Raw genomic sequence first — 124,925 nt, forward strand, 5'->3', positions numbered from 1 at the left:
CCTTCCTTTACATACAATCCAGGACAAATGCCCCCCCCCCCTTCCTTTACATACAATCCAGGACAAATGCCCCCTCCCCTTCCTTTACATACAATCCAGGACAAATGCCCCCCCCCCTTCCTTTACATACAATCCAGGACAAATCACCCCCCCTTCCTTTACATACAATCCAGGACAAATGCCCCCCCCCCCTTCCTTTACATACAATCCAGGACAAATCGCCCTTCTGTGTATGAGAGGATGCCAAGGGATTGCCCGCAGCCTGGAGCGTCAAGGAGAAGAGGAGTAACATAGCCTCTCCATCTCTATGAACATTTAAATGTTGCAGTGCAAAGGAAAGGCCCCCCTTTCCTTTGCACTGCAACATTTAAGGGGGGGGGGGCAGCACAGTTTGGAGTTGGGCCTTAACCTTCCTGGCGGTAATCCCGAGTGTGGCTCGGGCAGGGGCGGATTGACCATTTGGAAACTCGGGCACTGCCCGAGGGCCCAGGGTCAGTAGGGGGCCCCATGAGATGCCCCTGGTACCTTTTTCATAGGCTTTTTTGAGTTTGGGCATGGACACAGGGGCCCCATGATCCCCTATTGCCCGGGGGCCCCATGAGTTGTCAGTCTGCCCCTGGGCTCAAGGTTAATTACAGTAACAAAAGCGGTAACCCCGAGCAACACTTGGGATTACACTGCAGCAATCCCTTGAGCCTTACCGTGTCCCACGATCCCGCGAGGTCCTCCCGCTGTGTCCCCCGGCCATGTCCACCGGCCGATGCCGGCATCCGTTTTCTGGGTTCCGTTCCCTGCAAGAGTACGGGGGCGAAAACGGCGGGAGATTAAAAAAAGTAAAAATTTGACATACACACAATACATTGTAATCTCTTAGTATTCCATTACTGTACCAAACCATTTCACATACATTTTGTCCCGAGTGCTTTGTCCGGCGCCCTGCCTGCATTGTTACCGTTCTTTCTGCCTGGAAACTGAGAAACATCCATGGCGTCCAAACAGCACTCCTTTAGGTCAAAAGGGCACCTGCTGCTGTAAATCACAGCCAGTGAGCCAATGAGAAGAGAGAGAGAGAGGGGGGCGGGGGGCTGAATGGACACACGGAGCAGCAGCTGAGGAGTGCACATGCTTGGGTGCCCCCCATAGCAAGTTGTTTGCTGGGGGGGGGGGAAACAACAGGAGGGAGTGGCCAGGAGCGCGAGAAGAGGAGGATCCGGGCTGTTCTGTGTAAAACCACTACACAGAGCAGGTAAGTATAGACATGGTTGTTATTTTAAAAAAGAAAAAATGTAAGCCTTGATAATCACTTTAATAGCCCCTGCCAGTGGTAAATGGTTTGCCTAATTCCTGTAAACTGATCCATTCTGCTGGAGGGCTCGTGCTTTGAAAAACAACAGACTGGCCCTCTGGTTTACCAGATGGAAATAGAAGAAGGAAAGCCTAAAGAAGAAAACTAATGCGCTGGTAAGCTACAACATAATACATGTTTGATTTTGGGTTTAATATCACTTTAAAGAGATTTCACTGAGAAACAGAAGGAGAGGCAACATCTTAAACCTGCAGCAAGCTGTAAAAAAATGACCCTGTTGCAAAAAGTATGTAGCAAAATGTTATAGTTTGTTTTTATGTTCTTTTTTGTACAATTGGTATGTTCTCTTCTATACCGTTGTCTCTGTGCTCTTCCTTTTGGTACATTTACAGTGTAAGAGGTTATGAGGACAAGTATGTGATCAGAGTCCGTTTTATGTGAAAGTGAAACAAGGTTCAGGCAAGGCTCGTTACTTTGTGCAGCTCAGACATCACAGTTCTCTTGGACTGGTTCCGGCATGGATGGAACAATGAGGAGCGGGCTGAACATTCCGCATTTGATCTCCTTTCTTCTCCTCCTGGGATCAGGTCAGTGTCACTCTTCTGTGTATAATGTCATTGTACCTGAGGATACATTACAGAGCCGGACAATGGAGGTTCTCTGGCAATGCAATGCTGCTATTATTGATGAACACAACACACCCGGGTTCCATTCTGGGTGCAAATTGTAGAAATCAGCAAATGGCCATTTTCTAGGTAAGTAAAACACAAAAATAGTTCAAACCCCCCCAAAGAACCCCACAGCCACCTCGCTAGGGTTGTGGAGGAGAAACCCTTGCTGCTGGGGACAAGTTGCTTTGCTGGGGGGTGTTAAGTATTGGACAAAGTACTGTTTTATAATATATATGTTGTATAAATATACTGTATATATCTCTTGCTGCTGCTGCACCCCACTCGTCTCCACCTCCACCTTTTGTGCAACCACAGCACCCCCTTATCTCTGCCCTTAGTAAATGTAATACACAGGGCTTGGCAATAATTGTCTGATGATTAACCACTTGCACTTTGTCCTTTGCTCCTGCAACTCATGATAATCATTTTATTTTTTTGGTAACTAACTTTTTATTGATTTTCAAACATTTACAGCAAACAGGGTTGCATAGAAATTTGGTATGACAAACACAGAGCAGCAAGAAAACAGAAAAACAGGCTCATCGATGAGAGATACATAGATACATCAATGTCAATACATAACAGTGAATTGGCAATCATTTTCACACAATTTGAGCAGACAAGTCAGAATTAGAAGTATCCCATGGTTCCCAAACTGCCTCAAAGGTGGGAACAGAATTAGCATGCAAAGCAGTGAGGTACTCCATTTTTCTAATCTCTGCTATAACCTTCATCAATTCTGGTAGCGTAGGAGGCGTAGTAGAAAGCCAATGCATGGGAATGGTTCTCCTGGCCGCTGTTAAAACATGAGAGGAAAATTTCCTTGCTAATTTTTGGAGAGACCGAAAAAAGGTAGGCCCAACAAAAATTGGATGGGCTCAAATGGAATATAGGCCGTAGTCATAGCAGGGTAAGGACCTCTCTCCAAAAGGCTGCAATGTACTGACAAGCCCAAAAAATGTGGAAAAGAGTGCCAGCTTTCTCGCCACAATGCCAGCAGAAAAAAGAAACATTCAGATTACGAGCATAGAGAACCTCAGGAGTCCTGTACCAAAAAATCGGGATTTTAAAAGTGTTTTCTTTATATACTACACATATAGAAGATCTGGAAGCAGCCTCCCAAATCCTGCTCCATTGATCTAAGGCAACACATTGGAGGATTCAATGCATATAAAGGTGGGTATCAATAGAAAGGGGGCAGGCGTCTAAAAGCAGTTTATACGTAGAGGAAATTATGCCCCGTTGGTATGGGCCTTGGATGCAGATACGCTCAAAGAGGGGTAGGCTTCTCAAGAGTCAGACAAGAGGCTTTGGAGGAAAAGAAATGGCGTATCTGTAGATAAACACGGGGAGGACAGGGCGAATTTAGCCCTACACCGCCTCCATATAGATAACAAACTGTATGGGTCCAAGCAGGAGGCGTTTGTGAAAGGAGGTGTCAGTGTTGGTCATAGACCAGAGAGAGCAAGGACGCATCGGACTTAGTTATAGCCATTCAATCTCGACCCATTTATTAGGGGGGCACTGGGAGGACCATGAGACAAGAGTACAGAGGTGGGTAGCTAAATAGTACAACACAATGTCTGGTGCCCCCAGACCCCCCCTAGATCAAGGGGAAAGAAGCACAGTACGGGCAATCCACTGAGATTTATTATGCCAGATGAAGTGGAGAAAGAACTTCTGAAGGGAGTGTAATTTGGACACGGGGATAGGAACAGGAAGTGTCTCAGACAGATACAAGAGCTTGGGCAATATGGTCATTTTTAGTACATTGATCCATCCAAGGAAAAAGATGGGAAGATTGTCCCAGAATTTTAAGGATTGAGAAATTGCATGAAACAGAGGGGAGAAGTTAGCCGCGTAAAGGGAGTGGTAGGCGAAGGTAAGGTTGACAACTAAATATTTCAGGGAATGAGGGCACCACCGGTATGGATAATTTAACTGAAGGGTAGAAACAATTTTAGGTGGTATATGGAGTGGTAGTGTTTCAGTTTTAGACGCATTAACTTTATATCCCGACAAGGCACTGAAGAGCTGTAAAGTACGATGCAAAACAGGTAAGGTAGTGTGAGGCTCTGTCAGCGTCAGCAAGATAACATCAGCAAACAGGGACAGTTTATAGTCACTGTAATGGGTGCGTATCCCTTGGATGTTCGGGTTGGATCTAATGGCTATGGCCAGGGGTTCTAGACAGAGGATAAACAACAAAGGGGAAAGCGGACATCCCTGGCGCGTACCATTTGACATCCGGAACCAAGGTGATAAAAACTACGCCAATTTGACCTGGGAGGTGGGGGTGGAGTAAAGAGCTTTCAGAGCTGCTATAAATGGACCGCTAAACCCAAATCTCTCCAAGACCAGAAACATATAAGGCCAGCTAAGTAGGTCAAACGCTTTCTAGGCATCCAAGCTTAACAAGAGAGTAGGAGTTGAAGACTTGTTAACAAGATCGATCAGGTCATTAGTCCTCCTAGTGTTATCTGTGGCATGTCTAGCCGGTACAAAACCCACCTGGTCTCAGTGTATAAGCTTGGAAATACACCTGGCCAGTCTGTTAGCTAGTATTTTCGTAAATATCGTGTAATCAGAGTTTAATAAGGCTATAGGACCATAATTATCCTGGAGGGCGTGGTCCTTGTCCGGTTTGGGGATCACCGAGATTTATGCGCGTGTAAAATCATCGTGTGGATGCGACCCTTTCAGTAGATCCCAAAACAAAGACAGAAGGTGGGGGGCCAGGATGCCAATAAAGGTCTTGTAATATGAGTAAGGAAAACCATACGGTCCCGGAGATTTGTGTGTAGAGAGATGCTTGACAACATCTAGTAATTCCTCAGTAGAGATGTCTGCATTTAGAGCCATTACATCGGGAGGTGACAAACTTGGTAGTCATAGGAAGTCAAAGAAAGGCAGCCATCTGAAGGGGAGGGTGGACATCAGGGGCTAGGCAATTATAGAGCTTCTCATAATATTCCCCAAATACAGTAGCCATTACATGTGGCTCATATGTGGGTTTGCCATCTGACTGGAGTAGGTGGCCTGGCAGCGAGGGGGATGTTTGAGATTTGAGTCTGTTTACAAGCATGCAGTGCGGTTTGTTAGAGAATTCATAGAATTTTTGCGTAGCCCATGCAAGGGATTGGGCAGTTTTGTGCAGGTCAAGGGCTCTGATTTGGTTGCGTAAACGGGATACTTTCTGAAGCCGAGGTATAGATGGATTGTCTAATAGTCGTCTTTTGGCTAAAGACAGTTGGCTTAAAAGAGATTGTCTGGTACAAACAGAGGCCTTCTTTAAACGAGTGCCCATAGAAATACAAAGGCCTCTGAAGACCGCTTTGTGAGCCTCCCAGAGGGTTTTAGATGAGGCTACTGAGCCAATATTTCATTGAAAATGAGCATCCAGGCCCTGAGAGAGTCCCTCTGGAAGATGGTCCGAATGCAAGAAACTCTCATTGAGTTGCCAGGAACAGGCCCTGGGGGGAAGTTAGGGAGAACGAGATTAGGCAACAGTGAGGCATGATCTGACCAAGCCATAGGGTTGATCTCAAAGGAGACCAAAAAGGGGAGCACGGGGGCAGTGACAAAATAGTGATCCAAGCGTGAGAATACGTGATGCGGAGTAGAGTAAAATGTAATTTGCCTATGGAGAGGATGTTTGACCTGTCAGTCGTCAAAGAAGCGATCCTCCCGGATCAATTTATTGAAGGCTGTCAAAGAGGAGCATTGCCTTTTCGACGGAGCTGATGCAAAGAGGACCTTCCTATCTTTGTGAGGAGACATAATCAAGTTAAAATCCCCCCAACAATCATGCGCAGAGTAGATAGGGACTATAGTTTATCTAAAGTTTGAGAGATAAATGTCAGCTGACCAGAGTTGGGTGCATACAAGTTCAAAAGTACAAATGGGGAACCCTCACACATACATTTCAGTAAAACATAGCGACCAAGTGGGTCAACCCTGGAGGAGGAGACCCTCAGGGAGAAGTTTTTTTTAATCAAAATAGCCACTCCAGCTTTCCCGGAGGGATCAAAACAGAATAGGATTGTGGAAAGTTCTTAGAGGCAAAGCAAAAAGAGCCATCCTGTTTGAAATTAGTTTCCTGAATAAATCTGAAGTCTGCTCCCAAGGATCTGAACCACTTCAGAGGCATCCACCATTTTTGAATTGAGTTAAGACCTTTGACATTATGGGGTTTATTTACTAAAGCTGGAGAGTCCAAAATCAGACTCCCTTCTGCATAGAAACCAATCAGCTTCCAGGTTTCATTGCCAAAGCTTCATTGAACAAGCTGAGGTTAGAAGCTGATTGGTTTCTAGGAAGAAGGGAGTCTGATTTTGGACTCTCCAGCTTTAGTAAATAAACCCCTATATGACAACAGCTTTAAAGTCATCTTGAAACAACAATGGGTATATCAGCTATGTAACCGGAGTATGCAGGAAACTTATCATCGATGAGGCAAAACAGAAAACAACAGGGATAGAGAACCAGGTGATTATCAAGGCAATGTGCCTAAGACATACAAATGTATCACTCAAAACAGAAGCCGTAAGGGTCACAGATAGAAACAAAGATATCATCAAAGATATACACCCGGGATATTGGGAATATCCTGAGTCGTCAGGGCTTAAGGCCTGACGCTCCAGGGGGCAACACGTCAGCTGACGCAATTTAACAGATGCCTACCTCAGAAATACACATAGCGGTTATAGTCAAGACATATCAATACGGAAAAAATGCTAAGGCACATATGGGAACAAAGGAGCCCAATTAACAGGGCGGTAAACCTGTCATGTGAAAGAGTCAGGTGGCAGGGCCCACTGATCCAGGAAGTCAAGGACGTTGAGGAGTACGAGGAAATCACTTCCTTCCAGGGTTAGCAGGTGTCCAGATCTTGCGTGGAGTGTCAGAGAACCTGGACGGGGTAGGAGGTAGTGGAGGTGCCTTGTCTGGCAGAGGAAGAAGACCCAGCTGTTTAAAGAAGGAGTCCGCTTCATGTAGGTCACAGAGTATGACTTGGGTGTTATCCTTGGAGACAACTAGCTTGAAGGGAAATCCCTACCAATATGGGATATGGTGCTATTGGAGATGAATGGTGGCTGGCTTCAAGACCCGTCTTATGGCCAGGGTGATGGGAGATAAATCACTGAAAATTTAGAGCCTGTCTCCTTTAAATTCCAAAGAGGGCTTATTGCGAGTATCAGTGAGCAAGATTTCTTTACTGTCAAAGTAGTGGAGGCGAATGATTACATCTCTAGGCCTGGTGACCTTGGAGGGTTTTGGGCCTAATGATCCATTCGCCAATCAGCTTCCTTGGGGGCCAAAGTAGTGAATGGAGACAGCAAGTGACATGGAAGTTGGGGGTTAGAGATCGTTTCGGATATGCCACGAATACGAATGTTCTGACAACCCTTCCTTGTTTTCCAAATCTTCCTGTTGGAGTTGTAATTGAGATACGGAGTGTTTCAGACTGGCATTATCTTCCTCTAGAACATGGACATATTGTACCAGTTCATCAAATTTAGACTCCGGCTAAAGTCTTTTATCGGTTGACTTCACTCAGCCAGTCCAGACTCTGGAGGGATCCAGCATTTATTGTCAGGACTTACCCAGACGCCTGACCCACAGCTGGCCCAGCCTCAGACTTATGCTGCATCCACCTAGGTGAGTATGTGAGTTTGTTTTTTTCTTAAACCTCGCACTTCTCTTTTAAGTTATTACTAGAACCAGTAATTATAAATTGCAGAGGGAATTATTTAATATGATAAACAGTAGATATTATTGTTATTATTATACAGGATTTATATAGCGCCAACAGTTTGCTCAGCACTTTACAATATAAAGGGAGACAATACAGCAATGATACAGTTCAATACAAGAGGGATAGGAGGACCCTGATCCTGGGAGCTTACAATCTAAGAGGGAGGGACTGGTGGTACAAAAGGTAATAACTGTGGGGGATGGACTGATGGGAGAAATAGAAGATTTGGTTATTAGCTGAAGGCAGGATAGGCTTCCCTGAAGAGAGAGGTTTTCAGAGACCGCCTAAAAATGGGCAGAGTAGGCAATAATCGAATAGATTAGGGTAGAGAGTTCCAGAAGATGGGGGAGGCTTTGGAGAAGTCTTGGAGACAAACATGGGAGGAGAAGACAAGGGAGCTAGAGAGCAGGAGGTCATGGAAGGAGCAGAGAGGGCGGTTTGGGTGATATTTGGAGACAAGATTGGTGATGTAATTTGTGGCAGAGTTATAAATGGCGTTATATGTTATTGTTAATGTTTTCAGTTTTATTCCTTGGGCAATGGGAAGCCAGTGGAGGGATTAGCAGAGAGGGATGGCAGATATGGAACGGTTGGTAAGGTGGATGAGTCTGGCAGCAGCATTCATGATAGACTGAAGAGCGGATAGCCTGCGATTAGGGCGGCCAGTGAGGAGGGAGTTACAATAGTCAAGGCGAGAGATAACCAGGGAGTGAATAAGTTGCTTACTAGTTTCAGAGGTTAAGAACGGGCGCATCTTGGAGATGTTGCGGAGGTGACGTCCTACAAGATTTGGACAGTGATTGGATTTGGGGCTGAAAGGACAGATGGGAGTCCAGGATTACACCTAGAGAGAGAGAGAGAGGGAAAGAGAGAGAGAGAGACACCCCAGCACTGAAAAAAATATGCTATTGAATGCTTGTGTTTTTGTTTAGAACATAATCTTTGGTGGACAGCATAATTCACAAAATGTCTGAGCAGCAATGGGAGCCACATTTTCACCAAGTCTTCCAAATTTTTATATTGATAAATGGGAGAGAGAAATCATCTACAGGAAAGAATAGGCACAAGTATACAGTCAGGTCCATAAATATTGGGACAACGACACAATTGTAACATTTTTTGCTCTATACACCACCACAATGGATTTGAAATGAAACAAACAAGATGTGCTTTAACTGCAGACTGCCTGCTTTAATTTGAGGGTATTTACATCCAAATCAGGTGAACGGTGTAGGAATTACAACAATTTGCATATGTGCCTCCCACTTGTTAAGGGACCAAAAGTAATGGGACAATTGGCTTCTCAGCTGTTCCATGGCCAGGTGTGTGTTATTCCCTCATTATCCCAATTACAATGAGCAGATTTTCAAGTGTGCTATTTGGAATCTGTTGCTGTCAACTCTCAAGATGAGATCCAAAGAGCTGTCACTATCAGTGAAGCAAGCCATCATTAGGCTGAAAAAACAAAACAAACCCATCAGAGAGATAGCAAAATCATTAGGCGTGGCCAAAGCAACTGTTTGGAACTATCTTAAAAAGAAAGAACGCACCGGTGAGCTCAGCAACACCAAAAGACCCGGAAGACCACGGAAAACAACTGTGGTCCTAGATTGTAAGCTCGTAAGAGTAGGGCCCTCTTACCCCTCGTACGCTGTCTGTCTTTGTTGTACTGTGCCATGTATTGTCCCCCCCTATTGTACAGCGCTGAGCAAACCCTTTGGCGCTATATAAACTCGTAATAATAATAATAATAATAGTGGTGGATGACCGAAGAATTCTTTCTCTGGTGAAGAAAACACCCTTCACAACAGTTGGCCAGATCAAGAACACTCTCCAAGAGGTAAGTGTATGTGTGTCAAAGTCAACAATCAAGAGAAGACTTCACCAGAGTGAATACAGAGGGTTCACCACAAGATGTAAACCATTGGTGAACCCCAAAGGCCAGATTAGAGTTTGCCAAACAACATCTAAAAAAGCCTTCACAGTTCTGGAACAACATCCTATGGACAGATGAGACCAAGATCAACTTGTACCAGAGTGATGGGAAGAGAAGAGTATGGAGAAGGAAAGGAACTGCTCATGATCCTAAGCATACCACCTCATCAGTGAAGCATGGTGGTGGTAGTGTCATGGCGTGGGCATGTATGGCTGCCAATGGAACTGCTTCTCTTGTATTTATTGATGATGTGACTGCTGACAAAAGCAGCAGGATGAATTCTGAAGTGTTTCGGGCAATATTATCTGCTCATATTCAGCCAAATGCTTCAGAACTCATTGGACGCTTCACAGTGCAGATGGACAATGACCCAAAGCAGACTGCAAAAGCAACCAAAGAGTTTTTTAAGGGAAAGAAGTGGAATGTTATGCAATGGATAAGTCAATCACCTGACCTGAATCCGATTGAGCATTTCACTTGCTGAAGACAAAAGGGAAGGGAAAATGCCCCAAGAACAAGCAGGAACTGAAGACAGTTGCAGTAGAGGCCTGGCAGGGCATCACCAGGGATGAAACCCAACGTCTTGTGATGTCTATGCGTTCCAGACTTCAGGCTGTCATTGACTGCAAAGGATTTGCAACCAAGTATTAAAAAGTGAAAGTTTGATTTATGATTATTATTCTGTCCCATTACTTTTGGTCGCTTAACAAGTGGGAGGCACATATGCAAACTGTTGTAATTCCTACACCGTTCACCTGATTTGGATGTAAATACCCTCAAATGAAAGCTGACAGTCTGCAGTTAAAGCACATCTTGTTCGTTTCATTTCAAATCCATTGTGGTGGTGTAAAGAGCCAAAAATGTTGGAATTGTGTCGACGTCCCAATATTTATGGACCTGACTGTAGTACAAGTGAAACGTTTCGTAGATGACATATTTATAATTTAGTGAAGAGATTAGAGATTCCTTTAAGAAATGAATAAGAATTAATTTGTTTTTTTAGCTTTTGCTTTACATTATCAAAAAAGATACTTAAGATAATATGTGTACAGGAAGATAAAATTTATGAAAATACTCATTTTAAAGGGAATGGTTATGTCAGGGTCCGCCGCGGCTCCGTCCCCGGCGCATGCGCAATAGCGGCGGCTCACGCCGGGACACAGGCACCAGATCCCGGCGGGCCGCGGCTGACAGGAGGCCGCGCATGCGCAGTAGGAGCCGCGGGCGCGCCTCGGGCGGCCAATGACAGCCCGGGGGCACGTCCTGGGCGGCCAATGACAGTGCAGGGCGCGTTATTTAAAGATGCCCTGCACTGTCACAAATCGCCGCAAGGTCTGACCTGTTACCTGTGTTCCCTGTGATTGTGACCCGGATTGTTTGACCTTCTGCCTGCTCCTGCCCTGACCCGGATTATCTGACTACGCTGCCTTCTCCTGTGATTGACCCGGATTGTCCCTGAGTACGCTGCCTTCTCCTGTCCCGACCCCCGGCTTGTTTGACCATTCCGCGGACTGACTCCGGTAACTGACCCTGCGTGTGACCTGACCACTCTCTGCCTGCCGTCTCGGTACCACGCCATTTCCCACGGTGACAACCGCCGGTTATCCTGCCTGGTCCTGCCGGCCTCCTCACATCTGGCTCTATTCTGTCCTACTCTCATCCCTGGAGGCTCCCTTTGCCACGGGTGGTATTGCTCGGAGGCCATGACCTGGTCCTGGTTCTGCTCCAAGTCCATCCCCACGAACAGGGGCCCTGGTGAAAACGCAGACCGGGACTTAGACTCCACGCTCTGGGTGATTCCGCCTAGTGGGCTGCCAGAGGTACCACCTGGCGGATCCGTAACAGTACCTTGCGGCCATGACAGAGTCAGGAAGAGGCCCGGCCTCCCTGGAGGATATCTGCCAGCATCTGGCGACCCTAACCCAAGTAGTCCAGACTTGAGGACCGCATGGAGACGTTAGTCACCCTTACATCCCCGGCACAGAGCCCGAGTCCCGCAGCTTCTCCTGGGGAATCACCTGCTACCCCAGCTCCCGGAGCAGGGGCCGCACCCCCTACTCCCGAACCCCGCGTTCCCTTACCAGAACGCTTCCGTGGAGACCGAAGCCGCTTCAGGGCCTTCCGGAATGCGTGAATCTTGTTCTTCGACTTGCAACCCCGCACGTTCACCACCGAGACCGTCAAGGTGGGGTTTATAGTCTCTCTCCTTCAGGATGAGCCCCAGGATTGGGCTCATCGTCTGATGGAGAATCGCGACCCCCATCTTGATTCCGTGACTGAATTTTTTAGAGCCATGGCTATACTATATGACGACCCTCAGCGAGCTGCTTCCACAGAGACTACCTTGTACTCTCTGCGGCAGGGTCGCCGGGCAGCCGAGGAGTACGCGTCTGAATTCAGGCGCTGGATGGGGGACACCCGATGGAACGATGCGGCATTATGTCACCAATTTCGCATCGGGCTATCTGAGTCACTCAAAGACGAATTAGCACGGGTAGGTCTACCTGACTCCCTAGAGAAGCTAATCGAGCTGGCCATACAAATTGACCGCAGACTGAGAGAACGCCGGCTTGAACGAAGCAACCAGGGTCAAAGGGCGGCTTGGGTACCATCGATGGGATTATTCCCGCCCACAGGAAGCACTACCCAGAGCTCAGAACCTGGGGACACCTCCGAACCCATGCAACTGGGACTGGCTCGGTCCACATTATCAGCCGAAGAACGCCAGAGAAGACTATCACAGAACCTCTGTCTGTACTGCGGAGAAGCTGGCCACCGGGTGCGCTCCTGTCCTGCAAAAAAGTGTAAGTACACTTCTAGTTTTTTTCCTTTATCTGCAGAAAGGGGTGATCAGTCAAGTTATCTGGCAATACCTGTGTCTTTACAGCTCCCCGGGAGAACCTTGATGGTGACAGCTATCATAGATTCGGGGGCATGTAGCTGCTTTATCGATCTCACGTTTGCTCACCAGCAAGGGATCCCTCTCCAGACCAAGGAAAGGGGGCTGAACATCTTCCTGGTGGATGGGTCTAGCTTAAAATCGGGAGTGGTGGATCAGGAGACACCCCCTATTTTCACCTCGATGGCTGATCATCACCAGGAATTCCTCTGTCTGGACGCCATCGCGTCCCCCCTTTTCACGGTCATTCTGGGGCTTCCTTGGCTGTGAGCCCATAATCCCCAGATTGACTGGGAGAAGGGAACCGTTCAGTTTCGGTCCACATATTGTCTGAAACGTTGCCACGTCTCAGGGCCCGTGGCCCCCCAATTACTCCTATGCATGGATGGGGATACAGATCTGTCCCAGGTTATTCCCCTGGCCTACCACGACGTTCTGGACGTGTTTAGTAAGCGAGGGGCAGACACACTTCCCCCACACCGATCTTATGACTGTCCCATAGACCTCCTACCCGGATCTGAAATTTAGTTCGGCCGTATTTTCCCTTTATCGGAGCTTGAGTCAGGAGTTCTGAGGGAATATATAGACGAAAATCTTCGGAAGGGGTTTATTCGCCCTTCCACGTCCCCAGCCGGTGCCGGGCTATTCTTTGTAGAGAAAAAGGACAAGACACTGCGGCCCTGTATAGACTACCGCGACCTGAATAGGATCACGGTGAAAAACCGCTACCCGTTACCCCTGGTTCCCGAGCTCCTCCAGAGGTTAAGGTCCGCTATGGTTTTTACTAAGCTAGACTTACGGGGGGCCTACAATCTAGTTCGTATCAGGGAAGGTGATGAATGGAAGACGGCCTTCCGTACGCGATACGGACACTTTGAGTACCTGGTCATGCCGTTCGGGCTCTGTAACGTTCCGGCCACCTTCCAACATTTTATAAACGACGTGTTTCGTGATTTCCTTGATATCTTCATGGTTGTCTATCTGGACGACATCTTAATCTTCTCGCCCTCACTGGAGGCTCATCGAAATCACTTGATGTGGGTGTTGAAACGTTTGCGCCAACACAGGCTATACGCCAAAGCAGACAAATGCTGTTTTGAACAGCATAAGATCACGTTCCTGGGATTGGTTCTCTCCCCCGCGGGGGTCGCGATGGACCCCCGGAAAGTCACGGCAATCCTGGATTGGCCGATACCCACCGATAAGAAGGGCGTGCAGCGTTTTATCGGTTTTGCGAACTTTTATCGAAAGTTTATCAAGAACTTCTCCGGTCTGGTCTCCCCAATCACGCAACTGACTAAACGGGATCCGCTTTAAGTGGTCTACCGAAGCACAAACTGCTTTTGAAGTTCTCAAAAAACTTTTTACCTCTGCTCCGATTCTCACTCACCCCGATTCTTCTCTCCCATACGTGTTGGAAGTAGACGCCTCAGAAAACGCGGTGGGAGCGGTCCTGTCCCAAAGGAACAGCACCAAGGAGCTACTACATCCTGTAGCGTTCTTCTCCAGGAAATTGACACCTGCCGAGCGAAACTACAACATCGGAGATCGGGAGCTCCTGGCCATAAAGACCGCCCTGGAAGAATGGTGGTACTTGCTGGAAGGAGCTACACACCCCATCCTGATATATACCGATCACAAAAACCTGGAATATTTGAGGACGGCCAGACGACTGAAGCCACGCCAGGCGAGATGGGCTCTTTTCTTTTCCCGGTTTACCTTCCACATAACTTATCGACCTGGCTCTAAGAACACAAAGCCGGACGCGCTGTCCCGCATGTTTGAGGACCCCGATGATACACCAAGACCTGACACGATCCTACCATCCAGAAACTTCCTCGTCCTACAGACGGAACTCCGCTCCAAACTTCTTGACGCTTCCGTGGGACTACCAGCGCCGCCTGGGACGCCTCTCCTGAACCGCGAAGGGTTATTGTGGAAGGAGGGTCGGATCGTAGTACCCGAAGGAGTCCAAACCATGGTCCTGGGCCACTGCCACGACCATCCGATGGCGGGCCAGTTTGGAGTTACGAAGAACCTGGAACTTCTGCAGAGCTCATTCTGGTGGCCAAACATGGTCAAGGACTGCGAGCGCTACATTCAGACTTGTCCTACCTGCCAGAGGAATAAACCCTCCAGAAGCAAGGCCTGGGGATTGTTGCGCCCGTTGCCAATTCCAAAGAGGGCCTGGCAAATGATAGCCATGGACTTCATTGTCGAACTCCCACCATCTCAAGGCCACACTGCCATATTTGTGATTGTCGATCGCTTCTCCAAGATGGCCCATTTCGTACCCCTGGAAAAGACACCATCAGCGTCGAAAACTGCACGAATATTTATCAAGGAAATAGTAAGACTACATGGAGTTCCCGAGGATATAGTATCAGATCGGGGAGCCCAGTTCACTTCAAGGTTTTGGAAGGCCTTGTGCGAAGCATTGGGAATCAAGTTGTCACTCTCGTCCGCTTACCATCCCCAGACCAATGGGCAAACAGAGAGGACCAACCAAGTATTAGAGCAATACCTCAGATGCTACACGTCCTACCTACAGGACGACTGGCTGACGCTGTTACCGTCAGCGGAGTTTGCACAACAACTCGAACCACTCCGCTACGGGGCAATCCCCATTCTTCACCAATTACGGTTACCATCCAACATTTCTTCCCGATCTCATGCCGGAAAGCTCAGTACCTGCATCTCAAGACATCCTAAATTTCCTTTCGACCAATAACAAAACGGTTCAAGAGGCCATCACGAAAGCCCAGGAGGACAGCAAGAAGGCATTTGACAGGAGGAGAAGGGGGGAACTGACGCTTCAACCTGGAGATCGGGTTTGGCTGGCTACTGCCAACTTGAAGATGCAGTGCCCATCTAGGAAATTGGGACCGAAATTTGTTGGCCCGTTCCAAGTCAAACGAGTCATCAACGAGGTGGCTTACGAACTCGAGCTGCCGGAGACTTTCAGGATTCACCGGGTGTTTCATGTGTCTCTTCTGAAACCGGCCGCACCAGACCCCTTCCCGGATCGGGAATCCAGACCCCCTGAGGCAGTCACCATAGGTGAACAAGAAGAGTACAAGGTAAAAACGATTCTCAGTTGCCGTAGGAGGGGAGGCCAGATGCAGTTTTTGATAAAATGGAAGGGTTATGGTCCTGAGGAGAACTCATGTGAACCCATGCAGAATGTTCACGCTCCCAAGCTCATCCGGGAGTTCTTTCGTAGCCACCCGCGGTGGAGAGATCAGTGGGGCTCCCAGGGGGTGCACGTAGGGGGGGGGGCAATGTCAGGGTCCGCCGCGGCTCCGTCCCCGGCGCATGTGCAATAGCGGCGGCTCACGCCGGGACACAGGCACCAGATCCCGGCGGGCCGCGGCTGACAGGAGGCCGCGCATGCGCAGTAGGAGCCGCGGGCGCACCTCGGGCGGCCAATGACAGCCCGGGGGCGCGTCCTGGACGGCCAATGACAGTGCAGGGCGCGTTATTTAAAGATGCCCTGCACTGTCACAAATCGCCGCAAGGTCTGACCTGTTACCTGTGTTCCCTGTGCCCTGTGATTGTGACCCGGATTGTTTGACCTTCTGCCTGCTCCTGCCCTGACCCGGATTATCTGACTACGCTGCCTTCTCCTGTGATTGACCCGGATTGTCCCTGAGTACGCTGCCTTCTCCTGTCCCGACCCCCGGCTTGTTTGACCATTCCGCGGACTGACTCCGGTAACTGACCCTGCATGTGACCTGACCACTCTCTGCCTGCCGTCTCGGTACCACGCCATTTCCCACGGTGACAACCGCCGGTTATCCTGCCTGGTCCTGCCGGCCTCCTCACATCTGGCTCTATTCTGTCCTACTCTCATCCCCGGAGGCTCCCTCTGCCACGGGTGGTATTGCTCGGAAGTCGTGACCTGGTCCTGGTTCTGCTCCAAGTCCATCCCCACCATCAGGGGCCCTGGTGAAAACGCAGACCGGGACTTAGACTCCACGCTCCGGGTGATTCCGCCTAGTGGGCTGCCAGAGGTACCACCTGGCGGATCCGTAACAGGTTACATGCTTCTCTATCTGCCAACAACTCAAGAGGTTCGAGAAGATTTGTATAGAACAATAAAATTATTTAAAAGAAACAAACTTACAAACAGGAAGGTGTAGGCAGAAATGGTATTAAAAGTAAAGAAGACTTACAAAGTAAAACTTAAGGAAAGAATGGAATTAATAAAAGATCAAACTAGAAATTAACTTTTAGCTAAACAAAAAGGTTTTAGTTTTATTTGTGACTTTAATGTTAATACAGATAGAAAGGTGCAATAATGTAATATTGGCTGATTTTATTGGGTGATAACATTTTGGGCCCCTTGCTTTCCAGTAAGTCAAACTGTATTTCTAGAAAAGCACCAGTACTTACAATAAAAATATCAAAATGTAATTAATGCTAACTGGACAAGACTTTTTATGTTGCAAATTTAACAAGTTTACAGGTAAAGAATCATCATTTTTTTCACCAAAAGAATGAAGCCCCAACCTTCCAATCCAACAATACCCCCCACATCGGGCGTACATAAAAGAAACATATGCTGGTAGAGCTTATCATAACCAACTGGAGCAATGTGCAATACAATGTGTGTCTTTTACATATCATTCAGAAACCAAGAAGATACACATGATAGAGAAATGCAACACCCAATAGACATCAGTTATTGATAAGATGACATTTATGTAGAATAAAGGAGATGGATCAAGAAGCTGTTCCCATGGTCTAATGTCAAAATGTCTCAGTACAGAGTTAAAATTAGGGAATGTGATAAATATCTCAAAATAGGGGTCTCATCCTCATGGAAAATAGGGGAAGAAGGGTGCACCAGCCTAGTGCATTACCTGAGACAAAAACTTTAATAGTACAAGGACCCAGATGTCTGATGCATTTCGAGGGGTGCTCCTCTCTTCCTTAGAGCCAGGGCTGGAGGATCTGGAGGGTCCTCTCATGATTTGGGAGTTGACTTGGTGACCAGGTCGCTTTGGACTATTGTTATCACAGTTGCTTGTGAGTATGTACTTATTCTTGTTTTTGTCTCAGGTAATGCACTAGGCTGGTGCGCCCTTCTTCCTTTATTTTACAGCGATTCTTCTGGGTTTCCCCGACCCTTAGAGGGCAGCAAAGTCTGTGCCACCATTGGAAGTGCCAAAGACCTGACATTTGTCCATCATCAGCACACCACTCTTGAGCGCAGAGGATTCTCTGATTTTTCTATCTCATCCTCATGTGTAGGAGGATCAGCTCTGTTCTATATTCAATATATATTTTTAGTATTAAGAGAGCAGTCTGTCTATTTTCAAAGCTATTGGGGCTATGACCAGAAGAGTATTAACCATTTCAATACCGTGCAATTTTACACCTTCCTGCCCAGGCCATTTTTCAGGTTTCAGCGCTCTCACACTTTGAATGACAATTGCGCAGTCATACAACACTGTACCCAAACTAAAATTTTATCATTTTCTTCACACAACTAGAGCTTTCTTTTGGTGGTATTTAATCACCACTGGGGTTTTTATTTTTTGCTAAATTAACAAAAAAAGGCCAAAAATGTTGAAAAAAATACACGTTTTTCTTTGTTTCCGTTATAAAAATTTACAAATAAATAATTGTTCTTCATAAATTTAGTCCGAGATGTATTCTGCTACATGTCTTTGGTGAAAATAACCCAAATTAGGATGTATTATTTAGTTTGTAGGAAAGTTATAGAGTTCACAAACTATGGTATAGATCTGATTATTGATCAATCCTGAAGTACTGACGGCCAATCTAATTTCTTGAGGTCTAAGAATGTCAGAATAGTACAGATATCCCACAAATGACCCCTTTTTGCAGAGTAGACAGTCCCACGTACTTCATAAGAGGCATGGCGAGTTTTTTGAAGTTGTATTTTTTTTGTCATAATTTTTCGGAAAATTAAAAAATTAAAAAAATTATTTTCACTATTTTTTTTTACATACTGTCACCAGTGCAGTACAGCGTCATCATATAACTGGCATGGCGGTGAACAGGGACACTGACTGGTGACAGTATGAAAAAAAAAAATATATATATATATATATTTTTTTTTTTTATTATTTTTAATTTTTTTATTACTTTTTTTTATTTTTTTTTAACATTTCTTTTTCATATTTTACTATGACCAAAGTAGTACAATGTTACCATAGTAACATTGTACTACTTTGGGGAAGTGATCAGTATTTTTTTTTTTTTTTACACAATTTGCTTATAGCAAAGAAATACTTTGCTATAAGCAAGCATTTACCTGAATGAAATGGATTCATTCAGCTTTTTTTTTTTTTTTTTGTGCTTAGCTGTGATTTGGTCACAGCTAATCACATGACATGTGCATGTGATTAGCTGTGACCATTCACAGCTAGGCACTAGTATACAATGGATGGCATCATGAATGAAGCCATCCATTGTATACAACTGTCATGTGACCTGCTGTGATTGGTCACAGCAGGTCACATGGTACCTGCAACGGAGCCGGTACTCGGATCTGTCATCGGCCGTGTCCGAGGTACACGCCCGGTGACAGATCGAGCCGCTGCGCCGCTCTGCATTAGCGCAAACGGCGCATGTGCGGGAGCACGCCAAATGGCGTGCACCCGGAGTGGAGAAGCAACTTTCAAGCCGCCAAATGGCCATTGGCCGGGCGGCAAATGGTTAAAGTGGTTCTAAATGCATCCTATGTATGAAGGTAAAAAACTTTCTGTGTGCAGCAGCCCCCCTAATACTTACCTGAGCTCCCTCTCAATCCAGCAATGTCTACATGAACCTCAGTTCTCTGGGGAATTTCCTTCCTCATTGGCTGAGAAGCCATTGGCTCCCTCTGCTGTCAATCACAGCCAGTGAGTCAATCAGGAGGGGGTGGGGCCAAGCTGTGATTTTGCAAGTGAATGGACACACAGTATAATAATATATAGTGCAGCGCTGGTGTATTAATTAAAAAAAGAACATGCTAAAATGAATACAAATAAAATAGTTCATAAAGTCCTTCCACAATTAAGTGACCATAGGTGTATGAAGGTCTTCCTCCTTATAAAGGTGACTGGTATCGGATAGAAAAAATGCGCACTCACCGACCGCACATTTTAAATGCGCCTTTGTGCACTCTTATGCAGATGACCAGCCAGACATGCAGATCCTAAGGACACATGGACCATCCCTCTCAAATACTGACATCGGCCTTGGGTGCAGTACCTCCAGGTATATAGAGCCCTTTCGTTCCAAAAGGCAGGCAGAGCCCTTTCGTTCCTCCCTGGAAGTCCCCGCCCCTCCCGTTGTGCTCTGTCACGTGGTTTACAGGCGCCGACGATCTGCATCTACCATTTCTGGGGTACCTGGAACCAGGAGGGGGACCCCTGCCTGCCTATCTTTTGGAACGAAAGGGCTCTATATACCTGGAGGTACTGCACCCAAGGCCGATGTCAGTATTTGAGAGGGATGGTCCATGTGTCCTTAGGATCTGCATGTCTGGCTGGTCATCTGCATAAGAGTGCACAAAGGCGCATTTAAAATGTGCGGTCGGTGAGTGCGCATTTTTTCTATCCGATACCAGTCACCTTTATAAGGAGGAAGACCTTCATACACCTATGGTCACTTAATTGTGGAAGGACTTTATGAACTATTTTATTTGTATTCATTTTAGCATGTTCTTTTTTTAATTAATACACCAGCGCTGCACTATATATTATTATTCTTGCTTAAAGGTCCAGTGATTCCTTAGAGTGTTCCAGCAGCTGAACTATGAGCGCTCGCTTTACCCTTATGCCATAATGGACACACAGTGCAGCGGCTTAGGAGTACACCTGCTCGGGTGCCCCCATAGCAAGCTGTTTGCTCTGGGGGTACCCGACAGGAAGGAGGGGCCAGGAGCATTGGTGGGGGACATGAGAAGAGGAGAATCGGGGCTTTTCTGTGCAAAACCATTACAGAGCAGGTAAGTATAGACATGTTTGTTATTTAAAAAAAACAAACAAACAAAAAACAAGAGACTTTAGTATCATTTTAATCCAATACCTCCATAATTTCCTTTATGTGGCTGGTATACTGTACATCAACTTTTCTCTTGTCAGGATATTATTGACCATTTTGAACCAAGTTGGAGAAGTTGGAAAATGTGATAGATGCTCAGGGAGCCACAAGAGGAGTAGTGCATGTGTTGCAATGGCCATGAGGTTACTCAGATATGAATGCATTTATAAAATAAAAAAGGGTAAAAAAATAAAAATATGTCTGTACATTAAAAAAAATGTTAACAACCCTAATGGGCTTCAGTTTTGAGGATAGGATTTGGAGCGGGGGGAGGGTGAAGTGTATGATATTACAAGTAGAGACAAAGTGAATTTATATGCTTGAAACTTTGACCCCCAGAAGACTTAAAGTTGATTTAAGTTTAAATCATTTTATTAATAATTATTAGGTAGATAGCTGGTTGATTTTTGTTTAACTAGGACCTTGATTAAATGTTTTGCATTTGTAAAGGTTTTACATTACTTTTTAATGCAAACATTTTTATTTTTCATATACTTATACACATTTTTATTCATATATGTTGCTAGTAAATACGCCCCTGCTTGTGTGTGTGATCTGGCACCATCCCTATACCCATAGGTAATAAAATGTTAGGCATACACTAGTTAGACCTATTATCCCTGGTTAAACCTGTTCTGCTGGTGGTCAATTTTTCACTGCTGTGTCCTCTGCAGTATATTAATTCTTGTAGTAAAGCCCCAGCCTGTGCTTTTTATTCCTAATAAATTGGGCCTGGCCCCACTATTTAAAAGAGTTCTGCTGTTAGACAATTTTACACTGCTATATTATCTGTTCTATTATTAATGCACCTGCTTGTACTTTTTGTCTCTAGTATGTTTTAGTCAATATTCCCTTTAGAGATGAGCGAATTATTCAAAAATTCGGTTCGGCTGATTCGCCGAATTCGCCGAATAAATTCGCTTCGAGCCGAATATATTCGCTGCGAATTTAACTTATAAAAAGGGTGTTTCTAGGCTTCAGAGAGCCTTTATATTAGTGCAGAACACTGTAACTTTAATTTAAATGCCCTTGGAGTCTGCTGGGGAAGAGAAATAATACTGTCAGTCAGTATGACATGCAGATGAGTGCCGTCGATCTTAGAATCACCGCACACTTCACTCATTTGGGCAGTCACGGGGCCAAAACCAGAGTGTGGAGCCACAGTGTGGCGGTGGAGGCAGCAGCAATGGGAGGCCATACAGCACCCTATGACAAAATGGAACCCACCAGCAGTGTGAGAAGACCTGAAAGTGGCACATGGCAGAGTGTGGCGATGGAGACAGCAGCAATGGGAGGCCGTACAGGGACCCATGACACACTCTGGACCTGGCAGCAGCATGAGGAGGCGGTACAGGGGCCCATGACAGATTACGGGCCTGGCAGCAGCATGAGGAGTCGGTACGGGGGCCCATGGCAGATTACGGGCCTGGCAGCAGCATGAGGAGGCGGTACAGGGGCCCATGGCAGAGTGGCGGAGCGTAAGCAGCTAAAATTGAAGGCCATACAGAGGCCTATGTTAAAAAGTCCCCCCAGCAGCAGTGTGGGGAGACGACTATCAAGAGTCCAATGGCAGAGTGGCGGAGCAGAAGCAGCTTCAATTGAAGGCCATACACAGGCCTAGGTTTAAAAGTCCCTCACAGTTAATTCCAATAACGAACTCTACTCCTCCTTGCAATCTACTTACGAGACCCTGGGCAGGTCTGGGTCCAATTTGTGGTAGAGACTGGTTTTGTTCAGCCATGCTTGAGCGAGTAATAACAGGTCTGTGCTGCCCTTTGGTGTCTGGCTTAATGCGCACAACACTGAATGTCCCAGCGTTTGTCAACGATTTGCCGTTAAGTGATGCAAACCCGCTGAACCACGTTCATGAGGAGCCGGTACAGGGGGCCATGAATCAGTATGGACCTGGCAGCAGCGTGAGCAGACGACAGAGGCACATGGCGCAGGGTGGCGGTGTAGGCAGCATTATTCTGAAGCCATACACAGGCCTAGGTTAAAAAGCGGAAGCCGTCAGCAGCGTGAGCAGACGACAGAGACACATGGCGCAGGGTGGCGGTGGATGCAGCAGTATTCGGAAGCCAAACACAGGCCTCGGTTAAAAAGCGGAAGCCGTCAGCAGCGTGAGCAGACGACAGAGGCACATGGCGCAGGGTGGCGGTGGAGGCAGCAGCAATGGAAGGCCATACAGCACCCTATCACAAAATGGAACCCACCAACAGTGTAAGGAGACCTGAAAGTGGCACATGGCAGAGTCTGGCGATGAAGTCAGCAGCAATGGGAGGCCGTACAGGGACCCATTACACACTCTGGACCTGGCAGCAGCAAGAGGAAGCGGTACAGGGGCCCATGGCAGAGTGGCGAAGCGTAAGCAGCTTAAATTGAAGGCCATACAGAGGCCTATGTTAAAAAGTCCCCCCAGCAGCAGTGTGGGGAGACGACTATCAAGAGTCCAATGGCAGAGTGGCGGAGCAGAAGCAGCTTCAATTGAAGGCCATACACAGGCCTAGGTTAAAAAGTCCCCCCAGCAGCAGCGTGGGGAGACGACTATCAAGAGTCCAATGGCAGAGTGGCGGAGCGGAAGCAGCTTCAATTGAAGGCCATACACAGGCCTAGGTTAAAAAGTCCCCCCAGCAGCAGTGTGGGGAGATGACTATCAAGAGTCCAATGGCTGAGTGGCGATCCGGGAAGTCAGCGTTGTGATTGCAGATGCAATGCAGAAATTCTACGAAGTAATGCCGTGGGTGCGAAGAAGATCATATACCGTCGTACTTCCATCCATAAGACGGAACAACCTGCGAACCGGGAGCTTTATTGCCCTGACCCGCTGAGCAGCTTCTGGGATACCCAAGAGTTTGGCTTCTGTGGGGAATATGGTTGAAAACTGAAACTTAAAGGCATGTTGACGGAAGGGCACCAGTGTCAGTGCTCCGGAGGGAATATAGCTTCAAAGCTGACACTTAAAGGTATATCGACGGTCAGAGACCACAGGAAGTGGAGCTTGCGTCTTAAATCGACTGAATGTGGCAGACGTGAAACGTCTACGGGCCGTATATGAAACGGGTTGTTCCTCTTTCTGGAATAAGTGTTGGAAATGGCCACTCTTTTTGGTGTGGCGTTTTGTCTATTTAATTCCGATAACGGACTCTACTCCTCCGTGCAATCTAGTTACGAGACCCTGGGCAGGTCTGGGTCCAATTTGTGGTAGAGACTGGTTTTGTTCAGCCATGCTTGAGCGAGTAATAACAGGTCTGTGCTGCCCTTTGGTGTCTGGCTTAATGCGCACAACACTGAACGTCCCAGCATTTGTCAACGATTTGCCGTTAAGTGATGCAAACCCGCTGAACCACGTTCATGAGGAGCCGGTACAGGGGGCCATGAATCAGTATGGACCTGGCAGCAGTGTGAGGAGACCCGAAAGTGGCACATGGCGCAGGGTGGCGGTGGAGGCAGCAGTATTCGGAAGACATACACAGGACTAGTTTAAAAAGCGGAAGCCGTCAGCAGCGTGAGCAGACGACAGAGGCACATGGCGCAGGGTGGCGGTGGAGGCAGCAGTATTCGGAAGCCATACACAGGCCTAGGTTAAAAAGCGGAAGCCGTCAGCAGCGTGAGCAGACGACAGAGGCACATGGCGCAGGGTGGCGGTGGAGGCAGCAGTATTCGGAAGCCATACACAGGCCTAGGTTTAAAACTGGAACCCAGCAGCGTGAGCAGACGACAAAGACGCACATGGCAGAGGATGGATCTGGCAGCAGTATGAGAAGGCGGTACAGGGGCCCGTGGCACAGTGTGGTGATGGGGGCTACAGCAACTGGATGCCAGAAAGTGGCCGATAGGGCTATATACTGCATGGAATTATAAAGTTGTAAAGACAGCGGCCTATAAGGCTATACACACTATAACAATCATGACTTGATTGACCATTGGCCTATAAGGCTATACACAGCATGAATATCATGACTTATTCTGAGAGTGGTTTGGAAGGCTATATACAAAAAGTAATTCATGAGCTGTCCGGACAGCGGACAATAAGTACATATATACAAATCAATTCATCAGCTGTCCAGCCAGCGGCCTCAAAGGCGACACATATAGAAAGCAATTCATGAGCTGTTCAGACAGCGGCCTCTAAGGCGACAGATATACAAAGCAATTCCCGAGGTGTTCAGGGAGCGGCCTGAACAGCTAGGTTATTACTAAATATATTTTTGTGGCCAAACATCGGCCTATAAATAGATGTCTACACAGTGACAAAAAATTATGTCGCCAGACAGCGGCCCCTAAGGCGACAGATATACAAAGCAATTCCCGAGGTGTTCAGTGAGTGGCTTGAACGGCTAGGTTATTACTAAATATATCTTTCTGGCCAAACATCGGCCTATAAATAGATGTCTACACAGTGACAAAAAAGTAGGTCGCCTTACAGCGGCGTATCCTACAAATTGACATTATAAGAAATGGTTTAGACCAAAAAAAAAAAAAAAACTTTGATGCGATGCTATACCTTAGTAGATTGTGGAAAGTCGACAAGTCAAGCGTAACTGTGTACATTACAGAAAATCTTAACAAGACAACCAAACATGTGGCCAAACCGTGACCGATACAACAAGTTAACAATGTAAGAAACAGGAGGGGGCCAAACCGTGGCCAATAAATAAACAGTCCACCTCATTGATGAGATGGACAACACGTGTCAAATAAATATTTAAAAAAATTGCTATTCCATCGGTCTGGAACTGGTCGACTATAAATAATTAAAAAGTTTAAATTCATGTGACAGTCGTCCAGCGACGTATAAATAATTTAAAAACACCAATTCATGAGGGGCCCGACCAGCAGAGTATAAGTCATTAAAAAGGTTCAATTCATGTGACGGTCGTCCAGCGAAGTATAAATAATTTACAAACCCCAATTCATGAGGGGCCCGACCTGCAGAGTATAAGTCATTAAAAATGTGCAAAACATGAGTCGGCCGACCAGCAGCCTCTCAATAAAATATATATACAAATGTACGGATCAGGTGGAGGTCTTCCATTTGTCCCTAATAACATGTTTGGGGCATGATTCATGGCGGATTTAGTCAGTTGTGTCAGGAACTGGTGGTTTGAAATCCAGACTAATCCACGCCTGATTCATTTTCACAAACGTGAGTCTCTCCACACTTTGGGTGGACAGTCGTGTCCTCCGCGGAGTTACAATACCTCCTGCCGCACTAAACACGCGCTCCGATGCCACGCTACTGGCCGGGCATGACAGCCTTTCAAGGGCAAATTCAGCTAGTTGGGGCCAAAGGTCAAGTTTCGTTGCCCAGTAGTCAAGGGGATTGTCTACCTCGGTTGGCAGGGTGCTGTCCAAGTAGGCCCAAGCCTGTTGTTTGAGGTCCTGCTCCAGGTCCACCTGATGCTGCTGCTGCTTCTGCGGCTGGTTAGTAGTTTCCTCACTGTGCTGGTGAAGAAAGCTACTCATCATCGACTGCAGACTGAGGCAGCTGCTGCTGGTGGAGCTGCCACTGCTCCTACCACCCCACCCCTCCCCTGCTGCCATGCCAGTGGAACGCGAGCGCACAGGGCCCACAGTGTCTGAGGATGGACGTTGGCGCAGAAAGGCAGAGACCAACTGACTACATAGGTGGTTTTTATAGTACTTTATTTTGGCCTCCCTCTCAGCAGGTGTGAAAAAGGCCACCATTTTGGAACGGTAGCGAGGGTCCAACAAGGTGGACAGCCAAAAGTCATCCCTCTGTCTGATGGTTATTATTCGGCTGTCGCTACGCAAGCAACCGAGCATGCTATGGGCCATTTGTGCCAAGGAATGCGAGGGACTCCCTGCCTCCATCTCCACAGCATACTGCCACGTTGCGTCTGGGTCCTCTGTCTCCTCCTCCTCCTCTACCAGATGCTCCTGCTCCTCCACTCCTGTTCGCTGAGTGGAAAAACCACCCATTTCACTCAATAATTCTTGAGCACCAATGTCCTCCTCTACCTCCTCCTCTTCTTCCTGTCCTGCCCCCACAGGGGTCATGTGGCGTTGAGATCTGTGCGCCACGTCTACCGCAACCTGACCAGCCATTGTTAACAGCATTTGTTCCAGGACGTGCAACAGAGGAATGACGTCATTCATCCCATAGTCCTGCCGACTCACAAATAGCGTGGCCTCCTCAAAGGGCCTGAGCAAGCGGCCGGTGTCACTCATGAGCTGCCAATGGCTGACATCTAAGTTACACAGGGGAGTACCTTTATCCGCTTGTAACATCAGGAAATCGGTGATGGCCTTTCGCTGTTCGTAAAGGCGGTCTAACATATGTAGGGTTGAATTCCACCTTGTTGCAACGTCGCAGATCAGGCGATGCTGTGGAATTCCGTTCTGCCGCTGCAGCTCAAGGAGGGTGTGCTTTGCGGTGTAGGAATGGCTGAAATGCATGCAAAGTTTACGTGACATTTTAAGGATGTCTTGCAGTGGGATGGTGGATTTTAGGAACCGCTTGACAACCAGATTGAACACGTGAGCCATGCATGGCGCATGGCACAACCTTCCTTAACGCAGAGCAGACACCATGTTCTTTCCGTTGTCGGTCAACATGGTTCCGATTTTCAGTTTGCGCGGAGACAGCCATCTGTCGATTTCTCTGTTCATTACTGTCAAGGATTCGTTAAAAACGATCACCCTGTCACGTGTCCCCCACACGCCACGCCCACAGCGACTAGCTAACCGCGACGCACTCGTGCGGCCGCGACAGGGTGGTAAAGAGGGGATAATAAAGGGGATTTACACTTAAATATCTCAAACCGTATATAAGATCAGCCGTGATACCTTTTCACAGCCCGCACTACCTCTGGCCACCACCGGATGGAGACTCCACTCCAATCCAGCTGGTCAACCACACACTGGCAGATACGATCTTACATACAACCTGGTGCCCTGATTAGAGTTGAAGACCAGCTTAGTAATCACACACCCTTCTAAAGGTCCCTTCAGCTATCCTAGCTTGAACCCCGGTGTTGATAACCCTTCCACTGTCCACACACCCCCACACCAGACGCACCACACAGGTAGCCTGCCACCACCCAACAGTTTATCCGCAGAATGGTCTGTTGAGACACCACACACACACAGATCTCCACCTGGCAGATCTGTTACCTTTGCAATCTGCGTGCAATCTGCCCACTCACAGTGCAGTTGCATACAGATTGGCAATGAGCTTAACCGAGCGTTTTAAAGACACTAAAATACAATATAATATAACCCAATCTAATCTCTCCGATCTAGTCTCTCTGATCTAATCTCTCCGAAGATATGAGCACGTGCTTAAGTACACAGAAGTTCACTAATTAATTTTAAGATTTAATTTCCCAAAGTGGGCAGTGCATAAAATATAACAAGTTACAGAAAATACAAAGATATAAGAAGACACACAAATGACTAATTACTATAAAATAAAAAGGGAATAAAAAGACAGAATAACACTTTATCCTGCGGCTGGAGCAAGCCAGAAACTTGGCAATCCGCTAGTCAATCGAACCAGCTCCGTACGAATCACCCTGTCCAAATGTCCGTGCGTTCAATTTATGGCGATTTGGACATGGGCGGGACATTAGTCTTCGGCCAATTGTCCTGACCTGCCCACAAGAGGTACTGTGTATGGACCTGCCCAAGTTCAATTGGGCCGAGACTGGCCTGAACACCAAGTCGGGGATTGGATTTCTGACACCAGCGCATCAGCCCGATCGCAACAGTACCAATCACCATCCGACTGTCGCACCCCCGCGTCATCTAATCATTCCATGCATTTCCCTGGCTTCCTCCCCAAGCCACAAATATGATTCTTATATGTAAATGTAGTGTACAGAATGGCCTGCACAAAGGAAGCATTTCCATCTCTCTCCAACTAATATTTTGGCTTTTATAAGAGATTAAACATACTTCTTTGATGTGAATATTACCTATAGAGCTTTCCACTTAAGGCAGACAGTCTGTCTGCTGTCACTGGTTTTCCTAGAAGGTGATAACCTGATTGAAACACAAAAGTTGTCACCTCCAGGAACCTGGCTTTAGACTAATTAATGCTAAATGATGATTGGGTCTGTAAGGCCTATTGAGGAATTGTGTATACATACACATCTGACCCCAGATCAATTGTTTGTACCTTCTATTCATTTCCATACTGCCCAGGGGCTCAATGTACATCCTTAATGACCAGACTGTTCCTGCAAACACCTTTGTAATGAAAGGGCCTGACATAATCTAATCTACTCACCTGTCATGGCTATGATACCATATTTCCACTCAAATCTTACATGTCCGTTACAATAAATTTTACATGTCCGTTACATTAAATTTCACATGTCCGTTACAATTACACTCAGAAGTTCCTCCCCTGTGTGACTACGTTCGCCAAGGCATACCAGGTGCAGCACAGTGTGACACCGTTGCGCCCTGCACATGTGATATGCCGGTCGGGTAATGGGACTTGGCACGGGGGTGGCGGCTGAGGACACGGCGGAAGAAGAGGTGGTAGAGGCGGACATCTTTGCTGGACCAAGGACGTGCAAACGTGGAGGCAAAAGCGGCGTGACCTGTCCAAGTTGCTGGCGCGGCTGTGCCGGCACCACGTTCACCCAGTGGGCCGTAAATGACATGTACTGTCCCTGACCGTAGTTACAGCTCCACACGTCGGCGCTGCCGTGCACTTTGGCAGAGACCGACATGCTCAAAGACTGGCCCACCATCTCTTCTACATGTGAATGCAGGGCTGGCACTGCCTTTTTGGCGAAGAAATGCCGGCTTGGCACTCTCCACCGCGGCTCGGCACAAGCCATCATTTCTCGGAAAGGTGCTGAGTCCGCCACTTGGAAAGGGAGGGACTGCAGCACCAGCAACTTGGACAGGAGGACGTTCAGCTTCTGCACCGTCGGGTGCGTGCTTGCAAACTGTTGTCTCTTGGAAACGGATTCCAAGAAAGACTGCTGACGGAATCCGTGAAGAGGAGTAGCAGAAGGAGCATCTGAACGAGCGGAAGATGCCAACGAGCGACAACTCCCCTCAGCAGAGGTGTTGGAGCCTTGACTGGCTGATAGAGGGCGATTGACGTCGGGTGACGGAGCAAGTAACGGAGCGGGTGATGGAGCGGGGGCTGGGGCAGGCAGAACCGCCGTATCTTTATCACGGTTTTCCCAGGCCACCGAATGGCAACGCTGCATATGCTGACGCAACGCTGTAGTCCCAACATTGGCCCCCTGGCCACGCTTGACTTTCTGGCCACATAGTCGACATACGGCTACGTTTACTTCCTCGGGCGGCTTGACGAAAAATTGCCACACCGCCGAGTAGGAAACTTTGCCCCCGCTACTCCTCACTGGCTGACTGCTACTTCCTCCGTGCACACCGGCACCACTACTGGCCGTGGTGGTAGGCTGCAGTGGAGCTGGTGCTCTACTCCGTGGCCGTTTGGCTCCACTGACACTGCTGCGACCCTGATGCGGAAGCAATAGCCTGATGACGACGAGGCTGCCAAGTGCGATCAGCCTCATCATCATCAATTAGGGTCTCCGCGTCACTACTAGCCCCCTCGGCTGCGTGTGGGTCAGGAGACAGACCTGTCTCTAGACCGGCTACCGAGCCACTCTCCTCGCCAGTACTTCTTCGCCTGGCTGCTGAAGAGGCGGATGTCTCCCCCCGTTCCTGACCGCCCTCTGTTAGCTCTTCCTCACTGTACAGTAGGGCTGAGCCCACAGCATGCGATACTTCGCTTGGTGAGGGAACACCAAAGGACAGGGGCAGGTCGAGGACACGTGATTTCAGTGGGCTTGCTCCCGGGCCATGCCAACTAACGGTTGTGTCTGACGTACCCACCGACCGTTGGCTGTAGGTGTCAGAGGTGACCTGGGAAGAGGAAGATGACCGAGTCAACCAATCGATGACGGCAGGGTTGTCGGTGGAGACACGACCGCTGGATGACACCGGGAGCACTGGCCTCTGGCTGCGACTAGTGCTGCCTCGACCCCTTCCTCTGCTGCCACGTCTGCTCGCTCCTGAAACATTGCCTCCTCTGCCACTCCTCTGCGTGTTGTCTGACATACTCTTTAATTCAATAAGCACCCCAAAAATAAAACCGGATTTAACTCTTTGAACGTACAATAGTGTTTGTGAAGCAGAAAGTCAGTTTATTTAGCACAGTCGGTCAATTGCAGCTTGCCGTTGGCTGTAAACTGTACGTTTATGTCACTGGAATGCACTAATCACCCAAAAAATATTACCGCCACCCGGCGTGTATATGGATTTAACTCTTTGAACGTACAATAGTGGTTGTGAAGCAGAAAGTCAGTTTATTGTACACAATCGGTCAATTGCAGCTTGCCGTTGGCTGGAAACTGTACGTTTGTGTCACTGGAATGCACTAATCACCCAAAAAATATTACCGCCAGTCGGCGTGTAAATGGATTTAACTCTTTGAACGTACAATAGTGGTTGTGAAGCAGAAAGTCAGTTTATTGCACACAGTCGGTCAATTGCAGCTTGCCGTTGGCTGGAAACTGTACGTTTCTGTCACTGGAATGCACTAATCACCCAAAAAATATTACCGCCACCCGGCGTGTAAATGGATTTAACTCTTTGAACGTACAATAGTGGTTGTGAAGCAGAAAGTCAGTTTATTTAGCACAATCGGTCAATTGCAGCTTGCCGTTGGCTGGAAACTGTACGTTTATGTCACTGGAATGCACTAATCACCCAAAAAATATTACCGCCACCCGGCGTGTAAATGGATCTAACTCTTTGAACGTACAATAGTGGTTGTGAAGCAGAAAGTCAGTTTATTGTACACAATCGGTCAATTGCAGCTTGCCGTTGGCTGGAAACTGTACGTTTGTGTCACTGGAATGCACTAATCACCCAAAAAATATTACCGCCAGCCGGCGTGTAAATGGATTTAACTCTTTGAACGTACAATAGTGGTTGTGAAGCAGAAAGTCAGTTTATTTTGCACAATCGGCAAACTGCAGCACCAACTGTGCCCGACAGCCACCAAAAAAAAAAAGGGTGTACGTCACTTTAAATTTTCGATTCTTTGATAGCTGTGGCCCTAAGTAACGATTCTGTGTCCCTGAGTAACGATTCTGTGTCCCTGAGTAACGATTCTGTGTCCCTGAGTAACGATTCTGTGGCCCTGAGTAACGATTCTGTGGCCCTAAAGTCTCTGTGGCCCTAACTCTGTCCCTTAATACACACAGGTCTGTCTCTCTTGAATGACCGGAGGCTAATGGAGAATTCTAAGATGGCCGCGATTTATAGCTCCACCATTACACAGTGCTGGCTGGCTGCTGATTGGCTAATGCGATCACATGTCATGAATGCATTATGGGTCAGCGCGCCTTGTCTGCGCGCCTTCCCAGAGATCCCCGCCCCATCTTCTCTGTCCATTTTCTCCGTCGCCACACATGTCGCCGCCATTTTTGGGAAAATTCGATTCGTGCATCCGAAGTTTGCTAATCTTCGGATTCGTCGAGAATAGAATTTTTCCAAATCTTCGGAACGAATTCCACTTCGTCATGTTCGATTCGCTCATCTCTAATTCCCTTATGAAATATTTCCTGTTGCTGGTCAGTTTTATATAGTTGTGTTTTTTGTGGTCTCCTTCTTTTTAACGAGAGTTTAAAGGAAATTGGCCAGTGGTAGGACAGTTTTGCATCAGCAAGAACAGGGTCAGGCTTAGCAAACTTCTAACCGATTTCTATCAGCTGGTCAAAGTGGGCCTATCACCAACTGATGAAAGAGCATTTGTCGCTGCTAAAATTGTCTGAAAAATATATTTTTTTCCCAAAACCGAAATAAATCAGGTGGGGTGCTGTGTCTGTATGTATGCAAAGATAAATTGTAAATAAATAAATAAATACATTCCACAGCCCTGTTACGTACCTTGGTTGAAGGCCAAGTTGACAAGAGGTTTTCCCTTGCGGCTCTGGTCCGAGCACCACTGAATATGGTGACAGAGGTACAGGGCTCAAATAAGCGCGGGTGTCTATAGCTTGATAGCAGGTGTCAGGAATGGACTTGCCAGTGGTGGTGGGACTCACCTGCCTTGTGGGCTGCAGTACCAGGGCTGGCCAGCAGGTGCTCTCAGCAACCAGAGGCTCACTTCTGAAATGAGCCATCACCTGATGCTGATTACAGCAGGTGTATTTAAGGAATGGCCAGGCCTGTGATCAGGGCCTTGGTGTATGTTTCCCATGAGCCCCTGTACCTGCATCCTGTCTACTTTCTGCCTGATCCAGATTCTGCTGCGATCCCTGACTCTGAATGAACTCCGCCTGTCCTGACCTCGGCTATTCCTGACTACTCTTCCGCCTGCTCCTTGTGCCCTGCCTGCCCGTTTTCTACCGACCCGGCCCGCCCGACTACGCTTAGTATTGTTTCTATTGTTATCTGTTGGAGGTTTGGGTTGGTTTGTTTGCACTGTGTTGTTGTTTAGTCTTGCACTGCGTTTATGTTTTGTTTAGTCTTAATAAATTGCCTTATTCACACTATACCTGAAGTCTGCGTTTCCCTTTGTCAGTCCACACATTTCTGGTCATACCCGGATCCCTAACAGAACACCAAGGCCATTCCTGACCAGAAGTGGTTGCACAGGGAAGCCATCTTGGCTTATTGTTGCTGGGAAGGATGCATCTTGATGAGGTGGTGTATTTGTCTCTGCTAGTCTTTGATGACAGAGATTTTGCTTATCAGACTCTGAAGGAGTATACCCGGGATCAACTACTAGAATGCATAAGGATCGCTCATTGCCTAGTAAATCAGAGCACAGAGTTCTCTGAGGTGCAACCATTGATTCAGGTTTGTGCAGAGTTGGCTTCATCTGGTACCCCCGAATGCAAGGATGAATTTTTGCCGCCATTTAGTGCCGACCAGGTAGAGTCCCTGGTGTGGTTATTGGAGGATGATGTGGATTACTTCTTGGAGCATTATTCTTCATGTTCACAACAGGTGCTAAGAGATTGTATAAACGCAGTGCAGTCTTTGACCAGACAGGCTTTGTGTAAGCTGAGCTTTGTTCAACCCATACTGCAGACATGGCCAGACTTGTTACACCCAGCCTCAGTCAGCTTGCAACGTCATTCCTCTGCTCAAGGCACTCTTCCTGCATCCCCAACAGCACCCCCAGTGACAGCCCAGTATACTCTGCTAACTACCACATATCAGTCCCCTGCTCCCACTCACTGCACATATCCTATCTTTAACCCTGTAAAGAAGTCCTCTGTAGCAACTGCTCCCTCCTTTGTTCCATCCCTCAGCTCTTCTCTGCCTACAGCTGCTCTATCCACTTACAAACCTGCGCTTACTTCCTGCGCTTCAGTAACTAAAACCAGGAAAAAGTGAAAATTCTTTTCAACCAATACCATCCTGCCAGTATCCAAACCGGTCAGCCTGCCGTCTGAGAACCCGCCTTCCGTGGTTCAGCCTGATACCTTGATGCCCGATGACCCGGTGCCCGCTGTCGTGCCTGGTGACCCGATGCCTGCTGTCGAACCAGATGACCCGGTACCCGCTGTCGAGCCAGATGACCTGATGCCAGATGACCCGATGCCCGGTGTCGAGCCAGACGATCCAATGCCTGATGACTCGGTGCCCGCTGTCGAACCAGATGACCCGGTGCCCACTGTCGAGCCAGATGACCCGATGCCTAATGACCCGGTGCCCGCTGTCGTGCCTGGGGACCCGATGCCCGCTGTCGAGCCAGATGACTCTGTGCCCGCTGTCTTGCCAGATGACTCGGTGCCTGCTGTCTTGCCAGATGACTTGGTGCCCACGGTCTTGCCAGATGACTCGGTACCCGCTGTCGTGCCAGATGACTCGGTGCCCGCTGTCGAGCTTGGTGACCCGGTGCCCGTGGTTCTGCTAGAAGGCTTGGGCCCGCTGTCTTGCCAGATGACTCGGAGCCCACTGTCCTGCCAGTTGACTCGGTGCCCGCTGTCGTGTCAGTTGACCCGGAGCCCGCTGTCGTGCCAGATGACTCGGTGCCCGCTGCTCCGTCTGATGGCCCGGTGCCCGCTGCTCCGCCTGATGGCCCGGTACCCGCTGCCTTGCCTGCTGCTCCACCTGATGGCCGGTGCCTGCTGCTCCGCTTGATGGCCCGGTGCCTGCTGCTCTGCCTGGTGACCCAGTGCCCGCGGTTCTGCCAGATGACTCGGTACCCACTGTCCTGCCAGATGACTCAGTGCCCGCTGTTGAGCTTGGTGACCCAGTGCCTGCGGTTCTGCCAGATGGCCCGGTGCCCGCTGCTCCGCCTGATGGCCCGGTACCCGCTGCTCCGCCTGATGGCCCGGTACCCGCTGCCTTGCCTGCTGCTCCACCTGATGGCCCGGTGCTTGCTGCTCCGCCTGATGGCCCGGTACCTGCTGCTCTGCCTGATGGCCCGGTACCTGCTGCTCCGCCTGATGGCCCGGTGCCCGCTGCCTTGCCTGCTGCTCCGCCTGATGGCCCGGTGCCCGCTGCTCTGCCTGATGGCCCGGTACCCGCTGCTCCGCCTGATGGCCCAGTGCCCGCTGCTCCGCCTGATGGCCCGGTACCCACTGCTCCGCCTGATGGCCCGGTGCCCGCTGCCTTGCCTGCTGCACCACCTGATGGCCTGTGCCCGCTGCTCCGCCTGATGGCCCGGTACCCGCTGCTCCACCTGATGGCCCGGTGCCCGCTGCTCCGCCTGATGGCCCGGTGCCCGCTGCCTTGCCTGCTGCTCCACCTGATGGCCCGGTGCCCGCTGCTCCGCCTGATGGCCCGGTACCCGCTGCTCCACCTGATGTCCCGGTGCCTGCTGCTCCGCCTGATGGCCCGGTACCCGCTGCTCCACCTGATGGCCCGGTACCTGCTGCTCCGCCTAATGGCCCGGTGCCCGCTGCCTTGCCTGCTGCTCCACCTGATGGCCCGGTTCCCGCTGCTCCGCCTGATGGCCCGGTGCCCGCTGCCTTGCCTGCTGTCCCGCCTGACGTGCCTCTGCCTGCTGTCCTGCCTGACGTGCCTCTGCCTGCTGTCCCACCTGACGTGCCTCTGCCTGCTGCCCAGCCTGACGTGCCTCTGCCTGCTGCCCAGCCCAACGTGCCTCTGCCTGCTGCCCAGTCCGACATGCCTCTGCCTGCTGCCCAGCCTGACGTACCAGCTCCTGATGCCCAGCCTGCTTCTGGAAATCCTGTGTCCAGCAATCTGCCTTCCTGCAGTCTCCTACAAAAAGACAGGCCTATCAGCAGGAGACCCAGCCAATCGCTTGATTCCGGCAGTGGGATGTCCAGCCAGTTGCCGGACCCAGGCGGTGGAACACTTGGGCCATCACGGACTGTTTGGAGCGTCCTTAGGCCGCTCCTTGAGGGGGGGGGGTACTGTCAGAAATGGACTTGCCAGTGGTGGTGGGACTCACCTGCCTTGTGGGCTGCAGTACCAGGGCTGGCCAGCGGGTGCTCTCAGCAACCAGAGGCTCACTTCTGACCTGAGGCTGATTACAGCACGTATATTTAAGGAATGGCCAGGCCTGTGATCAGGGCCTTGGTGTATGTTTCCCATGAGCCCCTGTACCTGCATCCTGTCTACTTTCTGCCTGATCCAGATTCTGCTTCGATCCCTAACTCTGAATGAACTCCGCCTGTCCTGACCTCGGCTATTCCTGACTACTCTTCCGCCTGCTCCTTGTGCCCTGCCTGCCCGTTTGCTACCGACCCGGCCCGCCCGACTACGCTTAGTATTGTTTCTATTGTTATCTGTTGGAGGTTTGGGTTGGTTTGTTTGCACTGTGTTGTTGTTTAGTCTTGCACTGCGTTTATGTTTTGTTTAGTCTTAATAAATTGCCTTATTCACACTATACCTGGAACCTTTGTTTCCCTGTGTCAGTCCACACATTTCTGGTCATACCCGGATCCCTAACAGCAGGTGATTGCCACAGTCAGGGATGTAGTCCAGGTGAGCCAGGGTCATACACAGTGAGACAGCAGCATGGTCAGGAGGCAGGTCAGGGTCAGTACCAGGTTAGCAAGGAGAGCGAGGTCCAGTAGCAAGCAGAGGTCAGCACCAGGAGATCAGGCAGAGAATAGTCAGAGGCAAACTGAGGTCAGCACCTGGAGATCAGGCAGAGAGTAGTCAGAGGCAAGCCAATGTCAGCAACAGGAGATCAGGCAGAGAATAGCTAGATGCAAGCTGAGGTCAGCACCAGGAGATCAGGCAGAGAACAGTCAGAGGCAAGCCGAGGTCAGCACTAAGAGATGAAGTGGAGAATAGTCAGAGGAAAGCCGAGGTCAGCACCAGGAGATCAGGCAGAGAATAGTCAGATGCAAGGTGAGGTCAGCACCAGATCAGGCAGAGAGTAGTCAGAGGTAAGCCGAGGTCAGCACCAGGAGATCAGGCAGAGAACAAGTCAGAGGCAAGTCGTGGTCAGCACCAGAAGAACAGCCAAAGAGTAGTCAGAGGTAAGCCAAAGTCAGCACCACGAGATCAGGCAGAGAATAGTCAGAGGCAAGTCGTGGTAAGCAGCAGGAGATCAGGTAGAGAATAGGCAGAGGCAAGCCGAGGTCAGCAGCAGGAGATCAGGCAGAGAATAGTCAGAGGCAAGCCGAGGTCAGCAGCAGGAGATCAGGCAGAGAATAGTCAGAGGCAAGCCGAGGTCAGCAGCAGGAGATCAGGCAGAGAATAGTCAGAGACAAGCCGAGGTCAGCAGCAGGAGATCAGGCAGAGAATTGTCAGAGGCAAGCCGAGGTCAGCACCAGGAGATCAGGCAGAGAGTGGTCAGAGGCAAGCCGAGGTCAGCACCAGGAGATCAGGCAGAGAGTAGTCGGAGGCAAGCCGTGGTCAGCACCAGGAGATAAGGCAGAGAGTAGTCAGAGGCAAGCTGAGGTCAGCACCAGGAGATCAGGCAGAGAGTAGTCAGAGGCAAGCCGTGGTCAGCACCAGGAGATAAGGCAGAGAGTAGTCAGAGGCAAGCCGAGGTCAGCACCAGGGGATCAGGCAGAGAGTAGTCAGAGGCAAGCCCATGTCAGCACCAGGAGATCAGGCAGAGAATAGTCAGAGGCCAGCCGAGGTCAGCAGCAGGAGATCAGGCAGAGAATAGTCAGAGGCCAGCCGAGGTCAGCACCAGGAGATCAGGCAGAGAATAGTCAGAGGCAAGCTGAGGTCAGCAGCAGGAGATCAGGCAGAGAATAGTCAGAGGCCAGCCGAGGTCAGCAGCAGGAGATCAGGCAGAGTAGTCAGAGGCAAGCCGAGGTCAGCAGCAGGAGATCAGGCAGAGAATAGTCAGAGGCAAGCGGAGGTCAGAATCCGGAATCCACAGAGCATGGTCAGGAGCAAGCCGGGTCAGCAATGGAAGATCAGTCAGTACAAACAGGAACTCAGGGACATGGGACACAGGAAGCTGCAGAATATCCAGCGATTAGTACACAGCAGAGTCCCTATTAAATAGGCAGCTTGTTGCCAATGCGGGAAGACGTGCGCATAGAAATTTGCCTACGTGTCAGTGCATGCTGGGTATTAGCCAGAATTGGCATGAGCTGCACTAGTTTCCTGACAGCCCACTGTGTGTTGCCAGTGCACGCTGTCTCCAGGGCCATCTGTGAAAAACATACTGTTCTGTAACACCATGTATATTATTATTACACAGGATTTATATAGCACAGGGCTATGTATAGTTTTAAGGTATCCTCCAACGATAACTTTTAATGGATTTGCACATTTTCAACGATGTCCTCTAAGATGCATTAAAAAACCCCTCCCTTTGCTGTATGGCACCCTAACACATGCTTAGCAGTGCACATGTTTCAATGCATTGCAAGTATGCAAGGTAAGACATAATACATTTTCTGGTAATGGAACACAAATTCATGAAAACTAAACCATTTTGTGAGCCTCTGGACATTTTAGGAAGTGCACTTGGGGCTTCCTATATATTCACAGAGTTCATGACCACTGATCTATATGATGTGCAAAGTGTAAAGAAGAAAAACATGAACGTTGTAACCAGAAAATTGTATTCAAAGCAGAACTCTCTCAATCAACATGGACTATTTTTAATCCTTATGCTGCTAGCATTAGTGAATAGATAGGGAAGTACAGTTGCAAAAAAAAGTATGTGAACCCCTTGGGATTACGTGGAGTTTTGCATGAATTGGGCATAAAATGTGCTCTGAACGTCATCTAAGTCACAACAATAGAAAAGCAGTCTGCTGAACATAATACTACACAAACATTAGATGTTCAAACAATCCAAATTAAAAGGTATGCGCTAATAACAAACTTATACAAAAGTGTATGTCATCATCCAAAAAAACATTAGTGTTTTAAATAAATTATAGTGTCCAAACATAAATTAGTGTCCAAAAAAATATATATAAGTGTCCAAAAAAATATATATATATCTTCAGTGACTTGAACCAATTGTGAGAAATCCACCACCAAAGGAGATTAAATAAACTCACCAGAGCTAATGGCTGGTCAGATTATAAACCAGCAACAGCGCTTGTGCTCTGGGAGCAATGACCCCGATGTCCAAATAGATATGGTGATGTTTCAGATACTTCCAGATAATAATCACAGCCAAACAACTTTGCAGCCCAAGCTCTTATGATGAACTTCTCCACTCTTTCTCATACCTCCATGAGAGCATGCAGTACACTCAGGGACAAAAAAGAGAACATAATGGTGCAATACGTTTTTTTCATTTATCTCTTTATTAAAAAAGGTATCAGGAAACTCACAAACAAGGTGTCCAACAGACACCAGCTTCAATCGCAAAAAAAGGTTGAGATACAGTAAACGCTCACCGCAGATCTCTCCCTTACAGCACAAACCAGCAAGGCTCTCTAACGTCCACATCAAATAGGCTACGCCCGACCGGTTTCGTCACACCGACGTCATCAAGGGGCGGTACAGATGGGAACGTCAGACAGCTCTTATAAATACCACCCTTCATCTACATAGTTTTAACACCCAGCCAATCACTGCGTTCCTAGTCTCCTTAATCACGCCGGCTAGAACAGGTGTTTCCCAATTTAATTATACATATACTCTATTATATAAACAAAAAAGCTAAATATATATACCCTGCAGGTTTGAATCAGCACAATACCGTTCTCCTTCAAAATCACCCACATTTTTTGGAATGCCCGTGTCATTTTCAGTACGTTGGAAGAACAGGGAGACAGTTGAAGACTAGGATAAATGAACATTTGAACAATATAAAGAGAGGGTTTGACAAACATAGTGTTTCAAGACATTTTAAATTAAGACACAATAGTGATCCGAGTTTAGCGACATTTTATGGAATTGAGAGAGTAAAAAGTCATTGGAGGGGTTCAGATCTGATTAAAGAAATATCAAAAAAGGAGACTTTTTGGATATATGAATTGGAGTCTTTAGTACCAAGAGGTTTAAACATAGATATTGATTTAAATTGTTTTTTGACTAATTTTTAAGATAAATATTTTAAAATATTGCTTACATGTAGTGATTGTTATATATAGTTTATTTTTATTTGGTTTATATTTTTAAATTTTTTTTTATATTTTTTAAATTTTTTTGTGTATGAGAAGAGTTGTGTTTTAAGTTCTGTGCATGGCCCTTTAAGGGTTTTTCTGTGGTTTGAAGAGCCATGCACAGGATGGTATATATTGCTTTTCTGCATATATTTATGTTTTTATATTTATATTTTTTTGTGGGTGATTTTGAAGGAGAACGGTATTGTGCTGATTCAAACCTGCAGGGTATATATATTTAGCTTTTTTGTTTAATAATAGAGTATATGTATAATTAAATTGGGAAACACCTGTTCTAGCCGGCGTGATTAAGGAGACTAGGAACGCAGTGATTGGCTGGGTGTTAAAACTATGTAGATGAAGGGTGGTATTTATAAGAGCTGTCTGACGTTCCCATCTGTACCGCCCCTTGATGACGTCGGTGTGACGAAACCGGTCGGGCGTAGCCTATTTGATGTGGATGTTAGAGAGCCTTGCTGGTTTGTGCTGTATGGGAGAGATCTGCGGTGAGCGTTTACTGTATCTCAACCTTTTTTTGCGATTGAAGCTGGTGTCTGTTGGACACCTTGTTTGTGAGTTTCCTGATACCTTTTTTAATAAAGAGATAAATGAAAAAAACGTATTGCACCATTATGTTCTCTTTTTTGTCCCTGAGTGTACTGCATGCTCTCATGGAGGTATGAGAAAGAGTGGAGAAGTTCATCATAAGAGCTTGGGCTGCAAAGTTGTTTGGCTGTGATTATTATCTGGAAGTATCTGAAACATCACCATATCTATTTGGACATCGGGTTCATTGCTCCCAGAGCACAAGCGCTGTTGCTGGTTTATAATCTGACCAGCCATTAGCTCTGGTGAGTTTATTTAATCTCCTTTGGTGGTGGATTTCTCACAATTGGTTCAAGTCACTGAAGATATATATATATTTTTTTGGACACTTATATATATTTTTTTGGACACTAATTTATGTTTGGACACTATAATTTATTTAAAACACTAATGTTTTTTTGGATGATGACATACACTTTTGTATAAGTTTGTTATTAGCGCATACCTTTTAATTTGGATTGTTGTTGCCAAAATTTATTTTGGGTGGGATATGCTGCTGACACTTTGGTGTTTTTTGTAAGTGGCGCTTTTTTCTTTTTTAATTTGGTATTGGTTGAAACATTAGATGTTGCCATGGTTTAATTGCACATAACATGTAAATATTCACAGTGCAGGGAGGAAAAAGTATGTGAACCTTTGGACTTAATAACTTGTTTTCCCTCCTTTGGCAGCAATAACCTCAACCAAACGTTTCCTGTAGTTGCAGATCAGACCTGCACAACGATCTGGAGTCATTTTGGACCACTCCTCTTCACAAAACTGTTTCAGTGTAGCAATATTCTTGGGATGTCTGGTGTGAATCGCTCTCTTTAGGTCATGCCACAGCATTTCAATCGGGTTGAGGTCAGGACTCTGACTGGGCCACTCCAGAAGGCGTATTCTGTGCTGTTACAGCCATTGTTTTGTTGAATTACTTGTATGCTTTGGGTCATTGTCCTGTTGCATCACCCATCCTCTGCGGAGCTTCAGTTGGCGGACAGATGGTCGTACGTTTTCCTGCAAAATGTCTTGATAAACTCTGGAATTCATTTTCCCATCAATGACAACAATCCGTCCAGGCCCTGAGGCAGCAAAGCAGCCCCAAACCATGATGCTCCCTCCGCCATGTTTCACAGTGGGGATGAGGTTTTGATGTTGGTGTGCTGTGCCTTTTTTTCTCCACACATAGTGTTGTGTGTTCTTCCCAAACAACTCAATCTTGGTTTCATCTGTCCACAGTATATTTTTCCAGTAGTGCTGTGGAACATCCAGGTGCTCTTTTGCAAACTTCAAACGTGCTGCAATATTCTTTTTGGACAGCAATGGCTTCCTCCGTGGTGTCCTCCCATGTACTCCATTCTTGTTTCATGTTTTCCTTATTGTAGATGTGTCAACAAAAATGTTAGCATGTGCCAGAGATTTCTGTAGGTCTTTAGCTGACACTCTGGGATTCTTCTTTACCTCATGCAGCATTCTGCACTGTGCTCTTGCAGTCATTTTTACAGGACGACCACGCCTAGGGAGAGTAGCAGCAGTGCTAAACTTTCTCCATTTGTAGACAGTCGGTCTTACCGTGGACACATGAACATCAAGGCTCAAGGAGATACTTTTGTAACCCTTTCCAGCTTCATGCAAGTCAACAATTCTTGATCGTAGGTCTTCTGAGAGCTCCTTTCTGCGAGGCATGGTTCACATCAGACAGTGCTTCTTGAAACCAGTAAACCCAAAACAGGTGTGTGTTTTTTAAGGGCAGGACAGCTGTCAGCAACACATCCAATACCATCACACTGATTGGAGTCAAGGTTGGCTCACTCCTGGCTCCAATTAGCTCTGGGAGAAGTCATTAAGCTAGGGCCTCACATACTTTTTCCTCCCTGCACTGTGAATGTTTACATGTTATGTGCAATTAAACCATGGCAACATCTAATGTTTGTGTAGTATTATGTTCAGCAGACTGTGTTCTTCTATTGTTGTGACTTAGATGACGTTCAGAGCACATTTTATGCGCAATTCATGCAAAACTCCACGTAATCCCAAGGGGTTCACATACTTTTTCTTGCAACTGTACATCATATTTGCTTGTTTTATTTATTTATTTTACATTTCTTCAGTTACTTCCTGGTTTTCATGCCTAAGCAAATGATGCCATACATCCCAGGAGTCTTCAGGAGGGGAGTGAGAATTCTCAGCTCAGCCAATGACTCAGCTAAGGACAGATGGATACCAGGAAGTAACTGCTACATGAATCATTTGCCCTTACTCAAGATTGCCACTGCCAGAAATGTCAGGAGGTGTTTTTCAAAATGATTTCTTAGCGAACTAAAGCATGAAGACATGGATGAATTTATGGAGGAGTTTGCTTTGAACATTAACAGTTAATGAAATAGCATTTTTGGTTTGTGGTGCTCAGATGCAGTGCAGTTCCACTTAAAAAAATTAAATCCCGTTTTACATACAGTTTTTTTACAGCACTAAGTGGTGTAATAATTTTTTTAACAATACACAGTACTGTAGTGGCCCCAGGAAACTCAGTATGGACATTCCACTGGACGGTTGAGTACAGAGTTCACCATAATAATGCTCTAATGGATAGGTCACCTAAATGCAATCTCACCAGAACTGAGCGGGTTGCAATCAAATCCTTGCCTCTGGATCAACCCATTGTCATCCACCCTGCCGATAAGTGGGATGTTGTTGTCATACAAAACTTATCTGTTTACGCACAGGAATTACTCACACAGTTCCAGGACAAACAATTTGAACATGATCCAACATGGCGTTTCACACATATACTTGGTGACAAACTCAGAGAAGGCTTCCTTCATGGCTGGCTTTCTAAAAATAACACAACTTCTGTAAAAATATCTACTTTTATATGGCTTTATATTTCTAGAAAACAATGAAAAAGAAAAATAGATGACTCTTATGAGGCTAACTGTATAACAAATATGTTTTATTACATAGAAATAATAAAGACACAAGTTAAAGGTATACCTACCAAAACCCAAGATACTCCCAGCACGATCTTCAAAACATTCAGTGTATACACTATATTGCCAAAAGTATTGTCTCATGCCCTCAAACTCATTGGATTCACGTGTTCCATTCCCCTCCACAAGTGTATACAATCAAGCCCCTAGACATGTAGACCAGTTCTACAAACATTTGTGAAAGAATGGGTCGCTCTCAGGAGCTCAGTGACTCCAAGCGTGGTACCGTGATAGGTGGCCACCTGTGCAATAAGTCCATCCGTGACATTTCCTGGCTACTAAATATTCCACGCTCAGCTGTTAGTGGGATTATAACAAAGTGGAAGCAACTGGGAACAACAGCAACTCAGCCACCAAGTGGTAGGCCACGTCACATGACAGGGCGGGGTCAGCGCATGCTGAAGTGTACAGTGTGCAGAAGTCGCCAACTGTCTGCAGAGTCAATGACAAAATACCTCCAAACTTGGTGTGGTCTTCAGATTAGCACATCAGCAGTGCGTAGAGAGCTTCATGGAATGGATTCCATGGCCGAGCAGCTGCATCCAAGCCTTACATCACCAAGTGCAATGCAAAGTACGCTGCCACTGGACTCTAGAACAGTGTAGACATGTTCTCTGGAGTGACGAACCACATTTCTCTGGCAATCTGAGGGACGTGTCTGGGCTTGGCGGTGGCCAGGAGAAGGGTACTTGCCTGACTGTATTGTGCCAAGTGTAAGGTTTGGTGGAGGGGGGATTATGATGTGGGGCAGTTTCTCAGGGGTTGGGCTTGGCCTCCTAGTTCCAGTGAAGGGATTTCTTAATGCATCAACATACCAAGACATTTTGGAAAATTTCATGCTCCCAACTTTGAGGGAAGAGTTTGGGGATGGCCCCTTCCTGTTCCAACAAGACTGTGCACCAGTGCACAAAGCAAGGTCCATAAAGACATGGAGGAGCGAGTTTGGGGTTGAGGAACTTGGCTGGCCTGCACAGAGCCCTGGCCTCAACCCCATAGAACAGCTTTGGGATGAATTAGAGCGGAGACTGCGAGCCAGGCCTCCTCCCCCGACATCAGTGCCTGACCTGACAAATGTGCTTCTGGAAGAATGGTCCAACCTTCCCATAGACACCCTCCTAAACCTTGTGGACGGCCTTCCCAGAAGAGTTGAAGCTGTTATAGCTACAAAGGGCGGGGCCAACTCAATATTGAACCCTACGGACTAAGACTGGGATGCCATTACAGTTCATGTGTGTGGAAAGGCAGGCGGCCCAATATAGTGTATATGCTTTTCCTTATATATAATCTTAAATGTGTGACTTATCCTTGAAACGTCCAATAAAATTCTTGTATGATCAAATTAAAATTTTCAAGATTTAATTGGGAGGGTATGTGAGGCAAGGTTAAATTTTTGCTAAAAGGCTCACTTTAAAGTGTATACATAGTTCAAGCCTTTTTCTAGTTTTGGATGAAGTGGGAAAGGATTAGAACCCCTGCTGTCCGGAGCTCTGTTAGAGAGATATCCCCTTACTTCTTGTACCATTGACAACCTTTTCAACAAACAAGAAGTGATGGAAATCCTCCAGCAACAACGCAGAAAGAAATACAAATTAATTTATTATGTTAAGTGGGAGAAGGCTAGGACCTCTGTCAGCTTCTTATTTCTCTTTCCCTGGTACACATCTTCCCTCACTTCCTGTCTGGTAAAACATTGTCAGCAGAAGAGGAAATGAGGGAAACACTAATTAGACAATATTTGCTTATCCTGAAGTTTAGATTTAAGATAATCCAATTGGAATAAAACAATGAAAGTAGTACCGAATGCCCCTCCAAACCTGTATCAGTTAGATCAGCACGTAAATAGACTGGTGCAAGACAGACAGGATCAGTTTATCAAGCTCCTATAGGCTTCAACAAAATGGCGCCCATCTGCACACAGACACTGACTCTCTGTTGCATAAACATGAATGAAAGGGATAAAGGATGGCTTCAGCTCCTGTCCTCCACCTGTAGGAAACTCCTCAGATGCATTTTGTCCTTTTCAGTGCTTAAAGCAGCGTTCTGGCCCTTGGACCCCCTCCCCCCCAAAAAAAGATAAAAGTCAGCATCTACAAACACTGTAGCTGCTGACTTTTAATATTAGGACACATACCTGTCCAGGCATCCAGCGGTGTCCTTACCCCGAGCTGATTCTTTAATCAGCTTCAGGTGCTGGTGCCGCCATCTTAACAAAGGGAAACTGGCAGTGAAGCTCTGCGGATTCACAGCCGGCTTCTTACTGCGCATGCGCGAAGCGAGCTGCGCTTCGTGAATGGGCCGCAGTCCTCTGAGACCTGTGAAGTATCCCAGAGGGCTGCAGGTCACAGCTCACCCCTTGCAGTTATTGCCGAGACACGGCACTCCCTTAAGACTGTGGGATTCACTAATAGTATGTGTATCTGCAGTGAATTAATTTATGTTACAGGGTGAAGTTACCATTCTATAAAGATTATACGTTTGTAAACATTCAATACAATTTTATTTTTATGAAATATCATTGTAGTGCCTAAAAAGTCCATGAGTTCCTTTTTCCATTTTCAGCTAGTCTATATTAGGATGAGGCACTTTTGTACCTTTTAATTGCCCCCATAGTTACCACCCTGTGTTGGGAGCATCCATTTCCAATTTGCATTTCTGTAAAACAGAAATTTTTTTCCAGGCCCCATCTAGCGGCCAATTTTAATGTTGCTGGGAGAACATACATAATGAATATTAAGCCCCCCCAAAAAAGGTGAAACGCATCTGATGAGTTCTCTATAGGTGGAGAACAGGAACTGAAACCATCTTTTTTTCCATTACAATCATATTTATGCAATAGGAAGTTGGTGCCTGTGTGCAGGCGGCCACCATTTTGTTGAAACGGGAGCTCACTGTCTGATTATAGCGTGGTCACAGTGTTTCCTGGATGACATTAGTAGTTTAGTTTCTGTTGTCTTTATACAAGTGATCCTGTACAATTGTCATCACTCTTTTTTGTTCTAATTTTAGGTGATTTTCAAGTTCGGGGGCTGAGAGTTATTGGGAAAGATGGTCCTACTGAAGCCTTAAGAGGAGAAGATGTCACCATCCCTTGTCTGCTGTCTGGTGTCCCAATATCGCTGAATCTAGAGAAACTATCAGTTGTCTGGACTCTCAGATTACAAAATGGAACTGAACGTGAGGTTTATGGTTTTCATAGTTCCCGCCATAAGTCTTCAAGGATTGGATCTCACATGAATGACAAAGACCTCCAACAAGGCAATGCCCGTCTTTCCATACCCAACATTCAGATCACAGATGAAGGGGACTATCGCTGCTTTGTTATCTTCACTCCAGATTCTGACTCCACTACATCTACTCTGCAAGTATCAGGTACACAGTGATAACAGAGCGACTGGGAAAAGTTGGGTCCTTTCAGAGGCACCGTCCCATAAATGTATATAATATACAACACTGAGGATGTCTTACTTTTCATAATGTAGCTCTACCCCCTTGAGTTTTTGGGTCCCCCTAAGCTCTGCACAGCCAGGCGATACGCATTTTCCAAACTTTCATCCACAGTCAGTAAACAGTCAATGAGCTTGGTTTTTATTAGGGGTTAACAACTTGGATGGGGTCTAGGGGTATATGGAAGTGAACAACTTGTATGACAAAGGTCTTAAGGAAAAATGGCAAGAATCCAGCAAACAGCACAAAAATGGATCCTAGACTCTCTACTCCTTTAGGAGTGGAACTTCTGAAAAATCAGCATACAGTCTCCACAAGGAGCACTTGGTCCCCTTAAATGAACCTCCTCAGATCCCAGATAAAAATCTCCTCATCCACCTGGCTGTCTTGAGAGTGTCATTAAACAAGGGATTCAGAGATGTACAAATGAAGTAGTCCCGGGGAGAACTAGTTAAGTATGGCATCTGCCTGTCCTCTCCCTTCTTCAGTTCAGGGGACGTAGAAATGCTCACACTGTCCTGTTCCTGTAGCCTAATGGTTGAAGCTGCTTTCAGGAATCACGCTGGACTGGCTCCTTCCCTGCTGACAGGCTGTCTTTCTTTGGAGGTTCTTCTTTCCAGCTTCAGCCTGTAGGCAGGTCTCCCTCCTCTGGGGCCCCCTCTAAGGCTCCACCCCAGCAATTCTTCCTCAAACCATCTTAAAACCCAACTTCCCTGCTGGCCAGGCTCTCTCATATTTAAGGGCTGACCTAGCCACCATGCCAGGCCTCCTTCCTGAGGATTGGCCAGATTTCCTTGCAGATCAGCCCCTGCAGCCTAACTTGAAGTAACCTCGTTGACTCACTCCCATACCCAGGCTTCTAGCATGCCTCTAACTAAACACAATAAACAAGCCTATATACGCTGTGTGATGAGACACCTAGCTAACAGGTGGGAAGCCTCACTTTCCATATTCGCTGTGTGCTGCTAGTAATACAGAGTCATATCAGAGCTTACTGAGTTTCAAAGAGGCCAAATTGTTGGTGCCGCTTAGCTGGCGCCTCTGTGACTGAAGTTACCGATTTATTTGCCACGTTGCGAAGTACAGTATTAAAGGTTATGGCGGCGTATACAGTTTCCTGGAAAACGTCATCTGATAAGCATATGCGCAGTCAACAGGTGTCGGGAGTCTCAGCAGCATTTAGGAGGACTGGATGGGGAGGCGAGAGAGCTGCCCACCAGGGTTGGGACTCAGGAGTCTCAGCGGGGGGGCTGTCTGGAAGTGTCAGACAGGAGGAGGAATAGGAAGTATATGCTACTGCAGAAGAGAGGAGGCACTGGTATGGCAGCCAGGCCCAGGCAGTGGTGAGATATTAACTCTATGTTGTCCACAGCCCTTAACCATTTTTTGTATTCTACTTACAGCCTCTAACCTTCTGCTATATCCTACAATATCCTGTCTGCAGCTTCTATCTCCTGTACCATGTCCGCAGTCTCTGATCATCTCCTGTACCATGTCATCTCCTGTACCATGTCCGCAGTCTCTGATCATCTCCTGTACCATGTCATCTCCTATACCATGTCCGCAGTCTCTGATCATCTCCTGTACCATATCTCCTGTACCATGTCCGCAGTCTCTGATCATCTCCTGTACCATGTCATCTCCTGTACCATGTCCGCAGTCTCTGATCATCTCCTGTACCATGTCATCTCCTGTACCATGTCCTCAGTCTCTGATCATCTCCTGTACCATATCTGCAGTCTTTGATCATCTCCTGTACCATGTCATCTCCTGTACCATGTCCTCAGTCTCTGATCATCTCCTGTACCATATCTGCAGTCTTTGATCATCTCCTGTACCATGTCATCTCCTATACCATGTCTGCAGTCTCTGATCATCTCCTGTACCATGTCCGCAGTCTCTGATCATCTCCTGTACCATGTCATCTCCTGTACCATGTCCGCAATCTCTGATCATCTCCTGTACCATGTCATCTACTGTACCACGTCCGCAGTCTCTGATCATCTCCTGTACCATGTCATCTCCTATACCAGTGGTCGGCAAGCCACGGCTCGTGAGCCACATGCGGCTCTTTACACACTTCAATGCGGCTCTTCTGTGTGCCGGGCGCCCGCTCCCCTCCCTCCTCTCGGGCGGCCGCCCCAAAAGTCAGGACTCTGCAGCTAGCCCAGCAATGGGCAAACTACGGCCCGGCGGACCTTATAATCCGGCCCGCGGAGCGTGGCAAACATTGGCTGTCAGGATGTAGGCGGGGCAGCGTGACGAACTCCTCTCCTCTCACAGTCCGCCCTGAAGACCGGAACGGCGCAGGAACACGGCGAGAGGAACGCGCGGAGCAAAGGTAAGTGAATTGACACGATATGGGGAATTAATTACTATAGGGGGGATGAATTACTATGGGGGATGAATTACTATAGGGGGGATGAATTACTATGGGGGATGAATTACTATAGGGGGGATGAATTACTATAGGGGGGATGAATTACTATATGGGGGATGAATTACTATGGGGGATGAATTACTATATGGGGGATGAATTACTATGGGGGATAAATTACTATGGGGGATGAATTACTATATGGGGGATGTATTTTCAGTTTTAAAAATGTGGCTCTCAAAATAAATTTCAATCGTGGTTTTGGCGAGATTTGGCTCAGTTGAAAAAAAAGGTTGCCCACCACTGTCCTATACCATGTCCGCAGTCTCTGATTATCTCCTGTACCATATCTCCTGTACCATGTCCTCAGTCTCTGACCATCTCCTGTACCATGTCCTCAGTCTCTGATCTACTCCTGTATCATGTCCGCAGCCTTTAACCATCTCCTGTATTCTGTCCACAATCTCTAACCATCTTTTGTATCATATCCACAATCTCTAATCATCTCCTGTACCGTGCCCACAGCCTCTAACCATCTCCTGTATCCTGTATGCAATCTCTAACCATCTCTTGTATCATGTGTGCAGTTTCTGACCATCTCATGTATCATGTCTGCAGTCTTTGACCATCTCTCTGAGAGCATGGAGAGGAATCAAGAGCGGGCCTCACAGGAGGAGTCAGACCTGTGTGGACTGTGAAGAAGAAAATATAGGATGAAACCAGAGCTGCCAAGCTCGAACCTGGAGAGGACCATCTGAGCCCTACACAGTGCACCTGAGAGGATGTCTGTGACAGTGCCCCGCCAGGCCAGTCTTGGGGGGTTCCCCTCTATACCAGTAAACCTCCTTACCTTCGTGTATTCACTCTGCGGAAGGTGGTCTGTTGCAACAGTTTTCACTGGAGCAGGTGGTGAGGGAAAACCTTCACATGGGGACCTCCAGGCCTGGACTGGCCATGGGGCACACTGGGCATTTACCCAGTGGGCCAGGGCCGCCTGGTTTGTGGCCTGTTGATGACCATGCTTCACAGCAGGAAGCAGGCCTGGACTGGTCATAGGGCACACCACAAATTTGTCTGATGGCTACCCAGTCCGTGGCATGTTTATCACCTGGCTATAGAGCGGAAGATCACCACTCACCTCTCGCTATGTGGCTATGCCTGTGCCAGGTCTCCCGTCCCACCAAGATGTCATTTGGGACCAGCAAGTGGGTTGGATGTGGACATACCACCTAAAGCTCAAGATTGACATCCCACCCTTCCAATGGTCATTAACACCTCTGTGTAATCAGCAAGAGCTAATTGATGCTAGGCTGTCTGTGTGCTGGATAGAGAAGAGGAATCTGGTGGCTATCTTGTGTTTCCCACACAGCTAATAGTGGTGGGATGGTGGCCCGGGCGGGCATCTGTCATTGGCAGCCAATGAGCAATGGGCTGTATGATGGATCTTCTCCTCCAGGTGTGAGCACAGCAGTGTGCATGTGTGTATGATCTGGGCTGATCTTCCTGGGGATAAAGGTGTGCACAGCTCAGCATTTGTCCGCACATGTGTTTTTTATCTACTTTTTTTACATTACTTAATTACATTTTTTTACACATTGTTTATTGTTTGATGGGATATGGACATTCCTGACCACCTCTTTCATCAGCAGTATAGACATTCCCGACAACCTCCTTTATCAGGGGTATAGATATCCCCAACCACCTCCTTCATCAGGGATATAGACATTCCCGACCACCTCCTTCGTCAGGGGTATAGACATTCCCGACCACCTCCTTCATCAGGGGTATAGAACTCCCCGACCACCTCCTTCATCTGGGTATAGACATCCCCGACCACCTCCTTCATCAGGGGTATAGACATCCCCGACCACCTCCTTCATCAGGGGTTTAGACATCCTCGACCAGCTTCATTCTACATCTCATCATTATATCTGCAGAGCAGGGGGCAGGAGGAGCTGGACATGGAAACTTGCAGGAAGCGCAGGGGGTAGGAGCAGGCTCGGTGTTCTCTCCATCAAACTCTCCACCCCCCAAACCAACCCATGAGCAATGGACTGGAATTTATCTTCTGCTGTCATAAATATGAGATCATCTGCCAACTGCAGTGTAAGTCTGGGATTCTGAAGCTATCTGTCATAGACAATGGGACCCTGTGATTAGAGAGAAAAGGGGGTGGGGGGGGGACATGACTGCAAGGGGCACTGTGATGGGGGCTGTGATTGCCAGGGGCACTGTAATGTGAAAGGGCATTGTGATATGAAGGGGAATGCAGTGTAAAGGGGCACTGTAATCATTACAGTTGCCCTTTACAGTGCAGTCCCCTTTATATCACAGTGCCCCTTTACATTACAGTGCAAATGACCGACTCCGACTTTTCCACCAAACCCCCGCACAAACACCCGCCACCATACAAGCCCCCCCACCCCACCCGATCACCCGGAAAAATTGGCTGCTCAGTCTAAAATGCCCAGGCTTATATTTTATTCCAGTCTGGGCCTGGAGACATCTGCTGAAAGCAGTTTGAATATTGATTACAGTTTCGGCCACTCCAGGACTAAATGGTTTTCTATGTATCTCTTGCAGTAATTTTCACTGGAACAGATGGTGAGGGGAAACCTTCACACGGGGACACTTGTGCGTCTGAAAACTGCTGCAAGATCGTATAACCACTTCCCGTCCGGCCGCTGTATATAAACGGCCAGACGATGGCAGTGCAGGGTTGGGTTGCCATTCATAAACGGCACCCGCCATTTTGGATTGTGTAATTCCGGACACAGCGGAACACTGATCGCTGTACAGGACCGCTGTGTGAGGTCCCGATCATGTGATCACTGATTGGCCAATCATTGATCACATGAATAGGTGTAAGCAAGATGTCACTTCTGATATCATTGCTTACTATGTGTGAAATCTGTGAATGATCAGAGGTCACATGGTACAAGGCTATTTACAACAGGAAATAGACTGCTTTATTTTAACATAGATACAAGATATATACACAGGGCGGGGAAATACACACCCAGACAGGAAACACATCAGCAGGCCGTCCCATCGGGGAAGGGCTGCCGGAAACATTACATCCCATAATAGTTTGCTAGAACAATGGGATGCACCATGTGGCAGTAGACAATACACAAACCCATACATCCCATAATAGTTTGCTCTCAAGCAAGACACATAATAGAACAATGGGACAACCACATGGCATTAAACAATGAACAACCCCCACACCCCACCTATACATGCCTACACAATATCAGGACAGATCACCCTGTACCCCTAACAGGCACAGGGTGACTTACACATAGGCGGGATTTGGGGGGCTGAGACAGGGGTCTCCCCACCCCCCAAAGTCACTCCCGTCACAGGCGGCATATACAGTTTCTGGGAAACCGGCATCTGATAAGCATAAGCACGGTCGTCATGGTAACCTGACTGCAAGAGACAAAAGGACATTGCACAGGATTGTGAGCCGGAATAAGAAAACAACTGCTGCAAAGGTGGCTGCAGAGCTCAATCTCAGTCTTCCAAAGCCCATGTCCACAAACACTGTGTGGAGGGAACTCCATAAGCAGAACATTCATGGGTGAGCTGCATTTGCCAAACCACTAGCGACCGATATTAATGCTTAGAAGAGGAGAGAGTGGTGCAACGCCCAAAAGTCGTGGGCGAGCGACCAATGGAAGACTAATATGCTCTGATGATTCGCGCTTCAAACTGTTCCCAAACACCGGCCGCGTTTACGTGTGGCCAACACCATCCCAACATTACAGTCAGGCCTGTCTTGTGCCAACAGTAAAGCATGTTGGTGGCACAGTTATGGTTAAGGCAACCCTATCATAGTATTCTGTCAGGACCCATTATCAGCTTGAAAGGTAGAGTCACTACCAGTGAATAGGTACAAATGTTGGCCGATCATTTGCATCCCATGGTGCAGACGGTTTTTCCCGAAGACAGCGCCAATAGCCAAGACGATAATTCTCCAATTCACACAGCTGGTGTTGTCAAATCATAGGTTGACGATCATGCAGATGAACTCTCGCACCTTCCCTGGGCGTCGCCGGACCTCAATATCATACAGCCACTATGGTCAGTTTTGGAGGACAAGGTTCAGGCTTGTTTTCCACCTCCAGCATCTCTGTGAGAACTGGAGCAATTTTTAAATGAAAAGTGGCATCAGATTCCATTATCCACCATCCGATTTGTCAAATCCCAGGAAAATTCAAACCGTCTTGGATGCCAGCCCTATATTAGGTAACAAGTTCGTCCTATGCATGAATAAACTACAAGTTCCATCTGCCACCATAGTATCAATGTGGTATCAGCATATCTATAGTTCATTCACACTGCCTGCAGTTTCGGGAACTGTCTGCCCATCATACAGGGGTACAGGCAGAGAGCTCTAGGCAGCAAGTGCAGGAGCCTGACATTGCACACACGATCCACTGATCCACTGATCGCAGGTGTCATGCTCTGAAGGTCCCTGAGAAAAAGAAAATAAATGCACATTTCTAAACCAGCAAAAACGTGCGTATTTCTTCTTTTTTTTTTTTTTTTAAGTGTTACTAAACCCATAGCAGTACAATCAGTATGTAGATGCAGTAAAGCATGCTTGTTATACTCACTGTGGTTAATCTTCCACATTGTGTAAAAAGACTGTGCATGAATAAACTACAAGTCCCGTCTGCCACCATAGTATCAATGTGGTATCAGCACATCTATAGTTCATTCACACTGCCTACAGTTTCAGGAACTGTCTGCCCATCATACAGGGGTACAGGCAGAAAGCTCTAGGCAGCAAGTGCAGGAGCCTGACATTGCACACGCGATCCACTTTTTCTGGAAGTCATGACCTTTTGCTCTATTCTATTCTATTTATTTCATTTTGATTCTTATCTTCATTTTATTCATTTTTTTGTATTTTCAGGTTTTTATTGTATCCATTATAACTGTTATGTTCTTTTTATTATGATATGTTCATGATATTTGACATTTAACATTGCTCTTTTAAATAGCCTGCATTTTTTATTCCCCTTTTTTCATCATATTTTCTCATGTTGTTTTTTTTCATTTTTCTTTTTTTATTTATCCCCTTTTTCATTGGATACACCTTCTTGTATGAAGGATCCCGTTTCATTTCAATGTACCAATTGTTATCATGAGATTTTTTATACATTTCCATATGCTCATGCTGCACATTTTGACGGTTTCCCTACCATGATATATACATCTATTCGTTATTCTCATCCATCTCCCCTTTTTTTCTTATTTACCCATTTTTGTTTACTATGCCATCTTTGTGACCACTGCTAGCTCCTTCATTCGCTGTCATTAACACTTTATTTGGGCTAGCATCTCCCGACGGCATTCATTCTGCTGTTCCCTTTTCTCATAAGAAAAAGCGCTGAGCAAACTGTTGGCGCTATATAAATCTTGTATAATAATAATAATGTCTTCTCAGGATTGCTTGGGTCTCCATTAAAATGGCCGTGTAACTGCACTTGGGTACTTCCGCTTCCCTGGTCCGAACACCGACCACAGACACCACAGATTTGAAGTAAAACCAGGAAATAGACTACTTTATTTTAACACAGATACAAGATATATACATTCAAGGGAACAAACCCCCCCTCCATGCATAATGACACAGGGCGGGGCAATCTACATTTAGTAACAAGAGACACACCAATAGACAGTCCCATCAGGAGGGAGGCTGTTGGAGACACCACCCCTCCCAACCCAATCCACATAAACACATACATAATAGTTTGCTCCCAAGCAAGACACACAATAGAACAATGGGATGCAACCACATGGCATTAAACAATCCACAACCCCCACCTATCTCCTAAACATGTCTACACAATATTAAGAAAGATCACCCTGTACCCCTAACAGGCACAGGGTGACTTACACATAAGAGGGATATGGGGAGCTGAGACAGGGGTTTCCCCACCCCTCCAAAGTGAGCCGTGTTCCATGGGCTTTTTGAGCTGTTTAGCTGATATTTTCATGCTTTTACTTGATGCACTTTACTGTTTCACTCAGCTCATTACATTCATGATGCACTTTACCATATTGTTTGATTTTTTAGATTTCGCATTTGCTAATGGTTTTTGCACTTTTATGTGTTGTACTTTACCATTCCGCAATATATATATATATTTTTTTTTTTTTTTTTTTTTTACCTTGGGGTCAAGCTGCACATGCTAAGTTTGATGTGTATTGCTACAGAGTTTTTTTTTTCTTGGGAGAGTGCATGTGACCAGCACAGGGCCAATCAGCACTTTCCAGACAGAGATCAGAGGTTCAGCATCCTCCTAGAACAAAATGAAAACTCCTTCTACAAGTTTTAACCAATGCTCTGCTGGACACTGATAGAAGTCACAAGACTGCTATATACTGCTGATGAGAAAAGGGATTTAGCAATTTACTAAAATAATTGCATTTCCATGTTCTGTGTACTGTGGGAGAGCGGATATAGTGAATGCGGGGTCCGAGGAGAGCGGATATAGTGAATGCGGGGTCCCAGGAGAGCGGATATAGTGAATGCGGGGTCCAGGGAGAGCGGATATAGTGAATGCGGGGTCCGGGGAGAGCGGATATAGTGAATGCGTGGTCCGGGGAGAGCGGATATAGTGAATGCGGGGTCCGGGGAGAGCGGATATAGTGAATGCGGGGTCCGGGGAGAGCGGATATAGTGAATGCGGAGTCCGGGGAGAGCGGATATAGTGAATGCGGGGTCCGGGGAGAGCGGATATAGTGAATGCGGGGTCCGTGGAGAGAGGATATAGTGAATGCGGGGTCCGGGGAGAGCGGATATAGTGAATGCGGAGTCCGGGGAGAGCGGATATAGTGAATGCGGGGTCCGGAGAGAGGGGATATAGGGAATGCGGGGTCCAGGGAGAGTGGATGTAGGGAATGCGGGGTCCAGGGAGAGTGGATGTAGGGAATGCGGGGTCCGGGTAGAGTGGATATAGTGAATGCGGGGTCCGGGGAGAGTGGATATAGTGAATGCGGGGTCCGGGGAGAGGGAATATAGGGAATGCGGGGTCCAGGGAGAGCAGAAATAGGGAATGCGGGGTCCGGGGAGAGTGCATATAGTGAATGCGGGGTCCGGGGAGAGCGGGTATAGTGAATGCGGGGTCCGGGGTTTAGTAACACTTTACATGAAATTAGCCTTTAGTATAGAAATAATGAATAACTGTCTTTCCTTGTACAGTTAAACCGCAGACGGCGCTGAGCTTTGATCAACAGATTGAAGATGGAATCAAGGGATCTGTCTGTTGTGAAGTCAATAATTTTTACCCAGAAGCTGTGAAGATCCGATGGGTTAAATACAGTAAAAGTAACAGCAGGAGCTCATCTTGGGACAAGGACGTTTCTTTCACAACACCTTTGGGGAACAGCGATGGGACATTCAATGTGACCAGTGTGCTGACTGTGGAGCCGTCTACCGACGCTGAACCCGAAGTTGTATTTTTCTGTATTGTCAGCCACAGATCCCTGGAGGAGGAAATGACTCTCAGCTTTACCATGACAAGTAAGTAGTCTTAAGCCCCGTACACACAATGAGAGTATTGGATGAATGATCGTCCGTTTTTTGGGGGGGGGGGGTTGGGGGAGTTTGCCTTCTACTCTCATATCGAAAGTGAAGAGGTTGCTAAAGATCCAAAAATTCAAGTGATTTTGACCTGTAAGAGGACAGGTCAAAAAGTGGAGCTGAGCTCAGGAGGGAACGGTGGTGGACACGCGGTGTGTTTGTTCACAACTATATGGGAAGTGCTGCATGTTTATCACGGACGATAATAAAGCCGCACACTTTATGAAGAAAGATAAAGAATAAGCGCACTTTATGAACTGTGGATATTACAGCACATGTGTTTTAGGTTTAACCCCTCACCTTCCAGAGGATTTCCCCCCTTCCTGAGCAGGCCATTATTTTGCGTTATGGCGCTGTGTTATTTTAACTGACAATTGCACGGTCATGCAACGCTGCACCCAAATGAAATTTATATCCTCTTTTTCCCACAAATAGAACTTTCTTTTGGTGGTATTTGATCACCTCTGTGTTTTTTATTTTTGTCACTATTAACAAAAAAAATTACAGTTTTTGTTCTGTCTCTCCAATCTAAGCATTGAAAGTGTGATCTCTGTAACTTACAGTTGTGATGAGATAGTGATAACTCCAATCTTTGTTGAATAACACAGGCAGTGACTTGATCCAGATGACACCTTGTAGATCTTGTGAAGTTTATTCCATAAACTGAGAGAATCTTACAACCATGAACATCGGATAGGTCAAAATATCATAATGTGATCTGCTTCATGACATGAGGCTTGAAGCTGAAATGCCTTACTGGGAAAAGGGGTGGGGCTATCTATACAACATGAACTAAACCAAAGCAGAGGGAGGAGCAGAGGAAAAATGCAAAGAACACTTAAAGGCATATGACAGTCATGTGATACATGACACTCCCCGTCACAATCTATGATTTCTATTATAACAAACTTTAGTCCAATATAAGAAATGAAGATTCTTTCCAGGAACATCTGCAAAACAAGAAGGAAAAGAAGAACAAAGGAAAACAATGCAAGCATTTAGCATAATACTTGCAGATGTTGGTCTCGAAAGTCCAGGCTGAGACATGGAAATCCATATTCAGTGGGGAAGGCAGCAACATGCACGATTCCTTCTTACCTCCCTTTAAATCAGGTTGATGACTTGTCTTCCTCTTTGGGCAAAAGAAGTATCAGCCAAGATGTGTCCCGAAATGCTGTAGTAAGTACTGCATGACTGCCACGGTCAGCAGGGTTGAGACTAGTGGGAACATAGTGCTATTGTTCAGGCGTAGAGAACTTCCGTATGCGTTCCACTCTGTTGCCGACATACATGTAGAACTGTCTCCAGCGATTGTGTATATATCCTAGCACTATTTTGCTGTCTGTATAAAAGTCAAAGGAGTCTATTGCAACATCTGTTTCAAGTTCTATAAGCTCAGCAATTTCCACAGCTAACACAGCTGCACAAAGTTTGAGCCTTGGAATAGTATGGGCAGGTTTTGGTATGAGCTTTTTCTTGCCCATGATAAATCCTATACCCACTTCACCACTGGGATCCGTAGCTCGAAGATAAGCCACTGCAGGAATGGCTTTGTTGGATGCATCGGAGAAGACATGAATCTCTCTTCTGGTGACATTCTTTAAGGATGCTTGGGTGTAAGAGCGTGGTATCTGGAGTTGTTCTAATGCTTTTAGAGACTGTTTCCAGGATTCCCACCTTTGTTGTTTCTCCTTGGGTAGCTTCAGAAGTAAGTTGTCTCAGCAGTATCTTACCCTGAATGGTGAGAGGTGTAATGAAACCTAAGGGATCATAAATGCTGTTCACTGAAGACAAAACTCCTCGCTTTGTGAAGGGCTTGTCACAGGCTGATGCCTGAAATGTGAATGTGTCTTGTTTAACATTCCAAAGCAATCCAAGACTGCGTTGTGTAACAGAAAGGTCAGATCCTAGTTGGAGTTTCTTCACACTGACAGCATGGTCATCAGAAGGAAAGGTTATCATGACCTTGTCGCTGTTAGAGATGATTTTGTGAAATCTGAGGTTTGCAGTGGCAAGCATGTTCTATGTTCTAGTAAGAAGGTCAATAGCTTCTTCTTCATTGGGCAGAGATTTGAGTCCATCGTCTACATAGAAATTCCTGTCGACGAACTGTCTTGCACCAGATCCAAATTCTTTCTCACCCTCTTGAGCTGTTTTCCTCAGTCCATAAATTGCTACTGCAGGAGAAGGACTGTTACCAAAAACATGTACCTTCATTTGGTAGTCTATGACTGCATCATTGACATCATTATTGCAGTACCATCGGAACCTGAGGAAGTTTCTGTAGTCTTCACGGACGATGAAACAGTGGAACATCGCTGAATGTCAGCCATAACAGCAATTGGCTCTTGTCTGAAGCGAAGTAAAACTCCTATAAGATTGTTGTTCAGATTAGGCCCAGTGAGAAGATTGTCATTGAGGGAGACGCCTTCATGACAAGCACTTGAGTCAAAGACCACCCTAATCTGATCAGGCTTGCGAGGATGGTAGACACCAAAACATGGTAGGTACCAACATTCTTCTCCTTCCGTAAGAGGAGGTGCAGGCTCAGCATGATCTCTCTCAAACACCTTCTGCATAAAGTCTACAAAGTGCTTTTTCATCTCAGGCTTCTGGTTCAAACTACGATTTAAAGAAACAAACCGTGATTCTGCGTGTACCCTGTTGTTTGGTAGTCTCTTTTTTGGGGTATGAAATGGTAGAGGTGCTACCCAACTGTTGGAATCATCTTGGTAGAACTCTTTACTCATGGTTTTCAAGAATTCTTTGTCTTCTATGATAGCTGCCAACTCATTGTCTTTAGTGGTTACCTCGAACACTGTGTTGCCGATGTTGTCATCCCAGAGATTAAGAGCTTTCTTATTGTCTTGTATGATGTGCCATTGTGCACCTTTTTCAAACAGTCTTTCTTTCATGATATATTTATGTGGTATTTGTGCAGAACACTTTGTTCCTCCATTTGACAGGATATGTGTTTTAAAGGAAGAGACTCAGTAGGACCTCCTGTCCTTGTCTAGGCAGACATTGCCTATGATGACCCATCCTAGATCCAGGCGCTGAGCATATGGTGCATTGTGTGGACTGTTGATTTGATGATGAACTTTGTGCACCCTTAGGATGTCTCAACTGAGTAACAGCAGGATATCGGCACTTTCATCGAGGGCTGGTATTCGGTTGGCTATGAGTTCTTGCAAGAGATCTGTTACTCTGATCATCCAGAATAGTATACCCCAAAGTCAGGTTGACTTTTGGGGTATACACGTACCAAGCATATCTTTGCACAGGATTTGTCACAGAATCCTTCTCCACAGACCTCTGTACATGTAGAGAACACTGGGGTGGTAGGTGCTGCTTGATCTGGGCACTCCCCGCCTTGCTTTGCCTCAGGAAGATTGTTTGTGAGCGTAGTAAAGTTGTGCTAATATTGATGAAGAGCTTGCACATGGTCATCACTGTCACACTCTATACATTTGATGATCGCTTTACAGTCCTTTGCAAAGTGTTCTGTGGAGGCACAGCATTTGTAGCAAACCCCAAATTTCCTCAAAAGTTCCTTACGTTCTTGGAGGGTATTCTTTCTGAAGCCGATACATTTCTTAAGTGTATGTAGTTTGTTATGTATTGGACATTGCCGATTTGGGTTCTCCAATTTTCTTGTTTTGATCAGTCTTTTCAAGAACTGTAGCAGGCGCAGGTAGAACATTAGTCCTTTTCACTAATGCTGGACCTCTATGGTCTCTGTGCAACATACGTGTGTTTGTAGGTCTTGGAGAGTGTATTGAGAAGGCTACAGTCCCCATATGAGAAACTTGCGTCATTGTTAGTGTCTGCAATTCTTTTGATGAACTCGCAGAAGTAGGAAAAAGGAGGAAAGGCAACTCTATGTTCTTCCTTATACTTTGGTCCAAGCGCTGCCCATCTTTCTTGAATTCCATATGGTACCTTGAGAACAATAGATTTGATGCCATGAGAGGTGTCAAGGTAACAGACCAGGTAAGTTGATGTCAGCCTTAGCAAGTTGAAGCTCTAATAGAACATCGCTGAGTTCTTGAAACTTTTGATTGTCGTTAGCAGAAATCCTTGGGAAGCTTTGCAACCTTTTGAATAAAACTTCTTTATCGGCCTCTGGGCTGCCAAGGTATGTTCAAGTCTGCCCCAAGCAGAATTAAGGCCTGCAGCAGGGTTGTCAATATGAACTGCTTTGAGCTTCTTGATGCGTTCAGTGGACTGAGGACCTAGCCATCTGATGAGTAGATCTAATTCCTCTGTGGCATTGATGTCTAGGTCACTCATTGTGGCCTTAAAAGTGGATTTCCAGCCTCTGTAATTTTCAGGCTTGTCATCAAACTTGGTGAGGCCTGTCTTAACAAGCCCTCTGCGGAGCATGTATTTAGCAAACTGTGACATGTCCTTGTTTACAGATTGTGGGTGCATGACTGCAGGTGGAACAGAGTTGGTTGTGACGGTTGGTGGACTTACGTGGAGTGACTTGGGAACATATGTTGCTACTAAGGCATTCAATGCCGGAGCTGGCTTAGAGTCCATTGGCATGTTAGTTTGTAGAGTAGTGCGTTTGCTAGGAGGTACTCTGTTGGTGCCAAAGTATGATGGACGGTCTGTTAAATACACACCAGTGTCTGCAGCTAGCTGAGATGCTGCAGTCTGATGTATTGGAGGATATAAGGGCAAATGGTCTTGAGGTACAGTAGGTGCAGAGAAGAGACTTTGAGTACTTTGGCTGCTGTGACAGGGAGTTGATGTTCTGGAGAGGTGTGCGAAGAATCTGAGACATAAGATACAACTGAGTGTTTGGAACTGTTGTCTCTTTTGTTTTCACTAGCGACTTGTCTAAGACCCTTAACCTTGCCATGGCTGTGACATGCTCACATTGTTTTTCCAAAACTGCAATTTCTGCCTTTTGGCGTGTGGCTTCAGCTTCTTTGTCTGCTTTCTGATGTGCGGTGTGAGCCTCCATTTCTGCTTTCTTATATGTGTCCTGAGCCTCTATTTCTGCTTTCTTATGTGTAGCCTGAGCCTCCATTTCTGCGGCCCGAGCCTCCATTTCTGCGGCCTGAGCCTCCACTTCTGCTTTCTGATGTGCGGCCTGAGCCTCCATTTCTGCTGCCTGAGCCTCCATTTCTGCTTTCTGATGTGCGGCCTGAGCCTCCATTTCTGCTTTCTTATATGTGGCCTGAGCCTCCATTTCTGCTTTCTTATATGTGGCCTGAGCCTCTATTTCTGCTTTCTTTTGGGCGAAAGCTGCCTGAATTTTAGAAGCTTCAGCATCAGCACGGGCTTTTATTAGTTGTTGACTGAGTGTAGAAGATCTTGATTGTAGGGATTTGGAAGATCTTGAGGAGCGTCTAGTAGATGCAGAGCGATAAGATCTGGATTCGTGGAACTGTGTTATTCTCATTTCTGCCTTTGTCTTTGTTCACACCACTAAATTATCTCTTTCAAGATTGAGCTCCTCAAAACTCATTAATTCTTCCATTGACCTTTGAGTGTTGTACGGCTTTAAGAGAGCAAAATATTTACCACACAGTCTTTGATAATTCTCATAAGCAACATTCAATTGCTGGATAGCGCCCCCTAGTTGTATTGGCTCATGAGATTGTTGGGGGAGGGCAGACATGAATTCAACAGTATTAGACCATAAGTCATTAATATTAGACAGCAATTCTTCCTTGTCAGCAGTAAGATTCTTTTGCACCTTCCAGGTTGGTTTTGTTAAGCGTTTTTATCTTTTATCTAACTCAGGGTTTAGGTCCTGTTCTGGATGAAGCTCTGATTGTGTTTGTGTATTAGTTTACCCAGACTGTATATTACTTTCCTGAAACATCATGTTAGCAAGGAGAGGGGTTGATATAAAGTTTACAGAGAAATGTATCAATGTTTCTGTGGATGAGCTCAGGTTTCCTAGGCAATGGTTGCAGAAAAGTTTTCTTTCACTTTCTAAGATTTCACAGACAAGCCATGTGCTAATGTATACAGATGCAGGGTATAAACTTGCAATTAGAGATGAGCGAATCGAAGTAGGCGAAGTGGAATTCGTTTCGAATATTGGAAAATTTTCAATTCGCGCCGAATCCGAAAAATAGCATACTTCGGATGCGCGAATCGAAATTTTTCCTAAAATGGCGGCGACATGTGCGGCGACGGAGCGGGGATGTCTGGGAAGGCGCGCAGACAAGGCGCGCTGACCCATAATGCATTCATTAATGACATGTGATCGCATTAGCCAATCAGCAGCCAGCCAGCCAGCCAGCACTGTGTAATGGTCGAGCTATAAATGGCGGCCATTTTAGAATTCTCCATTTGCCTCCAGTCATTCAAGAGAGGCAGACCGCTCTGTATTAGGGACAGAGTTAGGGACACAGAAACGTTACTTGGGGACAGAGAAACGTTACTTAGGGACAGAGAAACGTTACTTAGGGACAGAGAAACGTTAGTCAGGGACACAGAATTGTTACTGAGGGCCACAAAATCGTTACTTAGGGCCACAGAAATGTTAGTTAGGGCCACAGAATTGTTACTCAGGGACAGACACAGAATTGTTACTGAGGGCCACAGAAACGTTACTCAGGGACACAGAATTGTTACTGAGGGCCACAGAACTGTTACTTAGGGCCACAGAAACATTAGTTAGGGCCACAGAATTGTTACTCAGGGACAGACACAGAATTGTTACTGAGGGCCACAGAATTGTTACTTAGGGCCACAGAAACGTTACTCAGGGACACAGAATTGTTACTGAGGGCCACAGAACTGTTACTTAGGGCCACAGAAACGTTAGTTAGGGCCACAGAATTGTTACTCAGGGACAGACACAGAATTGTTACTGAGGGCCACAGAATTGTTACTTAGGGCCACAGAAACGTTACTCAGGGACACAGAATTGTTACAGAGGGCCACAGAACTGTTACTTAGGGCCACAGAAACGTTAGTTAGGGCCACAGAATTGTTACTCAGGGACAGACACAGAATTGTTACTGAGGGCCACAGAATTGTTACTTAGGGCCACAGAAACGTTACTCAGGGACACAGAATTGTTACTGAGGGCCACAGAACTGTTACTTAGGGCCACAGAAACGTTAGTTAGGGCCACAGAATTGTTACTCAGGGACAGACACAGAATTGTTACTGAGGGCCACAGAATTGTTACTTAGGGCCACAGAAACGTTACTCAGGGACACAGAATTGTTACTGAGGGCCACAGAACTGTTACTTAGGGCCACAGAAACGTTAGTTAGGGCCAAAGAATTGTTACTCAGGGACAGACACAGAATTGTTACTGAGGGCCACAGAATTGTTACTTAGGGCCACAGAAACGTTACTCAGGGACACAGAATTGTTACTGAGGGCCACAGAACTGTTACTTAGGGCCACAGAAACGTTAGTTAGGGCCACAGAATTGTTACTCAGGGACAGACACAGAATTGTTACTGAGGGCCACAGAATTGTTACTGAGGGCCACAGAACCTTTACTTAGGGCCACAGAAACGTTACTCAGGGACACAGAATTGTTACTGAGGGCCACAGAACTGTTACTTAGGGCCACAGAAACATTAGTTAGGGCCACAGAATTGTTACTCAGGGACAGACACAGAATTGTTACTGAGGGCCACAGAATTGTTACTTAGGGCCACAGAAACGTTACTCAGGGACACAGAATTGTTACTGAGGGCCACAGAACTGTTACTTAGGGCCACAGAATGTTAGTTAGGGCCACATAATTGTTACTCAGGGACAGACACAGAACTGTTACTGAGGGCCACAGAATTGTTACTTAGGGCCACAGAAACGTTACTCAGGGACACAGAATTGTTACTGAGGGCCACAGAACCGTTACTTAGGGCCACAGAAACGTTACTCAGGGACACAGAATTGTTACTGAGGGCCACAGAACCGTTACTTAGGGCCACAGAAACGTTAGTTAGGGCCACAGAATTGTTACTCAGGGACAGACACAGAATTGTTACTGAGGGCCACAGAATTGTTACTGAGGGCCACAGAAACGTTACTCAGGGACACAGAATTGTTACTGAGGGCCACAGAACTGTTACTTAGGGCCACAGAAACGTTAGTTAGGGCCACAGAATTGTTACTCAGGGACAGACACAGAATTGTTACTGAGGGCCACAGAATTGTTACTGAGGGCCACAGAACCGTTACTTAGGGCCACAGAAACGTTACTCAGGGACACAGAATTGTTACTGAGGGCCACAGAAACGTTACTTAGGGCCACAGAATTGTTACTCAGGGACAGACACAGATTTGTTACTGAGGGCCACAGAATTGTTACTGAGGGCCACAGAACCGTTACTTAGGGCCACAGAAATGTTAGTCAGGGACACAGAATTGTTACTGAGGGCCACAGAACCGTTACTTAGGGCCACATAAACGTTAGTTAGGGCCACAGAATTGTTACTCAGGGACAGACACAGAATTGTTACTGAGGGCCACAGAATTGTTACTGAGGGCCACAGAACCGTTACTTAGGGCCACAGAAACGTTACTCAGGGACACAGAATTGTTACTGAGGGCCACAGAAACGTTACTTAGGGCCACAGAATTGTTACTCAGGGACAGACACAGAATTGTTACTGAGGGCCACAGAATTGTTACTGAGGGCCACAGAACCGTTACTTAGGGCCACAGAAATGTTAGTCAGGGACACAGAATTGTTACTGAGGGCCACAGAACCGTTACTTAGGGCCACAGAAACGTTACTTAGGGCCACAGAATTGTTACTCAGGGACAGACACAGAATTGTTACTGAGGGCCACAGAATTGTTATTGAGGGCCACAGAACCGTTACTTAGGGCCACAGAAACGTTACTCAGGGACACAGAATTGTTACTGAGGGCCACAGAAACGTTACTTAGGGCCACAGAATTGTTACTCAGGGACAGACACAGAATTGTTACTGAGGGCCACAGAATTGTTACTGAGGGCCACAGAACCTTTACTTAGGGCCACAGAAACGTTAGTCAGGGACACAGAATTGTTACTGAGGGCCACAGAACCGTTACTTAGGGCCACAGAAACGTTACTTAGGGCCACAGAATTGTTACTCAGGGACAGACACAGAATTGTTACTGAGGGACACAGAATTGTTACTGAGGGCCACAGAACCGTTACTTAGGGCCACAGAAACGTTACTCAGGGACACAGAATTGTTACTGAGGGCCACAGAACCGTTACTTAGGGCCACAGAAACATTACTTAGGGACAGACACAGAATTGTTACTGAGGGCCACAGAATTGTTACTGAGGGCCACAGAAACGTTACTTAGGGCCACAGAATTGTTACTCAGGGACAAACACAGAATTGTTACTGAGGGCCACAGAATTGTTACTGAGGGCCACAGAACCGTTACCTAGGGCCACAGAAACGTTAGTCAGGGACACAGAATTGTTACTGAGGGCCACAGAACCGTTACTTAGGGCCACAGAAACGTTACTTAGGGCCACAGAATTGTTACTCAGGGACAGACACAGAATTGTTACTGAGGGCCACAGAATTGTTACTGAGGGCCACAGAACCGTTACTTAGGGACACAGAAACGTTACTCAGGGACACAGAATTGTTACTGAGGGCCACAGAACCGTTACTTAGGGCCACAGAAACATTAATTAGGGCCACAGAATTGTTACTCAGGGACAGACACAGAATTGTTACTGAGGGCCACAGAATTGTTACTGAGGGCCACAGAACCGTTACTTAGGGCCACAGAAACGTTACTCAGGGACACAGAATTGTTACTGAGGGCCACAGAACCGTTACTTAGGGCCACAGAAACGTTAGTTAGGGCCACAGAATTGTTACTCAGGGACAGACACAGAATTGTTACTGAGGGCCACAGAATTGTTACTGAGGGCCACAGAAACGTTACTCAGGGACACAGAATTGTTACTGAGGGCCACAGAACCGTTACTTAGGGCCACAGAAACGTTAGTCAGGGACACAGAATTGTTACTGAGGGCCACAGAACCGTTACTTAGGGCCACAGAAACGTTACTCGGACACAGAATTGTTACTGAGGGACACAGAATTGTTACTCAGGGCCACAGAATTGTTACTCAGGGACAGACAGAATTGTTACTCAGGGACACAGAATTGTTACTCAGGGACACAGAATCGTTTAATTAAAGAGTATGTCAGACAACATGCAGAGGAGTGGCAGAGGAGGCAATGTTTTAGGAGCGAGCAGACGTGGCAGCAGAGGAAGGGGTCGAGGCAGCGCTATTCGCAGCCAGAGGCCAGTGCTCCCGGTGTCATCCAGCGGTCGTGTCTCCACCGACAACCCTGCCGTCATCGATTGGTTGGCTCGGTCGTCTTCCTCTTCCCAGGTCACCTCTGACACCTACAGCCAACGGTCGGTGGGTACGTCAGACACAACCGTTAGTTGGCATGGCCCGGGAGCAAGCCCACTGAAATCACGTGTCCTCTACCTGCCCCTGTCCTTTGGTGTTCCCTCACCAAGCGAAGTATCGCATGCTGTGGGCTCAGCCCCACTGTACAGTGAGGAAGAGCTAACAGAGGGTGGTCAGGAACGGGGGGAGACATCCGCCTCCTCAGCAGCCAGGCGAACAAGTACTGGCGAGGAGAGTGGCTCGGTAGCCGGTCTAGAGACAGGTCTGTCTCCTGACCCAGACGCAGCCGAGGGGGCTAGTAGTGAGGCGGAGACCCTACTTGATGATGAGGAGGTTGATCGCACTTGGCAGCCTCGTCGTCATCAGGCAATTTCTTCCGCATCATCAGGAGAAGAGGGTGCCAGCTTGGCAGCGAGCGAAACAGTCGGTGGGTTGCCCAGGAGGCAGCAGGGTCGCAGCAGTGTCAGTGGAGCCAAACGGCCACGGAGTAGAGCACCAGCTCCACTGCAGCCTACCACCACGGCCAGTATTGGTGCCGGTGCGCACGGAGGAAGTAGCAGTCAGCCAGTGAGGAGTAGCGGGGGCAAAGTTTCCTACTCGGCGGTGTGGCAATTTTTCGTCAAGCCACCCAAGGAAGTAAACGTAGCCGTATGTCGACTATGTGGCCAGAAAGTCAAGCGTGGCCAGGGGGCCCATGTTGGGACTACAGCGTTGCGTCAGCATATGCAGCGTCGCCATTTGGTGGCCTGGGAAAACCGTGATAAAGATACGGCGGTTCTGCCTGACCCAGCCCCCGCTCCATCACCCGCTCCGTTACTTGCTCCGTCACCCGACGTCAATCGCCCTCTATCAGCCAGTCAAGGCTCCAACACCTCTGCTGAGGGGAGTTGTCGCTCGTTGGCATCTTCCGCTCGTTCAGATGCTCCTTCTCCTGCTACTCCTCTTCACGGATTCCGTCAGCAGTCTTTCTTGGAATCCGTTTCCAAGAGACAACAGTTTGCGAGCACGCACCCGACGGTGCAAAAGCTGAACGTCCTCCTGTCCAAGTTGCTGGTGCTGCAGTCCCTCCCTTTCCAACTGGTGGACTCAGCACCTTTCCGAGAAATGATGGCTTGTGCCGCGCCGCGGTGGAGAGTGCCAAGCCGTCATTTCTTCGCCAAAAAGGCAGTGCCAGCCCTGCATTCACATGTAGAAGAGATGGTGGGCCAGTCTTTGAGCATGTGCCAAAGTGCACGGCAGCGCCGACGTGTGGAGCTGTAACTACGGTCAGGGACAGTACATGTCATTTACGGCCCACTGGGTTAACGTGGTGCCGGCACAGCCGCACCAGCAACTTGGACAGGTCACGACGCTTTTGCCTCCACGTTTGCACGTCCTTGGTCCAGCAAACATGTCCGCCTCTACCACCTTTTCTTCCGCCGTGTCCTCAGCCGCCACCCCCGTGCCAAGTCCCCTTACCCGACCGGCATATCACATGTGCAGGGCGCAACGGTGTCACGCTGTGCTGCACCTGGTATGCCTTGGCGAACGTAGTCACACAGGGGAGGAACTTCTGAGTGTAATGAACAGAGAAATCGACAGATGGCTGTTTCCGCGCAAACTGAAAATCGGAACCATGTTGACCGACAACGGAAAGAACATGGTGTCTGCTCTGCGTCAAGGAAGGTTGTGCCATGCGCCATGCATGGCTCACATGTTCAATCTGGTTGTCAAGCGGTTCCTAAAATCCACCATCCCACTGCAAGACATCCTTAAAATGTCACGTAAACTTTGCATGCATTTCAGCCATTCCTACACCGCAAAGCACACCCTCCTTGAGCTGCAGCGGCAGAACGGAATTCCACAGCATCGCCTGATCTGCGACGTTGCAACAAGGTGGAATTCAACCCTACACATGTTAGACCGCCTTTACGAGCAGCGAAAGGCCATCACCGATTTCCTGATGTTACAAGCGGATAAAGGTACTCCCCTGTGTAACTTCGATGTCAGCCATTGGCAGCTCATGCGTGACACCTGCCGCTTGCTCAGGCCCTTTGAGGAGGCCACGCTATTCGTGAGTCGGCAGGACTATGGGATGAACGACGTCATTCCTCTGTTGCACGTCCTGGAACAAATGCTGTTAACAATGGCTGGTCAGGGTGCGGTAGACGTGGCGCACAGATCTCAACGCCACATGACCCCTGTGGGGGCAGGACAGGAAGAAGAGGAGGAGGTAGAGGAGGACATTGGTGCTCAGGAATTATTGAGTGAAATGGGTGGTTTTTCCACTCAGCGGACAGGAGTGGAGGAGCAGGAGCATCTGGTAGAGGAGGAGGAGGAGGAGACAGAGGACCCAGACGCACCGTGGCAGTATGCTCTGGAGATGGAGGCAGGGAGTCCCTCGCATTCCTTGGCACAAATGGCCCATAGCATGCTCGCTTGCTTGCGTAGCGACAGCCGAATAATAACCATCAGACAGAGGGATGACTTTTGGCTGTCCACCTTGTTGGACCCTCGCTACCGTTCCAAAATGGTGGCCTTTTTCACACCTGCTGAGAGGGAGGCCAAAATAACGTACTATAAAAACCACCTATGTAGTCAGCTGGTCTCTGCCTTTCTGCGCCAACGTCCATCCTCAGACACTGTGGGCCCTGTGCGCTCGCGTTCCGCTGCCATGGCAGCAGGGGAGGGGTGGGGTGGTAGGAGCAGTGGCAGCTCCACCAGCAGCGGCTGCCTCAGTCTGCAGTCGATGATGAGTAGCTTTCTTCACCAGCGCAGTGAGGAAACTACTAACCAGCCGTAGCAGCAGCAGCAGCAGCATCAGGTGGACCTGGAGCAGGAGCTCAAACAACAGGCTTGGGCCTACTTGGACAGCACCCTGCCAACCGAGGTAGACAATCCCCTTGACTACTGGGCAACGAAACTTGACCTTTGGCCCCAACTAGCTGAATTTGCCCTTGAAAGGCTGTCATGCCCGGCCAGTAGCGTGGCATCGGAGCGCGTGTTTAGTGAGGCAGGAGGTATTGTAACTCCGCGGAGGACACGACTGTCCACCCAAAGTGTGGAGAGACTCACGTTTGTGAAAATGAATCAGGCGTGGATTAGTCTGGATTTCAAACCACCAGTTCCTGACACAACTGACTAAATCCGCCATGAATCATGCCCCTGCCATGTGCCACTTTCAGGTCTCCTCACACTGCTGGTGTGTTCAATTTTTTGACATAGGGTGCTGGCAGATTACGGGCCTCCCATAGCTGCTGCCAGGCCCCTAATCTGCCATGGGCCCCTGTACCGCCTCCTCATGCTGCTGCCAGGTCCAGAGTCTCTCATGCCATGTGCCACTTTCAGGTCTCCTCACACACTGCTGGTGTGTTCAATTTTTTGACATAGGGTGCTGGCAGATTACGGGCCTCCCATAGCTGCTGCCAGGCCCCTAATCTTCCATGGGCCCCTATACCGCCTCCTCATGCTGCTGCCAGGTCCAGAGTCTCTCATGCCATGTGCCACTTTCAGGTCTCCTCACACTGCTGGTGTGTTCAATTTTTTGACATAGGGTGCTGGCAGATTACGGGCCTCCCATAGCTGCTGCCAGGCCCCTAATCTGCCATGGGCCCCTATACCGCCTCCTCATGCTGCTGCCAGGTCCAGAGTCTCTCATGCCATGTGCCACTTTCAGGTCTCCTCACACACTGCTGGTGTGTTCAATTTTTTGACATAGGGTGCTGGCAGATTACGGGCCTCCCATAGCTGCTGCCAGGCCCCTAATCTGCCATGGGCCCCTATACCGCCTCCTCATGCTGCTGCCAAGTCCAGAGTGTGTCATGGGTCCCTGTACGGCCTCCCATTGCTGCTGTCTCCATCGCCACACTCTGCCATGTGCCACTTTCAGGTCTTCTCACACTGCTGGTGTGTTCAATTTTTTGACATAGGGTGCTGGCAGATTACGGGCCTCTCATAGCTGCTGCCAGGCCCCTAATCTGCCATGGGCCCCTATACCGCCTCCTCATGCTGCTGCCAGGTCCAGAGTCTCTCATGCCATGTGCCACTTTCAGGTCTCCTCACACACTGCTGGTGTGTTCAATTTTTTGACATAGGGTGCTGGCAGATTACGGGCCTCCCATAGCTGCTGCCAGGCCCCTAATCTGCCATGGGCCCCTATACCGCCTCCTCATGCTGCTGCCAGGTCCACAGTCTCTCATGCCATGTGCCACTTTCAGGTCTCCTCACACTGCTGGTGTGTTCAATTTTATGACATAGGGTGCTGGCAGATTACGGGCCTCCCATAGCTGCTGCCAGGCCCCTAATCTGCCATGGGCCTTTATACCGCCTCCTTATGCTGCTGCCAGGTCCAGAGTGTGTCATGGGTCCCTGTACGGCCTCCCATTGCTGCTGTCTCCATCGCCACACTCTGCCATGTGCCACTTTCAGGTCTCCTCACACTGCTGGTGTGTTCAATTTTTTGACATAGGGTGCTGGCAGATTACGGGCCTCTCATAGCTGCTGCCAGGCCCCTAATCTGCCATGGGCCCCTATACCGCCTCCTCATGCTGCTGCCAGGTCCAGAGTCTCTCATGCCATGTGCCACTTTCAGGTCTCCTCACACACTGCTGGTGTGTTCAATTTTTTGACATAGGGTGCTGGCAGATTACGGGCCTCCCATAGCTGCTGCCAGGCCCCTAATCTGCCATGGGCCCCTATACCGCCTCCTCATGCTGCTGCCAGGTCCAGAGTCTCTCATGCCATGTGCTACTTTCAGGTCTCCTCACACACTGCTGGTGTGTTCAATTTTTTGACATAGGGTGCTGGCAGATTACGGGCCTCCCATAGCTGCTGCCAGGCCCCTAATCTGCCATGGGCCCCTATACCGCCTCCTCATGCTGCTGCCAAGTCCAGAGTGTGTCATGGGTCCCTGTACGGCCTCCCATTGCTGCTGTCTCCATCGCCACACTCTGCCATGTGCCACTTTCAGGTCTCCTCACACACTGCTGGTGTGTTCAATTTTTTGACATAGGGTGCTGGCAGATTACGGGCCTCCCATAGCTGCTGCCAGGCCCCTAATCTGCCATGGGCCCCTATACCGCCTCCTCATGCTGCTGCCAAGTCCAGAGTGTGTCATGGGTCCCTGTACGGCCTCCCATTGCTGTTGTCTCCATCACCACACTCTGCCATGTGCCACTTTCAGGTCTCCTCACACTGCTGGTGTGTTCAATTTTTTGACATAGGGTGCTGGCAGATAACGGGCCTCCCATTGCTGCTGCCAGGCCCGTAATCTGCCATGGGCCCCCGTACCGACTCCTCATGCTGTGACGTTGCAACAAGGTGGAATTCAACCCTACATATGTTAGACCGCCTTTACGAACAGCGAAAGGCCATCACAGATTTCCTGATGTTAAAAGCGGATAAAGGTACTCCCTGTGTAACTTAGATGTCAGCCATTGGCAGCTCATGCGTGACACCTGCGCTTGCTCAGGCCCTTTGAGGAGGCCACGCTATTCGTGAGTCGGCAGGACTATGGGATGAACGACGTCATTCCTCTGTTGCACGTCCTGGAACAAATGCTGTTAACAATGGCTGGTCAGGGTGCGGTAGACGTGGCGCACAGATCTCAACGCCACATGACCCCTGTGGGGGCAGGACAGGAAGAAGAGGAGGAGGTAGAGGAGGACATTGGTGCTCAGGAATTATTGAGTGAAATGGGTGGTTTTTCCACTCAGCGGACAGGAGTGGAGGAGCAGGAGCATCTGGTAGAGGAGGAGGAGGAGGAGACAGAGGAACCAGACGCACCGTGGCAGTATGCTGTGGAGATGGAGGCAGGGAGTCCCTCGCATTCCTTGGCACAAATGGCCCATAGCATGCTCGCTTGCTTGCGTAGCGACAGCCGAATAATAACCATCAGACAGAGGGATGACTTTTGGCTGTCCACCTTGTTGGACCCTCGCTACCGTTCCAAAATGGTGGCCTTTTTCACACCTGCTGAGAGGGAGGCCAAAATAACGTACTATAAAAACCACCTATGTAGTCAGCTGGTCTCTGCCTTTCTGCGCCAACGTCCATCCTCAGACACTGTGGGCCCTGTGCGCTCGCGTTCCGCTGCCATGGCAGCAGGGGAGGGGTGGGGTGGTAGGAGCAGTGGCAGCTCCACCAGCAGCGGCTGCCTCAGTCTGCAGTCGATGATGAGTAGCTTTCTTCACCAGCGCAGTGAGGAAACTACTAACCAGCCGTAGCAGCAGCAGCAGCAGCATCAGGTGGACCTGGAGCAGGAGCTCAAACAACAGGCTTGGGCCTACTTGGACAGCACCCTGCCAACCGAGGTAGACAATCCCCTTGACTACTGGGCAACGAAACTTGACCTTTGGCCCCAACTAGCTGAATTTGCCCTTGAAAGGCTGTCATGCCCGGCCAGTAGCGTGGCATCGGAGCGCGTGTTTAGTGCGGCAGGAGGTATTGTAACTCCGCGGAGGACACAACTGTCCACCCAAAGTGTGGAGAGACTCACGTTTGTGAAAATGAATCAGGCGTGGATTAGTCTGGATTTCAAACCACCAGTTCCTGACACAACTGACTAAATCCGCCATGAATCATGCCCCTGCCATGTGCCACTTTCAGGTCTCCTCACACTGCTGGTGTGTTTCATTTTGTCATAGGGTGCTGGCAGACTACGGGCCTCCCATAGCTGCTGCCAGGCCCCTAATCTGCCATGGGCCCCTGTACCGCCTCCTCACGCTGCTGTAAGGTCCACAGTGTGTCATGCCATGTGCCACTTTCAGGTCTCCTCACACTGCTGGTGTGTTTCATTTTGTCATAGGATGCTGGCAGATTACGGGCCTCCCATAGGTGCTGCCAGGCCCCAAATCTGCCATGGGCCCCCGTACCGCCTGACCACGCTGCTGCTGGGTCCACAGTGTGACATGGGTCCCTGTACGGCCTCCCATTGCTCCCACTCTGCCATGTGCCACTTTGAGGTCTCCTCACACTCCTGCGGTTTTCCATTTTGTCATAGGTTGCTGGCAGATTACAGGCCTCCCATAGGTGCTGCCAGGCCCCAAATCTGCCATGGGCCCCCGTACCGCCTGGTCACGCTGCTGCTGGGTCCACAGTGTGACATGGGTCCCTGTACGGCCTCCCATTGCTCCCACTCTGCCATGTGCCACTTTGAGGTCTCCTCACACTCCTGCGGTTTTCCATTTTGTCATAGGTTGCTGGCAGATTACAGGCCTCCCATAGGTGCTGCCAGGCCCCAAATCTGCCATGGGCCCCCGTACCGCCTGGTCACGCTGCTGCTGGGTCCACAGTGTGACATGGGTCCCTGTACGGCCTCCCATTGCTCCCACTCTGCCATGTGCCACTTTGAGGTCTCCTCACACTCCTGCGGTTTTCCATTTTGTCATAGGTTGCTGGCAGATTACAGCCTCCCATAGGTGCTGCCAGGCCCCAAATCTGCCATGGGCCCCCGTACCGCCTGGTCACGCTGCTGCTGGGTCCACAGTGTGACATGGGTCCCTGTACGGCCTCCCATTGCTCCCACTCTGCCATGTGCCACTTTGAGGTCTCCTCACACTCCTGCGGTTTTCCATTTTGTCATAGGTTGCTGGCAGATTACAGGCCTCCCATAGGTGCTGCCAGGCCCCAAATCTGCCATGGGCCCCCGTACCGCCTGGTCACGCTGCTGCTGGGCCCACAGTGTGACATGGGTCCCTGTACGGCCTCCCATTGCTCCCACTCTGCCATGTGCCACTTTGAGGTCTCCTCACACTCCTGCGGTTTTCCATTTTGTCATAGGTTGCTGGCAGATTACAGGCCTCCCATAGGTGCTGCCAGGCCCCAAATCTGCCATGGGCCCCCGTACCGCCTGGTCACGCTGCTGCTGGGTCCACAGTGTGACATGGGTCCCTGTACGGCCTCCCATTGCTCCCACTCTGCCATGTGCCACTTTGAGGTCTCCTCACACTCCTGCGGTTTTCCATTTTGTCATAGGTTGCTGGCAGATTACAGGCCTCCCATAGGTGCTGCCAGGCCCCAAATCTGCCATGGGCCCCCGTACCGCCTGGTCACGCTGCTGCTGGGTCCACAGTGTGACATGGGTCCCTGTACGGCCTCCCATTGCTCCCACTCTGCCATGTGCCACTTTGAGGTCTCCTCACACTCCTGCGGTTTTCCATTTTGTCATAGGTTGCTGGCAGATTACAGGCCTCCCATAGGTGCTGCCAGGCCCCAAATCTGCCATGGGCCCCCGTACCGCCTGGTCACGCTGCTGCTGGGTCCACAGTGTGACATGGGTCCCTGTACGGCCTCCCATTGCTCCCACTCTGCCATGTGCCACTTTGAGGTCTCCTCACACTCCTGCGGTTTTCCATTTTGTCATAGGTTGCTGGCAGATTACAGGCCTCCCATAGGTGCTGCCAGGCCCCAAATCTGCCATGGGCCCCCGTACCGCCTGGTCACGCTGCTGCTGGGTCCACAGTGTGACATGGGTCCCTGTACGGCCTCCCATTGCTCCCACTCTGCCATGTGCCACTTTGAGGTCTCCTCACACTCCTGCGGTTTTCCATTTTGTCATAGGTTGCTGGCAGATTACAGGCCTCCCATAGGTGCTGCCAGGCCCCAAATCTGCCATGGGCCCCCGTACCGCCTGGTCACGCTGCTGCTGGGTCCACAGTGTGACATGGGTCCCTGTATGTTAGATTTCTAGAGTTATGAAAAAACTCTATTAATATTTCTAGGTTCTTGTAGATGGTTGTGGGAAGAAATCCTTATGAAAACCAGGTCAGTATGAGCAGTGTGACTTTATTTGATCACACACCAAAAATACAAAGTCAATAAAAAACAGTAAATTCAGACATATGTAGCTTAAAATGAAATAAAAATAAAGAATAAATTGCCTTGGATATTAGGAAATAATGTAGTTCCTTTGCATAGCTTAGATAGAAGTTTTCTTGGCCTAGTTTAAGAAATGACCATGTGAGATTCAATTTCTTTTGTTCTTTGTCCAAGCATGTGCTTTGAGTAAGAGTGTGTGAAAAGAATGTCTCTGTGTGTGTGAGTGAATGAAGTGAAGTGTAGTCTATCTGAGAAACTTCTGCCTCGTTGTTTGAAAAGCTGCATACTTAAAATGCATGAGAAATTAGATCCTCCCATTAAGCTTTGTTTCAAATTCGCGGGCTTCTAAACCACTCCCATAATCACTCCTAGTTTGAATAGAAACAGATGTTCCCATTCAAACCACCAAGTCATTATCATGATTGACATACAGACCATGAGAAAGGTTTCTGAAGTTCTTATATTACATACAACTGTCAAAATCCATGATTTATGACTACAATTTAAACTCTCAGACTCATTAAACGAATTCACAGTATGGTATACATTACATGAGTATTTTAAAAGAAAACATGACTTTAAACCTCTACTGATTACCTAGACTCAAACACAAATAATTCACATCTGACCACTCAAATACAAAACCTCACATTCACATCCAATTAATAGGGGATATATTCTGCCAGCATATATTTCAAAAACTACTAAAGACCGAATTAAAGTTTGGATATTAAAAAATTAATATTACATTCCCCTCTGAAATATGAAATTCATATTAATTTATAACAAGCACACATCATTTATATCACAAACACTCAGGTTTTGATTTAGTAATCTCAAATGTATCATTATTTGTAACTGAGTCAGCATAACCAGAAAGTAGTTTCCTCTGAAGTATATCTTGTAATAGATTATCTCCTTTCCTAATTTCACTTCTAATTCGCTTATAGAAACTGTTCATTTTACACATCAAACATAATTGAAATATAATACATAATATGATAATAATAAAAATAATTATTACAGGATGTAATAAAATATTTCCTGCTGCAGATGCAATTGAAGTTTTTCCCAACATTGATACAGTACGTTTAAATTTTGACCACCAAGAATGACCTGAAAATTCAGACCATTCATGTTCTATATCTTTTAAACTCCCTTGTTCATGTTTAAATAATATTTCTGCTTTTTGATGTTCATCTGATAATGCTATCAGTAAACCTTCATCTTTTTGAATAACATTTGCCCAATCTCTCCATGGGAATTCATCCACTTGAGATATATTGTACTGTATGGGAAGAGCACTTATATTTTTCATAAGCATGTTTGTTAAATTCATTCTCATCCCATTAACACTTATTGCTGAAATATCTCCTTCTATACAGAACAAACCTCGACTTAAGTTTTCTGTATGTGTACAAGAAGAGAAGAAGGATTGAACCCTTTCTGAGTCAGACATAACTTGAAAACAAACTTTCTTTTTATCTACAATTGAGATTAACTCAGAAGTGGTTTTAACCTTTTCTATCCTTGCTGAACATAGAGTATGGTTATGGTAACAAGAATGAAATATACCTTTGTCTTGATTAGGTAGACAAATCACTTTAGACTGAAATTGTAAACATGAAGACAGATCTAATTGTTCTAACTCAAAATTATTATCAGTAAATGCAAAATCTGTATATTGCAGATGATAATATAGTAACTGTGTGTTGCTAACTGGTAATCCCAAGACAGTGATTGGAACCAATATTTGTTCTTTTCCTGCTACAGGAATCATTGAAGAACTATAGCATATGTTCTGATAACATCCAATCCACTTATTTACCCACAGATCAGTATGGTTTATGGCATATACATACTCTCTTGGTAAATTTTGTACAATACCTATAGGAGTTATTCCACTTTGAAAAGCTTGAGCTATTATTTTAAAATTTGTGGAATATTCCATCTGAATTTCTAAACATGCTCTGGCTATATGGGAATGCTGTTCACTTGACATTAAATTAAGAGTAATATTCTCTAAGTGTAATATAGATGGACCCATAATATTGGCTGTTTTAATCACCATATTTTCCAATATTTGATTCAAGTTTCTTTGTACTTTAATACTATTGCTTCCCACTAAACCGGCTGTCTCGAGATCAGACTTTAGTGTACTAATGTCCATGCTATTTGTAATACTACCAATAGTACCTATTCCTCCTAAAATACCTTCAACTATACCACGTTTATTCCTGTGAGGATTCCTAATATCAGTACCAAACCATCTTTCAATACCTAATTCCATGTTAACCAGATGTTCTTTACATTGTGGAAACCTTGTTGAGATTTTCCATTCTGAAATGTTAAAGTTCCACACTATAATAACAAATTTTCCTTCTCTCAACAGAAGTCTGGTCTGGAAATGGTTAATTTGGAAGGGACTGGCTGGAATAAATTTCTTATCCGTACACTGCGTTCTTTTAGGGGATAGTACAATTACATTTGTATTTACACATTTCTTTGGATAATTTTCTATTGATATGCAGCATTCATATATACCTGTATCATTAATTGATATAGTGTTTTGATGATACACAAAGTTATCATTATCCCAGTTCAAATTACCAAAAATACTTTTATGGATAACATCAGTTTTATCATGAAGAAAACTTCCCAAAAATTCACCATTCCTTTTCCAAGTTAATAATGAATTTTGAGGTAGGTGTATTTGTATATTACACATCAAATTCAGATTATCCTTTCCTTCTACAAGTCTTAATGATTGAGGAGATATTTTTATCTCTGGGACAATCAAATCTACCACAGTAACAATTACTTTGACTTTAGTTTGAACCAAAGCTCTTGTCATTTGGAAATCCCATATTTTCACTATGTCCTCTTTTTCATTACCATTAATATTCAAATGTTCAGGATCAAGAAAGTGTGAATAACTTTGTAATTGATACCAAATATCTGTTTTAGAACTTCCTATATTTCCAGTATTTAACATGTCTATGGAAATATCTCCTGACCAAATAGTAGGTTCATTTCCCTTTAAAACTATTAACCAGTATCCCATATCGGATAAATTACATTCAAAGTTACTAGTTTCGTTATTGATCCTATAAAATCCTTGCATTTTAACAAATTTTGATTTAGACTCTATTTTAGCTCTAACTTCAATATCATTATTATGAACGAAATACAATTCCGAACAACAAGTTCTCCCATAACCTATGCACATATATCCTAGCAAGTCTTCAGCTGTATTAATGTTACTGTCTTTAGGAAAAAATCTTTTGTTCCTAATAAGTGTAGTGTTTTTCTTATGTAGGGCTTCAGTCTTGTTAACTTCTGCATTGCTGGAAAAGTTTATGTTGTAGATTACTAATATTGTCATTGTCACTAAGAAAAAAATCGATCCTGTAATAAGTCTTTTCTTTCTACTGCTTTGATTTTCCTTATGTTCTTTTGTTGTAATGTTTATTTTTCTTTGGAATCTGCGATGCTTTGTTTCTTCCGGATTATTGAAATCCATGTCTGCAAAAGAAATGCAGTATCATTATCTCGGTATAAACAATTTGCATTGGTCACTGTGCACCCACATTGTTTGTTGTCTGCGCGCATTTTTTACTGAATTAAGAGGTCTTTGCACTTGTACCATTACTCCTTGAACATCCAAAATATCAAATGGACCTTCCCAGTTGCTTTGCCATGGTCCAGTTTTTCTGAAAGTTTTTACCATTACTTGTCCTCCTTTTTCGAACTTAGAAGAATGTGGAGGAACCATTTTTTGCATGCGAGTAGCTGCATGTGGTACAATAGTGTTCAGATTGTCTTGCAACATCTGTAACCACTTTGTTTTTTTCTATTGCCTCTTTTTGCGGCGTTGACAAGAACGGTTCATGGGGAAAAACAATACGCATTTTCCTTCCTGTCATTAACTCAAAAGGAGAATACTGTGTTGCAGAAGATGTTGTACTTCTGACACTCATCAGAACCAATGGTACAGCATCAACCCAAGTATTTCCTCTGTCTAATAACATTTTTGCAATCCTTGATTTGACAGTCCTATTCATTCTTTCCACAATACCTGCAGATTGTGGATGATAGGGCACATGAAATCTCTGTTGTATACCCAAGATTTTACACATTGCCTGCATTATTTTACCTGTGAAGTGGGTTCCTCTGTCACTACTGAGGTTTGTTGGTATACCCCAGACTGGAAAAACATGATTAATTAGCATTTTAGCAGTTGTTAATGCATCATCTTTGCGAACAGGCAAGATTTCAATCCATTTTGAAAAAACATCAACTACAACTAAAGCATACCTGTACCCATTTTTACCTGTAGGTAACGGTCCTATATAGTCTAGTTGTAATGTGGACCATGGTCCATCTGCTGGAGGAGTTCTTTGTAATGGAGGTTTTTGACCCTTTGGTCGAGGATTCACTTGAGCACAGATTAGACAAGATTGAACTACACTGTCTACTGTTTCTTCCATTTTGTCCCAGTAAAATTTTTCCTTGAGTATTTCAAGCAATCTTTGTTTACCTATGTGACCTAAGCTTTCGTGATTGTACTTTGTAAATTCTACCTGTAGATGCTGCGGTATAACAGGACGCAGAAACCCGTTTAAGTCATGATACAAAATTCCATATTCACATATAAAGGGAAATTTTGGATCAACCTGAGAAGCAGAAAGAGATGGATCCCTTTTCTGTTCTTCTGCAAAGGAGGGAATCTGTGTGTCTGTCTTCCTAACAACATTAACTGAGACTGGTTCAGACTGCATCACTGGTACTCCGTGTAAAGCTGCTTCCTTTGCTAAGAGATCAGCTGTTCTATTGCCTACACTCATCTCATCATTGTCCTTCCTATGAGATGGAATTTTTACAATTGCATAGGCAATAGGATTTTCCTCTGCTAGCTTAAAAATTGATTCAAGTGTCTCTTTGTGCACTAGGACTTTGTTAGATGCATCTACAAAACCTCTACGTTTCCAAATTGGTAAATAATCTGTCAGGGAACGTAAAACATATGAACTGTCACTGTAGATCACTAATGGACTTCTGTTCTCTTCCTTGTCTAATGTCAACACAGTTTTTACTGCTTCAAGTTCTGCCCTTTGAGCTGAAAAATGTCCTGGCAATTTGTGCTGTATGAAATAATTACGCTCTGAATACCAAATTGAATATCCACTGTAATAATTACCTGACATACAGTATCTAGAACCATCAACAAATACAGGTTCATCAATTTTCTCTGCCTCTCTACGGAAAAGAGGAGAGGAAGTTTCTTGGACTTCACATAGACATTCATGTTCTAACCCGTTGTATTCCATCAACTGAGGTAGGACATACTTGGCATTATGTTCAACCTGTATTTGCTTAGGTGATAGAGCCAACAACCATTGAGAAAATCTTTGGTTGGAAACTCCAGGAACATTTTTCTCAAAAAGAAACTTCAAAGTGCTATGTGGAGTTTGTAGAATAATTTTGTTGAATCCTACAATATGCTCTGTTGCTTTTACTGCATAATGTACTCCCACAAGTTGTCTGACACAATCATCAAAACCTTTCTCTACTGGGGTAAGCAGACGTGAGAAGTATCCAAGACTTCTCCAGACTCCTCCCTGTTTCTGAATCAAGACAGCTGAGATTGCAGTTTCTGAAGCATGCACTTGCAAAGCAAATGGTGCTTGCTTATCAACAGTAGCCAAAGCTGGAGCTGTTTGCAAATCATTTTCAACATCTCAAAAGCTTTTTGCTGTATTTCTGTCCAGGGACCAAATACATTTTCCTCATTGTACTTCAACAAATCATACAATGGTTTGGCTTTTTCTGCAAATGATTCGATAAAATCTCTAGAGAAATTTACCAAACCCAAAAACTGTCTCAGTGCTTTGAATGTTGTTGGTACAGGAAGTGACGCAATAGACTCAATTCTTTCCTGTAAAGGCTGTCTCTTTCCTGGACCAATCAAAACTCCAAGAAATTTTACTTCATTTTTCATGAGCTGAACTTTGCGTGTATTCAGCTTGAGACCTTCATCTTGCAGAAGTGTAAACAATTCTGCTAAGAGAGTCCTGTGTTCAGTGTCAGAATTTGTCATAAGCAAAATATTATCCACATATTGAATTAAACAATCAGGTCTAGAAAATTTAGACAAAACATTTGCTAATGCCTGATGTAATATATACTTAGCAGAATGATATCCTTTTGGAAGACGTTTGAGACAATATTGGACATTTTTGTGGACAAATGAAAACTTGTATTGGCAACTCTCAGCCAATTTAATACTAAAAAATCCATTTGCAATGTCAAGAACAGAGAACACTTTCGCATTGGCATTTATTTGTGACATGATGTCTGGAGTTTCTGCCACAATGGGTGTACAACTTGGAGTGTATTTGTTTAGCATTCTTAGATCTATCAATAATCTATATGCACTAGGGTCATCACGCTTTGCCACTACCCACAAAGGATTATTAGTAACTGAATTAGCTTTCCTGATGATACCCTGTTCCAAAAATTCTTGTATGATTACTGATACAGGTTCATCAGATTCTGGCGGCAACTTGTATTGTTTTAATGGGGGATGGTCTTTGCCTTGAATATTAACTTCAATATTTTTGAACAGTCCAGCTTCATTTTTCCCTTGACTCCACAGTTTTTTGTGTAGTTGTACTAACTGTTTCAATTCCAGATTATCTCCAGTATCTGGCCATTTATAGTCAGCATCAATTGCTTCTGTCAAACAGATGCTACCGACTTCACAATAATCTGCTGGGTCAATTACCATAGGCTTACGATTAGCAGATCCCTGCCAAACAATGCCATTGGCTAAATCAAGTATCCACCCTCTTTGAGACAAAACATCAGCACCAATAATGTTCTCTGATCCTTGACAATACCAAAAGTCTATCTCCATTTGCGAACATCCTGGTATTTCAAAAGACACATTTTTACATTTTTTAGCTTGAACATCACCTTTTCCATTGAAACCTACAACTGTGCATACTGTTGCATTAGATGGAATTGGTATTTTCATGCCTAAAACACTTATTTGGGCTCCTGAATCCAATAAAATAGAAGATTTCTGTCCATTAATTTTAGCTTTTACATAAGGGCGGCCACACTTGTCCAAGAAAATTGGAGCTACATATTCCAGACAATGGAGTTCAACTTCCTTTTCTTTTGCTAGTCATGGTGAAGGTAATAATGGCTGTCTTGAAGTACTGGATGAATGTGAGTTGTTCACATTTCCTCCATTACTAATTGACATTTCACTAATCTCTCTGATCAGAGGAGCGTAGGGTGAAGATGACTTAACTTCCTGTGAACGAATTGGAGCTGACGGTTCAGGAGAAATAAGTCCATTTTCTTTACCCAAATTTCTCATCTGAATGTCTTTCAAAAACTTCCTACACTGCCATTTCAAATGCCCTGGTTTTGCACAATAGTAACAAGTGAGTGGTCTTTGATTCCCTTGTCTTACTCTGTCATTCCTGCGGGGGGCAGCATTTCCTGTCTTGAATTTATCCTGACTGTCAGTCTTAGGATAATTATTCTCAATTAAAGCAATTTTTGGTCTTACATTATTTAGCTTTAATTGTCTCCTAATTTTGTCAATAATATAGGCAGCGTCATCCAAATTATCCTTTTCATTAGCAATCAATAAAGATGCTGGATCAAGGTACTTAAATTTTTTTACAAAATCCTTGACCATAGCAGGGGTCTCATCTTGTAAATTAAAAATCATCCTGTATGCCTTAGAATATCTAATCCTAAAATCATAAGGGTCATCATTAATAGTAGCTCTTAAGGAGTCTAAAATTTCCAAACTAGGTGTCTCCTCTCCTGTTGTGAACAGTAATAACTGTCGTAGTCTATCAGTAGCATTGCTATGAATTTCCATATCATCCTCATTCATGAAAGGAGTCTTGACTAACCTACGAGCCATAAAACTGGGGATCCACAACCCAAAAATGCGATTTCTTTGCTCATCAGTTAATTGAAACCTATCACAAAAATTCTCAAAAACATCGGAATTATGGAATGAATTTTCTCTCATGTTATATGCTGGTATATCCTTCAATATTTTCATTAACTGATCCTGAATCTGTAACTTCAACTTAGATGCTCTAGCAAGTAATTTCTGTCTCTGAACAGTAGTCTCACTGCCTTCCTCATCACCCCTGGGTGAGTCCGGGATAAATGAAGCTTGGGCCGTTTCTGATTGTTTTTTCTTCGACACCACAGCTATTTGCTTATTTTTTAATATTGCAACATTTTGAGATTCAATTTCTTGCTCAAGATGTTCAATATAGGTACAAAAAGTTTCACAGTTTGCACAATTGGATTCAACAGTATCCTGCATGTCTGTACTCTGTAAGACATTTTTGCTATCTGTCTTAACAACACAAACCACATTTTTCTCTGGCAATTCAAACACCATAGAATTGAAAACTCTAACTAGCTTCACAATGTTACGCAATTTTCTTTTCATCTTATTAAATGTAAATCTAGAGCTATCAATATCAACATTAGCCTGCATACATTGATCATACATAGCTTTCCATAAACCAGTATCAGAAGCATGGCTAGCTAAACCTTGAAATTCCAATTTACTTTCATTAGCTAATGAATCAATAAATTCCATTTTTCTACTCACCGAATGTAGTAAATTTCCTCTTTTGTTCTGACTTAGAGACTTTTCTGGTCACCACTTGAATCCTCAGATCTCCACAACCAACGTTTTCCGTTCCAGGTTCTGCAATCTTTCCGAAGCTTAATCAATAGAAATAGTTCATCTCAATCCCCTCTGAAGAAGCGAGGATAAATTGAAAAAAACGTGGAAAAATCGAATGGCTGGCACTCGCCAATAATGTTAGATTTCCAGAGTTATGAAAAAACTCTATTAATATTTCTAGGTTCTTGTAGATGGTTGTGGGAAGAAATCCTTATGAAAACCAGGTCAGTATGAGCAGTGTGACTTTATTTGATCACACACCAAAAATACAAAGTCAATAAAAAACAGTAAATTCAGACATATGTAGCTTAAAATGAAATAAAAATAAAGAATAAATTGCCTTGGATATTAGGAAATAATGTAGTTCCTTTGCATAGCTTAGATAGAAGTTTTCTTGGCCTAGTTTAAGAAATGACCATGTGAGATTCAATTTCTTTTGTTCTTTGTCCAAGCATGTGCTTTGAGTAAGAGTGTGTGAAAAGAATGTCTCTGTGTGTGTGAGTGAATGAAGTGAAGTGTAGTCTATCTGAGAAACTTCTGCCTCGTTGTTTGAAAAGCTGCATACTTAAAATGCATGAGAAATTAGATCCTCCCATTAAGCTTTGTTTCAAATTCGCGGGCTTCTAAACCACTCCCATAATCACTCCTAGTTTGAATAGAAACAGATGTTCCCATTCAAACCACCAAGTCATTATCATGATTGACATACAGACCATGAGAAAGGTTTCTGAAGTTCTTATATTACATACAACTGTCAAAATCCATGATTTATGACTACAATTTAAACTCTCAGACTCATTAAACGAATTCACAGTATGGTATACATTACATGAGTATTTTAAAAGAAAACATGACTTTAAACCTCTACTGATTACCTAGACTCAAACACAAATAATTCACATCTGACCACTCAAATACAAAACCTCACATTCACATCCAATTAATAGGGGATATATTCTGCCAGCATATATTTCAAAAACTACTAAAGACCGAATTAAAGTTTGGATATTAAAAAATTAATATTACACTGTACGGCCTCCCATTGCTCCCACTCTGCCATGTGCCACTTTCAGGTCTCCTCACACTCCTGCGGTTTTCCATTTTGTCATAGGTTGCTGGCAGATTACAGGCCTCCCATAGGTGCTGCCAGGCCCCAAATCTGCCATGGGCCCCCGTACCGCCTGGTCACGCTGCTGCTGGGTCCACAGTGTGACATGGGTCCCTGTACGGCCTCCCATTGCTCCCACTCTGCCATGTGCCACTTTGAGGTCTCCTCACACTCCTGCGGTTTTCCATTTTGTCATAGGTTGCTGGCAGATTACAGGCCTCCCATAGGTGCTGCCAGGCCCCAAATCTGCCATGGGCCCCCGTACCGCCTGGTCACGCTGCTGCTGGGTCCACAGTGTGACATGGGTCCCTGTACGGCCTCCCATTGCTCCCACTCTGCCATGTGCCACTTTGAGGTCTCCTTACACTCCTGCGGTTTTCCATTTTGTCATAGGTTGCTGGCAGATTACAGGCCTCCCATAGGTGCTGCCAGGCCCCAAATCTGCCATGGGCCCCCGTACCGCCTGGTCACGCTGCTGCTGGGTCCACAGTGTGACATGGGTCCCTGTACCGCCTCCCATTGCTCCCACTCTGCCATGTGCCACTTTGAGGTCTCCTCACACTCCTGCGGTTTTCCATTTTGTCATAGGTTGCTGGCAGATTACAGGCCTCCCATAGGTGCTGCCAGGCCCCAAATCTGCCATGGGCCCCCGTACCGCCTGGTCACGCTGCTGCTGGGTCCACAGTGTGACATGGGTCCCTGTACCGCCTCCCATTGCTCCCACTCTGCCATGTGCCACTTTGAGGTCTCCTCACACTCCTGCGGTTTTCCATTTTGTCATAGGTTGCTGGCAGATTACAGGCCTCCCATAGGTGCTGCCAGGCCCCAAATCTGCCATGGGCCCCCGTACCGCCTGGTCACGCTGCTGCTGGGTCCACAGTGTGACATGGGTCCCTGTACGGCCTCCCATTGCTCCCACTCTGCCATGTGCCACTTTCAGGTCTCCTCACACTCCTGCTGGTTTCCATTTTGTCATAGGTTGCTGTATGGCCTCCCATTGCTGCTGTCTCCACCGCCACACTGTGGCTCCAAACACTGGTTTTGACCCCGTGACTGGCCAAATGAGTGAAGTGTGCGGTGATTCTAAGATCGACGGCACTCATCTGCATGTCATACTGACTGACAGTATTATTTCTCTTCCCCAGCAGACTCCAAGGGCATTTAAATTAAAGGTACAGTGTTCTGCACTAATATTAAGTCTCTCTGAAGCCTAGAAACACCCTTTTTTAAGTTAAATTCACAGCGAATATATTCGACTCGAATCGAATATTTTCCACGAATTCGCCGAATCAGTCGAATCGAATTTTTGAATACTTCGCTCATCTCTACTTGCAATTGTAAGACATTCACATTAATAATTTGTCCTGACACTGATGAGTGTTATGCTGAGATATACTTGCAGACATGTACAGACTTGTGTAGAGATGGCTGCACAGTCTGTAGCTGCTATTCCAGTGTCCATATAACATCTCACTGTGTATCCAAAGCTAGCAAGGATCCTATGAAGACATTTCACTGATCTTTTGACTGTTCTGTCTCTACAATCTAAGCATTGAAAGTGTGATTGTTAGGGATCCTACCAGTGGTAGCCTCTAGCGCTCCACAGACCGGAATCCCCCAGGGCGCGGAGTCTAAGCCCCAACCTGCTTGTTCACCAGGGCCCCTGATGGTGGGGATGGACTTGGAGCAGGCTGAGACCAGGTCACGGCCCCTGGATTCTTCCAGCTGCGGTAGAAACACTGCTGGCGGTGTGTAGCAGGTAAGAGTCTGATGTGAGGAGGTAACTAGCGCAGCGTCGGACAGGCCAGGTCGGTAACGGTGGTGGTGGTGTGGTACAAAATCAGCAGGCAGAGGGATCAACAGGTCACAAGCCGGGTTTGGTAACAGAAGATCAGAACGTGCAGGGTAAAGCAGGAGAATGGTCAGACAAGCCAGGGATCAAGACAGGAGACAATCAGCAGAATCAGGGTCAGGCAGGGTTGGCAACAAGGTAATCTACAAAGCAGGAACTCAGGAAACAGGTAAGACCATACGGCAATTAGAGTGCAGCTCTGACCTGTTTAAATAGGGCACCCTGCACCCTGATTGGTGCCAGGCTCGCATCCGCGATCGCGAATGCGCATGCGTGAGCGCCGCTGCAATCGCGGGTGCCCTGGTCCCAATGCTCGCACGTTAGTGCGGTCGGGCACACCACGCATGAGCAGACTCGTCGCAGCAGACACTGGGGTCCCTGACATTGCCCCCCCTTACAGGCAGCCTCTTGATGCCCACCAGATTCCTCCTTTGAGGCTGGTTATGAAGGAATTCCCGCATTAATCTGGGGGCATAGACATTCTGGGCAGGTTGCCATGAATTCTCCTCCGGCCCATAGCTCTTCCACTTGATCAGGTATTGCACCTGACCACCCCTTTTCCTACAATCCAAAATTGCCTCTACCTCAAATTCTTCCTCCCCGTTGATATCTATAGCCTCTGGAGGTCTAGACCTGCGGTCTAAAAAGGGGTCTGGAACTGCAGGTTTTAATAGCGATACGTGGAAATCCAGATGTATCTTGAGGGATTCAGGGAGAGCCAGTTTAAATGTCACTTCATTAACTTTGCGTTCTACTTGAAAGGGTCCCACAAATTTGGGTGCCAATTTTCTAGATGGGCATTTCAGCTTTAGGTTGACTGTTGACAACCAAACCTGATCCCCAGGGTGTATGACCAATTCTCCCTTTCTCCTCCTGTCACAGAACCTTTTACTGTCTTCTTGGGCCTTGGCCATTGTTTCCTGTAGTAGCTTGTTATTGGTAGTAAAGAATTCTAAGGTGTCCTGAGCTGCAGGGACTGAGTTCTCAGGAACCAGGTCTGGCAGGAAGGTAGGGTGGAACCCATAATTGGCAAAAAATGGGGATTGGTTGGTGGTGGAATGATTTGCATTATTATATGCAAATTCTGCCATTGGAAAAGTCATCCTGTAGGAATGATGTATAGCATCTCAGGTATTGCTCGAGCGTCTGATTGGTTCGCTCTGTCTGGCCATTTGTCTGGGGGTGATATGCAGACGAGAAAGATAACTTAATCTCCAACCCCTCACATAGCGCTCTCCAGAATCTGGATGTAAATTGCACCCCCCGGTTCGAGACAATCTCTTTTGGTACCCCATGAAGCCTCACAATCTCTTTAATGAACACTTGGGCTGTTTCAGAGGCAGATGGAGTTTTGGCTAGTGGAAGAAAATGGGCCATTTTAGAAAGGCGATCCACTACCACAAAGATCACGGTGTGATCTTGCGAGGGTGGCAACTCTACAATGAAATCTAAGGAGATCATACTCCAGGGTCGGTTAGGTGTTGGTAAAGGTCTCAATAGGCCCCAGGCCTTGTCTCTGGTGGGTTTATTCCGTTGCAGATGGGGCAAGACCTCACATACGCTTCACAATCCTTGGCCATGTTTGGCCACCAAAATGTGCATCGTGCCAAATCGTTAGTTTTATGTATCCCAAAGTGCCCTGCTAAGGGATGGTCATGGCAGTAACCTAACACCAGGGACTGGGCCTCCTTGGGCACCAAGATCTGTTCCCCTCTCCAGAAAAGACCTTCCTTGTTCTGTAAGGAGATTCCAGGCAGATCAGGAACCCGGGTGGAGGCAGGCGGCAGTTTAGATAACAATTCAGATTGAAGTAGTAAGAAGCTATCTGCTGGCAAGATGGTATCTGGCTGGGGTGTCTCCCTAGGGTCCTCAAACATCCGGGAAAGAGCATCCGGCTTAGTGTTCTTTGACCCAGGACGATAAGTTATATTGAGATTAAACCTTGCAAAGAACAGTGCCCATCTAACCTGGCGTGGACGAAGGCGTTTAGCTGTTTTCAAGTACTCAAGGTTTTTATGGTCAGTATAGACCAGAATGGGATGTTGGGCTCCCTCTAATAGATATCGCCATTCCTCCAGAGCTGTCTTATTGGCCAGTAATTCCCAATCTCTGATATCATAATTCCTTTCCGAAGGGGAGAGCTTCCTAGAAAAGAAGGCCACTGGGTGCATTAGCTCCTTGGTCCCTACCCTCTGTGACAACACTGCTCCTACAGCCACTTCTGATGCGTCTACCTCTAGTATGTAGGGCAATGACGCATCAGGATGGCTCAGAATGGGAGCCGTTGTGAATAGCTTCTTCAATGCCTCAAAAGCTGCCTGTGCTGCTGGGGTCCATTGGAGGCGTACTCCCACCTTGGTGAGTTGGGTAATGGGTGCTACCAGGCCAGAAAAGTTCTTTATAAATTTTCTCTAAAAATTGGCTAATCCAATAAACCTCTGAACTCCCTTTTTATCCGTGGGGGCAGGCCATTCCAGGATGGCTGAGATCTTCTGAGGGTCCATAGCGATCCCCGTGGTGGAGATAATTAGACCAAGAAAAGAAATGCTTTCTTGCTCAAAACAGCATTTCTCGGCTTTAGCGTAGAGTCCATGCTGCCGGAGACATTCCAGCACGCTCCTAAAATGTCCCCGATGTGCTTCCAAGGACGAGGAGAATATTAAAATGTCATCCAGGTACACAATTACAAAAATGTCAAGGAAATCCCTGAAAATGTCATTGACAAAGTGCTGGAAGGTGGCTGGAGCATTACATAACCCGAAAGGCATAACTAGGCATTCAAAATGCCCGAACCAAGTGCGAAACGCCGTCTTCCACTTGTCTCCCTCACGTATTTGTACCAGGTTATAGGCACCCCTGAGATCTAATTTAGAAAAGATGGATGCTGTCTTCAACCTCTGGAACAATTCTGGGACCAGAGGAAGGGGGTAGCGGTTTTTGATCATAATTTTATTGAGATCCCAGTAGTCAACACAAGGTCTCAGTGATCGGTCCTTTTTCTCGACAGAGAAAATCCCTGCCCTGGCGATGTGGAAGGGCGGATAAACCCCTTCCGGAGGCTCTCATCAATGTATTCTTTCAGTGCCCCTAACTCCCGTTCTGATAGTGGGAAAATGCGGTCAAACGGGATCTCAGAGCCCGGGAGTAGATCAATAGGGCAATCATATGCCCAATGTGGGGGGAGAAACTCTGCCCCCCGTAGGCTAAACACATCCAGGAATTGATGATAGGCCGCAGGCACAATTTGGGCTAACTCGGCATCAGGGCTTACCGCTAATAGGGTCGGTGTATCTAGTGATAGTCGAGAAAAACAATGTTCCTGACAGTATCGTGAGGGGAACTGGACTAACCCGGTCTTCCAGTCAATTTGGGGGTCGTGAGCTCGTAGCCAGGGGAGCCCCAAAATAACGGGAAAAAGGTGGAACGCAATGGCGTCCAAACGGAGGCGCTCCTGGTGATGTCCCGCCACCGTGGTGTGTATAGGAGGGGTCTCCCGATCTACCGTCCCCGATTTTATTTGAGACCCATCTACCAAGAAAATATTCAAGCCCTGCTTTTTAGCGAGTAACGGTATTTGATGCTGGGTAGCAAAACCGAGGTCGACAAAGCAGCTACATGCCCCGGAGTCAGTTATAGCCGTTACCTATATGCTTCTTCCGGGGAGCTGAAATGACACAGGCACAGCCAAGTGAATGGGGTTGCCTGCGCACACAGTAGATATAGAAGAAAAAATTAAAGAGGACTTACAGTATTTCTCCGGACAGGAGTGCACCATATGACCCGCTGCTCCGCAGTACAGACACAGATTGTGAACCCGACGCCTCTGTCTTTCCTCTGTAGAAAGGAAAGGCCGCATCAAGCCAAGTTGCATGGGCTCAACCCCCTCTGACGGTTCTGGACTCCTGTCGCCAACGCTGACCCTGGGCATGACTGGTACTCTTGGCAGCATCCATGAGGTTCTTTGCCCCTGGCTGGACCTCTCCTGTCTCCTCTCCCGCAATCTGCGATTGATTTGGATGGCCCGATCTATTAGGCCTTCCAAAGAGTCAGGGACTCCTATTCTTGCCAACTCGTCCTTTAACGGCTCCGACAATCCCAACCGGAATTGGTGGCATAAGGCTGCGTCGTTCCATTGTGTATCTCCACTCCATCGCCTAAATTCAACAGCATAATCCTCCGCAGCCCGGAGCCCCTGTTGTAGGGAATAGAGAGCTGCCTCAGCCGAGGCAGCCCGATGCGAGTCGTCGTACAGCTGTGCTATAGCCTTAAAGAAGGAGGCTACAGTGCTCAAATGTGGGTGGTGGGCCTCCATCAGGCGATGGGCCCATCCCTGAGGTTCACCCTGCAGCAGGGATATGACAAATCCCACCTTCACCGTTTCCGAAGAGAAGGTCCGGGGTTGAAGGTCAAAGTACAGCTGGCAGGAGTTCTGGAAGGCCCTGAACTTCCCTCGGTCCCCATTGAACCGCTCAGGGGTAGGTACTCTTGGTTCTGGCGGAGGAAGGGAAAATGATGCTCCAGTGGACGGCCCTGCTGAACCCGTGATGGAAGGCATGGCCACTGCGCCCGATCTGGTGGGTGCCAGTGTGGCCAAGCTCTGGACCTGTCCCTCCAGGTGTTTGTATCCCTCTTCAAGTGTTTTCACAGCTCGTGTGAGTGCCGCCAGATGTTGGCACATCTCTTCCCAGGGTGAGGGTCCTCCTCCAGACTCTGACATGGCCGTATGGTTTTGTTAGGGATCCTACCAGTGGTAGCCTCTAGCGCTCTACAGACCGGAATCCCCCAGGGCGCGGAGTCTAAGCCCCAACCTGCTTGTTCACCGGGGCCCCTGATGGTGGGGATGGACTTGGAGCAAGCCGAGACCAGGTCGCGGCCCCTGGATTCTTCCAGCTGCGGTAGAAACACCGCTGGCGGTGTGTAGCAGGTAAGAGTCTGATGTGAGGAGGTAACTAGCGCAGCGTCGGGCAGGCCGGGTCAGTAACGGTGGTGGCGGTGTGGTACAAAATCAGCAGGCAGAGGGATCAACAGGTCACAAGCCGGGTTTGGTAACAGGAGATCAGAATGTGCAAGGTAAAGCAGGAGAATGGTCAGACAAGCCAAGGATCAAGACAGGAGACAATCAGCAGAATCAGGGTCAGGCAGTGTCGGCAACAAGGCAATCTACTAAGCAGGAACTCAGGAAACAGGTAAGACCATACGGCAATTAGAGTGCAGCTCTGACCTGTTTAAATAGGGCGCCCTGCGCCCTGATTGGTGCCAGGCTCACGTCCGCGATCGCGAGTGCGCATGCGTGAGCGCAGCTGCAATCGTGAGTGCCCTGGTCCCAATGCTCACACGCTAGTGCGGCCGGGCACACCGCGCATGCGCAGATTCGCACGCGATCGCGGCAGACACTGGGGTCCCTGACAGTGATCTCTGTAACTTACAGTTGTAATGAGATAGCGATAACTCCAATCTTAGTTGAATAACACAGGCAGTGACTCGATTAGATGACACCTTGTAGATCTTGTGAAGTTTATTCCATAAACTGAGAGAATCTTACAACAATCAACAACGGATAGGTCAGAAGATCATAATGTGATCTGCTTCATGATATGAGGCTTAAAGCTGAAATGCCTTACTGGGAAAAGGGGTGGGGCTATCTATACAACATGAACTAAACCAGAGGAAATGGAGGAGCAGAGACAAAATACAAAGAACACTTAAAAGCATATGACAGTCATGTGAAACATGACTGTTTTGAAGAAAGAAAAAACACATTTTTGATTTTTTGCTATAAAACATGTCCAATTAAAAAAAAAAATTTAAAATCAAATTTCGTCATAAATTTAGGCCAAAATGTATTCTGCTCCATGTCTTTGCTAAAAATAAAAAATCTCAATACGTGTAAATTAATTATGGTAAAAATATCCTGTGAGCCACTATAAATATTTGTTTTAGGGTCAGTTCGCGAGCTCCTAGCTACATACTCATTATATGTGCTAAAAATAAATTAAAAATAAAGATGGTGCCGCGCTCTTAAATTATACCCGTGAATAAATAAATAAAATTAATATAATAATGCAGTGTCTATATAATATATTGTTTCCCTTAGTAAATAAAAATTATGCAATTCATTATTAATAAAAAAATAAATAAATAAATAAATATTGTATATCCAAAATTAAATTAGATAATCAAAACTATAAAAGTATAAAAATATATATGCTTAAAAATAAATACAAATAAATATACTACAACATATAATTCATAAATGTCCAATATTCTTGAGAATCCAGTGAGTGGTGTTATTCACTGCAAATTGTCTGTTCACATAATACCAGATAAAGATACTCAAGATGAAATCAGATACTTGGTGTATTTTTCCACTAATAGTAAACTGGATGGTTCTCCTCTTTGCTCTTGCTATACTGCTGAAAAATGGATCCTAGGTAAGGTTCTCCCTCCAACAGGTGTTATATGTTTTCTCCCTGTTACTCCGCGTATTGCCAGAAAAAAGAAAGAGGGATAGTGCCTTATCCTTGGTAAGTATAAAGATTTATTCGTGCCAAATTTGCACTTACATTTATAAAAATATCAAACCGCTTTTAGTGTAGAATGTGTCCAGCCAGAACGGCATGTAGACACACACTTCCTGTACTCGCCGTGTTGGAGGGAGAACCTTACCTAGGATCCATTTTTCAGCAGTATAGCAAGAGCAAAGAGGAGAACCATCCAGTTTACTACTAGTGGAAAAATACACCAAGTATCTGATTTCATCTTGAGTATCTTTATCTGGTATTATGTGAACAGACAATTTGCAGTGAATAACACCACTCTAATGGGATATAATATATCACTGGATTCTCAAGTATATTGGACATTTATGAATTATATGTTGTAGTACATTTATTTGTATTTATTTTTAAGCATATATATTTTTATACTTTTATAGTTTTGATTATCTAATTTAATTTTGGATATAAAATATTTATTTATTTATTTTTTTATATATATATTTTTATTATTAATAATGAATTGCATAATTTTTATTTACTAAGGGAAACAATATATTATATAGACACTGCATTATTATTTTAATTTTAGTTATTTATTCACGGGTATAATTTAAGAGCGTGGCACCATCTTTATTTTTAACGTGTAAATTAATTGGTTTATGTGAAAGCTATAGCGTCTACAAATGGCGGTATAGTTACTGGTAATTATATTTTTTAATACTAGTAATGGCGGAGATCAGTGACTTATAGCGGGACAGCAGCGGGCATTCTGACACTGGTGGGAACTGACTAACTGCCATTGATATCCCCAGTGACACCAATACAATGATCAGTGCTAATAAAAAGCAGTAACACTGTACTAATAGCACTGGGTGTAACAATTGTGCACACCAAGATGGACGCGGTCATCCATCTTGTTAAGAAGCTTCCATTTTGTATCATCTCTCTCTCCCAAATAAGGCTTCCTCCTCCAATTTCCCTCCTCCCTCAGGAATGTGGTCTGTGTTAAAAAGGCAACAGGCCCCAGTGGGAGAGCTCCAGAGCTATAAAATTCCAACCGAGCTGGGGCCTAGATCTGTTAACTTCTCAATCTGGGATATCGTAAAGCCATAAACCAAGTCCTTCAAAGGCATTCCAGGTAGTCGTAAAAACAGACTTACATTTAAAAACTCACTTTTCCATATAATTTTATATCTTCAAATAGGACATAATTACATAAACAGTGAGCACATATTCGGAAGGCTCATTTTAAGACACGTCGCCTGGTATACTGTATTACACCCCCTAGCTGGCATATACAGGAGAGCAGAAAATTATATCTCCTAAACCATTCAAGCAGATATATCATATTTCATATCTAACCGTTCAGCAGATGCGTCTGCATATTAATCTACTAGTGGCAAGGCTGCTAAATGCACCGAGAATAAGTTATGAACCATGACATCAAGTGCGAGAGTTTTTGGTTCTAGCTTGGGTCTCCGCCCCAACACCCCTCCCGAAATGAGGCGATTGGTTCTCTGCTTCAGGGAGGCACCCTGTGGAGTTCCTAGAAAAAGCTAAGCTAAGCTGTGTTGAGCAAAGTTGAAGAATCTCCCTTAACATTGGAACTAACTTTGGGAGATAAGATCCTTTTGGCTCTGAAACCTGATCTGCTTAACCCAAGGCTGACGGCAAGTACTTTATCCCTCTAAACTTCTTTCTGTTATCTCTTTGCTGTGCTATTGTTTTCTGTATATTTATATATATATATTGGCTAAATTTTTTTCTGTAAATATTTTAATTGCACCCTTTTGACCTTTTAGTAATAAATCTTACTGTCTGGAAGTGTTGAACTGTTTCTAAAGCTCTTTAATGCAAACTAAGCACCCCTGCCTCTGAAGAGCGCTACTGTGTGTGTGTTTTAAACTTCGGTATATATCTGCCTGTGGTGACCGTGGTATACCGACGATTATTCAAACATCATAGTGTTATTGCTGATATTGCCGAGTTTCCTCTTTCTCTGTACAAAAAGGAGGTGGTGGCAGTGTGAAGGGTTACTTGCGTAATTAACCTGACCCAGTAACAATCGCTTCCAGGCTGCCGGCACACAGGTTGTGGTCCATTTGTGAGATGGGGAAACAGCTTTCATTGTTTGAACACTGATTGAAGTAAATTAAAAATGTTCTGACTGACATTCTGCAGTTTAGCCACAAGATGTCTGTGTTGCCTTCACAGGCTAATTGAATTAAAGTTACTTATATGGGATATGTAGTGTACCACTGCCATCTAGTGGCAAACATGTATGGCAGTTCTCCTCTGGATATGTAAGCTCTCAGACAGGAAATGACTCTTGGTTTAGGAAGCTCGTCAGCCATTTTAGATTTCTATTAACTGTGGATGCAGTGTGCTTGCTTCTCTCCCAAGGGGCTTGAGACATCATCACCTGTAAGTGCCTTTCTTCTGTGTCATCTGTCATTTATGTTACACTAGTTATTCTATGTATACTGATATGCTGTTATTGTATTGTGTTTCAGTTTCACCTAGAAAATAAAGTTGGATTCTTTGGTAGACAACACAAGCAGTGGGCTTCTGTATGCTGGAGATTCTGACAAGGGTTTAGCTGTCCGTTTAGAGCCACACATAGTCAGTGTTTTGAGAACGGAACAGTGAAAAGGTGAAGCGCAACAAGCCTGGAGATAGGAGTCACCACACAGACAGAATGAGTCTAAGATCAGGAAGACAGTATAAGGCTGAAGATCAGCCACCCGGGACACATCAAGGCAGGGAGAGCATGCCAAGTGTCCAGCAAGATGATGCACGCTCACACTCGTCTAGATCAGCAAGGTCCAGTCAGATTTCATCAGCAAGTGCCCTTTTAGCCAGAGCTCGCGCCAAAGCAGAGGCAGCTCGTGTTCAGCTAGAATTCGCTGAGAAAGAGGCTGCCATTATAAAAGAAAAGTCAGAACAAGAAGCAAAGTTGCATATTCATCAGCAGCAGTGTGCAGCCGCCGCCGCTGCAGCAGAGGCCGCAGCTTATGCCGAAATGGAACGGTCTGGAAGTGGGTCTATCCACGAAGGCCCATATGTGCCTGAGAAACCCCTCTCCTCAGTAGAACGCACAAGGGAGTATGTCCAAGAACTTTCAAGCAGCAATGCAACAAAACAGTTCCCCAATCCAGAATCAGCTGAATCTAAACCAAGACCAGCAGAACCCCTGAGCGTAAGAAAACAGACCGATGAGGCCAGCAGTACCAGAGCGATTAAAAATGAATCCTTACTACAGCAATCCAAACACCAGAGTACACAAGATGTCACTAAATATCTTATCCGTAAAGAAATGGTTAATTCGGGCTTTCTCAAGTTTGATGACTGCCCTGAGAATTACTGGGCATAGAAGTCTTCTTTTCTGTATGCAGTCAAAGACTTAGGCTTATCAGCAGCCGAGATGCTGGACCTGATGATAAAATGGCTTGGGACGGAGTCAGCAGAACATGCAAGAAGGATCTGCAGGGTACATATATTTAACCCTCCAGCAGGACTTGATATGGCCTGGCAAAGGCTAGAGGAAAGATATGGATCACCAGAGGCAATTGAAGGTGCTCTAATGAAAAGACTTGAGTCTTTTCCCAAGCTAAACAGCAAAGACAACTTGAAACTGCAAGAGCTGGGTGATATTCTTTGGGAAGCCCAGTGTGCCAAAGAAGAAGGCTATTTAAGAGGACTTGCACATTTAGATACCGCCAGCGGTACTAAGCCAATAGTGGAGAAACTACCTCACAACCTGCAAGAAAAATGGGTGAGTGTTGGAGCCAAATACAAAGAAGAATATGATGTCCCCTTCCCCCCTTTCTTTGTGTTTTCTAGATTTGTACAGCAGCAAGCAAGGATCCGGTGTGATCCCAGCTTTTCCTTCATCACCAGCAGTCAACTGCCAAAGGCAGAAAAGCCACTTAGATCCTAAAATAGGACTTCAGTGATCACCCACAAGACAGCGGTTCCCTCTGAGGACCCAGGCTGTCCAAGCAGCTACAAGGTAAACACCTTTGAAGGTCCTGACAGACTTTGCCCACTTCATAAAAAGCCCCATCCTCTAAACAAGTGCAAAGGGTTCAAAAGTAAACCCATCAAGGAAAGGATAGCCTTTCTTAGACAAAACGGCATCTGCTTCAAGTGTTGTGGATCCACTAAGCATGTAGCAAAAGACTGCAAAATACAAGCGGATTGCTCAGAATGTGGCAGTAACAGACACATCACAGCTTTACACCCTGATACATTGCATCAACCACTAGAGGTCGCTGAAGAGCAGAAAGATGAGGGCAGGGAGCAAAAGGATAATTCAGCTACCCCAGTAATGTCCAAATGCACTGAAATCTGTGGCGACAGTATAAGTCCACGCTCATGTGCCAAGATCTGCCTAGCAACAGTGTACCCCACAGGGAAAAAGGAGAAGGCAGTTAAGATGTATGTAGTTCTGGATGAACAGAGTAACAGGTCACTGGCAAGGTCAGACTTTTTCGATGCCTTCAACATTACATCAAGTGCTATACCATACACCCTAAAGACATTTGCAGGAATGATAGAAACTTCAGGAAGAAGAGCTACTGACTTTACTATTGAGTCTCTTGACAAGAGAGTCCATCTCTCACTTCCCATTTTGATAGAGTGTGATATGATACCGGATGATAAAACAGAGATCCCTTCACCAGAAGTAGCCCGTCATCATCCTCATCTCAATTCAATATCTCACCTTATTCCAGCTATCCAGACAGATGCCTCTATTCTTCTACTTCTTGGGAGAGACATTCTACAAGTACATAAGGTATGCCAACAAATTAATGGGCCCTTTAATGCCCCCTATGCCCAAAGACTTGTCCTAGGGTGGGTCGTAGTAGGAGAAGTTTGTCTAGGAGCAGTACATTGGCCTGACAGTGTCAATACATCAAAGACATCTGTGCTACTGAATGGACGCACATCCCTTCTAAGTCCATGCCAAAACAGCTTTGTTGTGAACGAAACCCTTAACATCCCAAAACCATACTGTGACTTTCCTTCTACTTACAATAGAGACATTAGTAGTGGCATGGAGTCTGACACTTTAGGGAACTCAGTATTCCAGAGAACAAAAGATGACGACAAACAAGCAATGTCTATAGATGATCGAGCTTTTCTCCATATCATGGATAAAGAGACTTTCCAAGATGAAAACAACAATTGGGATGCTCCCTTACCCTTTTGCACACCAAGGTGTTACTTACCCAGTAACAGAGAGCAGGCCATGAAGCGCCTGAACACACTATGTAAAACCTTGCAAAGAAAACCTGAAGTGAAAAAAGACTTTACAGAATTCATCAAAAGGATGCTTGATAATAATCATGCTGAAGTAGCACCGTCACTGGATGAAGGTAAAGAACACTGGTATCTGCCAATGTTTGGCGTTTACCATCCACACAAGCCAGACCAAATAAGAGTTGTGTTCGATTCCAGTGCTCAACATGGAGGTGTTTCATTGAATAATGTACTACTGAGTGGCCCAGATCTAAATAACACACTTCTGGGTGTCCTCTCACGCTTCAGGAAAGAGCCTATTGCTTTCACAGGTGATGTGCAACAGATGTTTTATTGTTTCCTAGTGAGAGAGGACCATCGTGACTACCTGCGTTTCCTGTGGTACAAGGATAACGACATAGCTAAAGAGGTGACAGAGTACAGAATGAGAGTACATGTTTTTGGTAACAGCCCGTCTCCTGCTGTTGCCATATACTGCATGCGCAAAGCTGCCCAGAAAGGTGCAGAATGTTATGGTCAAGTTGCCAAACACTTTGTGATGAGACATTTCTATGTAGACGATGGACTTGCTTCAGCTAACACACCTGAAGGAGCAGTCGACATTCTCAACAAAGCAAAACAGATGCTGGCAGAGTCTAATCTGCGACTACATAAGATTGCCTCTAACAGCAAACAAGTCATGGAAGCTTTCACCGCAGAAGATAGAGCTAAAGATCTCAAAGACCTGTGCGTGGGAACAGACACCCTTCCTTTACAGAAGAGTTTAGGCCTAAGCTGGGATCTAGATAAAGACTGCTTTGTGTTTCAGGTTTCTTTAGCAGAAAAGCCATTCACAAGAAGAGGGATCCTATCCACTGTGAACAGTCTTTATGATCCTCTCGGGTTTGTAGCACCAGTCACCATAAAAGGTAAGGCCTTAGTTCGTGAACTGTCAAGTGGAGAAAGTGAGTGGGATGCCTTACTTCCACAAGAAAGACTCCATGAGTGGGTCCAATGGACAGAGTCTTTACAAGCTTTACAATGTCTTCAAATTTCCAGATGTTATGTTCCTGTTTCATTGTCACAGGCCTGCAAGAGAGAACTGTACATCTTTTCAGATGCCTCTGTTATAGCAATAGGTGCAGTCGCTTACTTGAAGGTAAGCGATGCAGGAAATGTCTGTCATGTTGGATTCGTAATGGGAAAATCCAAACTGAGCCCTAGGCCGGCACATACAATTCCACTCCTAGAGTTATGTGCAGTTGTACTAGCGGTTGAACTGTATGAGCTAGTGAGAGACGAGATAGACCTGAGCCTAGATGCTGTGAAATTCTTTACAGACAGTAAAACAGTTTTAGGCTATATCTGCAACACTACAAAGAGATTCTTCTTGTATGTCTCCAATCGGGTGAATAGGATCAGACAAACAACCTGTCCAGAGCAGTGGTTCTACGTACCCTCAGAACAAAATCCTGCAGATTATGCTACCAGGCCTACACAGATAGCTTGCCTTCAGAACTCTATATGGTTCTCAGGTCCACCTTTTCTGTATCAGACAGCTGTAGATAATCCTGATGACAATGTTTATCCTTTAGTGGATCCTGAAGCTGATCCTGAAATTAGGTCAGAAGTAGTAAATTTCAGTACTAAAGCCTTTGACACCAGACTACGGTCGCATTGTTTCGAAAGATTTTCCAACTGGAAGAGACTAAGCAGGGTTATAGCAAAATTAATTCATGTTGCCAAAAGCTTCCAGAAGAAAACCAATGATGATCAACCCGGAAGCTGGGGAGTTTTCCATGAAAGAGTCAGTTTAGAAGGACTTTCACAGGCCAAAACAGTTATAATTTCTTCTGTACAACACGCATGTTTCAGACAAGAATATGACTGTATTGAACAACAAAGGACACTTCCAAAACAGAGCCGTCTTACAAAACTGAGTCCCTTTGTAGATCAAGATGGACTATTGAGAGTAGGTGGCCGTTTATCCTTTGCCACGCTGTCAGATGAGGAGAAGCATCCTGTCATCATTCCTCATGATCACCAGATTGCTACATTGATCGTAAGATATTATCCCAACCAGATACTGTAGTTCACCAAGGGCGCCACATAACAGAAGGTGCAATCAGAGCTGCAGGTTTCTGGATTCTTGGTGGAAAACGTCTAGTGTCTGCAATCATTCACAAATGTGTCGTGTGCTGTAAGCTCAGAGGGAGATTGGAAAGCCAAAAGATGGCAGAGTTGCCTAAAGATAGAGTCAATCCTGAACCTCCCTTCACTAGTGTGGGTGTTGATGTGTTTGGCCCCTGGTCAGTTGTAACACGACGAACTAGAGGAGGCAGTGCTGACAGCAAACGCTGGGCTGTTCTTTTCACATGTCTTTCTACAAGAGCAGTGCATATAGAATTGGTTGAGTCCATGTCAGCATCCAGTTTCATCAATGCTCTAAGAAGATTCTTTTCTGTTCGTGGTCCAGCTAAGTTGATTTGCTCTGATAGAGGTACTAACTTTGTAGGAGCATGCAAAGAGCTGCATATATGCTCAAATGATGCAGAACTTCTAGACTATCTTCAAGACAAAGGATGCACATGGACAACACTCCACACTCATCTCACTTGGGAGGTGCTTGGGAGAGCTTAATAGGTGTAGCTAGGCACATTTTAGATGCAATGTTACTCCAAGCTAAACCTACTCGTTTGACTCATGAGACTTTGAGTACTTTCATGGCAGAAGTTATGGCTATCATTAATGCAAGACCTTTGGTACCACTATCTACAGATCCTGATAATCCTACAGTTCTTACACCTGCCATGCTCTTGACCCAAAAGGTAGACTCTTTATCGGCCCCTTATGGGGACTTTAGTACAACAGAACTTCATGTAAAGCAATGGAAACAAGTCCAATGCCTGGCTGATATGTTTTGGAAGAGATGGAGGAGAGGATACCTGTGTACCTTACAAAGTCGCAAGAAATGGACTGAGACCAGTCCCAACGTCAAAGATGGAAATGTTGTTTTATTGAAAGATAGTCAAGAAAGCAGAAACAACTGGCCTGTGGGAATTGTCACAAATACATTGCCAAGTAAAGATGGTAATGTCAGAAAGGTTGAAGTCAAAGTGACGAAACAAGGGACTGCTAAAGTGTATACTAGACCAGTTTCAGATGTCATTGTTCTCCTTTGAATAGCTTTTCTGTTGTGTAGCTGGCACAATACATAGCAGAGAGCTCGTCACTGATAGCGTTCAGGCGAGACATTCGCCATTGAGTTAAATTCCATCCTGTGGATTACAATTGGGGTTGGAGATAGTTTGGCCTTGGGCGGCTTCTCCAATCCGAAGATGGGTTTATGGACTAAACTATTTCTTCATGTGGGCTATCATGAAGTACCATAGCCAAAAGACCCTGATATGTTGTGGACTCATGTTTTGGTTTATGTTACCAATCTAGGCCGGAATGTATTTTCTTATTATGTGTTTTCCCTGTACAGTAGCTATGTATAGGTAGTGATATAATATATTATATCAGGCAGGGAGTGTGTTGCCTTCACAGGCTAATTGAATTAAAGTTACTTATATGGGATATGTAGTGTACCACTGCCATCTAGTGGCAAACATGTATGGCAGTTCTCCTCTGGATATGTAAGCTCTCAGACAGGAAATGACTCTTGGTTTAGGAAGTTCGTCAGCCATTTTAGACTTCTATTAACTGTGGATGCAGTGTGCTTGCTTCTCTCACAAGGGGCTTGAGACATCATCACCTGTAAGTGCCTTTCTTCTGTGTCATCTGTCATTTATGCTACACTAGTTATTCTATGTATACTGATATGCTGTTATTGTATTGTGTTTCAGTTTCACCTATAAAATAAAGTTGGATTCTTTGGTAGACAACACAAGCAGTGGGCTTCTGTTTGCTGGAGATTCTGACAAGGGTTTAGCTGTCCGTTCAGAGCCACACAAAGTCAGTGTTTTGAGAACGGAACAATGTCACTGTTTTTTCTAACACAGCCTCAGACTACATAGAGATTTCTATATTCATGAAGGGGTGAGGTTTTACACTTGGAGAGTGAACAGGAAAAGGAGAGGAGAGCAGCCATGCTTGAGAGAGAGAAGGGGGGCTGTGTGATCTGAGAATCCGATGCCATCCAGATGTGAGGACAGCCCTCCGTAATCAGAAATTCAGTTGAGTGAAGCTGATGGTGTTCAAGACGCTAACCCTGTTCAAAGAAAGGAAGATTGCTGCCAGGAAGCTGATAAGAAGCTGAGGAACTAAGCAATATATATACTGTGATATTGCACGCTTAGTGGAGAGACATTTGTTCTGTTCAGAGTCACCAGTGGATGCAAAGCAGACCCGGGTCGGTAAGATCGTGCACGCACCTCATTTCAGTGTTGGCGCCTATAGGACTGAGACAGGCCTATAGTTAGTTAGGGTCTCTGTTTGTGTCAGGTCACAAGTGTTGTTACTGATCATTGGAAGGACTCCACAACCTAAAGTAACATTTCACATTGGAGAGCTGATAAAATCCTACAAACTCAAGCCAGACTGGCGTTTTTCTCAGAAGGAATACTCAGGCACGTCCTACAGGACCAGTTATGGGAGGGGAAATACTGTAGATTTGTGTAAGATTGTAAGCTGTTGTGCTGCACCGCAGGCTAGCCCATACCATATACCCATACACTGATTCTTCCTCTTTTAGGGTAATAACGGGTAAGGTGTGGCAGCTTAGTTGTGCCCGCCAGTAGGTAAATTACTACACCTTCTACCTTCATCCATCAGAAGGCACCATGCTGTGCAGCACAAGGGTCTCAGCCTTTGGGCTTGTGTATGTAAATTTATTATATATTCCAGCATTTGTGGTTTTGTTTATTTGCCACATCTAAGTAAAATTCTGTTGTGACAAAAGCTGGTGTTGGGGTTGCTTTCCTCGTTCTTGACTTCACTGTATCCTGGGGAGCCCAACCCGATACATGGCTTACAACTTGGCGTAGTCGGCAGGATACAGCGACCTTTATGGACGGGAATCGGCTGGAGATCTTCCCCCGGCGCCAATGGCACCAGTCCAGGACCCAGCTCAGGGTGCGCCGGTGCAGGACCAAGTTGTCCCAACACCGCTGATACAGCTTGCCCCCTTCCTGCTCGTACCAGTAGGGTACATTCCCTTGGGGGCACTGTTGAGTCACCTGCCAAAATTTGACGATAAATATGACGTTGCAGGACTGGACTGAAAGAGTGCGAAGTGCGGTTAGGATGTGTAACCTGATGTACGAGCTACGGGCAGAGGTTGCATTCGGTGCTCTAGAGGGTGACATCAGACAGACAGTAATAGTAAGGCCCGAATCTGAGAGAGACACCCTAGAGAAAATATTCTCCCTGCTAAAGAGAGACCAAGGGGGGAGTGCTAAAGTAGTGCAGCTGCGGAGCCACTTCTTCAACCGACCACAGCGAGAGGGCGAGACCCTGATGCAGTACTCCAATGCCCTACAGGAGACGCTAAATGAAATACAGCGGCGAGATCCAGAGGCCATGGGAGCTTTTCGGGAGGTGGACCGGCTACTACGAGACCAGTTCATAGTGGGGATCTCCAACAAGTTCTTACAGGACAAATTGCAAGAGATGACCCGGACGGGGCCCAACATGACATTTTACAGCATCTACTTAGCCGCCGTGGAGAGAGAGGAAGAGTGCATACCTGTGGCGGCGAGAATAGTGAGTAGTACCCATGCTACAAGAGGTCAGTCTGCATCTGAAGACTCAGAATCCTTAAAGGATGTGGTCCAGGCCCTGCGGACAGAATTAGGAGAACTTCGGCTGGAAGTTTTCCAGATGAAGGCAGAATCTCCCCGGTCTCCGGAAATGACCTCAGCACCTCGCGCCACTCCACTCAGGATAACTCAGCTGCGGGGGCACGTCAAAAGGGGACCCCTCTGTTGGGCTTGTCGACAGTACGGCCACATGGCCAGAGAGTGCCCAGAAAAGATGAAGTCCAAGCTGACATTAAACTTCCGATCGCTGCAGTAGCTGGGCATCCTGCGGCGGTACACCAGAAGTTAAGCCCTAAGCATGAGGAACATGACCTATATGCCAGAAGCCCCGCTATGGAATCCGAGTTGGAAGGCCAGAAGGTACGCTGCTTATACAGGGTCGGAATGCACCCTTATGCCTCTGGAGTTCTTCAAAAGACACTTTGGACATATGATGGAGCAGGAAGACGGGAGTGTCATCAAGCTGACGGCTGCCAATAACAGAGAGATGGACGTCCGAGGAATAGTCTGGATGTAGGTCTGGCTGTGTGGGCAAGACGTCAGCAAGAAGGGGGTCGTGCTGGTGGATTATTCGTCCAGGAGAGGGATGGACGTGACACTAGGTATGAACGTGCTGAGGGACCTAGACCACCAACTCTATGCCAAAGAAGGGCCAAGGTATTGGCAACGGGCCACCACACACCGGTCAACCCAAAAGGTTCTACCGTAGATGGTGAGGAGCTGTATTCTGCAAAAGGGCAACATGTCCAGTCGGACCATTGGACACATGAGGATGCCGCGGAGGACCCCAGTGAATATCCCGCCTCGACATGAGCGAATATTGATGCTGCCAGTTGGGGCTGGACGACGACTGAATGGACTGGAGGTCCTAATCAAGCCCGCTTACCAAGAAGAAACGCAGACTCATCCACTGGTAGCCCCGGCCCTCACTATTGTGAAGGATGGATGTGTGCCAGTACGCTGCCTCAACGTTGAAGACTGTGAGTTAACCATCCCTGGGAATACTTTGCTGGCTGAAGTTTATGTGTCTGAAGGGGGAGGAGCTTCACGCTACAGGCAGATAGGAGATCAGCCTGGACCTATGTTGTAGAGGTCCATCAAAGGGAGACCTCGACAGCGGAGTGTAGCGGTCGAGTGATCATGGCCCGGATGGGGGTGGACTGCAAGATCCTGACTTCATGACAACAGAAGTTGCTGGAAGACACCCTTTGGGAGTTTCAGGAGGCCTTCTCGAGACATGATGAGGACTTCGGGCGTGCCTCCACCATCAAACACGAAATCCCCACTGGCAATGCTGCACCGATCAGGGAACGTTACCGGCAAATACCACCTAAAATGTACCAGGAGGTGAAGGATATGGTGGCCAGCATGTTGGAAAACCAGGTGATCCAGGAGAGTCAAAGTCCTTGGGCTGTTCCAATAGTCTTGGTGCAGAAGAAAGATGGGAGTCTCCGTTTCTGCGTGGATTATCGGAAGCTGAATGCCCAGAGCGTCCGGGATGCCTACTCCCTTCCGTGGATTGAGGAGTTGTTGTCTGCCCTGAGTCATGCAAAGTTCTTCTCGACTCTTGACTTGGCCAGTGGATATTGGCAGGTACCGATGGCCAAGAAGGACAAAGCGAAGACGGCCTTCATCCTACCTATGGGTCTCTACGAGTTCAACAGGATGCCATTCGGCCTGTCCAATGCCCCGAGAACATTCCAGCGGTTGATGGAGCACTGTCTGGGAGATCTCAACTTTGAGTCGGTATTGATATACCTGGATGACGTAGTAGTGTTTGGGGCCTCTTTTGAGGATCACTTCCAGAAACTGCGACAGGTCGTAGGACGGCTGCGAGACCATGGGCTTAAAATCAAGCCCAAGAAGTGCCAACTGTTTCGACAACAGATAGAGTATTTGGGACATTTGGTCACCCAGGAGGGAGTAAAGCCAACCCCCGACAAGGTGGAGGCCGTGCAGAAGTGGCCCTTGCCGTGTACACTACGAGAGGTGCGGGCGTTCATTGGAACACTACAGGCTACTACAGGAGGTTTATACCCAAGTTTGCTCATTTGGTGGGCCCGGTAAATGAGTTAAGGGGCACTGCAGGGAGCCTGAAGAATCATCCCATCGAGTGGGGACCCCGGCAACAAGGGGCCTTTGAAGCAGTGAAGGGGGCGCTGACCAGTGCCCCGATTCTGGCTTATGCACGGTTCGACACCCCATTCCTGTTGTACACTGATGGAAGTCTACATGGTCGGTGGGCTGTGTTATCCCACGTCCAGGATGGACGTGAGAGAGTCATTGCCTATGGCAGCCGGGCTCTGAGGGAGTCAGAGTGCAACCCTGACAACTATAGCTCCTTTAAATTGGAACTACTGGCACTGGTGTGGGCCATGACCAAAAAGTTCGCGGAGTACTTGACCGGTGCAGAGGTGACCATGATGACTGACAACAACCCGTTAGCACATCTGGAAAATGCCAAACTCGGTGCGCTTGAGCAGAGGTGGTTGGCTCGTCTTTCTAAGTACCAATACCACATCAAGTTCTGGTCAGGTAGGCAGAACGGCAACGCTGACGCACTCTCCTGAGTCCCTGTAGGGTTGTCGGCTCAGAGTGCCGATGAGCAGCTAGAGGACACTGAAACTCCTTACCTTGGTCGATTACCCATGTTCCAGGACAGGGCACATTCAAGTGGGGTGGCGTCCGGGATGCCAATGGTGCTGGGAAAGATGTTGGCTGATTGAGAGAGGGTCCAGGATAGCTGCCCGGACCTGTGGAAAGTGAAAGAATGGGTCCGGACCAAGATCTGGCCTCGGTCAGAAGAGCGGGCTCATCTGACTCCCGAGGGCCAAAAGTTGTTAAGGCAGTGGGATAAGCTAACTGTTACCCAGGGCCTCCTGTGTTGGACCATATACTTGCAGTCAGAGTTGCAGGACCAGCAACAGATTGTCATCCCCATTTCATTGGGACCGGAGGCTGCCCGGGAGGCCCATGAGAAGGGTGCCCATTTTGGGAGCAATAAAACGTTCAAGTGGCTCCAACGGCTCCTTTACTGTCCAGATTTGGCAGACATAGTGGCCAAGGCATGCCTTAAGTGTCGGCTGAATAAGAGTACTGAACAGCGGCTCCTGTCCAGGCCATCCGGACATCAGCACCCCTAGAGCTCCTGTCAGGGTTCCCGGTATGACCAGAGGTGTGTGGACTGACACAGGGAAACGCAGGTTTCAGGTATAGTGTAAATAAGACAATTTATTAAGACTAAACAACACAAACGCAGTGCAAGGTAAACATAACACAGTGCAAACAACCCAACCTCCAACAGATAACCATATATACAATCAAACGTAGTTGGGCAGGTCGGCTCGGTAGCAAACGGGCAAACAGGGTACCAGGAGCGAGCGGAAGAGTGGTCAGGAATAGCCGAGGTCAGGGCAGGCGGAGTTCGTTCAGAGTCAGGATCAAAGCAGAGTCAGGATCAGGCAGGAAGCAGACAGGATGCAGGTACAGGGGCTCATGGGAAACATACACCAAGGCACTGACTGCAGGTCTGGCCATTCCTTAAATACACCTCCTGCAATCAGCCTCAGGTGATGCCTGATTGCAGGAGTGAGCTTCTGTTTGCTAAGAGCACCCGCTGGCCAGACCTGGTACTGCAGCCCACACGGCAGTGCCACTTCCTGGGTGGAGTCTACTGCAGTGAGAGGTGCGAGAGAGCTCTCTGAGTCCCGTGGAGGCCTCGTTCAGGCCTGGACCTCAACTTTGGGCGTTAGCCCAGCAGCATGGTGGATTCCGGGCAGGGCCCTGGAGGCGGCCCGGATAGCGATGGAAGTGCGGGCGGGAGTAGGGATGGAGGGCCTCATACTACCCAGGCTCTCTCTCCCCCATCCCCTCCTTTGAAGATCTAGGAGGGGGCCCAAAGGAAGGAGAATCAGTCACAGTGTACCGTAACAAAGTGGCAGCACGAATCTTGAGGATTGCAAAGGAGGAGGAGAAGCTGGCCCACATGAGGATGGAATATAGGAAAAAGAAGGTTGCCTATGAAAAGCGTGGAGTAATAAGAGGTCTCTCTACAGGCCGGAGGTAACCAGCATGGAGGATAAGGTAAAGCGCCAAGCTGTTCTTGTGGCTGCATTGAAGGAAACAAGTGGCTCCTTTAAGGAAAAATATAATAATGAAAGCAGATTCATGATCATGAGGAAAGGGGTCTCTGTTGTGACTAAGCCTGCTGTGGAGAACCCCCCTCAACATGGGTACCTGGCAGCCTGAGCAAGATTCCCCTGAGTCAAGGATCTCAGAATGTGGATGTGGAGCCTGCTCTGGAGGATTGCACTGGCGCCCTGGAGGTAATCAGGGAGCTGGAGTCCCCCCTAGGATCCAAGATGGCCTTTTTTGGGGAAACCTCGGAGGAGGAGGAGGACGCCATTCCCAAGAGAGCACGGATGCCAAGGGTGAAGGAGAGAACCCGTTTCGTATCCTGGCCGTCGGCAGTGGGGGAGGTGCCAGCACCTGTCATGTCTTATGCTGCAGCTAAGGACAAAGCAAGCAGAGACTCGTGTCAGTGTGGGGAGGGTGCGCCCCACTCCGCTGGGTCAGTGGCTGGTGAGACTGTACTTGCTAGTGTTAGAGTGGGGGGAGTGTTGCCGCTGCTGCGGCTCCGGTATCAGGCTGCACGCTGACCGGCTCGGTGGGGAGAAGGAGTGGGAGTGGCCTGGTCCCTGCTGACAAGTCGGTGGTGAAGGAGAGCGGCACAGCTGCGGCTGATAGGCTGGCGGTAAGGGGGCATGTCCCCATGTCAGCGGGGGAGAGTAGTCTTGCCACAACCGATAGGCTGGTAACAGGAGTGTGTCCCAGCATCAGCAGAGGGACCGGTGGTGAAGGGGAGAGATCCAGTTTTAACTGTGGAGTCAGCAGGGGGAGTGGCTTTGGCTACAGGGAGCTTTGTAATGTCAGCAGGAGGAGGAGGGGGGATTGGAACTCCAAGTGTGGTCCCCGGTGTGCTACCATATGCAGGGGGTGTTCAGGCGCCCCAAAGCTATGCTGCTGCAGCAGGGGGTGGAAGGGGCCAGAGTGCAGTGCAGCATCCCCAGCAGAGCTTCAGGCTGGGTGGGGGCGGGTCTTTTGTGAGGTGCAATGTGGTTCAGCTGCGCTGGATGGGTCAGGGTACCCCTCCATCAAGGGACTTTGTGGCAGACAGAATCCTGGAGATGGGGTTTAAGGTGGAAGAACTTTTTGCCTTAATTAGTCCAATAGGGACTTGTCCTTTGTCCAGCCGGAAAGCCTGGACCTATTCTGGGACCGGTATGAAAACCGGTGTAAGATGATGGGGGACTGGGTGGGTCTGCTCCCCAAAGTGGTCTCAAGACAGCCCCTAGTAAAAAACATAACCATTTTGGTCCGCAATGAATCCATCCCCGCTGCAGACCTGACAGTTTGGTTAAAGAGGTATGGGGACCTGATGGGATCTTTGAAGAAGGTCTATGATGGTAAGGGTATCTGGACTGGGGGTTGGACCGCTCAGGTGAAGCTGAGAGTGGTGGATAATGTGGTTCAACATATCCCCTCCTCTGCCTTCATTGGGAGGGACCGGATAATCATCTACCAGGGCCAGCCCAAACTGTGTCATAGGTGTGGGGATAAAGGGCACTTTTCATCTTCATGCCCCATTCAGAAGTGCTCCCTCTGTCAGGGCCTGGGCCATCAGGCAAGGGGTTGTAATTTAATATGCTGCAATCTGTGTAATGTGGTTGGTCACCCGTACAGTGCCTGCCCAGAGGCTCTGCATAATCAGAGGGAACTCATGGAGGAGTTTTTTAGGATGGATGTGGAGAATGCAGCTTTGGTCCAGTCTGTCCCTGAAGAATCCCCTGTGTCGGACCCAGTCTCGGTCTCCCCCCCTCAGTCTGAATTGCCCCTTGTGTCTGATCCTGTTGTATCGTTGGCTGACTCATTCCCTATGGTTGTTGAAGCAGTGTCCTTGCCTGTGGTTGTTTCCCCCGTTGTATCTGTCCAGTCATCTGGGGTTGTATTGGCCCCCCCCTTGCTAAGTCCAAATTAGTGCCCAGGGTATGTTTAGTGACCTTAAAACCCAGCCAGTTGGCTGAAGCTGCCAGAGGGGCGGAGTCTGGTGTGGGGACTAGTGCCCTATTGACCTCGGTGTCCGGGTGATCCAGGGGCCCTGGTCAGTGGGGGGTTAGGGGTAGATCAAGGGAGGGCAGAGGGGGGAACTTGTCCCGGGGTCAGGGGGAAGGGAGTGTGACCGCCCCTCCCGTGGAGGCAGGTTGGTCTGTGGTAGGGAGTAGGAGGAGAAATAAGGTCATATTGTCCTCTGTGTCCGTGGAGTCTTCGGGTTCTTCGGACGAGGTGCCCCTAAGCAACACGTTTGGGACTCTGTCTGATCCTGATGAGGGTTCTATTGAATCCTTGGATCGGATGGAGGAAGAAGTTGGGTTAGTTGAGGATTCTCGGGAGGAGTTCCCTGAGCATGTGTGTATCAGTCAGGCTAAGGAACCTCAATCTCCTTGATGGCAGTTCCCGCCCCAGTCAAAGTGGCAACCATTAATTTTGCCAGCATAAAGTCTGGTAGCGCTCGTAATTTGGCCTTATTTTTGCTCAGCGAGTTTGATGCTGATGTTTTATTTTTGCAGGAGACCCGGCTTGATAGCCTGGCCGATATCTACCTGGCAAAGAGGGAGTGGAGGCATGGCCCCTCCTTCTGGTCTCTTGCAGCCGAGCCTTACAGTGGGGTTGCAGTTCTTTTTACTGATATGGTAACGTGCCGGCGGGTTATTGAAGTGGAGATCGAAAGGTGCATGGTCCTGGATGTCTCTGTGAAGGGGCAGGACCTGTGTTTGATTAATGTGTATAGCCCGCAGTCCAAGTGGGAAAGGAAATGCCTCTTTACAAAAATCAGTCCCGGCAAGTTGTCTTTGGAGGTGATTTTAACACCATCACTAGGCCCAAAGACAGGAAAGGCTCCACTGACAGGCTGGGTTATGATAGCGTTTTTCTTAATGCCATAGTCAGGGATGCAGGTCTGGTAGATGCACTGGTTAAGTGCAGCCCAGACAGCATGGGATTCACGTTCAGGCGAGGTAATAATGAGAGCAGGGTAGATAGGTTTTTTAAAGGAGGACTCTGCTTTTTCGGCATCTGTGTGTCGGGCAGTTGAGTTCTCTGATCACTTTATGCTATCTGTGGTCTTGAATGTTTCAGATACACCGCTGAAGGGAAGGGGCATCTGGAAGATGAATTCGACCTTGTTGGACGATGAGGATGTGAGACAATCCTTTGAGGAATTTTTCCAGGCTCAGGTGACCATTCTGGATTTCTGTAGCAGTAAGTCGGAGTGGTGGGAGCTTACCAAGTTACGAACTGGCAGGTTTTTCAGAGCCATAGGTAAGGAAAGACAACTTGATAGATATATTGCCTACCAGCGGCTGTGGAGGAAGCTTGACCGCCTTGTCTCGTATGGTGGAGATCCCGGGGCGATCTCGGAGGTTAAGCTTCTTCTTAGGAAGTATCAGTACGACCGGCACGCTTCTTTGGTTCTGGAGAGGGATTATGGGAAATACCACTCACCTGACCCTTACCAGAACTGCAAACAGAGCGCAGCGATTAAGACGGTCTTAAGCCTTAGGGATAGTACGGGTTCCCTGAAGAAATCCAGGTCAGGGATCCTGGAGGTCTCAAGGTCCTTTTATAAGGATCTCCTGGGTAAGAAGCACCTCGATCGAGCTAGGATGCTGAGCTTTCTGGACTCTACACCGGGTCTGGGGAATGACATTCCGCTTCCAAGTTTGACCGATGAGATCACAGAGGCAGAGGTTGTCAAAGCCATAGAGAGTCTGGCTGTTAAGAAAACACCTGGGTCAGATGGATTGACGGGAGAATTTTATAAATCTTTTAAGTCCAGCTTGGCACCCCATCTCGCGGAGGTGTTTAATTGCTGTCTACAGGAGGGCTCGCTCCCTCCCTCCATGAGAAAGTCTGCTGTGATCTTGCTGTCAAAGGGTAAGGATCCTTCAATGATTGGGAACTGGCGCCCCATCAGTCTTCTCAATGTCGATAGAAAGATTCTGGCCAAGATTCTTTTCTGGCGTTTGGCGTCTGTGGCAGACATGCTGCTTTCTGGTCGGCAGCACTCCTCGGTCCAGGGCAGGAGCACCTTCACAGCGGTGTTAGCTCTCCGGGAGGTTCTGGAGTGGTGCAGGGCTGAAGGCTGGGGAAAATATTTGCTGACATTGGATCAGGCCAAGGCCTTTGATCGAGTTAGTCATGAGTACCTTTGGCATCTCCTTGATAGGTATGGCCTGGAGGGGAGGTTCATTGGCTGGCTTAAGACTTTGTACAGAGAGGCGGAGAGCTTCATGCTGGTGAATGGTTGGATTGGGCAAGCCCTTTGGGGTTGGCTCTGGGGTGTGCCAAGGATGTCCGCTGAGCCCTCTGCTCTACGTCTTTGCGGTCGACCCCTTCATAAGAAGGCTGGATTGCGGAGCGTTGGGGGGGCTGTCGGTGGGCATTGCTGGTGAGCCACCCCTGAGGGTCATTGCCTACGCTGATGACGTTTCTGTCTTTGTCTCTGGGACCGAGGAGGCGCAGGTAGTGGTCTCAGAGATAGAGCAGTATTCTGAGGCGTCGGGGTCCAAGATTAATCAGGACAAGTCTGAAGTTCTTTGGATGGGTGTGGAGGGCAAAGGCTTTGCACTTCCGGACGTCTTCCCGGTGCCTCAGCAGACCGTTAAAGTATTAGGCATTGAATTTGGCCCTGCAGATTATGGTAAATCAAATTGGGAATCCAGGCTGGCCTGTGCTGAAGTCAAGATAAAATGCTGGAAGGGATGGCGGCACTCCCTAAGGGAAAGGGTTGATTTGATCAAGACCTACCTGATCCCCATTTTTCTGTATGTCAGTACTGTCTGCATCTTGCCAGAGTCTCTCTATATGAGGATCTACAGCTGTTTTTTCCAGCTATTATGGGGAAGCAGACTGAACCTTGTGAAGCGAGATGTGACTTACTTATCCAGGCTGAAGGGTGGCCTAGGTATGGTCAACCCAGTGGTTTTCTTCTCTCTGGTGTTCCTGAAACACAATTTTGGTAATATGCTAGCAGAGAGACCGCCTGCATGGGTAAGCCTCTTCTGGAACTGGTTTAGGCCTTTTCTAAGTTGCTGGGAGAATGGTGGGCTAGTGAAAAGCCTGAGGGTTAAGTACGGTAAGCTCCCGACATATGTTGCCCCGAGCCTGAAGATACTTAGGCGGTGGCAAGTGACGGCGGAGGACATTAGATCCCTTCCTAGGAGGCTCCTGGGTGAGAGGGTTGTGTCCACTGTTTTTCATGCGTCACTGGCCTTGAGGGATTGCCCAGGTCATATAATGCGGGAGGGTCTACGTTTATTAAATTCTGAGTGGATTCCCTTCAAGTTTAGGGATCAGGCCTGGCTTGGGTTCCATGGCAGACTCTACGTGAGACGGAATTTAAAGTACCGCTCTTTGGATGACCGTGGTTGTCCGAGAGCGGAGTGTCGGGGTGAAGTGGAAACTATGGACCACTTCTTGCTTCAGTGCCCTTTCAATGTGGAAGTCTATAAGGAGGTAGGGAGGGTCCTAGGTGTCCCATTTCTGCACTGCATGAGTTATGTAGGGTGGATATATGGGGCATTGCAAGACCGTCAGGGTTTTAATTTAGACACGCTTTACCTAGTTAGTTTAGTGGTCCGATACTTCACATGGATTGCACGGTGTCAGGTTTCTATTCGGCAGAAAGTCCTTCCTGCTCCGGTGGTGGTGCGGGACATCCTTGGTGAGGTGGGCAAAATTCAGGGTCTTGAGAGAGACAGGTGGCGGCGAAGGGTCTGGATAAGGGCGTGGAGGAATATCAGGCCTGTGGTTGCTGCTTGTTGATCTCTGGGTGTTGGCAACTATTCTGTTTTCTTCCGTTCAATGCACTCCCTTTAGATTTTGACTGAGTTGGATTTTTGAAGAAAGGCTGCATGGACCTGAAGGTCTGCGTTCCTTGGTCTGCGTAATGTACGTTTATCATGTATGTTGAAATAAGTCTAATGTGGCCATAAAGGCCTGTTAAGTAGGTATTTGATTATAAAAGCTATACATGCATATATATGCATTTTTTGATTTGGACTTTAAAGCTATGGACTTGAGAAGTTGTGTTTTTTTGGCCATAAAGGCCTTTATTTTTGGACACGTGGTCATCGTGATGAGATATGTTATTCATTTATTTATTTATTTTTTGTACTTTTGTAGAAAAACTTTTTGTATGCTGATTGTGAGAATTTAAACAATAAACAAAATCTCCATTCCTGACAGCTCCTTATGATCGATTATGTACAGATTGGGTACTCTACCTCGCGACACCCGTACTGTCTAGTCATGACAGATCATTTCACAAAGTATGGCTGTACCCACCAGAGACCAGACGGCAGAGTCGGCCGCTGAAGCGGTCTGCAAACACTTTATACAGGTGTCCGGGTGCCCACAGAGAATACATTCGGACCAGGAAGCATGTTTTCAGGGTACTCTAATGAATGAATTGTACCAACTGTATGGGATCGAACGTTCCCGCACCACCCCGTATCACCCCCAGGGAAACAGGGCGTGCGAGCGGTTCAACCGCACCTTGCTCTGGAGGACCGCCAAAAGGCTTGGTGGCCTGAATACGTACCTGAACTGATGTGGGCCTATAATAACAGGGTACACAGTACCACCGGATACTCCCCACATATGCTCATGTTTAGGAGAGCCAGACGGGAGATTGAAGATCTCCACATGCCCGAGCCGATGGAGCCACCACCAAGAAATACTACCATATGGGTGCAAGAGCACTGCCGCCGGCTGAGAGCGATCCACAAGGTTGTGGGGTTGTGGGGGAGCGCCTTAGACAAGTGGTACACCCCAATCCAAGTGCAGTGCAGAAGGAAGGGTAAGCCCCGGGTGCTCGAGTGATAGTCAAAGCTAAGCGGCCGTCTGGAAAGTTGGATGGGCGGTGGGAGGCGATCCCATACACGGTGAAGAGGAGGGTAGACCCTGCCATCCCAGTCTATGAGGTAGAGCCAATAGGGACTGGGGGGCCCTCACGAAACTTTCATCGTAACATGTTGAGGCATTGTAATTTTGATGAACCAGTGTGCATGGAGGGGATGGCTCATCCTGCTCAGAGTACAGAGGAAATCCCCTTAGAGGAGGGGGAGGAATGGTGGGTTGTCCCTGCCCCGATACCCACAGAGGCTCCAACCTTAGCAAGCTTGCCACCAAGGAAAAGTTTTGAGCAGTCAGCAGCTCCTCTCCCATTAAATGTGCCTGACGTCCCCAGTGCTTCCGAGCCTGTCACTCTACGAAGGTCAACAAGGCCCAATTCTGGTGTGCCCCCACAGCGCTATGCCCAGAATGAGTTTGTATGGGGAGGGTTGCCGAGGATGACAAACTCTAGTGGGGTGGCATGTGAGATGGGGAAACAGCTTTCATGGTTTGAACACTGATTGAAGTAAATTAAAAACGTTCTGACTGACATTCTGCAGTTTATCCACAAGATGTCACTGTTTTTTCTAACACAGCCTCAGACTGCATAGAGATTTCTATATTCATGAAGGGGTGGGGTTTTACACTTGGAGAGTGAACAGGAAAAGGAGAGGAGAGCAGCCATGCTTGAGAGAGAGAAGGGGGGCTGTGTGATCTGAGAATCCGATGCCATCCAGATGTGAGGACAGCCCTCCGTAATCAGAAATTCAGTTGAGTGAAGCTGATGGTGTTCAAGACGCTAACCCTGTTCAAAGAAAGTAAGATTGCTGCCGGGAAGCTGAGGAACTAAGCAATATATATACTGTGATATTGCACGCTTAGTGGAGAGACATTTGTTCTGTTCAGAGTCACCAGCAGATGCAAAGCAGACCCGGGTCGGTAAGATTGTGCACGCACCTCATTTCAGTGTTGGCGCCTATAGGACTGAGACAGGCCTATAGTTAGTTAGTTAGGGTCTCTGTTTGTGTCAGGCCACAAGTGTTGTTACTGATCATTGGAAGGACTCCACAACTTAAAGTGACATTTCACATTGGAGAGCTGATAAAATCCTACAAACTCAAGCCAGACTGGCGTTTTGCTCAGAAGGAATACTCAGGCACGTGCCACAGGACCAGTTATGGGGGGGAATACTGTAGATTTGTGTAAGATTGTAAGCTGTTGTGCTGCACCGCAGGCTAGCCCATACCGTACACCCATACACTGATTCCTGCTCTTTTAGGGTAATAACAGGTAAGGTGTGGCAGCTTATTAGTACCCACCAGTAGGTAAATTACTTCACTTTCTACCTTCATCCATCAGGAGGCGCCGTGCTGTGCAGCACAAGGGTCTCAGCCTTTGGGCGGGGTGTATGTAAATATATTGTATGTTCTCAGCATTTGTGGTTGTGTTTATTTGCCACATCTAAGTAAAATTCTGTTGTGACAAAAGCTGGTGTTGGGGTTGCTTTCCTCGTTCGTGACTTCACTGTACCCTGGGGAGCCCACCCCGGTACACGGCTTACACATTAGCTGGAAAATCTTTTTGCAGGGTGCAGCTGGGCGTGGCATTGTTACGCACGTGACAGCGCGATTTTAGATTGGCTAGTCCTTTGGTGACGAGTTTGGTGAGAAGGGCTGGGGTTTGACGCCGTGATTGTCACACTGAGCAGGAAGGGGTTAACCTCTGGGGCGATCAAGGGTTACCTGTGTGCTGTTTTACTAGGAAAACATGCTGTGCGAGAGATACAAAGCAGCATGTCCTTGCTGGCAGGAGAGAGACCTCTGTTGTTTACATACAGCTCGCTCACCTGTCAGCTTTGCTGACGATCACTGAGTGATCCGGGAGCCGGGGATCGACATCCCCAGTCACCAATAGTGGAGCGGGTAAGGTGGTGCGCCCCCTATCTGAAAATGTAAAGTGTGTGTGTGTGTGTGTAGCCCTGCCACCCTGTAGCAGTACTTCTGATATAGGGTGGAGGGCAAGCGGTTAATATTCTAATCAATAAATGCAGTTTTGTACAACACTGACGTATGGTTCACCTCATTGGTCCCTTAATGTAACCTCCTTCTGGTGGACATCTAATTCACAAAAACCTCTCTCTGTTGAGAAGTAGTGTTTGGTTTCTGGGACCACAGCTATGTTTAGTGAGCGGATACCCTGAACACTAGTAGCCTCCTATTCTACCTATTCTAATCCAGTAATATAAATGCTTCACCTGCAATGATAAATGTACAGTCAGTATATATAGAAGTGTTGGGTTCTCCAGACATGCAGGACTGAGATAATATCTGTTGTGTTTTTCTTTTATAGGACGGAATCCAGCGATAGGTATTTCTATTGCTTCAGTTGTTGCATTCATCATCTCATGTTTAACATGCTGTTTGAGGTTCGGTTTTAATAAAAGTAAGTTTTTGCTCTTTTATCTGGAAGTAAATAAATGCCGCAAAGTGTGTATATGTCATTAGAACTGTTATATAACCTCAGATTAGACGTGCAGAACAAAAACATTCATTTATTTCAAACCAGTTCATTAACCACTCGCCGTCCTGAGGATTTACTCCCCTTCCTGACAGGCCATTTTTTGTTGTTGGGCACTGCGCTATTTCAACTGGTAATTGCGCAGTCATGCAATGATTTACCCAAGCAAAATTTATGTCCTTTTTTTCACACAAATAGAGCTTTATTTGGGTGGTATTTGATCACCTCTGCAGTTTTTATTTTTGCGCTACAAGCAAAAAAAGGCTGAAAATTTTGAAAACAAACTATATTTTTCAATTTTGGTTTAAAAAAATATCCAATAGACTCAAAGTTAGTCATACATTTAGGCTAAAATGTATTCTGCTACATGTCTTTGGTAAAAAAAAAAATCTCAATACATACATACGCATATAGGTTTGTGTGAAAGTTATAATGTCTACAAATTATGGTGTGTATATATTGGAATTTACGTAGCTTTTACTTTCTGACTGCCTATCATATTTCTTGAGGTGCTAAAGTGCCAGGATAGTACAACCCCCCGCCACAAATGACCCCGTTTGGAAAGTAGACACCCCAAGGATTTTGCAGAGAGGCATGTTGATTCCATGGAACATTTTATTTTTTGCCACAAATTTTTTGAATATGACAATTTCTTTTTCACAAAGTTGTCTTTTTAATGATATATTGCTCGTGCCTGCCATGGGTATATGTGGAATAACACCCCAAAACACATTCTTCTACTTCTTCCGAGTATGGGGGTACCACATGTGAGAGACTTTTTGGCAACTTAGCTACATACAGGTCCCCAAAATCCAATGACCACAACCAGGATTTCAAAGGGCATATTTCTTCATATCACTTCCCCACTACCTATCACAGTTTCAAAGGCCTAAAATGCCAGGATAGTACAAACACCACCACCCCCCCCCCATGACCCCTTTTTGGAAAGTAGACACCCCAAGGAATTTGATAAGAGGCATGGTGAGTAAAGATATCATTTTTGTCACAGGTTTTGAAAAAGAAAAAAAGAAAACCATTTTTGTTTTCTTTATTCATTTTCCAAAAACATGTGGCAACAAATGAGATCTGCAAAACACTCACCATGCCTCTTATCAAATTCCTTGGAGTGTCTACTTTCCAAAAAGGGTCATTTGCAGGGGGAGGGGGGCTTTTACTATCCTGGCATTTCAGGGCCAGTATTAGAAGCTTCTGCCATACATCATCCACTCTTGAAGACCAAGCCTTTTCTATCACTTTTTGTTCACATGAAAAAAACAGATTTTTAGCTAGAAAATTACTTTCAACCTCCAAACATTATATATACAGTTGCAAGAAAAAGTATGTGAACCCCTTGGGATTACGTGGAGTTTTGCATGAATTGGGCATAAAATGTGCTCTGAACATCATCTAAGTCACAATAGAAGAACACAGTCTGCTGAACATAATACTACACAAACATTACATGGTTTAATTGCACATAACATGTAAACATTCACAGTGCAGGGAGGAAAAAGTATGTGAACCTTTGGACTTAATAACTGGTTGACCCTCCTTTGGCAGCAATAACCTCAACCAAACGTTTCCTGTAGTTGCAGATCAGACCTGCACAACGATCTGGAGTCATTTTGGACCACTCCTCTTCACAAAACTGTTTCAGTGTAGCAATATTCTTGGGATATCTGGTGTGAATCGCTCTCTTAAGGTCATGCCACAGCATTTCAATCGGGTTGAGGTCAGGACTCTGACTGGGCCACTCCAGAAGGCGTATTCTGTGCTGTTGCAGCCATTGTTTTGTTGAATGACTTGTATGCTTTGGGTCATTGTCCTGTTGCATCACCCATCCTCTGCGGAGCTTCAGTTGGCGGACAGATGGTCATACATTTTCCTGCAAAATGTCTTGATAAACTCTGGAATTCATTTTCCCATCAATGACAACAATCCGTCCAGGCCCTGAGGCAGCAAAGCAGCCCCAAACCATGATGCTCCCTCCGCCATGTTTCACAGTGGGGATGAGGTTTTGATGTTGGTGTGCTGTGCCTTTTTTTCTCCACACATAGTGTTGTGTGTTCTTCCCAAAAAACTCAATCTTGGTTTCATCTGTCCACAGTATATTTTGCCAGTAGTGCTGTGGAACATCCAGGTGCTCTTTTGCAAACTTCAAACGTGCTGCAATCTTCTTTTTGGACAGCAATGGCTTCCTCCGTGGTGTCCTCCCATGTACTCCATTCTTGTTTAATGTTTTCCTTATTGTAGATGTGTCAACAAAAATGTTAGCATGTGCCAGAGATTTCTGTAGGTCTTTAGCTGACACTCTGGGATTCTTCTTCACCTCATGCAGCATTCTGCGCTGTGCTCTTGCAGTCATTTTTACAGGACGACCACGCCTAGGGAGAGTAGCAACAGTGCTAAACTTTCTCCATTTGTAGACAGTCGGTCTTACCGTGGACACATGAACATCAAGGCTCAAGGAGATACTTTTGTAACCCTTTCCAGCTTCATGCAAGTCAACAATTCTTGATCGTAGGTCTTCTGAGAGCTCTTTTCTGCGAGGCATGGTTCACATCAGACAGTGCTTCTTGAAACCAGTAAACCCAAAACAGGTGTCAGCAACACATCCAATATCATCACACTGATTGGAGTCAAGGTTGGCTCACTCCTGGCTGCAATTAGCTCTGGGAGAAGTCATTAAGCTAGGGCCTCACATACTTTTTCCTCCCTGCACTGTGAATGTTTACATGTTATGTGCAATTAAACCATGGCAACATCTAATGTTTGTGTAGTATTATGTTCAGCAGACTGTGTTCTTCTATTGTGACTTAGATGACGTTCAGAGCACATTTTATGCCCAATTCATGCAAAACTCCACGTAATCCCAAGGGATTCACATACTTTTTCTTGCAACTGTATATATATATATTTTTTTTTTTTTCTCTAGCAGAGGCCCTAGAGAATAAAATGGTGGGTGTTGAAATTTTTTATTTCACACAGTATTTGCGCAGCGATTTTTCAAACGCAAATCTTTTGGGAAAAATACACTTTTTAGGATTTTAATGCACAAAAGCACAATATATTGCCCAATTGTTTAATAAGATATAAAAGATGTTACGTTGAGTAAATAGATACCAAACATGACATGCTTTAAAATTGTGCATGCCTGTGCAATGGCAACAAAATACATACATCTTTTTTATCGATAGGCGATGCTTTAACCCACCTGGCAGTATTCCTGAGTATAGCTCGGGGTAAAGTTTCAGCACCAGAAGCGGTAACCCCGAGATACACTTGGGAATACACTGCAGCGTTGCTCCGGGATCTGTTCTTCGCTTACCTTGTCCTGTGATCCCGCGATGTCCCTCCTGCAGTGTCCCCTGCAATGTCCTCCGGCCAATGCCGGCATCCATCTTCTGGGTTTTGTTCCCTGCGACGTCGGGGTCTACGGGGGACGGAACTGGTGGGAAATTTGAAAATGGTAAAAGTGACATTCACTAAATTCACTAAAATCACATAGTATAACATTCCTGTATCAAACCATTTCACATACATTTTGTCCCGAGTGCTTTGTCCGGCGCCCTGCCTGCATTTTTACTGTTCTTTCTGCCTGGAAACTGAGAAACGTCCATGGCGTCCAAAAAGCGTCCTTTTAGGTCAGAGGCGGTTTTAGACCGGCTAGAGAACAGCGATAGTAAATCAGAACCACTTGCAGAATTGAGTGATAATGATTGGTGGGGGAAATTCCTCATCAGACACTGAAAACGATTCTGCAACTGAGCTCAGCGATGTGTGAACTTGGCGCTATATTTCACATTTCAGTGTTTTTGGTTTGATTATATTATTTAATTAAATTTATTATTATATTATTATTTTTTATGGTTATGTATTAAATTATAATGTATGATTTCGTGTTTCAAATTTTAACATGCCTGGGCTGTTTACTAGACTCTTGTTCAGACAGATTTCAGTGAGTTATTCCTAAAAATTACAGGCCTACAATAAAAAAAAGACATATTTCCATGCAAAAAAATGTACCGCTTTGAGCACAGAAATATGGACATAATCAGACCACTAGGGAGGCTACAAGCCTTTTACAGGTCATCAATTTATATTTACAGAGGAGTAGTGCTAGAATTACTGCCCTTAATCTGACCTCACATGCGTGGTGCAACTGCTGTTTACATACCGACACGGGGTCAACGGTTGCGCATGCATGTGCACGCGCAGGGGGTGCAAGGGTGCTTTTTTTTTTTTAGTTGTTTTGATTTTTTAAATTTTCACACTGTCCCTTTCATTTTTTTTTGGATCACTTTTAATGCTATCACAGGGAATGCAAATATCCCCTATAACTTCAGTGGGCATTGTCATATATTCTTTTTTGAGAAATCTGGGGTCTATCAGACTCTAGATATCTCCTCTGCCCTTACATTATCTAATCTCACCAAGATCGGTGTGATCAGATGCTTTCCCAATTTACAAATGGTGTTGTTTATATCCTGCAAAAAAGTGATGAAATGCTCGTAGCTTCCGATTTCTTAGACCATAGAGATGATTGAAGCCACTCTGGTCTCTGATCAGCTCTATGGTCAGCTGGCAGAAACACTGGCTGCATTCTCTGATTCCCCTGTGGGACAGGAGAGCCCTAGAAAACTGTGGAAGGCAGCAGGGGGGGGGGGGGAATGTCCCTTCCCACTGCTCGTAAAAACAATTCAGCAGCTAATTGGCCACTAAGATTGCTTTTACATGAAAGCTGACCGACAGCTGAAAAAAACGATACCAGGTTATTGCCTGTAGCTGCAAGCATCATCCCGGTATAACCACTCAAAGTCCAGCAACGTGCCAGTACAGTGTTGGGCATATATGTACCAGAAGAGAACACAGGCATACGATGAATCAGTTCTGTGGATCAACTTGACTGCAGTTCATTCATTTGTAATACCCATGTTGAGGATTAGGCCCAAAAGAGTTATAAATTCAGAAACCGTGATAGGTTTCCATGTGGATTGTCTGGCAAGAGCTGAATTTGGGTGGGTGGGTGGCCATGTATTGTTGTGCGTATAAATTGCCTTGGCCCACAACCAACTGGTACAAATCTTCCGTGAAAAACAGCGGAGGGGCTAAACGCTAGTGCTGTCAGCGAACGGGGCCGATCCTGCTAACTCTGCGTTTTTGTGGACACTATACAAAGGAGGCACTAGTATAGTTGTGTTCATGATCAATATATTGATCCATACATTATTATTATTATACAGGATTTATATAGCGCCAACGGTGTGCTCAGCGCTTTACATTGTAGTGGGAGACAATACAGTAACAATACAGTTCAATACAAGAGGGAGTTGAGGGCCCTGCTCCTTGGAGCTTACAATCTAGGAGGGAGGGGTGAGTGGTACAATAGGTAAAACTGTGGGGGATGGAGTGGTTGGAAGCGTAGAGGATACCAGTATTAGCAGAGGGCAGGATAGGCTTCCCTGAAGAGAGAGGTTTTCAATGATCGCCTAAAGGTAAGTAGAGTAGGTGATAGTCTGATAGATTGGGGTAGGGAGTTCCAGAGAATGGGTGACGCCCTGGAGAAGTCTTGGAGACGAGCATGGGAGGAGGAGATAAGGGAGCTAGAGAGTAGGAGGTCTTGCGAGGAGCGGAGTGTACAGTTTGGGTGATATTTAGAGATAAGATCGGATATGTAAATTGGGGCAGTGTTGTGGATGGCTTTATATGTCATTGTTAGTGTTTTGAATTTTATCCGTTGGGCAACTGGGAGCCAGTGGAGGGATTGGCAGAGGGGGGTGGAGGACACTGAGTGGAGGCCAGTGGAGGGATTGGCAGAGGGGGGTGGCAGATACAGAACGGTTAGTAAGGTGGACGAGTCTGGCAGCAGCATTCATGATAGACTGAAGTGGGGATAGTCTGCGATGAGATGGGCCAATGAGGAGGGAGTTACAATAGTCGAGGCGTGATATGATAA

At 46.7% G+C, this 124,925-nt stretch overlaps 2 protein-coding genes across 2 annotated transcripts; one reads left to right on the plus strand and one right to left on the minus strand.

Annotated features, from left to right (window-relative positions):
• Positions 1 to 1,812: 1,812 nt before the first annotated feature.
• Positions 1,813 to 118,980, plus strand: LOC149451747 (natural cytotoxicity triggering receptor 3 ligand 1-like). Its single transcript, XM_089690222.1, has 5 exons — positions 1,813 to 1,893; positions 46,703 to 47,065; positions 56,740 to 57,060; positions 118,802 to 118,894; positions 118,976 to 118,980. The coding sequence occupies exons 1-5, from the start codon at positions 1,824 to 1,826 to the stop codon at positions 118,978 to 118,980; spliced, it is 852 nt and encodes a 283-aa protein (XP_089546348.1). The 5' UTR covers positions 1,813 to 1,823.
• On the minus strand, positions 76,248 to 85,951 carry LOC149451748 (uncharacterized). Its single transcript, XM_089690225.1, has 2 exons — positions 84,959 to 85,951; positions 76,248 to 79,821 (listed from the first exon to the last, which is right to left on the minus strand). Exon 2 carries the CDS (start codon positions 79,817 to 79,819, stop codon positions 77,102 to 77,104), a length of 2,718 nt encoding a protein of 905 aa, XP_089546351.1. The 5' UTR covers positions 79,820 to 79,821; positions 84,959 to 85,951; the 3' UTR covers positions 76,248 to 77,101.
• Positions 118,981 to 124,925: the final 5,945 nt, after the last annotated feature.

This window comes from Staurois parvus, unplaced genomic scaffold (assembly GCF_062004578.1).
Source record: "Staurois parvus isolate SC_StPar_1 unplaced genomic scaffold, SC_StPar_1.0 ptg000523l, whole genome shotgun sequence".
Lineage (NCBI taxonomy): Eukaryota > Metazoa > Chordata > Amphibia > Anura > Ranidae > Staurois > Staurois parvus.

Excerpts from the sequence above, each read along its gene's own strand:
- LOC149451747 (XM_089690222.1), top strand. The coding sequence starts at position 1,824 with ATGGATGGAACAATGAGGAGCGGGCTGAACATTCCGCATTTGATCTCC. Across the intron at positions 1,894-46,702 it reads TCTTCTCCTCCTGGGATCAG|GTGATTTTCAAGTTCGGGGG; the intron begins GTCAGTGTCACT and ends TTCTAATTTTAG. Across the intron at positions 57,061-118,801 it reads TCTCAGCTTTACCATGACAA|GACGGAATCCAGCGATAGGT; the intron begins GTAAGTAGTCTT and ends TTTCTTTTATAG.
- LOC149451748 (XM_089690225.1), bottom strand. The coding sequence starts at position 79,819 with ATGGATTTCAATAATCCGGAAGAAACAAAGCATCGCAGATTCCAAAGA.